Genomic DNA, 144,179 nt, shown 5'->3' on the forward strand with positions numbered 1-144,179 from the left:
TTGGACAAGTTTTCAAAGACACAATGGAGTATTTCTCTACAGGTTAGATTGAATTCAAGGCTCTTTGGCTGTAAAAGCTCATTGCTTTGCTGATTCTCACAGTAATCAAACCAATGTGTCAGACTTGATAGTTATACTCCATACAGAAATGGATAAGCCAATTGTTTTGTTAGGGGGAAATGGAGCTATCACTTGCAAATAACCTATTTATTTTTAAAAATTGGAAAAAAATTCACTTTTGTTCATTTTCTGCTCTGAATATGAAGTATTTCTGTTTTCCACAACCATTTTCTGACATGCAAGTAGCAATTTATTTTTATGTTCAAGAAATCCTTCCTGTGCGCCTTCCACTCTGTGAAACAGGGTTGGGGGAAATATGCCTTTTTCCATGAAAATACTAATGACTGAATTAAAGCATGACTCAAGTGGGCACTGTTCTAAGCAATAATATCAAAGTTGTCACAATTGTGTGTGGGATTTAATGTTCCTGGATGATACTTGCGTTTAGTCTGCAGATCCATGAGTCAAGGCAACTGTTAAAATCTCTCCAAACCTTAGGTGGGGCCCAAATGACTTATTTTGAGGTGTTAATAGAGTCATTTGAAGACATAACAGAAAACTGACTTTAAAACAGGACCAGCTGGGAGCACGGGTGATGTGGGCTGTTGCCTTGGGCAGCCGCAGCCTGCCAAGGGCACTGCAGAATGGTCGTGTCTTCATCGCTTGCTCTGCTTCTGCCAGTGCCTGGGGAAATGAAATCAGGTTTGCTGCCAGTGCCAGGCCAGGGATCAGGGCGAGTGTGTGCAGAGTGGGGCCAGCTGCTTTCAGTGGTCGCTGCCCCTGCCTGGAGAGTTCCCTTCTGACAGCAGGAGCTGCCTGTCATGAGCTGTATCCTGGTTTAAGGGCAAGGTTTTCTCTGGTGAACATGCACTAACTGTGGTGGCTTTTTCAAATCCTGCAAGATTTGTACCCTGTGTGAGCAAGGGTAGAGTCTCCGCTATGCCCCTGCTACCAGTCTGTGGTGCAGCCTGCCTCCCCATCCTCCTCTGTTCTCTCAGCTGGATTTTGATTGGGTGCCTGGTGTTCCCATGATGGCAAGTGATGATGGAGTTTGGAGCTCTGACAGCTCTGCAGTGAACACAGCATGGTTATATTTTCCAGAAGAGGATGTTGTTGAACATTTTTTTGGTAGATTTCAAAGTAAAAGTAAAGAAAATTTTATTACTGTACATAGAGTTTATGTCATGAGAAAAAAAATCTTCATTAAAAGTTCAGGCCCCCAGAGACAAGAGACTGGTGTTCTGGGGTCAGTGTTGCTTGGGGCTGACAGGCTCCTTTTTGCTTTGACCCTCTTTGTCCATGCAGATAAATCTTGATTATGAACTATTTGGCTCCCCTTTACAAAATGATTGTGTCTTCCAGGACATTCCACAATCCTGGAACTGCACAGCAAACTAGAGTTAGGGAAACCTCGGGATACAGGACCCTCTGCATAACACAACCATCAGTTCACTGGCTTTCTAAAAGATAGGTTCAACTTTCATAATTTCATTTCATGACTTCTTTCTTCACTAAGGATTCTTTCTGAAGCAGAAATACAGTCCCAGCAGTGTACTCAGCAGAGAATTAAACAGTTTTCTGGGCAAAAAATTTTATATTCCAGCTGGAAAGGAATAATTTTCTACCCCCACCCAGTGCCTACACATGCTCTTCATGAAGTTGTGTTAGGAGCAATTGTGTGTACTGCAGTATTGACTGGTTTCAGGAACAGAATGGAAAGTATTTCCTTTGAGAGTTTGAAAGCCAGGAATCATTTTTCAGTTGGCTATAGGATGGATACCATTAGTTCTGAAAGCAGCAGCACAGGGCTGTGTGACTGGATTGGAACAAACATCCCAAACAGTGCTTGGTTAGGTGGAGATATTTCTAATCACTTAATTCCCCTTTGTTACATATTCATAGAGGTATTTGTCTGGGGGAATATGTTGACCATTTTTAACCCAAATTCCACTAAATAATGTTGTAGCAGTGATCTAACACTGACAGAAAGTGGTGGCAGGGTACCAGAGACTGGCAAGTACACAGTAATAAGTGAATTTCTTCTAGTAGTTATAAAAGGTAAAAGTTTCTCCTTTGTTCTTCTAAAAGCCAGCATTAAAGCCAACATGGTCTTCATCCATCTTATGCATCTGTTTTAACAGATATTTCTGTAGAGGCGGAAATTGCTAGTTCAGTGTGGCTGACCCAGAGAGCTCTCGTCAGTCAGCCCCTGATGTGTGGCTGCTGAACACATGCCTGTTTGAAACCTGTCCCAACAGCTCAGGAAGACACATCAGTGTAAATTGCTCCCTGATTTTCTTTTGTGTAATAAACCACGTTTGTGCTATAACATCAGCTAAGAGAAGAATCCAGGTCACTGGAGCTCCGTGGCTGTTTGTGGTGAGATTTCAGAGGCAACTTCTTCCAGTCACTTGTATTTAAGTGCCTGAAGTAAGATCTTGCTCAGTTTTTGACTGAAACAAAACTCCCTACTTTTGTGTGTGACTGAGCAAAACCAAAAGGGGAAAAAAAAAAAAAAAAAAAAAAAAAAAGCAAGACTCTTTGGAAAATATATCTATGTAGAATATCTGAAATTTTGCAGAAGTATTTCCAGGCTTTCCAGCTACATTGTTAGCTCCTCGTTGAGGACAAAAGCAGTATATCCCATTGTTACTGTATAAAATGTGTGTGCATTTACTGGTATTTCAGTAGTGAGTGAGGCAGTATATGTTATTATCTACAAACATTTTGGGTTTGTCTCTGGACATGCTCCAGCACCTCAATGTCTTTCTTGTAGTGAGGGCCCCAAAATAAGCCCAGGATATGATGTGAGGCCTCACCAGTGCTGAGTACAGAGGGATGATCACTGCCCTGGTCCTGCTGGCCACACCATATCCTGGTCCTTTCCTGGCCACACAGGCCAGGAAGACAGGATTGGCCTTCTTGTTGACCTTCTTCTGTTAAGCAGCATCCCCAAGTCCTTTTCTATTGGGCAGTTTTCCAGTCACTGTCCCCCAAGCCTGTAGCATGGCATGGGATTGTGACCCTTGTGCCGGAGTGGGCATTTCACCTTGTTGAACCTCATACAACTGACCTCTGCCCATCCACCCACTGAACTTGACCAATCCCAGGAGTGGACCAGATGACTGTAGCATCAAAGAGGCTTCAGTGCCTGATGGTGAATTTTAGGTCAAAGTGCAGTTTGAGAGGAAAATCAAGTAGTTTTCAAAATGTATGTTCTTGCTAAATAGGTTGCATTATTGTAGAAGTAATCCTAAGGCAGTTGTTGCTGTTATCTAAGCCCTGGACCTGCCATGGCATTTCCTTATGGCAGCAGGAGCAAACCACCAAATGATGAATATTTAATGGAAAAGTTGACGTATATCTACAGTGAATCATTTGCTACAGAACTGTAAATAAAACAGTTTTTAATTCACTGCCTAGGGCTGTTTAAGTATATCATGTATGAGTTATGTCCACATGGGAAAGGAGCTTAGGTTAGAGTAACACTGGCTGAAAATTTGCGAACATACAAATATATATTTTTATTTGATAGCGGTAGGAGTTGCCTGAATCAGTTTTCAATATAGGGGTGTGTGTGTTTATATGTCTTCTTAAGACCAAATGCTAAATGTTTAGATGTGCCTGGTTTAAATTCAGGGGTCCATACACCTGATTTGTCCCCCCATCCTTTTCCTCTGCAGTGTGTGTGTGTTTGCATTAAACCAGTCTTCATGTAGGTGGTCACACTGTATTTTCTCTCTCTGGACTTCTCACTTTGGTCTGGGTGGATTGTGGTTTTTCATCTCCTTTTATTCTCCTTCACATTACTTCATACACTTCATCTGAGCCTTGCACTGGATACAGGCCTTGCTCAGGGGACTGGAAGTGCTCTGATCATAGTTTGTAAGCTGTTCCTGGACACAAGTGGATTTCTGCTCACAGCTAGCTCTCCACTGATGTGAGGTGTCCTTGTACATGAGCCACTGAGATGCAGAAGTTACAGCTGTTACAGCCTGATGTGCCCACTGATCTTTGATTCTGTATCTGGGATATGGGGGACCAAGGTACTTATACTTTTTTTCTCTTTTTGCATTCACATTAAAAGCACAGCTCACCCTGACCTTCAGTGGGAAGTGGGAATTCCTATGTTATCCATGTACCAAATGTCCCAAAATGGACACCTGGAAAATGAAACACGAGTATATTGAGGATGCTGGATTAGAAGGAGTTTGAGGCAACTCTGTGATGTAGAAAAGCTGTGCCCAGAGATGAGTAAAATCTTTTTTTTCAGAGTGGCACAGAATTGCCACTACTAGAAGTCTACCTTTTAAAGGCAATTTGGGAAACTGCTCCATCTATCAGTAAAATTTATTGTTGGAATTAAAGCTCTTCTCCAGGTCAGGTGTTTTGGCTATGCCCTTCTTTGATGTTGACCATGGGCACTTTTGGGTATTAGCCCCTCTCTACACTGCTCAATTTTAGGGTGAGGACCTCTGGATCTGAACAAGAGAAGTTTCTCCACAAAGCCTGAAGCATTTCCATAACTTCCCTGTGGACTTCTGTCACAGCTCCAGAGGTCCCCATATACAGGACTTGGCACATAGGTGTTTTTTCCTTTCTGCTGCCACACTTTCCTAATGACCTAACAGGAAGGGATTTAGGGCAACAAGAGGGCCTTTTGCTTTATTCTATGAAGCTTCCAGATCTGTGTGAGTATGCAGGAAAGCAGTCCATGACACCTTTCATTTGGATAGGTACCTTATCTCTAGGTTTATTGTCAAAGGGAAGCACCACACATCTCCCAACTTCTGTGATTGTAAGCCCTATCAGATCAGAGCCTGCTTTAACATGCCCTCTTTTTGTCCAAGGTTGAATTCATTCATTCTCTGAAGGAGGCTGGAAACTCTGGGGAAACACTGTATAACTGAACATTGGATCCTGGAGCATACAATCCATGGGAAAGAACTCGGGTTTTTACAGGCATCTCCTGACTTTTTTGGGGATAGAATACGCAACACTTTATTTCTTTGAACTGAGGGTTATGGACCATACTCTTGGCCTTTCAGAAGGAAGGAACTAGCTTCTGCAGCTTCTCTGAAATGGGAATTTTTTCAGATTTTGATCTCTGTGGTTATGTGATTTCTTAAGACTGACTTTATTGAGCACCTTCTTTGACAAGTAGCCTCATAAGTTTGAAGCAATGTGCTACAAAATAGCTCTATTATGGAGATCAGTATCTAGCAAGACTGGCTTTCAAAGTGCTGTTGAAAAATAGCAAGAAAATAAGTGTATGTGAGACCAAAGGACATTTATCCTACCAGCAAGTTTCAGATGTGCTCACTCAAACTTTTGACATACTCTGAGGATCCAGCCTAATGGCAGAGACACTGAACTACAGCATTAAGGGAGTGGACGGTGTAAGCTGGCTGGAAGGGTACCCAAGAGGTTTTATTAGTTTTGCCTGTGGTATTTATGGTAAAGCAGCTTCATTTTCTCTAGGGATACATCTTATTTTGCTTCCTTCTGAGACTTCTCTGTACAAGTTGTTGGTCTAAAACTATGCAGAAGTAAGCAAACAGTAAATTTCTCAGAAGTGTTCCCATTCTGTTTTTCCAAATCTTGTAGGCATCTAAACATCTCTCATTGTTCCATGTGACAGGAAAGCAGAGCAGAAGATCAGCTTGGGGTTTTGGCAAACAGTGCCTGTTCATGGGGCCAAAGAAAGTGAGAATTACTTGGTATCACAGCAGCCAAGAAACAGACACCCACAATTTGTTAGAAGAGGAACCAGGAGAGACTCAAAAGTCCTCTAGCTTCTGACTTCAAAATAGTTTGGTGGGTGAGAAATTCTCTTAAGATCAAATCCTGCTCCTGTTTCCTCAGAAAGGAGAACCCCGGTCTCCAATGTCCTAGTTGAATACCTGGAACTATTGGAAAACAGTAAGAGACTCTCCATCCCTGAGTCCCTCTGACTTGGTGTGAAGCATACATGTGAAAGTTCCCCTTCCTCATTCTCTTTCAGCTTGAATTCACACGGGAAGCTTGATTCCAGATTGATTTTATTTTCCTTTCTCCTGGATTTCAGGTTTTTCGAGGGGCATCCATCCCAGTGCCATCAACCATCACTCCCTCAGGCCACTGATGCCAGCCTTTGCCTCCAAGTTCTTGCAGGGCTTGCTGAGCCCCGAGGGGGTGGCAGTGAGAGAGGGAGGCAGCCAGAGCTGCCTTAGGCAGCGCCGCCTTTGAGCTGTTGCTGCTTCAGTGCTCAGCCTGACAGAAACAAAATGGAAATTATTCGGGAGCATGAACCAAAGGGGAGGCATCCCAGAGGTCTTTGGGAGAGGTTTATAGATGTCAATTTTTGTGTTTCCTTGGTGAATGAGTTACTGTGGCTCTGCTTAAATCCTTAAAATGCCTTTTAAGCATTCACAACAGCATTTTTTCCCTGTTCGTGTGGCTACTTTCAAACACTGACTTCAGGTACACACAGGCCTTTGCAAATTGATGAGAACCCAGGTTTGACCCTGAATCTGTTTAGCCACGTTAGCAAAGTTTAAAACATGGTCCAATCTCTCTGGCAGGTTTTAAAAGCTCAAGGTCAGATTTTTTTTAGGTGGCTTTCTGTTATAAGAGAGGGTTCTTGTGCAGATGGATCAAAATAGAGGGAGTCTGAGCTTGCAGTTACTTGCAATGTTAGGCTGACTTTATCCTAGGAATTTGCAGTATAAGAAACAATAAACCTAAATAACATGCCAGATCTTGACTCCATTTTTCATTGCTTCTCCTGTTCTGGAAGACCTGCTACCTTGTCAAAATAGGATGTGTGCAGAAGAAAACACCAAAAAGAAAATGAAGCAACAAATGAGGTATTCTCATCATACTGAATTTTGTGGTGGAAGATGGGTCTGTTCCCTGGGACACCATGTACTAGATCATGGCATGGTGTGAAATTTTAAACTTTCTCACTGCCAGTTTTGTTGTGTTAATATTTGGGTGCTCTGCTGAGTTGGCACTGCCGGATGCAGGTTGTTCCTTATCCATTACTGGCAGGAAACATTGCACCAGAAGGGTGGATACAGGCACGCTGGCTGCTGGGCACTTGCAATAGGAGATAATTTCCTGAGTGGCATGAGACAGCATGGTTTGTATATCACGCAAAGAGCCCATCTCTTGTGGCATTTTCCTCTGATTGCTGAGTCCACTGCAGAAGAGTAGAAACATATGACACTTAAAAATAGGATATATCCTCAACCATTGCAAACGCCATCTGTTCTCAAAGAAACAACTGGTAGGAAAAAATAACCTTGGGTTGAAACCTTGCATGAAGTTGCCATTTAAGATAAGTGGGGTTGGCTTTGTTATTTTTACTTTTTTGGAGGTGTGGAGAAGGGCTGTTTGATGGCAACTGAAAGAAGATAGATATGTGGAACTGGAGTGTGCGTGTTACAGACATGCAGAGAAGTCGTGTCTTGGAGACCTGATAAAATTGTGGGACCAAGCATCACAGTGACACTGGAAGGAACCCATGCACTATTTTAAATCAGTTCGTGCAGGTGACTGCAGCAAGGTGTCTGCCCACCACCAGAAGGTGGTTTTTAGGGAAAATGTCTACATTCCTAGTCATAAACACGCAAGACCTAATTTTCCAATTAGACACAGTTCTCTGGTGAATGGTATGGCTTCCTCACCCATTCAGACCCCATCCAGACTGGTAGTGAGGAGTGAATCAGTAGCTTAGGGAATGCTGACTCCATCCCTGTATGCTGCTCCCCAAAGCACAACCACAGCCATCACCTCTGGTCACAGGAGCAAAGTTTCAGAGCTTTGGCCATTCCCAGGAGTCAGCACTGCTTCCTCTGGCCCTGTCAGGCTGTGATTAAATGACTGAAGAGAATTTTGTTTTCACATCGTGGCAATTTGCTGTTACCCGTGGAATTTCATTAACTAGTCGTACCCCCTGCCCCAAGTCTGATGAAAATCCTGAAAGCTCACTAGGGACTTGGTCACTTATGCTGTTTTGGATGCCCTTCTGAGAAGTCAGGTGGGATACCTTTAGCATCTACCCATGGTTTCTTTTGGTGCCAAAACTGAAGGCAAACAGGAACAACTCACCCCCTTTACATGGGCTGATGGTTTCAGAATACCTGTGGGCCACATGCAGCTGTGGTAACACATGAAATCAGCAGGGTTCAGTAGCAATATAAAACCCGTGTCTTGATAGTCTTGTATGGATCAGAAATTTGAAAATGGGATGGCTGCATTTCAGTGCTTCTGCCCCTGCTCTGTACTAATGTGAAGAGCAGCTGACTTGTACTTAAGACACATGCCAAGAAACTGTGCATGAGGTAAAGGGAACACTGCATAGTGTTTGCTCAAACAAAATAGTCATGTTCCAAGGCAGTGTCCTAATCCTGTCAACCTCACTGTTCTTATGAGTTCCAAGTGGGACAACATGGTGAGGTAAAAAAAGGGCATTTTAATGAATAGCTTTGATAGTGATATTTCTGAATCATTTCTTTTTTTTGCATCTCACAGCACAGGAATAGCTACAGTGATGTAATGTTGCTATTTAGAATTGTTTCCAAAGTGTGTTTTGAGTTTGGTGTCTGCAGTATTGAAAATTTTGCTTTGGAAATGAGTGCACCTAAGGTAAAGGCTGTGTGCATGCATTTTCAGTCTCTGTCTCTCTGAATTTGGACTGCCATGCTTCTGATCCTCTTATCTCCAGTCTGAACATCAGAAGATTTGAAGGGTACTAGTCTGTGCTCTGCTTTTGTGACAAGCAGATGAGGGATGAGACAAATCTACTAAACACATTCTCTGCTTTGCGGGGGAATAAGGCAATAACCTGCCTGCCATTGTTTAGGTCCTAGTAGACCTAACTCCTCAGATAAGGATCTTTTGTTACTTAACACAGAGAATGAGTAATTCTTTTGTGATGTGCTGCCACAGCACATTTCTATGTTCTGGCCTTAACTGTCCACTAGCAAAACCTGGCTGCATTGCCCCACAATAGAGCAAAAACCCACTGTGACCTGGAGGGTAAAACTCCATGGAAGCATGAGGAGTGATGTGGCTGGCATAGTTCACAGTGGTAGGAGAGCAAGCTTCTGATTTCATAAGTGACAAAACAAAACCCCTCAGTTTTGCAAGAACTTTTTTTTTTTTTTTTTTTGGTCAAACTCTTTCATACTGGAAGAATGTGACTAATTTGCCAGTCCACATACAAGGCAATAACACCGAGCCTTGTTTGAAACAAAGTATGCTGTTCTTGCAGCACAGCTCATACTCCTAGATTTGAGCCTTGCATGTGGGTCAACTATAGTTAACATTTTAATACTCTAGCAACATTTTAAACACACTCTGCTTTTGTCTACCAGCTTTTTCATTTCTTGGCACTGATGGTCTTGATCTTCCATGGTGGAAGTTCGATATCTCTCTTAAGTTGAAATAAAATCTTCTATACTCTGAAATGTTAGATCAGCCCTATTATTATTAAATTTTTTCCAGCTGTCAAGCTTAATGCATTTTTTAAAGCATCCTCCTACTTTAAGACAAAGTTGTGAAAAGTGAATATGTAACAGTGCATATATACTTACTGTACATGTATTTGTTTGTGAGAGACCTGGACTGAAAACTAAATTCTGTTACCCTCTAAATCTGATGCAAGTTCACCCCTTCTCACAGCTTTACATCTACCTGTGAATTTTGTAGCATTGTACAGCTTTTTAATGGGCTAAATGAAAGCTCCGGTTTGGGGCAATACTGACTTTTGTCCTAAAATGTATGAGTTGGCTTGTAATACATTCCCAGCATGGCCTCCTGTGTCTGCATCCTGTCATATTCTCTTCTGTGGCTTCCAACCCATGTTTGCTGTTCTGTCTAATATTTAAACAAGTTCATTAGCTACGGCCATGTTTTAAAAATATAAACCACATTTTTCAGGCTATGGACCAACATGTTAAAAACCATCTGTGATATCAATTGCTCAACTCATGCTCTCTGAAGAGCCTGCTTTACTTAAGGCAAATGCTCTGCACTTGTGGAAAATAAAGGTGGTCGTTAAGGACCTCAATTTGCTTTTGGATATTTCAGCTAAGACTCTGTCATTACAGCTTTTATTGTATCTAACCCTCTGGGTTCTTTTGTAAATGTGGCAGGGTTAAGTGCTTCTGTCATTCATCCCAGCTATTTGTGGGCCCAGATGTGGAGTTAGGTAACTCACTTCAAACACGTGACTTTAAAAACAGGTGATGAGAGTGGTGAGTGAAAACTAAATGAAATTTCACATCCTTAGGCTTAGCCAAAATATCCCTTTGGCTGTTCAGGTTAATGTCATTACCACGTGAGACTTCTTTTTCCTGAAGCATTTATTCCAGATGAATTTCTTTAGCCTTCTGCTCTGCTTGGCTGACTGTTTGCAGTCTATCCTTGCTCTTTTGTACATAAATAAGTTGAATTGCTAGGTATAGAATTATGAATTATCTTGGGCTGTTGAAATGGTCTCTAAAGAAGGTAAAAATACTTCTGAGGAAAAAAAAAAATTCCAGGTTGGATGTTTTAAGCCACACTGGTATGGCCATGCTGAGGGTTACCTCGAAGTGTAGCTGTGTAAAATGCAGCAAAGCTGACATGAAAGTGAAAAGGAAAATGAATGTCGCACAGAAACTCTGTGTTTACAAAGTCACCTTCTGCACTGCAGGGACACTTTAAAGAGGAACATTAAGAGTGATAAACCTTAGCTGTAGAGCTCTTCTGAATTTTAGTCCTTTTAAACATATTTGATTTTCAGTACCTTATGCCATATGAGAACAACAAAGAACTCCTCAAAATGCTGCCAGCTTGAGGTAAAAATTCTCAAAGACTTTCTCATTTCTTGCTCATTATGTCCTGTTCCTGCCCTCAGCCACTATCAGTGGTGGAAATCTCGATTTTAGCATTGAAGCAGATGGGCTTTCTGCAAGTCACTGAGGATTTCTACTCTGTTATTTAGTTCAGAAAAAAAAAAAAACCAAACAACTTCCTCCTCTGCCCTTCCTCAGTCTGGGCTGTTGGCTTTTTAGACTAATGCTTGGATGTACTCCTTAGCTAATGGAACTCTACCTTCAGGTTCTTCAGTTGTGTCTTTTGTTTTGGTCCCCACCCTCTCCTCAAGAATTTGAGCACTTCAGACTTCTTCAAGGATTCCTGATTGGAGCAAAAGCAATTGCAGCCACAAACCAAACCAAAATACTTTCAACAAGTCTGCAGACCATCTAGAAACCCAGTGTATGTCTTCTGCACATGTGCAGACCCACTGCAGAGCTCAGCTCACAGTTCTGCCTGAATGTGCCCTTGCCTCCTGGAAGTGACAGACTCAGAATAACTGCCCTGTACTTCTGCCTGGGGAAGCTTTACCCAAGCTTCTGAGTGCATGGCTGTGAACAGCCACCATCACCTAGTATGAATTCATTTTCCTATATTTTAACTGCCACAGTAAAAATGAGTGCTTCACCACAGGTCAGGAAAGTCTGACTTTAAAAAGATGTAGACTCAGTTCTTATTGGTAGTCACACACTTTTTTATGCCCTTGTGCCATCAGCAACAGAAAAGTTCCTTTGCCCTTTCAAGAATGCTACAATGGGCTTTGACAAGCATAAGAATCAGGAACCAAGTATCTCCAAGTGCTGAATGATTTATGAACATATATTTAGTTAAAAGACAGATGACCACAGTATTTCCTGTTTTTCTAATGCATTTTTTGCAGTCAGAGAGTAAACTGTTGAAAAAAGCAGAGTGTCTGAGAGCACACCTATATACATGAGGGCTGAAAGCCTTACCTTCTCTACCCACACTCTGGCATTTACACAAATTCCCCACTCCTCCAAATCCAGCCAACATGGAGCATGGACAGTGAAAAGTTTGAGTCTGTGCCAACCTGTGTACATGTACCCTTCAACTTTTCCCAGTTTCCCTTGTGGTTTGGGTGTCTCTTGCAAAGATGCTGTCAGCCCCTCAGGGTGACCTATTCTTCTGTCAAAGATTTTAGATGTCCAGAATATGTGTCTTCTGTTACTTGTGGCTTATTGCAATTCTGGAAATCCCAGGAAAATTCTGGAAATCATCTTCATGTGGGACAGTTTTGACCATCACAGTTTGGGTAGAACATGTTGTATCACTCTGTACAAACTGTCTTTGGTCATGCATGCCTTTGGCAGTTCACTGAGCTTTGCTCAACCATCTGCTTCCACCAGTTTCTTCCTCAGAAGAAAAGCTTATTATCTTGGTCAAACAAGACCCCAGGCTCACTCTTCTTCTAGCTTTTCCTAGAAATGCCTGTTTTCATGTCTGATTACTCTGGGGTCAGAATTCTCTGACTAGTTGTTAGTGTCTTGTCACAGGAGAGACCCACATTTTTTGACTCATTCTGGTCCGTTACTGGTATACACAGAGTACAGAAATTAACACACTAATGTAAAACACCTTTGGGACTATAGCATGGTCCCCACATTTCAATTTTGTATGGCTGATGTGTATTTTTGTAGATATATCAGTTGAAAATGTTCATAAAACTTCCCCGTTTCAGTTCTTACTTGCAACATTTATTTCTGTTTTGTTGTTACAGACATCTTTTCATTAAAATCCTTTCATTAGGATTTTTCCTGCTGAGAAATTTCAGCAACAAGATGTAAACAATGGTTATCTGCTGCTGTGGAATGCAACAGGTCCATCTGTGATTGGCCCCTCTTGGATGTTTATAATTAATGGCCAATCAAGGCCAAGTTATCTCGGACAGAGTCTGAGAGAGCTGCCTTTTGTTATTATTCTTTTCTATTCTATTCTTAGCCAGCCTTCTGAGGAAACCTCTTCTTCTATTTCTTTTTGGTATAGTTATAATGTAATATATATATATATATATCATAAAATAATAAATTAAGTCTTCTGAACATGGACTCAACATTCTCATCTCTTGGCTCATCCAAGAACCCCTGTGAACACTACCACATTTTGTTTGTTTGTTTTTGTTTGTTTGTATCACCTTAAAAATTCCCTTTTCCTATTGGATTCCCAGGTCACCACATGAGTATGTTGCCATCCATAATAAAATACAGAGACCTCATTAAACCACCTTTCTTTTTAAAGTAGTTGGGAATGTTGAATTCTGATGGTATAGTTGGTGGCTGACTTAACAAGATAGCAAAGTTTCTTCAGAGCGGAGGTCTGCTGCTGTGCCAGGCTGATTAGCTTTCCTATTTTATGACTGTGTGGTCACAGCTGAAATTAAGATGTTAAAGTAAATTATCCTTCTTCATTTCACTGGAGTGTGTGGCCAAGTTAATGAGCAGCATGGAGTTGCTGCATGACACACAGAAGGCACATCTTTTTGTCACCTTTCACAATAGTGACACTGTAGAAGCACAGAACTTTATTGTTGAAAACACTGTCAAATTCATTCCCATTATCACACTAGCTGATCATGTAAAGATGGTCTGAATTGTGAGGTAATAGTCTGCTTACTGAGAGAAATGTCTGAACAGAAACACAAACTCTCTTTTTATCAGTTGATGAAGTTGCCCAAGGTTCCCAGAAGCCAGTGGGGATTTGAAAGAGTTACCTTACTGAACAGAAGAAAAAAATGTAGTCTTAGGACTCAACTAATGTTTAGCTATGCCTTACTTAAGCAGCTATTTTTGTTCTTACTTTTAGGGCATGCTAGTAAAGCAGATTCTGGATTAAGATAATAATTTCTTTTCCTAGCTAGAAAATAATGTCCTTTTCAGTGAACCCCCTTTCTTTCCAGCCTGTAGTCTACAGCCTCAGATGGTAATAATGATTTTAATATTTCTGGCTGAGAAATGTAGTCATTAATATTCTCATGTGGAACTCACAGCAGTGACTGTAAATTACATGGTACTCTGGAAACACAGCGGGAGGCGTTTCCTTCCTTGGACAGTTTATTACAGGGCCTTCATCCCGTGGCACATTACCCATATTTAATTTGCATGTTGAGTAATATCACTGTGTCAAGCAACAGCCTTCTCCTGGCTGGTGAGAATGCCTGTCTGTGACAGTGAGCTTTCCCTCATGGTCTGTGGCTTGTCTTAGGTGAGAGCAACAAGATAACAAGTCCGGGCTGAAATGTTCATATTCCTCTTAGGGATTTGCCTACTGGTTTTAATGGGACTTATGAGGATTAACTCTTCCTCAGCCTCGAAAAGATCTACATTATTGTCTTTACTGAGAACAATATAAAAGGTTTCAAGAAGTTCCTTTTGCTTTATCTGTGGCCATTAATTTGGGTATGAGATGTTATTGTTGGCAGTATGGGATTTTTTATAAATAATCATAGAATCAGATTAAACACTTAGTGGACATCAAAGAAGGAACCCTGTCTGAACTTCCTGGGTTCATTCTGAGGGGAATATTTTAGCTGGGATGACTGCTTTACTGGGGACCATTCTAGGGATTGTTTCAAATAACAGTGGCAGAGAACAATGACTGTTGCTTAATCAGAACAAAATAAGACACATTTGCCTAATGAAGATATATTCAGCTGGAGCCAAGTCCTTAAGAGGTGCTTAAATTCATATTACAGTCTAAACTTCTGGAAGTTTCCAAGTAAGTATTAAATGAAGATATAAAGGAACAAATGTAATTTTGAATTGGGTTGGGGTTTTTCTGTGTTGTATTTTTACATCTCTTAAAAACTGCTTAGACTAAAGTTTTTCATAGCTTTTCTTTTTTACAGCTGTTAAAATACAATGATTTACCGTTCATCAAGGTGCTTCAGTTCAGAGGATTTTAGTGCATTGTTATTAGCATGTAGAAGTACAATTTTTTCATGTGCCCCAAGTTCAGGGTTTTCCTCTGTGGGCAGTTTTTCTGCACATGCTTGCAAAAGCTGTGACACAGTTGTGTGTCCTGATGTCAGTCACCTGGTGGAGCTGCAGGTGGAGGAGGTGATGTTTTCAGGTACTGACCCATGCTCAGCTTGTGGTCTCAGAAAACACTACACAGCCTTTTGCTAGCACAGCACTCATCTCTGAGGTGTGTGAGGAGGGACTTCCATGCACATGGAGATAAAGGCACCAGAGTGCTGGGTTAGAGGGGAAAATCCCTCAGAGAAATGAAGGAGTTAGCAGAGTTGCTACAGGAGTGGGATGTGGGATTTTTCCCCTGTTCTGTATCTTCATGACCCCATCGACATGCCATCCCCATGGGGACTTGGAGGAGGCCTGAATGATAAAGTTGCTCAGCATTAGTGTGATTCACATCTGAAGATTGCCTGTGACAAACTACATCTTCCTACCAATAAACCAGCTGCTGTCTATAGCCTTTGAGGAAAAGAAAAGCCCAGAAGTTGTGTATGTAGTGGCACAGGTAAGAGAAGGGCTGCTGGCAGATCACATTCTGTGTGATAAAATGAGATCAAAGACATATAAGTGCAAAAAGTCTGACATTGAACAGACCTGTAGTGTCTGTCAAGTGGGATGTTAAGGTGTCAGATAAGTTTTGGCCACAAATATTTTCTCTCTGCTCTTTTGGATCAGATGCATTGGTTTAATCCTAAATGAGAACTGGAAAATGTTGCTTAGGGGATCATATATATACTTATTGGAAATGACCCTGAGACTGTTACCTTAGATCAACAGCTTTATTTTAAAGTCACACAAGTACACTCTCTGCTGCCCTGAAACAACAGTCTCATTTGGCAAAACTTCCTGAAGTAGTTAACCTTTATTTTGCCCTCAGAAATTATTTGGTTTGCTTTTACAAAGAAAAAATTGATAGTTTTGACAGATGTATAGGCTTTTTACATCCCTACCTATGAGCCAGTGAAGGTTTGAAAGCATTTACATCTCTTATCTTTCACTCAGTCCTGAGATAAGGGAAGATTTCCATCAAGCATCTTCCTGGCTCTCAGATCTAAGGTCAATAATGTTCCTACTCTCTTACTGCAACATAACACTATAAAGCCATTGCAGCTACGAGTGTATAAATGAGTAGGCTGAGGTCCATGCTTTGCCAAATTTCTCCTCGGCAGCGCAGGGTTGATTTTCCCTTTGGTCTGGGAGAATGCACACTGGGTGATTTTCCCAGCCTTGCTGTAGTGTGGTGTCTCAGCTGGCAGAGTGTCATGTTGTCATGGGGCAGCAAGCCAGGTCTAAGAGTATCCATGTGCACCTCCCTTCCCTGCCTGTGCATTCATTTTACAGGCAGGCAAACTGTGATCAAACTGCTGCACAGTGAGTATATGTGGGGGCTCTCTGGAGGCTGTGGACGAAAGTGGGCATGACTCTGGCTGTTTGGCTAAAAAGTCAAACTTCTCAGAGCATCATGATTTACATGTGAGGCTAATAAATGAATGAGACCTGGGGAGCAGCTCTGTGGAAAGGGACTTGGGGTCGGTCCTGGTGGACAGAGTTCAATGTGAGTGAGCAGTGAGCTGCTGCTGCTGCTGCAGCAAAGAAAGCCAGCAGGATGCTGTGCTGCATCAACAAGGGCATCACCAGCAGAGATGGAGAAGTCATTGTCCCTCTCTAATCATTGCTTGTCAGGCTGCACCTGGAATGCTGCGTTCAGCTTTGGTCCCCACAATGCAAAAAGGTGTGGACAGGCTGGGGAGGGTCCAGAGAAGGGCCACAAAGGTGATCAAAGGCCTGGACAGGCTGATGCATGAGAGAGAAATGGATTTATTCAGCCTTGGGAAAAGAGGCTTAGGGAGACCTCATCGCCATGTTCCAGTATTTCAAGTGTGGCTACAGAGAAGATGGATATTCTCATTTGCAAGAAGTCACATGGAAAACACAAGAGGTACAAATTATTCTCAGGAAGATTCCAATTGGACAAAAAAGGGAAATTTTTCTCAATGAAAGCAAGCAGTCCTTGGAATTATCTTTCACAGGAAAGTGGCGCATTTCCCAGTACTGGCCACTTTTAAGTAAGCTGAATAGCTGGAAAGGGTGCTGGGCTGTCTTGCCTAGACCATGCTTTTCCAAAAATTGGTTGATATTCTATGATTCTATATAATAAACTGCTTTCAGCACTGTTGTCCCAGCTACCCTGTGAACAAGCAGTGCCTGGTATCCTGCATTACTTATTTTTTCCACCTTGTAGTCTCCCTTCTGTCCTGTGTTCCACTGATACCAAGAACAACGGGCAGAGCAGAGGTCAGTCTCCCAGCTAGCTGTGTTTTAGTGCAGCATGCAGAGAGGATTTTATCTGTTGGAATACCTTAACTGCATCTTAGGCAGGCTCCCTGAAATCCAGAAATTCATCTTGCTTAATGCGTGTGGAATGTGGTGCTTAGCTTAAAGGAAGACTCCTCTTTCTCCTCAACTGGGAACCTCTTTAAAATCTCAGCACACCCACACGCTGAAGGTCGGGCTCATTTGATGTGTACCCAAGCTCTCCCTGGGTGGTACAACACATTGCTGCCTCTGCACAGCTTTCCTTTTAATCTGCTGTGCTGGGGTTTTCAGCAGTGAGACTATTGCAGTCTCTCTGCAATACAGTCTCTCTGTAAAGAAACACTTTACACTATTTTTGCCAGTAAAAGGGCGAATTAAAAAAAAAGAAAAAGGCATGCTGCCTGTCTTTCTAAACAAACACAAGGTTTGGGTCTTGATGTGGATCCGTAGTTTTGCTGAGGAATATGTTGATATGCTAGATGCTATATATGAAGAAAGGTGTTTTCTCTTATGGAACATATACTGTCTTCTAATTCTCTCTGTTATGGTAAACCTCAACTCAAGCCCTGTTCAAATTCCCATTTTGGTTATCCAGTCTTCTTTCCCAAAATGGTACAATGCTGAGTGGAGGCAAATTATTTTAGAGCTGTCATAATGGAGGACACTATTAGCGCAGTAATAATGTGAGCATTCCTAATTAGTGGAGTCAATACTTTCAGGGGTCAATTTCAGCCTCATTCATGGGTTAGACTGAAGTTCAGCCAAAACTTAAAGGCCTGAGAAGAGCCTATTAAAATTAAGCCTAAATGACAGAGGTCATAAAAAGAGGGATTTCTGTCCTTCAGTGTATCAGGGTCTTGTTCTTTTGTTTCCAGGTGTCCTTTCGTTCACACCAGTCACAGACCCAGGTCTAATTCTCAAGGTGTGAAATAACTAGGAGTCAGAGATATAAATTTCCTCAGTCTGAAACTTTCTTGAAACCTGAGGCATGTGTTAGGTGTTCCAAGGTCTTTGCTTTAACCTTACACAAGAAACTGATTGTATTTGAGGCATATCTATAATTATACTGACTGACTATTTAAATATGTTATGTCAGGATAAAAACAATATTTTTCATTCCATTGGTACTTTTCTGTTCACTTGCAATGGTGATACTTCTCATGTTGGCAAAGGAGAAATCAACATCCCTTATGCTCTCCACGTAAAGAATGGCTTGTTGGACTAAAGTATTAATGAGGGAGACACATGATAAAGTTCCTGTTCTGCTGTTCTCTTGTGTCTTGGATGAGATCTTGGAAAATTATCAAATAACTGCTGCTCTAGCAGCCAAGAAGCCTTATGAGTGAAATCAGGATGATGGTTTTTTTCAGAATTGGCATTTTTCTCTGAAAGAGTTTTTGTTGACCAGTTTGGTCAACATAATTTGTGATGAAGAACTTCTTGGTAATCTCTGATGTGAATAGCTTGTGTAAAGAGTCTGGGCCATTACTGGAATGCAAGGTACAGTTCCAAGGGATGAGAGATGCAAAGATGGATTGCCATGCTTTTGCAAGGAGTTAGAAGCAGTTGAAAGTTGAAATGAGCCTTTACTCATTTCAAAGCATACCTTCACAGTCCTAGCCTTTTCTCTGTGCTGAAGCAAAACAATCTTTGTCCTTCTCAAACTCTTGTTCCACTATGGCAGTGTGTGCCCAAGTAATGCAAACCATGGAAGGTCTGGGTGCATCTTCAAGCAGTATCATGCTGCATCACCCCATGGAATGGCCATGATTCATCAAGTTTCAAATCTTTTAAAGATCTTGGTATCATTGAAGATGAAGGTTATAAATCATTTTGAGAGCAGCTGTTTTAAAATAGAGATATTTTCTCTGAGGAGACAAATTTAAGAACACATTTATTGCAGTTTTTCAATTTTACATCAGAAATGTCTGAGCATATCCCATTCAATTTCCACTTCTTGTATCAAGTACTTATTAGTTTTCCTAAAAGTTGTAACTAGATTAGAAAGCATTGCTAGGTCAATTATTAGTTTGATAATAACAGCCTGAAAACCCAATGCTGACCACTGAGGTACTTCTTCAAACGTCTCTTTTGATCAGTGCAGGATGTAATGGCAATAAGAATCATATTTGGAGGTCTACATGAGGAAAATATGTTTATGTAATTAGTCAAATTGGAGTTGTCTTTCACATATCTTTTGTAAATCGTATTAGAGCAAATTGTATTTGTAAAGCATATTAGAGCAATAGTCACTGGGTAAATTTATTGTTATCATCTGTTAGTAAGAGACTACAGATTATTCATATAAAGGGGGCTTGTTAAGGCTACATTTGCAGGGTCTCTGGCTGACCAAGTGATACTGTATTAATGGAAATAGTTGCCTTTAAAGAAATTGCATCTCTTGGACTGTTAGTGAAGAAAATAATAGGCTTCAAAGACAAGGCAGAAAATTCAACCATCACAATGTGTAGAATGCATTGCTTAATATTACATTGTTTCACAGCTGGAGAAAAAATTAGTGTGGTGGTTTGCTGGAATACAGTAAGAAAAGGTCACCTAGACTTTTGACAACCTCTTCTGATCAACAGTAATTTTTATAAAACTTCAGACAGGTAGAAAAGTTGTTTGGTTCTAAAAGCTGAAAGAAAACAAGTGGGTGTTTGAAATGAGGTGGCTTAGATTTTCTGGAATCCTTTGGAATCACCCGTGTCTAAAGTGTCAATTTTTAAGCAGCATTTGTCAGGTGTCCTTGGGCAGCATCCATTACTGGCTCAATAAATATATTAGTGGTGGTGTTGTGGCCCCCCCAGAACAGAGGCACCTTTGCACTTTTCAAATCTGTTTTGAGTGGTGACTGTGCAGCACTAACCACAGCTGCAGCCTAGCCACAGCATGCTTCATACCTTAATACGACATAATTCAAAAGGTGCACTGATCCTTTTTCAGATGCCACTGTACTTACAACAGCAGATGGAAACCTTATCTTAAAGGTTGAGCTCAGCCAGGTCATGTGTGAGAGCTTCTGGAGCTAGCACAGGGAAAAATTCTCGTACCTTCTCACATGCCCCCGCTTAACCTCTCACACTAGCTGGCTTCTGACCAGCTAGCTCTCCTGGTGGCTCTGTTTTCTTCACTTATACTCTTAGTTTTGGCACATTCCAGGCATTATCCTAAAATTCTTTCCTTAATGGAGTATGTCACTCTTTTCCCTCATGTCAACCCATACTCTAAGCTCTAAAGTGCCATGTGTCAGAGCCCTCTTTACCTCTCTGCTGCAGCTGAAGCGAGCAGTGTGTGTGCCATAGCCTTTTATATTCTTGCTTATACAGGGTAGAACTCTTGCTTGGCATAGCCCACCTTACATCAAAGAGCCATTTTCAGTAATGGCCTACATTGGGAATCTTACAAAGAATTTTTAAAAGCATTTGACAGTGAAAATATTTCATGCTCTTTCACACAACATGTTGGACTATAGGTGTTGTCCTTTCAATATATTCAGGTATTTGCATGCAGAATCAGTTAAAAGATTGCCTCTTAAAAAAAAAAATTAAAATTGAAAAACTCTTTTAAATCTCATTTTCCGTTGGAGTATTTTCCCCGCTCACACCTCTTTATACATACATATATATTTGAAAATGAGAAATAGAAAAATAACCTTTTTTTTTCAATTTGAAAGAATGATGCACACTGAAAGGATCTTAATTAAAATATGTTAAAAAGGACTATTTCACTTTATTAATTCAAGTTCTGCTTGTGAGAATGGGAAAGGAAATATTTTTATAAACTTGAGATTTTTGTAAAAGCTTGTTTTCACTAGTTCTAAAGAACTGGGTTATACTAATTTGGTGATATTTCTGGGAAATTGAGCAGTTGAAAGGATAAAAATGGTTTTATGTTATCTTTGGATTTTTGCTGTTACTTTGCTTAGAAATTAGCATACAAAATACAGTTGCCTTCAGAAGGCTTCACAATCATTATAAATTACTCAAAGTTTGTTGTATTAACTTTTTATTTTGGAAAAAGATTCTCATTATCCAAAACATATCCATGTAGTACCTGATCTTATTAGAAAACAAAGCAAAACAGAAAACCAAACCCCATGTTCCTTAGGAATTGAAGCATCAGTTCCATGGGGGATTACATTATTTCTAATGCATTTAACTGAATTTCAAAAGAGAAGCCAAATATTGTTTATTTATTGGAAAAACAAAAATTGCTTTTTAAGTAAAGGGAATGAGAGTGCTTAGGTATGATAGTGCCAAATGCCCATTTCTTTTTCAGTGTTTTTATTCATTCTGTATGCATTTACTTCAAAATTAGAGCAAGATATCAATAACACTAGATGTATGGTAATGGAATGTCCTGAATTAGGCTCTTTAAAATGAAAACTGTGTGCCCACTTCCCCGGTGCACTTCTCTGCAGGATGAGGGTCTATTGAAAGAGCCTGGTTTGGGACTTGATCACACAGACATCAGGGACAGAAAAAGGATCTTCCACAGACTAATGACACCTGGGAAAAATCTGTGGCTTGTAGCAGAGTGGCAATCAGATAGCCGCATCCCTGGAGATCAGTAAGGAATTTATGACATACACATGGACTCATAGCATGGTATTTAAAATGACATGTTCATCCTGAAGTGAATGAGAGACTTTTCAGTAGTGTGCTAAAGAAATACTCCCACTATTTCTGCCATAGAGTACCTGTGAATCAGCACTTTCTTATTTCTATGTGTCTTTTGAAATTTTGCTGTGCAGAACATCCTGTGGTTGGAAAATCACAGGCGTGTCTGCAACCCTCCAGAGGTGACAGAGTGATTCAAAGGCCCTCAGACTGTGATGGGAAACAGAACCCAACTTCAGGTGTAAACTGGAGAGAGCTTTGCTGCCAGCGAGATGTCCTTTGAGGTGGTTGCAGCTCAAAAGAGTTGAAATGAGAAAAGCCAGAGTTTGACTAGAAGCCAAGAAAAAGACCAGCTCAGGTCAGTTAGCCTACCACACTGCATGTGGGGGATCTGTGATCGGGCACTGTCTCTGCCTGCTCTGAAATTGTGTAATTGAAGGGAGACAGTCTTCAAAGGTATCCTTGCCTGAATGGCAGCTCCTAGGGCTTGCTAGGCACTGCTGATGGGGGACTCAGGAAACTACTACAGCAAAGCACTGCAACTGGTGAGAGAAATACTCATGCAACAAATTGCAGTGTTCAGGGAGGGAGTCCTTGTGGAGGGATAGAAAAAGTATAGAGAGGGAGACCAAGCTGTTCAAAGGTATGAAAGCAGCAACTGAATAGAGTTGGACTCCTCATTCTGTCAATCATGGTGTGCTGTGACAAAGACATAAAATCATGGTGCTTGGTGACTTGAAGGTGACTTCCAGTTTTGTTATTATCTTTAGCTGATATTTAGATACCCCAAGACCTGAGGAAACCTCCTGTACTTTACTCATCACTTTCTTGACATGTCTCAGACACAGCTGAGAGTACTACTTTTGCAGGCATTTATAAAATCATGTGAGGAGGAGATGCAGGAAGCAGACATGTTCAAAACTAAATGGATAATGGAGCTTGGAATAACAACCATTCAAAAGGGTGAACTGAAATCATGGCCAATAGTTCATCATCATCTCTCCATTGTGAAGAGAATGTCAATGCCAAAGTGGTGATATTCCAGTAGTCTTGCTTATAATGAAAACAAGCAGGGAAAACTGTCGCTATTGGAAGAGAAAATTAATGTGAGTAAAGAAAAACAATTTCACTTTCTTGGAAATTATCCCCTCTGTCTTCTCATCTCTTTCATCGGAAATGTGTACTCACATCTACTCACAATTTCCTTCCTCCAAATCCTAAATGCAAAAGCCCTCATTGGGTGATGAAGACATTGCAGTTTTAGCCTAACTGCACAAGATATTATCTGATGTCAAAATTCTTTTTAGGCCTCCCAGCAAGGGCACAGGGTTGATAAATTTCTGGGATTTTCCTGTAACCTCTCCTGATGTCCTCGAGCTCTTGCATAATTGTGCATTTCACAAATCTCAAACTGCACCAGAAAAATTTGGTGACCTGAGGTTGAGATTCAGTTGAGTTCTGTCATCATTGAAGTCTGCTCTCAATTCTGGTTTTGGCAGGCTGGCTACCTGACTTTAATGAAGTTGATCTGTGAGAACTCCAGATCTGAAGACATAAGCAGAAAATTCACAAAGCTGAAGCTAGATCATTTGGAGGCAAATCTGAACATTTTAAATATGTGCCAGTGGCTTCTTCCACAGGTTTTGGAAATTAGATAGAAATTTCCACAGAAAATATCAGCTGCTTTGTAGTGGTTACTGCTGAGGCTAACCAGGTTTGGAGTGGGTCTGCTGACTGGATTATGTTGATCCCTTGAGCAATAAATCTTGCAGTAGAAAGAAGCAGAAAGCAGAAGGTTTCTAATGGAATTTCTACCTAGAAAACTTCATTTGAGACATGCTCATCTATGGAGAAGGAGATTCCTTCCATCATATTTGATACACCAAGAACTTTGTGTGGTCAGGGAAGCACAGATTTCTTCACAGCAGAAGGAGAGAGCACCAGGCAAAATTTTCCTCTAGAAACAGTCATGCAACTTAGAGGCAAAATTCAGCCCTTAAAAACTGATGATCCAAATGAAGTTATTATTTCAATACTATTGTTACTGGTCTGGTGTTACTGAAGTAATGTCATTTTTCTGAACAAAATGACTCAGCTCCTTCCAGAAGAAAGAACTGAGCTCTGGTACTGATCTCTGCCTGTCCCTGACATACTAGGGTTGTCATGGTGTCTCAGAGGACCTAGGGAAAAGCCACAAGAACTCCTAAATAATTTGGCACTAAGGAAATTCCCTTCTTGTCATAAAGTTTCCCTTAGCCCTGTATAGAAAAAGATCTATCTGTCTGAGAAACAGCTGACTTCTAGTTTAAGAGTTAAAGGCAGGCTTATATTTATTAAACTTCTTTTAAAAATAAAGCGATTTATGTTTCCAGTGCAGAGATAGTCAGGGAAAGTGTGTTGCTTATGAAACAGATTTAGCCCAGCTCCTACCTTTGGAGTATGATAATCAGATCTGGAAAAATACACATGGACTTTTCTCTTCTGGGAGCGCTGGACCACATCATGCTGAAATGGCAACAGCTGGCAATATATTTAATTTTCATCAAGTATATTTGGCTGATCTTTCTTACCTTGGCAACACTATCAATGATCCTTGTCAATCCTTCCAAATGCAGTTTCTCCTTCTGTGGTTTCGTGGTTCCTTTATTGCAAATTCACCTGGGCCAAATTCTTACTCAGCTTTCTTTTGGGAGGAAAAAAGTCACAGAAATGCCTCTGAGGACTTGTATAAGTGAATGCTCAGGAAGAATGTAAGCCAAAATATTTGATCTACTTTAGGAGCTATAGAAAACTGCATCTCTCTGTTGTCCCATGCCTGTGCTACCACTGGTTTATCCAAACTGCAAATGTTGAGGGTTTTTTTCATTTTCACTGTTTAAACTCTGCCATCCTTCCCTGAATTCCTTCATAGGCTGAGTAGCAAGGTGAAAGTTCTCCCATTCAGTGCCCTTTTTACTTCAAAACTGCTGACATTACTGACCTTGAGTGTCACTAAATACTCTGCAGCATTTCCATCCTCTTTTGAATACTGTGTTTTTAGGTCTCTCCTGGGCATTACAGTCCTGTTGAAGGGCCAGCTGTGTGAGAAGCTACTGAAGAGTATCTGTGACCTCGTAACTCCTGAATCCTGTGTTTTTTCCTCCACAGCTCCAATTAAGGTATGCAACAGCTGGGTTTTTTTCACATGTGCAGAATGGACCTGTGAAATAGGTGGTATCCATAAAGTTAAGAAAGTGTCTGTCTCTCTTGGAGTGCTCTGCTCAGAGTTGCCAGAGCTCTAAAGGCACCCTGAGCACCATCACATGGGTATTTCTTGGGAGAGTTCTTGAAAGAGAAGCTAGCACATGGCTGCTGAGTGTAGTGACCAGCCTTGCATTTTTATGTCATCCTCATGGGATGAGTATTGGTGCTGGAGTACTTTTGTCCTGTGGCTGTGTGTGCATGCAAACAAGCTCAGTCACTCAGGGAGCGCATGGGCTGTGCTTGGGGTGGGACCATACTTGTTATTTGGGCTGTGCCACTTGTACCACTCACAAGCTATGTGGATTTTGCTAGGGCAGAACTCAGTAGAAGTCATTGAGAACTATTTTAAACATATTTGGAAAATATATTGGGACTGGTTTCATTTGCTCATGAAGACAAATGCTTTAGTTAAAAGTTCTTAGAATTAGAAGGCAGAATTATAAAGCAACCCCAAAATCCCACAAAAATTTAAATAACCTCATGACACTAAATGCAAGCCTCAGGACTTTCCAGAGCTTCCACTAAGTTCATTCTTCTTCCTAGAAAAACGGAATATTCCCCATATCCTTTATCTGAGAGCTCTTTTTTCAATGTTTGCAGGATGGGAGATGAATTCTATGAAAAAGTCATGACTCTTGGGTTGTAGGGTAGGCAACTCACTCAGACCAACAAGAAGAGGTTGATTTATGGCCTGCTGCTAATTGGAGTTACTCATAGAATTGGGATGTGTTATCCTGTAACTTGCAGAGAAACAGATGACTAGGCACTGGGGAAGATGAAGGAGAGATTAATTTGGTAAAATTCTCTATGATTTACTGTGTGGTGACCCCAGCCATACAACTGGACATCACTTTCACACAGTAGCTAGAGTCTGCAATATGCAACAAGAAGGTTCCTGCAGATTTGCAAGGGATTGTTACTGGCCATTTTCCTCTCTGATTTCAACCATTTGCCCAAGAAAAGAAAGCAAAACTTTGGTAAGTGGAAAAAAAATGCTTTATTAGGGCTTTTATTTGTGGCAAAATATTTTAAGAAAACATGTTTGGTACAAATGATGTTCCGTATCTCCCTGGGTTATTTTCTTTCTTCTTTTGTGAGATGACTTTATTATCTTCCTGGGTTTTTCATCATTATAATGGTTGTGGTTGATGTAAGGGAAGGGTCTTACAATTAATATTTTATTCTGGCAAAGATCAGATCAATACTTTGTGCTCTCTTTTTTAAACTTAATTTAATATAGGCTGCTTCTTTTCCAGGGTTGGTAACTTCCTCCACAACTTTTCTGTCTACAGGCCTTTTACACTCTTGTAAATTTTTCTCTCACAACTTTTGATTTAATATTGATATTGTGACTTGGAAGGAGAGCTCCTTCCTAGAGGAGGGGGCAAGATTAGGTGTCCAGATTTTGTTCATTCTGCAGATTTTTTTGGAATGTATTCAGCTCTTGTGAATTATGTGGACTCAGGCATGAGTCCTGCTTGTTGGAAAAGCTGTAACCCTCCTGCACCTCCTTATCATGTCCAAGAATACTCAGGAGGAGACACAAATAGGGAAACAGAGTAAGAAATTTTTGAACTCTGTTTCTCTTCCTGATTTTTATCTCCCTTTTCTGGCTTTGTCATATGAGGATCTTTCATATGGATTGTGTGCTTGGCTGCACCTTGGTGTAGCAGGAAGATGAGGACAGCTCTCAGATGTAGGCTGCTGCTCATGTTGTGCCTTGCTCTCCTTAAAGCTCTGAAGAACAGCTTAAATATGCCTGGGGAATGTCTGTGGCTTCAACCATATGAGAACCCTTGTTGTGCAGACAAGGTGATGAGATTTTAAATAAATTAACTAAGTATGGGTAACAATTGTTATATCATAGCTTCTGAGGACTGTAAAGGTAAGAGCAAGATGCAGGAGTTAACAGTTCTAAAAATATTGTAAAAGAGCACATGGGTTTGTGTGCTGAAAGGAACATCTGCTACACATCTGCTGATATTTCAAATATCCATTAAAAGATGTAAACTGTAATGGACCATGATCCCTGATTGTCACTGACTTACCTTGAAACAGGTGTCCTGGGTTGACTACATGATGTTTTTATCCCCATCATAAGCTCATCATATTTGAGCTTATGATGGAGAGATATATTGCAAATGTATCAATTCCTTAGGGGTTTTTTTTGTTTGTTTTTTTTTGTTTGGTTTTTTTGGGGTTTTGGGGGTTTTTCTTCCTCCATGGATTGACTCTCTCTCTCCCACTTCTGGGAACATCAGGACCTCACTAAGAGCTCTTCCTCTTTTGAGTCTTCTAGTAAACACAGGGGTTGCTGACTGGAAATCCCTTTCTCTGTCTGTCCCTCCCAGTGGATCACAGGAAGCACTCCAGTAGGAAATATCTCAGTCTTCTAGGTCAAGTGGGATCCCATCACTCCAGGGCACGTGGCCAGGCTCTGCCCTTTGCTTTGCTGTTGCCTTCCACAGCACATTAGTGAGGTGCACAAGGTGCCTTTCTCTTATTCACTTTATGAGTGTTTTTGGTAACAAATGTGTATACTAACTCAGCCTGGCCTTGGTTCATTATTTCAGTACTTTCCCTGCCATCATGGATAGTTTGACCACACATTTCAGTGCTCTGCCATACAGACTATTTTTCATGTTTGCCCAGTGGGATGGCACTTGTTCATTTGTTTGGGGGCTGTTATTCTTTTTAAAAGTATTTTGGACAATGTTTGCCTGTGCAAATTGGCAAGGGGAATTAAGAGACCTGAAATAACTTGTAACTCTATTATAAGGATATATCCTAGAATGAACAAATGTCCATCTTGATAGATTTGTGAAACTAGAGAAGAGATTGAATTTTTTGTGTTCAAGTAGAACTCACTGTCAGCAATGATACACAGCCTCTGACTTGACTGTGTGCTGCTTATGTCGGACTCAGAAGGAAGGTCATAAAGGAAAAATGAGACCAGAGATGTGGCCAGTAAACTCTTCAAGATTCCTATTTCATGCCCAGTAAGAATAGGACTCCCAATGATAATAAGCAGAGAGAGAAGAATCAAGGCAAGGAGGAAGCTATGTGTGAGACTGCTAGGGAGAAGTGGACCTGAGAAAAAGTGAATTTGTTGATTTACAAAGGAGACTATTTTTTCACTGAATGAAGGTACTGTATGATTTTCTTTAGTCATTTTGAAGATTAGGATACGGAAATTGAGGATCAGTCTAAAGTTATCTCTTTTTATCAATGTTATGTTTTGATATTTCTTTCTTATAATAGTCATTATGTATTATTTGGAAAATTATCAAGAAAAGGATCCCCACATATAGAAAACTTACTTTCCATACTCAAGGTTCACTTGCAAGGAGAGAGAATGAACTGGTGCTGTAATGAGTTCCCTGTTCTGAAAAAACAAATAGGAAGGGCATGGTGAACAAAGAAAGAAATGTTCATAAATCCAATGTGTCCTTGAGGAGAACAAGGCTTCTAAGGCTTAGAAGATAAAGCAGCAAGCTCTGAGACTCACAGGAGCAGAAATTAATGGCAAACAGGAAAAGAATTAAAAGGCTTCAATCATTAGTAGTTTCAAAGGAACAGTTCCCTTTGTTTTCCTTGCCTTAAATGGAGGTTGATGTGGATCCTGGAGAGCTAGACTTAACCTTGATGCAGAGTCTGAAAAGAAGTTTGAAAGAAACATTTGTGGCCGTTGACCCAAATGATAACCTAACACTGAGCATGGTGCTGCACAGAACTGATGTCAACCCCACAGAACAGTGTTGATTATGCCCTTAAGATCTTCACAACCTCCTGGGAGTACCAGAAAACACCATCCCCACCCCTCAGCTTGAAAGTGATAATGGGACAGAGAGGACATCTGGGCTTCCAGGGGAGTGAAGCTCTCAACCAGTCAGCCAGTCTGGTTTTCAGATCTCTATTATTTGTGCTCTAAGCAGTGCTGAATTGTAGTCATATGAATCCTGAGCTTGCTGTCAGACCTACTCTGTGTGAGGTGATGCATTTTCCCCCTCTCTGGTGCACCTGAATACAGTGGGATGAACATCCTCTGGAGCTGTCTCTCTCTATTTACTGCAGAGAAAGCTCAAACAACTGAGCTGATTTAGGTTATATCAAACTCCTAACTATCTATGGTGAGAGGAGAAGAATCTAACCCAAGCCTACTGCAGATAGGTCTGCACATGTCAAAGAAAGCAAAACCAGAGTGAGGGCTACAGTGAAGGTGAGTGAGAGGAAGCCAAGTGGAAATGAAGATGACAAATCCTTACTGCAGGGTCTGTAATGTAAAATGGGATTTGCAGGTGTGACTGAGTTAGTGGCACTTGCTGTGATACCATTGACTGCTGAAGCCTGGCTGTCCTGTAGAACACAGAGATCCAACTGATGCAAGGGGATAGCAAAGAATTATGTGAAAGGCCACCACCCTGCTATCACTGGATGTAGTGACCTCCAGGATGGCTTTCTGAGAGAAAGGAGAGTTGTGGGCAAAGAGGAGACAGAAGCCTGTGCTGACCAAGAGGGTGGACAGATGAGAGAGTGAGGAAGTAATGGAACAAAAAGGGTCCATCCTGCCTGAAGAAGCCTTTTCCAGTAGGGAAATTAAGGCATGTCCAGCTGGGGGGAACAGAGTTTATATCATATAAGGCTCCAAAAGTGGTTTCATGAATGAGGGAGACAAGATATCAAAGATAATTTCAGAATGATTTTGGTGTTCAGATCTGGATCATTAGGCTGAGGACCAAAGAGCTGAGCAGCCTTGGTAGACAGCAGGAGGTTTCTGGGCTGTGAATTCCTGCTTTCCTTGTAAAGGTTGCAATATGAAGGGAGAACAGAAGTTCTCCCTGGGAGAAGCAAAATTTGATTTGGTTAACCAAGTACCTTGATGCCATTTCTTTCACTTTTTTCCTGTGGAGGTGGAAGATGTGCCAAACCTGTTGAAGAATTCATGCACTCCAGGGGTTTACATAACACCTGTGAAGGTTTTTTTATCAATCAAATTTTCTGAATATATCTACTTTTCCAACCATCCTACAAACTGAGACAAGTGTTTTTATTTCTCAAGCAGGGAGAACTTTGGACCAGGTGACCCACTGTGGTCTCTTCTAACATTCCCTGTTCTGTGAGGTAGCCACAAGATTTTCAGAGTTCACACCATGTTGAAACAGGCCAGTGTGAGGCTAGGCTGGAAATAGACTGGAAACAGCCTCTCACTATATCTGATTACGCTGGTCCTAAGCTATTGCCTTGGACTACAACAGAGATGGCTGGAGATCCAACATCAGTTGCATTGATGTGAGGGGGAAAAGTAGATGAGGTTGATTTGGGCATATTCAGTGTTCCCTGAATGCTAATGAAAAGAGAAACATGTTGGGCACCATTACAAGTCAAGCACCCTGAGGATTTCAAAATAGTGTCCTTTTTTATAACAGTAATAAATTTGTCAGTTATGTGGGGAAACATTGTGAAAAATGAATGTCTTTTACTGCATTCAGAACTGCTGTTCCAAATCCAGTGAGATAATGGCCAATAAAACTTAGAGCTGGGAGGTTGAGTTCTGCATTGCTAAAGCTTCATTATGTGTGGTTTTAGAAAATGTACACATGTGCCAGAGTGTCTCATTGTTCTTTTGCTGTTTTATTATTTTGTCACTATGAAGTGGCTCTAATTTCAGCTGTGAAATGCAAGTTTAGCTTATATTGATCCTGCTGTCTGTGTATAGGACCTTAGCAACTTTGCAGGATGTTGTTAAGAGCAATTAGGTTTTATTTGCAGCTGTTCCATACTATACTCTGTTCCCTATCAAAACAGACTTCACCTCAATCCAAATGTACTTGATGAATCTTTTTCTTTCTCTTTTTTTTTCTTTGCATTGTAGAGGGTTGTAATTGAGATCCCCCAGATTTTCTGAACACTTAGAGGGAGTCAAGAGCCAATCTATTTGTGCATTCCAAGGCAGAGAATGGGACTGCAGTTCCCAGAACTGTTTTGTTAAATGGCAGGCTCTGAGGTGGGGCCATAGCATTCTCTTGTTGTTATAGTATATGGATTCTCCGTTAGGTGTTAGGCTGACATTCTCCATTAGGTTCCCTGTTGCAGCTTCTAGGATAAGGCAGGCTTTCTTAATATCTTTGACAAAACCAGTAACTCATTGTTTGAAAAATATTTATACTTGGTCAGACTGGAATACAGTTAGGAGCTCTTCTATAACCAGGTCCAGTTTTCAGCACTCAATGAAAGTACTTCATTTCATGAGAAGTTAGCATCCAAATCCAAGGACATCATGTTGCCAGTCCACTTTTTGGTTCTTTCAGTGTTATAAATCCAATTCACAACAATGACACTTCATGTGTAGTATCTGGGGTTTTTCCCTAACTGTGGTTTAGAAAATGGTGCATGAGCTAGTACCCATTAGCAGATCCTTGGAGGGATGGCATTACAGACAAAATGACTTCAAAAAGCTTGAAAATACTGCAGCCTTTAGGATGGGATATGTGAGTTTATTTTGTAGTGACCAATGCTATGCTAGGAAAAATGAACACCTTGTGCTGTAACAAAACCAATAGACAGGGGCACATGCTTGTATGAAAAGCCTACCCAGACAAATCACAGAGTATTTTCGAACAGAGAAATGATGTGGAACCTAGGAACTGGCTTAGTGTAAACCAGGCAATGGTGTTGGCAACACCAGGGATGTTATGAAAGACTGTGAGGACTGTGTGTTAGTGCAGCATTATCGGTATGTCTCATCTGATCAAAACTGAACTCCCTGAGGGGCTGTGGCAATTGTTTTCTCAGCATAGATGGACAAATCCTTGATAAAATTATTCTTTTGAACAGTACTGAGACTTTGCAAGGGAGACTGGGCATGAAGCACAGTAAGACCATACCAATTTCAAAAATTATTCTGGACAGAGAAGGGCAGGAGAGTTTGTCATGGGCTGCCTCCCACCATGCTCTGCTCCAAAGGACAAGTGTGTGGGAGAGCAGCAGAGTATTTTGTCAATCCCCTCTTACAAAGGAAAGCTCAGTGTTGACAGTACATCTGCTAGAGGATCAGAAAATGGAAATTGTTACTCTCCCCTACCTCTCTTCTATCTCTGACACCTTGTCTGTTATTCATGGTTTTGACACAGTGCTATCACATGTATCTATCTCGGGCTGTATAATAGAAGTGCTGTACCAAAAGAGTGCAGAGAAATTTGCTGTTCTCCCTATCAGGTTACAGCACACATGTACCACTGGAAAAACTCTTTCTGAAGTAATTTGATCAGATTTTGTTATTGGTCATATGCATTTGGAGAAATGTCTTCAGTACTGTCCCTTGGATTGTGTACAGGCAAAGAGGGGGCTCAGATTCTTCATTTTATCTAAGGAGTAAAGGCAAATAAAGTCAGAGGATTTTAGAGGAGGGAATTGAAATCAGGTGACTATTTTTGTTTTGGTTTATTTTAAAGGCAGATATTAAGGTTTTGAATCTGTTTTATTTTACCATCAGAAGCAGTCAGGTTTATCAGAGTTAATTTTAGAGAACTAAAATATAAACCAAAAGCACTTAAAACCAGCACTTAAAATCAACTTTCATCCTTTTCAAGTGAGTGTGTTTGTAAATAATACAGTATTATGTATTAGACTTCTAATTGTGTGCTAGTGTTTCCCCTATAAGGATGCTGCTCAGGGAGCAGAATTCCACTAAATACTCAGAGATCAGCTCCAAAATGCAGAGAGAGGTCCAGGTGGCTCCCTGACATTCTCGTGGAGTTGATGACCTAATGGTCTTCTTCCTCTGTAACTGAGGAACTCCTTTACTCTTCTGCTCCTTCTCCCACTACTGGCCAATAGGCTGCAAACCAAAGTCCCCTTCCAGTGCAGTCTGTGTTTGCTGAAACTCTGGTAGCTCCACTCCGGCCAGGTGCTCTCCTCCCGCTCTCATGCCTGTACACTTTTCTGGTGACAAGCACTGGCACTTGAAGGGCTTCATTTGCCTGCTACCAGGGCTGGCCACTCTGCCCAGCCCTACTTAGGTAACAGGATGTGTAAAGGAGTGCCACTGAAGTCCTCTCTGATGTTTTTTGGCAAAGAAGCAAAGAGGAATGCTCAGTTTGAGCATGGGAGGTTTAAAGCTTCTGTGCTGGTCTCCAAAGTCTCCCCTGGAGCAGCTGAATGGGAGCCTTCTGTGGGGTGGGTGGGTTTGGGTCTGCACCAAATCACAGGACTGAGTGGTGGGAAGATGGGGGAGTCCCAGTTCAGGGCACACACCCTCTGTATCTCACTTTGGATGTATTATTTTCTGATGGAAGGTGAAATGTTCATCTCCTCTCCTTTCTTCTTTATGGAATTGCTTTGCCCACTGCTAATTTAAATCTCAGGGATAAAAGAAATCTTTCTGTTCAAATAAAAACATAAAGCTTCACTCTAGAGGCAATTAAAAATGAACAGACAAAATATTATAATATGCTGAACAATATGCAAATGCTTTTTAACTTTTTCCACAAGAATACATCTGCAGATCTGTATGCCATTGCAGAGATTAGTCTGGAGGGATTTGATCCATAAAACAGAACAATATACTGACTTTTGATCTTTACTGAAGTGGTGAGTGAATGGAAATAAAAACAAAAAAAAAAAGGAAAAAAAGGAGGAAAAACAGCACATAGGGTAGAAATTGTGGAGAATACACCAGGAATTTCTGGAACATTTTACGCTTCAAAAATATGCACATGTGGATTGTGAACTGCTCCATAATTTTTATGGGATCTGCCTCAAAAAGTCTGTCAGAAATGTTAGGGAGCCAAGGCTCTCATTCCTTTAGGCCAGACTCTGACAGTAAAGCCAACCCAACAGGAAGGTCCCCAGGAGCCTTTTGTAGATAAAGTGGGCACACCATGCAGAACCCTGATATCACAGATATCAACAACACATAGTCTCTGGGAATGGTTCAAATGTCCAAAAACTCTCTGAGGCTGGAAATAGCAATGACAAATTTTGTGCTGGAGCAAATGTTACTTTTACCTCAGATACTGCAACTAACTTGACAGAAATGCAGTCTTCTGCCCAGATCAAATTTGTCCTGCCGAGCAGTCTGCTGGTGGAGAAAGCTGGAGTCTGTGACAGTGAAACCCTGGTGAGAGACTCTCTGTTACCTCTCTCCTCACAATATTGAATTTGATAGTTTTTATGTCACATACAGCTGATGGTACAATAGAAAGACAAAGCTGATGGTTCTCCATCTGTCATCAGAAAGTTGTCTATCTGGCCTAGAGGTAGTTAGTTAGTTAGTTAGTTAGTAGGTAGTTAGTTTCTCAAAGATTCCCCCTTTTCCTATAGCCAAACTACACTACAGAGAAAGGATTAATTAAATAGAAACAGAATAGAAGCTGGAGGGGGAAGCTGGAGGGAGAGCCATTGTGATGAGGTAACTTTCTCTTGAATTAGTGCAATTAGATTATGTTATGATCAGACTCTGTCATGGAAAATTAGTCCCATAGATGACCTTAAGAGATCATTAAACCATATTTCCTTCTGAAGGCAAGTGCAAATTTATCAACATCATCCCTGACAGATGTGTGTCTAACTCATCCTTAAAGATACCCAGAGATGGAGGCTTGAAGTTGGGGCCTCAAAACTTAAATAAGATTTAGCCAGCTATAGCAATGAGCAGCTGTGATTACTAGAATTAAGCTTCTATTCTAAGGAGCTGGAAAAATCAATCATAATTTAAATATCTGAGTGTGTAGGCTAAGTAGCAAAGCCACAAAGGTAATTCAAAATTAAGCTTTGTAGACAGGTGAGACAGTAAATGTCCTGGTTTTGCTGCCTTTTTCAGTTTGTTTGTATGGGTTTTATCCCTTTATTTAAAAATTGAGTGCTTTCTCTGCCTTTTATAATACAGTTTGGACTAAAGATACGTAAATATCTTAATATCTTTTGGTAGGGAGGAGCACATTGTTTGGTTTTAACTGAGAATTATTTTCTATTTTCATTTCATATGGGGTGCAGGTGAGCAGTGGCGGGTGGAAAGGCAGTAAGTAACCAGTTAAGACTCTCCAACTTCTTACCTGCCTTGACATAGGTTTGCAAAAACTGCTGCTGAGAATCCTTATCTAGTACTTACTTGGGTTTATCTGGTTTAAATGTCTGGATAACTGCTTTTGTCTCTTTTGTGCTTACTGTGGCCTTCTTTTAAAATCCTTTCTCTCTAAAATTGCTGAGGGATGTATGGGGAAAATTGTCTATGAACTGAAGTCTTGACTTCAGAATTAGGTCATGAGTTATTGTCTGAGAGTTTGGTCCTTAAAACTAAACTGTCAGCAAGAATCATTGAAATTGCTAGGAAATACTCTGTTAAAAAATCAGCTTGGTTTTACCTGCACAGCAAAGGAGGCTGCTGTTTGTACTTTCAGCAAGGCTGGAATTTAGACATTAGTTAGGCTTGTTTTGTGGCACAGACTTAGTTCTGGCACATACCTTCATCTCTCTGATATTTTGCTCCAGAGCCAAAGTAGTTAAGGCTGCAGTGTTTTGAACTGAGTGCATCCTTTACAGATATGAATCCCTTTTCTAAAATGGGGAAAAAGAGAAGTATATTGTGACTGACAGCTCAATCTCAGCTTTGCATCTAAGCAAAACCCTGGTCTATGTGCAAGGCAGGAAGTGAATTGCAGAGCTTCAGAAACAGCGTAGAAACCTACATTCTGCTTGCAAATACACCATTCAGCACTTCCACAGGGGCTGTATTTCGGTCCCCTGCAAAAAAGACAGCAATCCTGGTGTGGAATAACATGTAAAAAGCTATGTTGTGATGCACACTCACAATAAGACTGCCTTACAGCAGGTAGGAAATGTTCTAATTGCTTACAGGATGTGGTGGAAGGTTGCCTTCATTCAAAGGCTTTGTGAGAAAATGAACTTGAGTGTGGCAGAGGAAGATTTTGGAGGTTCAGTCTGGTCGCATTAAACTGCAGTTAGGTCAGATGTGGTGCATGCTAAGGGAAAATGAGCCAGGATCCAGCACCTTTGGGTCAGTATGGACAGCAAGACCTGGCATATATAGCTATATATTTATTAAAAGTGTCAAAGTAGCTCTAAGCAGGGTGAGCTCCATCCAACAGTGTGCTTTATTTTGGTTCTTTTTCTCTTACACTGGGACTGTGTTTAAATAACAGTGGGTTTGTGTAATGAAATATCTTAAAATGACCTAGAAAGGAGGTTTAGCTGACCCTGTGTGCTTATTCCCAGCTCCCAGAGCTGTCCCTTCCTTTCTTTGCAGGATCCTTTCATTCCTAAGGCACAGTGTGGGCAAGAATACATACGTACATGACACACATGCCGGCAGATTACTCAGGTGCTGGTGGCATCACAGTGTGAGATGGCATTAAACAGGCCAAGGTGAAAGCAAATCAGCTCTCACTTCCTGCCCTTCCCATGCCAGCCCATGGTTAATATCCCAAGTTGCAGTGTGTCCTGGTGAAGGAATTGTTGAGGAACAGTGTCATGCTGGCTGTGCCTATGGGAGGTCTCCTGGCATCGCCCGGATGAGCACAAGCACAGCGTCACTGTTCAGCCACTGCAGAGGATCCACAGTGTCCCCAAAATATTGCGCAGGTGCAGTCTGGCCACAGATGTGTTATCTGTGTCCAGTGCATTGCCTCAGGACAATCAGTGGGAAGGCAGAGTCCAAGTGCTCAGGGTGGTGATGGTGGAGAAATACTGAAGCAGTGGTAGAAAGCCATGTCCTAATTCCACCAGTGTGGCACTGGTTGTTTTTTTGCACCTCTCATATAATCTGCTACATAACAGGTTGCTGAATCTACCAGAGTCTATCCAGGGATTGTTGAGATCACAGAGGATTGAGCTGCTTTTTGGAAGGCACAAGTCTCTAGCACTCACTGAAAACTTTCAGATGAAATCCTAAAAGTCTTGAAATTTCTAGAGGAGCAGTGAGAAACAAAAGACATGGGCATAATCATGCTGGGAATTCTGTCATATTTAATGCAGTTCATAGTAAATGTGTGTGTGTAAATATGTATTCATCTCTTTGTTAAATGGTTTCTCTACTTATGATTCTAGGAGTTCTTAATATTAAAATTAAAAGAATATTTGGTTTCACATCACCTATATTTGCAATCCCATTGTAGAAGAAAAGTATTGTGGTGGTTTCTGTTTGGTGCATTTCAGGAACAATTATCTGAATCTGGTTTATTCAGATACACCAATCATATTTAGTCACAATGATGGAAGTTATATAATATTTTAGAATGTCACTTTTTATTTGCCTGAATAGAAAATAAACAGCCCCTTGTTTTTCCCCACCTCAAAAAAATAAATAATCTGGGAATTGCTTTAAATGCTGGAAAACACCCACCAGAGGTACAAAACATAAAAACAGAATTGTCAGCCTTCCTGAATGATTAATCCTGGATTTTAAATTACAAACAAAAATTCATCCCAAATGATAATTTTCAGGAAACCACAACAAAATGGGAGGACAGCTTTCCATTGGGCCAGTTGAGCTTATTTTCATCTATACTTCATGGCATCCTTTTCCCTGGTTAGTCCCATGGGATAATTCCATGTTAAGCGTTTCACTCCCTGTGAAACAGGTTATGGAAAAGCAATGTAATGAAAGTTTTGTGACTTTCAGAACACATCCACTCCCAGGCCTTTCAAGTTTCCTGTTTGGAATGAGGGGAAGGACACAAGAATAGGACACTTGAGGGCTGGACCTCCACCTCAGCTCCTTGTGTGCTCTGCACCACTGCCATGCAGCAGCAGAGCTCTCGGTTGCGTGGGGTGATGCTACCACCCTTGCTTTGGTAAAGGCTGCAGGGATATGCCTACAGTCTGTGCTCCAAGTGGGAATAACATCACCATTTCCATCAGGTTTGTGCTCCTTTCCTCACCGTGTGTCACGGTTTTCTCTGCCAACAGCTTCATTGATCAAGGCATAAATGAAGGTAGGGAGCTGAAATTTGCTGTCTTCTCAGAACTGAGAGGATTGCTGGCTCTGCAACCTCTTAAAAGAAGGAAAAACATGAAATCGCTTTTCTCCTCTTCTGCAGAGAAGTCATTAACCTCAGTAACAGGGAAGGGGGTAGATTTTTAAACCACATGCCTGGGGGGATAAGACAAGCAACTGCTCTTAATGTCAGCATTGGTATGTCTGAGTAAGTTAGTCCCTTTCTGAAAACAACATAATGAGCAGAGGTTCTGACTGTGAAGCTTTAGCCCAAGTGGGTGGAGAACAGGGATTATAAAAGAAAGGCCAGACTCAGGCCTGTTTATGGTAAAGGAATAAGGAATATCTACATGTTTACATTTATCAATGTGAATTTCAAGGAATATATATATATATATATATATATATATATATATATATACACACACACACACACACATATATATATATATTTATATGTAATATTCAGTGTGAAAAATAAAAGGCTCTTCAAAAATGTTTTGGTATTGTGCCTTAAAAAATGACACTTTCCACTGCCAGTCATGACTTTAAGTCAGATTATGGCTAAAAATATTAAGGGAAGGATCACCACAGCAACAATCACATTGCTCCCCTTCTGCAGAGGAAATGGAAAAACACTCAAACTTTGCCAAACTGAATAAATTACCCAGATTATCAGAACTGTAAGGAAAGCCATATGTAAGCAACTCTGTGTGTTTTTGTGTCTGGGAGTGTGTGCAAATGTGTTAACTGGGTTGCAATTCATTAAATACTTAAGTCAAAGGGGGCAACTCTGAAAATATGCTCAAAAGACAAAAAATTAGTGTGGTTGTACCTTAATTGTCCAGCAGATACCATGTGAAGGGTAGAGCTCACTGCAACAGTGGGGGACTCCAGTCCAGCTGCAGGGCTGGGCTTTCCTGCCCATGGTGGCCTGGAGATGGGATGGAGCACATTGATGTTCACTTGGTCTTGGGCCAACGTGAAGCTGAGAAAGGGCTGCTTTGCTCCCAGAGATGCACTCTTACTCCAGTCTCATAGCTGTTTGTACTTATGTGGCATAGTTTGCTCTGCCAAAGTAAAACATGTCATTAGCCAAGGGGGGAAGGACAAGGGTGGAAGGGTGAGGAGGCAGAAGCAATACTGTCACTGCTTGAATTGAAGCACATTATGCAGGAGTCTGCACTGGAAACCTCCTCTTACCAGGCTGCCCACACTGTCAGTGAAGATAGGACAGCTTTTTTAGAGGCAGTCCAAGGACGTGACTTAGAACAGTTGAAATGATGTCAAGTGCTTTGGTGAATTCATACTGCATTAAAGACTCTAAAATCATCTTATGGAAGCCCAGAGCACATGGCTTTTGAGCACTGGAAGAAAAGGCACAGAGTGCAAAGGCTGTGTGTTCCCATTCTCTTGCCATTAGTATGAGCACTTATTTAGCTGTTTGTAGCTCCAGAATTAAACCCTGGACTGTTGTCTGTCCAGGGGGCTGCTATCACTTTCTGGCTTGGATTTCTAGCTCGAAAGGATCCTCAATTATTTTTGGGATCACACATTTTAAACAGATGGTGCTTGACTGGTCTGTGTCTTTAGCCTTTTCTACTTTCCAGATTCACAGATGTTTTGCAAAGGAGATGTGTGGTCCTGCTGAACAAACTTAAACCTATTGATAAGAGATTTGCTTTTCTTTACTCTTTTTTTATGTAGGCCAGTGCAGCTTGGGCTTGGCCAGATGATCTAAGTGATGCCAGTGATATCCTGACCCCATTTGAAGTGTCTACTGAATGATGGGTCCAGTATATGTTGTATCTATGTCTGTTGATGCAGACTGAATTCCAGTAATGACCCATACCTGATGATAACATGGCTGGAAAAGGGTTCCAATGGCTGCTGCTGTCAGAAGCATATGGGGCTCTCTCCTGACTTGTAGGACATGCTGTTCAGGGCCCTCATGTGCCAGTGCCAGACAGGCACATGAGCAAGCAGGAGTTTTCAGTTTGATCAGGCTGAAAAGGTAGTTGTTGAAAAACAGGAGATAACAACAACTCTTGTTGTTACCTCCAGCTTGTAAAGATCCGTTAATGGTGAATTTGGTTGCTCTGCAGTATTCTGCTTTTTTGGTTTTTGAGTGCAAATTTTAAAATTCTCATTTGAAGAGTCCTATGGGCCCTTGCTCTCTTTTCTGTCTTTTGATGGCTGCCACCTTGCTGTGCCCACTGTGGCTCCAGGGCTGGCAGCCTGCTTAACCACAGGGCCTTGCCACATGGCATGGGTTTTGTGCTGGTTGGTGGTGATACTGAGCCATTGCAGTGGGGAAAAGCTAACAGAGACAGCTGGAGAAAATGAATCCTACATCACCCAGGATAAAGGACAGGAATCCCAGAGCTCAGAGGGATTTCATGGGGATCGGGTGTAATCTTGATATGTGAGTGAGTGGAGGGGATGAAAGCACATCTGGATGGGCTAAGAAATGCATAAGCACTGGAATTCTAATACTTAATTCAATGCTTGTGCATTAGTTGGTTTGGTTTGATTTGTTGGTGGAAGTTTTTTTCCCCTGCATCTCTTTTTAAGATTTGCTTGTTTTTCTGGGTAAGGAAAGATGAGTGGTACATATGGTTTGACGTATGTCCAGTATGATTCTGTTATTGTGTGTGGAACCATTAAAAATAAAGTGTTCCCCAGGCTGTGGTCTAGAAGCGAATGCTATGCATCAATGCAAGATAGCCCTTATAGTGAGTTACATTCTTGTTCATTTCCCCCATAGAAGTTATTTCTCTCCTTGCTAGTTTGATTTAATTTGAAACAAAAACTATTCTGGCTGTAGGCAATTTTGATCTAGGCATTCAGGAAATGGAACAGGATTAGATCTACAGAAAATACAACTGCAAAAGTCCTGCCAGAACAACACGTTGCTTCCCCCACCATCCTGTCATAGTCAGGTCTGATCAGGATGTCTATTCTGTACCACCCTGATCTACCTGTTAGGAGGACTGATTCTGAACTGGATGATTATGGACACTGATTTTCTTTCCCCTTCACAAGTACTGTCTCCAAACTAAGGTCTGTATGTTATAACCAACACTCCAATCTAGAAAGCTGAAATTATTCCAAGCTGTAAAACTCATATCGGAGTTCCTGATAATGAGATAATATGTTAGAAGACACAAATTTCTTCCATCCAGATTTTTGGGATGAATGCCTCAAATATGAGGGATTTATCTGAAGCAGCTGTGGGTCTTGCCTGCATTATAGTTTGGGAATAACAGGCTTGGTGGCCTCTAAGCTGAACTCGGCCTCATGGAGTGCCTTTCTGGGGACTGGTTTATTCTGTTTGTTGTACCTTCCTGTCAAATGTGATGGGAAATCAGTGATGAACAGGAGGTCTCTAATCTCCATGGATACTTGTCTCTGCATGGTGTCAAAATCTGAGTTGGCTGTTAATTTTCTCTTATTTTGCATATGACTATTTACTTAGGAAGGGAGGGAAAGGAAGGAGATTATTTGAGATTGAAATAAAAAATGAGAGAAAGAAAATTTGGCAGTGGTTCTCAATTGTAGCTGCTGGGAGGCCTCCAGAAGCCTGTCCCATACCTGCATTGCCCAAGCTTGTTGTCAGCTCATGCTTTGTTCTGTGCTCAGAGCAGGGTCTCAAAGGAACACAGCTGCTGCAGCTGCTTGCAGACCAAAAGGTGACCTTTCGGGTAGCTGAGCCATGATGCATTATTTAGTGCATTCCTGGCTAAAATGGAAATGAAGTATTTTTGTTAGCATAAAGATTTGTTTGTCCTTTCACTTGGATGCATCCTTTTTGCATCACACAATAATGTGGCATGCACACCACTCCTTGGGGTTTCTTCTGGGCAAAGTTTTTGGTAAGACTTTGAAAAAACACTGACTGTTTACTAGAAGGACTCTACTAGCCAAATGTAATAGACTTCAGTTTAGAGGTACTGAGTTTGCAAAAAAGAACTTCTATTTAAATAATGTGCAGGAGTGAAAGCTTCCTGGTGAACAGTGTTATATCTTTAGACTATCAGCTGATGCTGGTGAGTACCATAACCAGCTGTTACTTCAGCATGAAATATTTTGCTTCTTCCAATTAATCAAGAGTCTCTTGGAAGTTGCCATAGCAGGGAATTCATTACAGGGATGTTTAATGAGTAGAATATTTGTCATTTGCATAGAGAGAGGCTTCAGCAGTGATCCCAGTGATCTGTGATAGCCAGGTACTTAGGCACTCTGTGTATCTGTTGGGTGAAGGAGGGGAAGCAGATGGGACCAATTTTTCACAATGTCTGACATTAAATTTCCTACATGGTCTTCCAAACAGAGATTCAAAGAGGCTGGAACCTACCTCTCCTGCTGACTGTGAATGAAGACTGCAGTATATTCAGCTACAAGTCCATCTGCTCTTTAACTTTTTTTTTTGTTTTAAATCTATCTAAGAGTGTTTTTCCTTTGAAGTTTCCAGCACCATTTATGAAGGCTCAAAAGGATTATTATTCATATGTTTCAGATGAAGAAAGCTGAACTGTCAAAGTAACATCTGACTTGAGAGTAGCCAGTATTCTCCAAGGCATCAGCATTTAAGAGGACCTGAGAAAAGATCCTGTGCCTACCAGGAAATTTCACTGATCTCATCAAGCCCCAAAACTCAGGAAGGAGGAAAAATCTGCACAAATTAAGAAGTGCCCAGCAGATCATGCTGTCTTGTTGAAAACCCCAGTGGTAACAATTTTTCATGAAATGAATGGCATCTGCTTCTATGGGATTATTTTTAGCAGTAAAAGAGTAGATGGTGTAAGATAAGTGAAGAGGGATTCCATAGATAACTGCATTTCAATTGTCTGTTTGGCATCATCTTAATTGTTACAACAAACAGCACAAAATGACAAAAATTAACACCTTTCTACTCAGAAGATAAACTACTTTTAAAAAGAAAGGAATGAAACCTAGGTCTATCATTTTTAGAATCCCAGTTAACTAAAATGGACATGACTGGAGAAGCAGAGACACCTGAGCAGCTTTGAAGACATTTCTCTGGCATGTTCTCACTGACTCCGAGACCTATTTCCAACCACAGTGTCTGCTCATCCTGGTGCAGCACCCTTCAAACCAACCTTCCCCAAAGGATTCAGCAGACATGGTCTGAACAAAGAGCTAAGCACAAGCTGGTAAGCACTCACTGCAGGGACTTGTAACTGCTGTGGGATTTAGTCAAACAGTAAAGTACAAGCTTCTACTATGACTCATCTGGTGTAAAACTAGTGCTAAGTATTGTACATAATTAAGACAGCATTATTACAGTGAGATGGCACTTCTTTTTTTGGTATGGTTAAAGTCATGAAAAGGTGTAATGTTTGCAGCCTTCAGAGCTGTGAAGATGAGGAGTTCTGAAAGGAGTTCATTCTAAAAGATATCATGGCTACAGTGAGTTTAGATCATAATTTGCGTTACTGCTGAAGCTTTACATGCATATTTCTGTTGCCTTTGTGAAAAGCTGTGGTATTTGTGAGAATAAACATGACCTTAGAGTCATGTTCGTTAGATAACACTTGCAACACTGGCCTCTCTACACATTCCAAGGGTTTTCATAATTTTTAAACCCATAAATCAAGTCTTTTATTTTGAGATACATTTTTAAAAGAGATCTTAATGGTTTTTCAAGTAACAGGCACAAGAAATTATATTTGCCATTGAATGCAACAGAAAATGTAATGTCAGTAAGCTAGAGGTTCAACATTTGAGGACTGACTGTCAGCAGGTACAGAAGTATTAGTAAGACATTGTCCCTACCAATGGGAAAAGTTGAAAAATTTGCTTACTTGTCCCAACCTTTTTCCTTCAGAAGTCCACAAATCAACTTTGCTTTTAGTGAATGCATGATCTTGGTAAAAGTTTATTGTGTTATAATGCAAAGAAATTCAGCTTATTGGTCATTCTAAACCCATTTGTTCAAGTTACTTGATTCTTGTTATCCTTTACTAGAAACTCCTATGGTGTTATGATTTTCTTTCTGTTCATTGATTATCTGTCTGACTTGCAAGGGAGGGGTGGGAAAGCAGACTGCAAGATGGTGACATGGACCATTTTAAGTGACAGGACTCTAAAAGAACTCATTTCCACCTATGTATTCCAATGGATGCCTTTGTAGTATGTTTATGCTCTTACTGGAAAATCTATTGGCTACTTAGTCAACCTAACTTTAACACCACTTTTCTTATAGTTTCCTCACATGCTTTTTATGCTGTGTTTCATGCACATCTCTAAGGAATTATTTGTGCAAGTTACAGGAACTACAGACCCTCAGGAGGAATCCCAGGCAAACAATGCACTTGGGTGAAGACATCTGAACAAGAGCCAGTGAGCCCTTTCTTTTTGTATCAGTTGAACAACCTATAACATTTTACAAGTCTGAAGATTCTGAATTCCAAGGGTCTTTCTGAAAAAACGATCATTTAATATAAAAGATACATCAATTCCTGTTTTGTTTGCACTGCCGCTTTCTGGATGAGTTTCCAATCTATTAGTGAAGCAGTAAATGCTCCCCCAGCAACCAACCATTGATGTTTTGAAAGCAAATCAAAAGCAGTACAAGACTGTTGAAGAAAAGGGCTTGAAAGGAAAAGAGTGAAAGATCATACTATTCCTATGGTAGCTGTAAAAGTCTGTGAAGATTACAGCTGAGAGAGGGATGGTCCAGAGACCAGAAAGAGACCAAGGACAAGATATCTGCCTGCAGAGTTTTGTCCTTACATGCCTTCTTGCAGGCTCACAGCCTAAACAGCACAACTAAAACTCTGTAGGGTTGATCTGTTAGGGGCACACCGCCAGAGGTGGAATTGTGTGAGAGGATGGATAAGCTACAAAAGGAGAGAGCACCTGTTGACCATAGTTTTTACCTCGGACTTTACCAGCCCTGACAGGATTTATAGAGAGTCTGGACACATAACAGAAAAACTGTGCATGCCTGTTCTTTGTAACATAGGGTTTTCACTTCAGCTGAGGGGCCAGGGACCTTGCTGTGGGTGCATGCTGGAGTTGCAGTTGTGATGCACTCCCAGCTGCTCTGACTTTTATCTTTATTCCAACCATGAGCTCACCACAAGCCCAAAGGGAAAAGTATTTGTATTCCACTGTGCACATTGACAGTAATTTTGTGGATGCAGCACAACACTGTAGAAAGAGACAGGTATATGGAGCATTTAGAAGGCAATAATTTCTTCTAACTTTTTTATTTATTTATTATTTTTAGCCACACTCCAAACATTATAGTGGGAATAGCAAAGGAAAGAACTTGCAGACTTCACAAAAAATCAAAGCCTGCAGCTTGTCCTGGATGGATTTATTTGGCACACATCTGTGATTATGAAATGAATTTTGAATTTCATTGAACTTCATCTGGTAATGATTCATCCTTTCGATTTCCCTTTTCCCTCTAGAACATCCGCCATTAACAAACCAACTAGTTGCAATGTTTTACAATCCACATTTGAACCTATTTCTCAAAAGATTGCACATTTCCTTGAATAAACAATTACTCAGCTCATTTGCACAGAGATAAGGTCAGTCTTGGGACTGAAAAATGAATCAACGCCCCTCTCTGGCAACCATCTTTGAAATAGTCAAAAAGCAATTGCAGTAGGAGCACGTTAAACTGTAACTTCATGTTGCAGAAATGCTACATCAACAGGCAGCTTAAGTGTTTCTGTACAAACAGATATTGTACAGCCTTGGTTTGGTTGACTGGAGCCCATTACAGAGTTTAGGCACATGCCTGAAGATGGAATTACACGACTGAAGTTAAGATGTGCTTAAGTGTTTTGTTGTGTTTGGCCTACATGCTACATCTGTGTTTGTATTACGAAGAAAAGCTGTTCTACAAGACATTCAGGCATTTTAAAAATGTATTTTTGTTCTGAACTGGAACAGGAAGTTTTATCTTTTAATGAAATTTAGGAGATCTTTAATTCCAGAAATCTTGTAATTGAGTGTACTTAAAACATTGTGTGTCAGTAATGTTGAAATTATTTGAGACATTAAGATTGAAATATTGCATGTCCACATATGTTACTTAATTAATTAGAAGCAACTGTTAACTAAGCATGCAGGGATTGCCTGGGCTGTGTATTACCATCCCCTGGATACGGAAAGGAGCTGTGGTCTGGTCTAGCTTCTTGGCTGAGATGCAATGTTCTGTGAAAATGCTTCTCAGCTGAGCAGTAAAACAAGGACGCTCATCTGTGCACAAAGTAGACCTGGACCTACTAAACCCCGCTCAGTCCAACTGGATTTAGGTAGGGACATCTCAAGTGTCTTGTACCAGGTCTTTGCTGCAAGTGCTTCAGAAATGCAGGGCACAGACCCTTTACTTCTGCTTGTAGGTGGTTTGGGTTTTCCTTGGCTTGTTGGTTCTGCCTTTGATGTATCCAAGGTGAGTTCATACTTTCCAGGAGCCATGGTAGTTTGGGCACAGCACCATCATTTTCATCTGATGCTGTACATGATAACCGAGCCTCTCTGGAGCTGAGGGCTGCAGCTCTGCAGCAGCCAGCCAGGGTGCAGAACTAAGCTGCAGCTACCTAAAGTCAAGCTGGGTCTTTGCAGGAACTTTAATGTTACCTCCAAGCCTGTTCTGCCATGGACATCCCACTAGCTGAGGACTGCAGCCTGGCTTTAAACTTAAAAGCTAAAATTTGCAAATTATAGCTAAGCGTGTTTTGGTAACTTCTTGCTAACTATATTGCCATAATCAGTTGTCATTTTCTTGAAAAAATTTCAGTATTGTGGAATCAGCCTTCAGTATAAGAAGACTCTGGGAAAGATTCAAGCAGCTCTGTGAGTATATAACAAGAATGATAGACAAAGTCTTACCAGACTGAATATATTGCTTGTTCTGCCTGTGTCTAGATACAGTGGCTGTCCAAAAGGTAGTAGATATCTGGAAATAGGCTATGAATGGGAATCATATTCTGTTCCTCTCTGTTTCCCCTGCTCTTCAAGTTACAATCTCTTATCTCAGCCTCATTGCCTGATAGATCAGGTAAGGTTGATCCCCAAGCCCAAGGCTTATTTGGATAAGTGGGCTTAAGAAGACTGAAACAATTGCTTTAGAGAGAAAACTTTCTGTGGTCAAGGCATATGGCACCTGTGGTGAATTTTATTCAGACGAATGTTTCATCTAAAATGGCCTTTCCTGCTTAAGTCTCTGGGTAGTTATGGCTTTGCTTGGATGTCCTGCCCTTTTCTTTTGGGGTTGAAATAAATATCTGAGGTTCACAGTCTTTGTGTCCCTATCAGCTTCTGGGTCAGCTGGCCAGCAGAGAGGTTGTCTAATCCCATTTTTGAGAGATGTTCTTTCATCTTATAAGGCCTCAACTACAGCAAAACAAAAATTTAGTTGGAGACTGTGAATATTGACACTTATGACAACCCCCTCTGCCCTTGCTTGGCTCCTCTCTTACTCTTCCTGTAAGAAACTAGGGCAGTTTCTAGAATCGAACAACAGAATTCTTTGGATTTAGATGTGAATAAGAATAGCAGTGGGAACCTGGATTCTATGTTCATAATAATAATTATTATTATATTATATTATATTATATTACATTATATTATATTATATTTTGCTGAAGTTACTACATGGTATGGTTATATTTCTGTTTGAAGAAACAGAACAGCTTCACAAATGAGTATAAAAAGATGTATGTGTTTTCCGAAGCTTGTATGTGCTTTACTGTAATCTGACACTTACTGTAAGAAATACATATATAATTGGCAGTGGCAGACACATATTCTGATAGAAAAAAATATGTATTGAATGATACACTATGTATCACTGATAGTGACTTGCAGCAATATTTCCATAAAAGTAAAGAATAATTTAGCACTTGAAAGTCAGGCCTCAAAACCAAAATAAAATGTTTTTCTGTTTCTGTACCTAGCATTGGATATATCTGCCCTCACTGCAGACATCAGCAGTGTAGACACATATGGCAAAACCCATCACCCCAAGCTCCCTTTGCAGTCAATACAGGGAGCAGGCACTTCTAGGCCATGATTCATCTGACCTATTTACATGTCTGCTGTAGGAGGAGATGAATCACTGCCTAGACTAGATCTGTGCGGAGGATAAAGGGAGACTAAGATGGCCAGCACAGATGTAGATGCTTGTAAAGATCTACAGTTTGAATTTAGGCTTTCAGTTTGGAACAATTTTCCAAAGAGTAAAATTTCCTAAGCCGTGTTTTTCTAACAGAATATGTGTATGAATATATACATCTATGGTATTTTTCTTCCTGCAACACAAACATTTTCAACAATATCTTTTGAACACTGGCCTTCCAAATGTTCTACCATCTGAAGAGCAGCCATTTTATCTCTGCCTCTGCCCCTTTTTTGCACATACAGACATGTGTACACATACCATGTTTCAGAGTTGGGCCTTCTGAGTTTTCAGCATTAACTTAAAATATATTCCTCTGTGTGTGGTAACCAGGGCTGCTGTTACACACAGACAGATATTATAACTGGGTTTGTTTTTTTAAAAAAATCCAAAGCAAAATATGCAAACAAAAATACCAAATGAAGATTTCTGAGATTTCCTTCTGTTTAAAAATAACATTTTTATTAGTTTGGGTTTTTTTCTTCTAGGATCTGCTCTACTCTGCCTGCAGCCTTAGTGAGGCAGAGCATCACAGGAAGAGGAATGTGAATTCCTGGGAGACAAGTACTGATGCAGAGGAAGGGGGAAGACAAGACTTGATCATCTAAGGAAGAGCACAGGTTCCTACGTAAAGCTGTGAGATGACAAGAGAGAGGCACAGTTGTGTTATTATGTATAGAAGGCCAGAGTTGAGAGTCTGGTTTCTTGAGGGTGATGTCCTGGCAAGTACTCTGGTGCACATGCTGTAGTATAATGTTCCAGTGCATCCGTACATCCATCTATGCTGCAAATGGCATGGGAGTGCTGTTTTAAAAAAAGAAGAAGAAATGAAACCATCCTGTTGGAAAGCTTTACAATGCTCAGCTGCTCCCGAGGAGTGCTTGGTGTAGCTACAGCAGGCAAAACATCCCTCCCATCTAGTCACTGGCACACAGCACAGCAACCCATTTATGTGAGCACCTGGTTGATCAGTTTGCCTGTGACAGATCTTGGCACACCCTCTCCTCTGGCTGTAAAGCTTTACTGACTTGTGTGTTTTTTTCCCCCCACAAACTCTTGTCTGGCATGGGAGGACTTGGAACAGAACAACTCTGGCTCTGGCAACAACAGGAAAGTACATTTTAGATAACCCTTTATGGTGCAAGCTTTGCAGCCATTTAAGGGCTTTTCTGTGGGGTTGGAGAGGAAGGGCTGTCCATCATCCAAAGTCTACTACTGTGGGAAGGGTGCCTGTGGCTGCAAAGGTCTTTGGCAAAGGCCACGAACATCTGAAGGCTGCTCTGAGAAATGGATTTGGGCTCACAGTTCCCCACAGGGTGCTGTGCAGAAGTGAGCACTCTTCCAGCGGTCATCCCAGTGCATCATTCATTAAACATAAAGCCCTACAGGAAAATCAAGGCTTTGTGTTTTCCATACCCCCTCCTGCATCAGCCCTTACGTCAGTAGGTCGGAACCACGGAAGTGAAATTAAGGCCAGTGCAGTCTAATAGGCAAGGGATAGCAAATGCTAAGAAGTCAAGGTAATGAGAAAATACCTGCCATCTGGAGCTGTCATAAGCACGAATTTACATCTCTCCCCACAAAATAAATAAATCACAGCCTGCAAAGCATTACTCTCGTGGATGCAAAGTCCCACTCCTGCTGCTGCCACCAAAAATTTTGGCCTCCCCACTTTGTGCGTGGTCGGTGGCTTCTGCTGAAAGCCCCAGGGTGACGTGCCTGGGCAGGGAGAGACATCTGCAAGCGCTGCCTGCTCAGGCGCGGTGGCTGGAGCGCAGGGAGCCGCTCTGCTGCAGCCGCTTGCTCCAGCCCTGGCTCTGACGGAAAGTTTTCCTCCTGGCTCTGACAGCACCACAGCCACTTGGGGAAGCACATGACTTCCTCGGGAGACGGTGTTTCTTGTTTGTGTTGCAGGCCTCCAGCAGGCATGGCACCGAGGCAATATTTATATCAGTTTTTGTAACATCATCGCAGCAGCTGTAATTTTGGGAACTGAAGTGCTGGCTGGAAGTGGGAGAGAGAGGCACAAAGCACAACACACCACATAGAAATGTGGAGGCAAGGGGGAAAAAAAAAGAAAAAAAAAGGCAAGAAAAGAAAATTGGCAACCAGCCTCCTCCCCCAGAAAGCTCATTGTGTTCCCCAGTGCCAGGGGTGCTGCTTGCCCTCCAGATGGTTACCACGGGGCCCATCTGTGTAAAAGCAAGTCAATGGCAATTACAGCTCAGGATGTGTGTGATAGGATCAGATCTGTCCCCTCAGGGTGCTTGCACTCCTGGGGAAGCAGGACAGGGGAAGGGGAGTCCTCCAGCCAGGTGGCTTTCTGTGCTACAAGCCAAACAGTGTTCAGAAGTCTTCTACCCTTCAGCTGTGAGAAAGCACAGTGCAACACTTGTGTGCAGGTAACCAGGCTGCCCCCAAAACTGCTTCAGCCCCATGCTGTGCCTTGGCAGCCAGCCCTAGCAAGCTCCTTATCCCACCTACTGGTGCAGTCATGCTGCTCCCAGGTGCCCAGCTCGGATCTCTGACCCACACTCTGCATGTGACCTGACCTCGGTGGAACTACCATGCTGTGGCTGGGAAATCCCCAGGGAGATAGGAGAGGAGTCCTGTCTTCCAGATGATTTACTTGCTGCTTCCCATGAGAGGTATTCTCTCCTTTTCTGCCCCCTGGCTTGATTTCAGTGGTGTTTAGCCATTGGAGGTTTGAGAATTCTCTGGTGCTGTGGGGCTGGAAGTCATAGCTGCCTGAAAGACAGTAGAGTTGTCTTCACTGTGTCTCCTTGTTTCTTCATCTGCCCTGCAGATGCAGAGGCAAGTGAATGCCCTTGGTGGGTGCCATGTGTGCAAGAGGGGCTCTCCACTGCCCATGCATGTTCTCAGTAGGTGGTTTCTATCTCTACTGCCAAACAGGAGCAGCTGGCAGAACACAAGGCCTGAATTCTTCCCTGTGCATTGCTTTTTCTCCATGTAACTCTGCTGGCCTGTTGAGTTATGTCTGACAGAAGGTGTCACAGAGTCTCCAGTTGCCTTAAAGCTTGATGAAACTGAAGAAAGTTGACATGAAGCTAAAAAGCTCCCACAAGGTGCAGCCCCAGACCTGTCAGGTGATGCACATTTCATCATGGACAAGAGCTGAAGGTCATTTGACCCAAATATAGCTGTGTGGTGCAAAACACCTTCATTGTCCTGGACAACACAAGGTCTCTAGAAAAAGCTGGGCTGCCAATGAGTTCTCCAGTTCATGTGTCCTGCAGTCCTCTGAAAGGACTGCTGTGAGGACCTAGCAGGGGAACCATCACTGTGTCTGCTTGGGAAGACTCCTGAAAGCCAGCACCTGGAAGGTGCTGCATCACAGGCTCCCTGAGGCAGAGACACCACCAAAGACTGGTGACATGGTAAGCATGGCTTCTTGAACTGTGTGCTTCAGAAAATCCCCTCCAGTCTCCCATTTCATATGCTCTTGTGCCATAAGTACTCCTATTTGATCTCAAAAAGAACAGAAACTTCCATGGCCATGTTGTTTCCTTAGCACAAACACCCTGAAATGCTTCTGGTGAGCAGAGTTGGGGTAAGAAAGGCAGGGAGTGGAGGGAGAAAGAAAAGACATGCCAGCCGTGGTGGCAGATCCTCCGAGGTGGCGCTGGGAGGGCTTGGCAACCCTTTCAGCATTGTCCTATTGCAACAGGAAGGAGGAGGATATACAGAGATTACTTAAAAGCCCCCAACATTTTCCCTGCTTCTATTGCACTGCAGAAATTCTGCAAGGGAGAAGGGAAAAAAAGACTATCCGAAAAGAAGGTACCCTTGATAACTGAAAAAACTTCCTTTTAGAGCTTACTTCTATTAAATATTTGCTACGTTTTAAATTGCTGTTTTCAGGGGCTTAGGGAAGAAGTTTTCTTCTCAGTCATTAATATTTTCTTAGAAGGGCTGCATGGCTTTTTCACTGCTACATGCTTACACTGAAATAGATGTGAAAGCAGTTTTCAGTAGCTCAAAAAGAAGTCTCTGATCAGCCTACATCTAAGATTTCCCTTAAGGACATTAGTGGGAAAGAAATAAGTGGATAAGTGCTTTTTTCTTTTCCTTTTTTCCCCTTTATCCCCCTCTCTCTTCCCCCTTCCTCATCTTTTTCTCAAAAGTAGATTGTCTGGGTGCAGGAGTTAGCCCTGTAGATATTGGGTGTCTGTGTGCATAGGGACAAAAATACAGTTCTCCCCTTATCCACAGGCTGTTGCAGGCTGTAATATTTGGCTTGATTGCAGTATGCCTTATAATGTCATTTTTATTAGGGAGAGGTACTGTGTGATGCACTTTCTGAAAATATAATTTGCTATTTTGGATTCAATAATGCTTTTATGGAGGAATGAGAGAGTGAAAGATTTTCTAGTTCTTTTACCTGAAACTTCCTAATGTTTTTAGTGCCCTGCTTCTCCTAGACAAATACTTCTGTGTTAGACTTCCCTCTCCTTCTCCCGCCCCCTCCTTCTTCTCTTATTCATGTGTTTTGATGAACATAAAATGCCTTCCAATCCTTAGAGAGCTGTACTTATCATTAGACTGATGTTTTCTGCCTCTCAGGTTTTATTTATGTAAGTCTAAAAATGTGTAGCTCACTGGCACCCCACATTGCTTTTGGCTTCTCCCATCTTGCACGTGCCATGCTAGCTCATGTTTGCTTTTTCCTTGAGCTCTTTCTTTCATGCTATTACAACTTTTTTTAGCACAGGATGTCTGAAACAACGAGAACCAACGAGGAGAATAAACTTCCTTTGAATGGGAGAAGAGCCATCCCACCGAACTACTCCAATGATGAAGAAAATGAGGTTCCTGAGATGGAAGCTTTTGGATTGGTACCTAGAGGATTTAATCCCAGAGGTACAGTGTACAATTAAGCTGTAAATCTTTTTTTTACATCTTCCATACTCTTAGCACAGGTCTGTGAACTAAACCCAAACTACTTTTTCCTTACATATTTCCAATTCAGACAGTTTTTCTTGCTGTTCGTGGGAAAACTTACTGAAACCACCTGTGTGTATGGAAGTGTTAGCATGGGTTATGGGTATGGAAAGTGAGGAGTAAAGAAGCTGGGTGACCACTTATCATCTTGAACTGTGGGACGGGTTAAAAAAAGGCAAGAATGGGTTTTTTCCAGTTTGATCACAATCACAGAATCACTTAAGAACCTACTGGCTTCAGGCATGGCTGTGGCAGCATTGGAGTGTAGGGCCAGAAGCAGTCTCTTCTCTCTCTTAACGGCCTGTTCCATTTATATGGCCTTAAGCTGTCTGTGAAGCTGCTGAAAAATGTTGTCTGACAGGGAAAACTTTTACTATATATGTTCAGGTCACTCACAAAAAAAACCATGAGACTAGAAGGTATACCCATATGATTTTTTATTTTCCTGTGAAGAATGTTTCAATCATTTGGCTGGGGAAACAAAACAATATCATGATATAGAATAGACAAATCAAAGTATGTTCCCAGTGTCAGCTCTTTGGAGTCAACCAGAAATAAAAAAATATGTAAGATCTGGTTTAAAAGAAAACAGGATTAAATTCTGAATGTCTCATTAATGAAATTATGTTAAATTTTTTGCCTATTTGAATTGAACAGCAGAAGTTGTTGAATGTGGCAGCTCAGGGTAGCTGGATGTAATACTACTTAATACTCATAGGGGACTTTTCATCCAGAGTTGAAGGAGTGCTTAATAAATGTGGACAAGAATTAATTACTGAATTTCACACATTGGGAAACAGGCAAAGAGATTTTAAGTGACAAGTTGCAAAGCATTATTTCTGTAATCCTAATCATGTGCCTTAACCACACTCCCCTCCCCACACACCCCTCCCTACCCCCATCTTAATACACACACATTTCTTTTCGAAGCATTTATTTTTAAAAAATGCCTGAGCAAACCAACTGGCTTGTTAAGACTGCAGAAATTTTGCTTGAACCTATTCTGACAACACTGTAGCTCTGGGGCAAATGTGTGTGTTTAAATTGTCAAATGCAATGCAGTGCAGGTCCCAGCTAGACACTCTTTCAAACCCAACACTCTCACAGAAACTGGAGATGTATTACTGTGGGATACCGTAGAAGGAATAGAGCCTGTAGCTAAAGCCCACCAGTACCAAGAGAAAGATTCCTATTTGCTTTTTGATGTGCTTCACATCAGGCTCTAAATGAAGAATGGTGCATGTGGGTGGCAGCCTCCTGCTTTTCAGAAATGCAGTGAAAACTTAGGAATGTCGGGTCAAGTGAGTTGAGGGAGGACCCCAACATGTCCTTAAGGTGATGCTGTTGTTGAGAAGACTATCTCTTGTCCAAAGCAAGAGTTTGTGGCCATTGGGTAAACCTGGCTATGGGACTGGTATGGCTGAAAACTAAATCTGTGTGTTGCAGCAGAACTCTTTGTAAAGCTGGATCACCTCTGCTGTGCAATTCTCTCCAATGTTTGTAGCCAAAATATGCAAGGGGTGACCTGAAGGGTCCCTGAAGGGACTGCAGCAGTGTTTCTGTTTTGGTGCACATCAGCTGTGATCTAAGCCTGTGGCACCAGCTGATACAAGCATGGTCTCTGGACATACTGTTTGGGTCAGGGTGCTTAAGTCACCTATCAGAGCATGTTAAAGGTTTCTTGCCCCATGGAGCTCGACCTGACATTCAGGAGCTGAGCTTGCCCCGGAGAACTCTCAGTGTTGTGCTTGGGGGATAAAATGGTTTTCCATGGGCAGAGCAGGAGCAGTACTGTGCACTGAGGCCCTAGAGCTGGGAGCACATCCTGGCAGAGACATTTTCTGACACCTTCCCTTTCTCCTCCACGCCCCTACACTTCTGGGCTGTCCAGATTTTTCTGTGGTGGTTTCCAGATTTCATTGCCATAACACACTGGAAAAAAGCATGCAAATGCTTTTATCTGTGCTGTTACAATGGAGGTGTTTTCTAGCCTTTGGACACCTGATATAAACATCTAAACACCTGTGTCTTCACCTGTGTCAGATTGTAGTCAACACAGAGCCATCCGGTGAGTGGAGGTGGGGGCACAGGCTGTCCGGAGAGTCAATGGATGTCAGTTCCATGGTGATCTGTATCCTTCTTTCAGCTCCACTGGCTGCAGCAACCAGCCATCCGCTGGCCATAATAAGTTGTTACATACCAGGATCACATCATTTAGATGCCTAAATTTAACAGAATTCTGCCCTTGATCTGTGCAGTGTAGGAGTCTACAGCTGAGCTAGTCACCCTCGTTTCCCTTGACAGCCAACAGAGAGAAACAGGCATTTTTAGGGTGTGATTCACTTGACCTATTTTAGCTACTACTCTCGGATGAGGTAAGACCCTGTGCTTGCCTAGCTCTCTGCTGACACCCACTTCGACTGCGCTGAATCACAGCCGGGGCGAGCGAGGCGCCGGCTGCGTCCCCAGCGCGGTCAGTGCGCTGCCTGCTGCTGGAGCTGCGGCAGGAGATGCTCATGATGAGGACGGAGCACTTCTTCAGCGGGAAGCCTGTGGCTCCGTGAACATCTCTGTGCCGTGTCCTCCCCCCGGCTCGTCCCGGCCAGCTCATCTCACCACAACGTGTCGTGAGCGGGCTCGGTGGGAGGACACAGCCCTGTCGTCCCGCTCACCCTTGCAGAGCCCGGTGAGTCGCCAGGCATTTGTGCTTCCCCCGCTAGCGGAGTGATGGGCACTTCCTTTGGAAATTCACGCCATTTTTTGTAGTAATTCAAAGCCCTTCCTCTCTGGTTTTCTGAGGAAACCTGATGTTTAGAGGCTATTCTTTTTATTTGAAAAACTGCTCAACTTTGTGCTCATTTATTGCCCTGCAAGCTTAACATTACACAGGCTTTAAGAAGGCATCACACTGTTGCCTCTCATGCAGCAAACTGAACAACAGACCAGGCTACAGGCAAACCCTCCAGTGGACCTGACTTCAAGGGAGGTCTCGACTTGCCACCTATCCCTCACAGCTTGGCATCGCCTGGAGCTTTCCTTTGGATCACACTCTGGTGCTGGTCTTAGCACATCCCATTACCCTGCTCATGTTTTGCTCTTCATAATTACCATTACTGTAATTAGCAGCGGCTCAGCCATAGGTTATCTTCATCTGGCAAGCTACACGTACATTTTAACACTGAGCCTAAAAATGAAATGTGTTTTTTGCAGATGTGGATGGCTGTGTTCTGACAGGAGCTGTGTAAAGTCCTGTGATAAAATGAAGCAAATGCTGGACTGCAAGCCCAGGGTGGCTTAGCTTTGCAGTTCCTTGAAGGGGCTAACATGCAGAGGAAGGGTGGGGTCACTATTGCCCCCATCTCCTGTTTTATTGCAAAACAGCAGATGAAAACAAAACAAACCCTCAGCTCTGTTTTTGTGCCTCCTTGGAATGAGGGAGAAGCTGAGCCAGTTGATATTCACAGAACCCCAAAATACACAGCTTTTAAATGTAGTGCTTTTGGCCCAAATGGGTTTGAAAGACATAAGGGGAGAGATTCTCCCCTGTCCCTGCTTTACCCCTGTACAGAAAAATTCCTGCCTCATGTAATTAAATTGTGAGTTTTGTCAGCATTTTTGAAAGAGCATTGGTAAGTTTTGCAAGGAAGGAGGTGAAGACATGCCCTACTTCACATAGGGACAATGGGAATGATTTCTGGGCAAAAATGTTTTATACAGACATCTCTGTAACCTCAGCCAGTGCTAAAATCAGCACTGGATTTTTACAGAAGTTACTCCAGAAGCCTGGTGAATTGAGCAGAGAATAACAATAACATTGTCATGGGACTCTAAACCTGACTCAGGATTGAACAGAGTATTCTAGCCTTTTTGCAGATGAGGGTTAGCAGGACGCAGATGATTTTGGGTTCAGTTATGCAGGGCTTTTCCATGAAAGGTTCCTTATCATGCTGTGTTCTCAGGCATATTATTTTCCTTCTGTTTCCTATAGGACATGGATAGGGATCTGAGGGATGATGCAAGCAGGAGTGGGACCTACTCCCATTGCCATTACTCCCCTGTCTCTCATTAGCTGTTGCCCAGAGCCCAGGCTGGAGCTGGAGAAGGACCACACTCACCATGCTTCTGATCCAGGGAGGGTGCTGCCTGCAGAGCTCTGCTGCCTGTCCAGAACTGACAAATTAAACAATTGTGCTGAGCTTCTGTGAAAGGGGCCACATTCAGCCTTCAATGACTTAAATGTCCGACTCATTTACTGAGCACATCATTCTTGCCTACAGTGTGCTTTGTAGAAAGCCAAATTAGCCACCATCATAAATACACACAGCTCCACCAGCTGCTGTAAATGTGCAGCTCTTTTTGCCAGAGCATGAGTTTGGCTCTGCCACTCTAAGTATAAAATGAAGGAATTAGCTTGTTTCTAACTGTCAGCACCTGGAAAGACAAGCTGAGAGCTGCAAATCTAGCTTTACTCTGCTATCTCTCTCCTGGTGGTGAGTAGTAATGGTCCTGCTCCTCCTGGCAGAGGTTTCATGATTATGTCCCTAGCATGCAGGCGAAAGAGCAATGTCCAGTTCATTTTCATGTGGTTTCTCATAGTGTGAGAAGACTCCAATTGCAGATTTGTGGTGTGGTACAGTCATGTAGCTTATGGTGAGTGTGAGTGCCTGTGGCTATCCCAGTGCCACCCCACACTGGTCATTTGCTGAACAAACTACTTATAGCTTGCTATAACCATTTATACAGCCTGAATCTGAAGGGAGCAAAGCTTTGCCTGTGTGTGTTATAGATACCTACTGCTGCTTGCCTGTAACTCTATGCTGTAATTATATGCTGTAATGTTATATTTAGTTTTCATAAGAAGACACTAATAGCAGTGGAGGTGTACTGAGAAGCTGAGACAAGACACATGCAGTACACCCAAACCTTATCTAATACAGGCAATCCAAGCTCTCAGCTGAATACAAGATCATTAACTGCCTCTCAGGCTCTTCAGCTCTCAGCATTGGTAGCATTTTGCAAACAAGGTATTTAAGTGTCACAAAGCCCCTGTGAATTTGCATTTTACAAATGAGGGGCTGCAAGAAGGGAGACACGAAGCCCCAGTAATCGAAGTCCCACTGATTGCTCTGGTAAACAGCAAGGCCCAGACTTGCAGAAAGCCAGTGCCAATGGAAAGATGGGTCCAGACTCTCCTTGGGGCCATTCAGCTTCCAACAGCTAGCAATCTGCTCTTCCTATGGTTGCTCTCACCATGCACTATAAGCCTTTTGGCCTCTGTGAAAATGGCAGGTGGACAGAGAAGTGTCTGCCTATAAGCCTCTTCTCAGCCAGGAGCATGTAAACCCAGACAGATCCAGCATGTTCCTGTTGCATGGTGTTCCCTCCCTGGAGAAGGGGAGGACGGGGCCTCTAACAACATTGATACCAATATTGATGTTTCAGCACACTGACTCCTTCCCCCTCTGCTCATTTATGTGTCTCTGCAGATTACCTGCGTGTTGTGGATATTTATATGTTCAAGGAGCCTCAGGAGATCAACAAGCAGGAGCACCACACTGATAAGTACTACAACCCCAAGCTGATAGTGCGTCGGGGACAGGCTTTCCAAATCCAGATTGATTTCAACCGACCCTACCAGCCACAGTCAGACCAATTCTGGCTGGAGTTTTTGATGGGTAAGTGCCTGGCAAAGGCTGTGTCCTATCAGCAAAGCAATAGTCTCTCATAAACAGGAAAACAGCAGAAATTAATCGCTGGGTGTTTTCCTGTTATGATTGATAAACCATAAAAACAGGCTTAGCCATAGGCAAGGAAGTGTTCTTCTAAACAGGGTTTGAATCCTTTCTTGAGAAAATCAGCAAAATTTCATGTGAGAGAAGAAGGGGAAAAATCTGGGGGTTTCTGTTTCATAAGAAGCTGTACTTTTTTGAGCTTTCAAACTTATATCTGGTTAATGCTGTATGGCAATGCTGAAAGGTAGGTGGAACAGGAAACCTCTTTTGTTAGTGTTTAGGAGACGTGGGGAAGAGAGTCTGTTGTTTGAGGCAGGAGAGGTGAGTGCATGAACTGAGATAGCAAAATATTGATTGCAGAAAGAGGGGAAGTTACACTGGGTGGAAGAATCTTGCAACTTTTCAGCCTGCATTTACAAGTAATTTAGTAACAAGAGACAGAGTTCAGTGACTGTGATTTTGGACCAGAAACAGAATCATAGAATCACTAAGGTTATAAAAGACCTCTAAGACGATTGAGTCTACATGTTAGCCTAGCACTGCCATGTTTACCACCAAACTATGTACCTAAGCAGGGGTGGTTATTCCACCACTTCCCTGGGTAGCCTGTTCCAATGCATGGCTACCCTTTCAGTGAAGAGATTTTTCCCAATATGCAAACTAAACCTCCCCTGGTACAACTTGAGACTATTTCCTCTTGCTCTATTGCTTGTCACCTGTGAGAAGGGACCAGCCCCCTCCTTGCTACAGCCTCCTTTCAGGCAGTGTAGAGAGTGATAAGGTCTCCTCTGATCCTCCTTTTCTGCAGGCTAAACACCCCCAGCTCCCTCAGCCACTCCTCATTGGACTTGTGCTCCAGATCCTTCCCCAGCTCTGTTGCTCTTCTGCTGGACACGCTCCAGCGCCTCAATGTCTTTGTTGCAGTGAGTGTTCCAGAACTGAGCACAGGATTTGAGGTGTGGCTTCACCAGTGCTGAGACACTTACTCAGGATGATATCAGAGACTTTCTTGATTTATTGCTGAAAGAGAAAGAGAGCTTTTTTCCTCTCACTAAGAAGTCTTCATCAGAGACCCAGGTCCTAAGGTATCTGTTGACTCACTGAAGGCATGGAACTAGAGAAAGGCATGACCTCACTAGAAAAGGAGAGAAGCTAAAGGGTTTCCTGCTGTGCTCCAAAGATAGACCCACCAAATTCTGGTCCCTACAACACAACTCTGGGAAATACCCAGCTTCATCTAGATTAATCTGGGGGTTTTTGTGCTAAGACATCAATGTTTCCCTTATAAAGCCTTTAAAGTAGGTTATAATTGATGTTTTAATTTACTTTCCTGTGAGATGCAGATCTGAAATTTGTAATGCTGAGTCCTTTCCATCATTGAATTATGATGATATGGCCATTTATTAGATTTGTTGCCTTCTAAAGCTAGATGGGCATTTATCTCTTAAACATATGTGCAGTGAAAATGTTACTGGCTGCACATTTTTTTTCCATGGCTCTCTTCTTTCTAATTTAAATTAGGGTTGGGAGGCATGTTATGACAGTCCAGTGAATGATTGGCTGAACAGCCACAAGTGCCTTTAAAAATTTAATATGCATAAATATCATTAGTTCTTTTGGGATTTAATTAAATTCAAGATTGTTCCCTTAATCTTTGTATGTTTAAAACAAACAGCTGTATCAAGAAGACGTGGAAAATGGAACATTTGGTTTTTATTGCACTCTGTGCAGTTTGCATTTGTTTTAATCAGATATTCTATATTGGAAGAAGAAAATTAACACTTCTTTTGACATTGCACAATCCACTTAAGAGAACACATTCACTTCTTTTTTTTTGCTCTTTCCTAACACATCCATCCATGGTTTGTAGCTTGAATCTCTAAGTATGGATAAAAATACTCTCATCTACAGCCATGGTAGGAATGGGGTTAATATGGCCTGAGCCAGGGGAGTCTCTGCAATAAACACAGCTCTGAATTATTCCTTTGGAGCTAGCCCTGTGTGTGTGGTGGAATTCCCCTCCCTCTTCTTCACTGTTGCTGTCCTTCCTGTGACATGGGATGTGTGTCTATGCGTGGTGGCTTACAACTGGCTGCAGATACAAGATAAGGTTCAATGCTATTGCCCTCCCCTGTTTTTTCTTTGCTTCTGTGAGCACCACTGCCCTCATGTTGCGAGGACTTAAACTCACAGAGATTCAACTGGGAGGTGTTCAAGCTCCTCTTCTGGGAACTAGTCAACACTCAGCACTCTGCAAATGTTTCTCTTTGTGAACATGTGGTGAAAATGCAGTATATTTGTTCTCAGAGGCTAGCAACAGGAAGCAAAACAAACACAGTCCACAGCAGAGAAGGAAAATTCAGAAATTATATGCCTGACTCTTGCCACTTCTCCTTTTAGTATCGAGTCCAATGTTTAATGCTGAGAAGAGAAAGGAAATTTCTCTTACTTAGGAAAGACAACTGGCTGCTGAATGTCTCAGTGCTGTGCTCTCAAACCTTTTGTCAGAGGGAGCTGTGGCCATTTTCATCCATTTTTTTTCAGTTTATCTTCCTGAAGAGCTCGCTCTCACCTCTCATACTGCCTGAACAGCAGAACCCAGACAAAAAGCTCTTGCCCAGGCTGCCTGTGAGCAAGGGAGAGAGGCAGGCACCTCCAAGCAGAGTTTAACCCTGCTGTCTTAAAGTGGGATGAACTCTCTTCTGGATTTTTTTTCTTCCTCTCTTGACTCTCTCTCATAGACCAGACTCTGGCTTTAAGAGCACCAAAGGCAGGGAAGCTGAATCCTGCCCTTTGGTACTGTCAGGCAGAAGCTATCCCTAGGGAGTGGCTCAGAAAACAGCCTTGCAGCAGAGGCAGCTTGAGCTCACAGAAACTTTTTGTTCTGAAAGGATTATACTTCCTAGGAATGTGCTGAGCTTAGGAGATTAAAGTGACGGACACACAGAAATATTGGCAGGCTGTTGTAAGATGACCTTTGCAAGGAGCACTCTCTGTGCCTGAACAGTAGATTTCAAATGGTACAGCAGAACTGTTGAATAGAATAGCCTCGATTGGAGGGGCCTCTGGAGATCTCATCTCTAGCAGGTCAAAGCAGGTCCAGCTTCTCCAGCATCTCTGGGTCTTTCCCTAAGAGCAGGTTTTGAGTATCTCCAGAGTGTGGATGTTTCCCCAAACAATGTGGACCAGGCTGCCCTGAACTGCAGAATATTTTGAGTGGTTCAAGGTTCTATTCTCATAAGATACAAAGTTACTCTATAGGGATGGCTGGCCTTGACTCCCAGGGAATTCAATTGGAGTTGGCAAAACTTGAAGTCTCCTTTTGCAGGGCTGTGCCTGCAGTGGAGGCAGTTTGTACAACCGTGTCTACAAAGCTATTCAGAAGTCATTAGTTCCCAGCTCTGAGAAAGTTCCCCAAGTTGACATTAATCCATCACAGAATTTTTATCCATTAAAGACTAATTTTGATCCTGAAAAATGTGACAATTGTAATGGATTGGTCCTGTGGGTGTGCACAGAACTATTCTATTTCCGTTATTCCTTAAAATTTTCTTTCCTTTCTCTTTTTTTTTTTTCACTCCTATTTTTTCTTTTTTTGCATCATTAAAAAGATGATTAATGAAGCAAGTAAAGCAAGTAGAGACTGCTTAATCCTTCTAATTGATAATGAATCAAGGGTACCTGGAACAAATACTTCTTCTGTCATGTGAAACAAGATCTGAAACGCTCAGAGAATGATCTTTAATTACAATCCTTCTTTATCCATTTAAATGCCATTTTCACAGAATTCAGGGATTAAATTGTATAAATAAATATATATATGTGTGTGTGTAAATATATATATATATTTGTGTATATGTATGTATATATATGGGAATATATAAATAGTTCACCCCAATCTCTTGGAAGTCACTTTTACAGACATTCTTCTATGATAGTTCCTTATGACTGAAGTCGTTCTTGCTTTAACAGACTGTTTTCTGTAGAGTCATCCCTGGTGAAATTGACTGAAATGCTAACATGTGAATTATTGTAATTCAGTTTTGCACATAATCCTTTATTAAATTAGGACCATAGTTGCCTGCCAAAGTATGGAACACAATGAATGTGCCAAAAAATCCACATGGAAAAATATCCACTTATAAAGAGTAATTAGATGTAATTCCAGTTCTTGTGCTGAACGTCAGTCCTGCCACAGTACCTATGGTTTGAGAGCTGCTCTGTCACCACGTATCTCCTTCATTTCTGTCTACTTTCTGGCTTTTACAAGAAGAAAGGTGAGCATCACCACTTGGGTGAAACTTGTTTTATTGGTCTGGGATTGTGTTGAAAAAGCCGCAAGAGAAGTGCAGATGCTTGCTTACATCTAGCTCCCCACAGTGGGATTAATTCCAGTTTTTTGGAGCCTTAGTGAACCCAGAAGAGCCAAAGGACTTCCTCACCCATCTTGATCCATCCTGACTCCTACCTTTGTGATGATGGGGATATTTTGTGTTCCTCTTAATTTTCCGTAATGCAAGGCTTAGCCTGGGACAGCCAGTTTGGTGTGGGTGCTGCAAAGTTTCCACTGGCACTGCTGCACTGGCAGGGATTTCTCTGAAAAGCAGATGAATGATGAGATGGGCTTATACAGCCTTCAATCTTGCTTTTAGTAGTAGTTTCCAGTACGTGGCTGTAAATCCTTGAGGGGTTGATGAGTTTATATGGTGCATCCTGACTCTAATGATGTATTTCCCCACATCCTCATAAATTGCTGTCTATTTGTGCTTTCCTTAAATGGCTTCATAAATCCATATATATTGGTCTAGCCCTAAATGTTATTATGAACATTTTATTCATTGACGCACTTCTGGAAGGGCCGTAAATTCCAGTCCCCCAGGCTACTCTCACCTTTGCACACGTGTGCATGTGTGGATACCCACCCACCCGTCCATATGCTCTCCTCAGGCTTCTATAAATCATTGGCTTCTGACCTGAGATCAGAGGAGAGACTTACTGCTCCTTTTTCCACAGTCTTCCCAAGCCAGTTCCAGGGGGATAGTTATAAACACATCAAAGAAGCTAAGAACATAAAGATGTTAGAGCTGATCCCATATGGCTTATTTAGGTGATACCAAATTCCCACTTATAGTCAGAGGGATATCTAAGTTCAACTAAATAACCAGAGGTCCAGTTCAGGATACGCACACCAGAATCTTTGGAGCTCTTCATACTGTTCTACAGTGTCCACTGCCTTTCCCTGTTTTCACAGCAGAGTTGGGCCAGGAAAGATTCCAGGATTATTGAGGTTTTGATGATTTTGTCAAGCAGTAATTCTGCTTTAGTGGGAAGTATTGCTACCTCTGCTGTCAGCTATTCTCCTCAGCAGCTTTGGGGCAGGGTGAATTGTAGCCAACAGAGGTGCTGCAACATGAGATGTCCCCCAGCACTAGGGATGGGATGTCGAGCTGAATTCTTATTCTGGGTAAAAGTTGCTCTTTGGAAAACTTTGGATCTTCATGTTTTAGGAGATTTTGGCACTATCAAGAGAACTAACCGGTATAGAGGGCACACTGTGTTGGTAGGTAACTTAGCACTGTGAGTTTATTAGATCCTTGTTTCACAAAGAAGAACAAAAAATTGAGCAGAGATACAAAAACACCTGATGGTCTAAACTTGGAATCTCATTTTGTCACAGAAAAAATAATTTATTAGCAGCAGAACATATTTCCTAGAGATTGCCTCCCAGCAGACAAGACACCTGTTTGCCAGCTCTTAGCAAAAAACAAACCCCTCCACTTGCTGAACAAAGGCATTGGGGTATTCTTTTCCTCCCCTCTGGAATTCCCAGCTGGGTCCCAGAGGAGTAGAGAGGAGGCAGTCCCTTGAGGTGACAATGGGTGCAGTATTTCATGCAAATTAGTCTTTATTTGTCTGACTTTTGCACTGCTTCAGCAGCATCAAGTGGCACATAAAATCTGGCTGTATTTTTTAGTTGTTTTACTAGCTAAAGTGCGTGGCTCTGATGTGTGTTTTACAATTGTAAAGAACTACAAACATTCACTGCTGGGACAGAGTGGCCAGATGTTAAGGATTCATAACTGGAGCCATGGGCAAACCTTCTTTCAAGATATTTGTGTTTACGACATTTCCAAGTTTGTATATAGCACTTCTGAAGGCAATGGAATTTGAGGGTGGTAGGAACTCAGATGAAACGTTAGAGATTTAGAGAGTAATGCTTTTAACAAAAGAATGTTTCCTCTTCTTGCTTCTTTTGATTGTTTGGAATTTTTTTGGAGCACCTCTCCTGTTTCTTTCTAATTTGTTTTATTCTGCATTTCGTGTCATAAATCCCATATGCTGACACCTATCTTCAAGGCTGCTTGCTATCAAAAGGCTTACTCTGCTGTACTGGTGACTTCCAGCTCAAACTTATTTATCAATGTATCACAGTTATTATACTTCCATGGATGGTGCTGAAATAGATTTGTTACCCTTTATATGAAAGTGTGTATCTAGATAAAACAAATGAACTTATAGGAAAATTGTTAATTACTGTGTGTAATCAACAACTCCAAAGGGAGACAGATCACTTGACTCCTTGAAAAGCCAATCTTCCAAGGAGGGTTCCTAGAAAGACAAAGGCTACTGAGATACAGCTTTGTTCACCTCCTTCTCTTCTGAGGTATCCCACTTCCATCAGGAAGGAAATTCCCTGTGAAGCTCACTAGATCTCTAATCTCTGTGCTACCAAACCTTCCTTCCTCCCTGCTGGAACTAAAGCTCAGTTGTGTGGGACCTATCCAAGAGCACCTGCTGGTCCCTCCAGTGTCTGTGCCAACAGCACAGCACTAATTCAGCCCTGGCATTTATGAGCTGTTTAATGAGCACACACACAAACACACACAGAGCAGTGTGCATGTCCACTGGGGATCAAGGGGAAAACTAAACTACATGTAGTCAGGAGCTTCCAGGGACAGGATAGAGAAGGAGAAGGAGGAGAATAGAACCGAGCAAGCCCTGGTTCCTGTTAGTCACTTACAAAGTACAGTGGCAGAATTGGATAACTGGAGGAGGACTGCTCATGTTTTGACAGCTGAACTCACTGTACCTATCTCTCACCCTCTCTCTCTTGCTGTAAATCCCTCTCTGGTGTGGAAATTTTACCCAGAATTTAACACAGCTTGCCTCCCTGCCTGATGGGCCCAGAGCTGACATGCCAGGGAGGAAAGGCATATGTTGAAAACAACTGAATTTGAACGCATGTGTGTGGCCACAGTTCTGTGGTTTAGATGGCTTATTATTTTGCTGCTACATAAATAGATTTTGGCAAGCTTTATCAAATGCTGCACTTTGCTCTTTGTCCCTGTAAAGTGTCTATGTGTGACAGGGGACATCCCATGCATACCCACATCCACACATGCTGCGGTCATGGTGCCTTTTGCCATGTAGATCTTTACTGATGATTTTTAATTTGTCTTATGAACTCCTTCAATAGCGACAGCAGCTACTTCACTCCTCTTCTCCTGAGTGCCTGGAAACTTCAAGAAGTGTAGAGTCAAGCTGAGTTGCAACTGAAGTGAGAAGGAGCCTTAGGACCCCAGCTTAGTTAGCTACAGAAACAAGGGTAGAATAAGAAAGGATAAGAAAGAAGAATTTATCAAAGAATTGCAGACCTGTGCACTGTGCATCAGGGAAATAGATTTGTTTGTGCCATCAAACGTTCTGTACAAGGGAGGTTTCTGTAAAAATTAATGTCTTCTGACAGCATTGTGCCTCAGCACCTAGCACTGAAATGCAGAGTGTTGGAGGCCTGAGAAAGGGGGTCACTGTGAGTTCTCTCTCCTCTCCTGCTTCAAAGGCAGGACAGTCAGTAGCTTCTATTCAGTACATGATATCTTTGAAGGAGCCTATTAAAAAAAATCACCCAGTGCAGGAACCCCCAGGCTTTCTGAGTTCACAGGCTGGATTTTCCCATTTCCATGTGCTGTTAGAGTGAGCAGACTGGGACATCCCAACAGCATGATGTCAGGCAATGACTTTGTCTGCCACAGAGCAATTGGCTGTGAAATGTCCTCATGTGAGGGCCAGGGCCTCCTACACCCAAAGAAAACGTGAACACTCTGGAGTGAGGCAGCCACAAAGAACTGGCTGTGGAGCATAGTTCAGGCTGCCAACTCGTGGTGCAAATAAGAGCTGGAGAGATCCTGAGCCAGCTAATGCTACTGGCATAATGTCAGCACCCTCCTGTCAGCATAAAAAGGGTTTATCTTGTCTACATGTCCCAGTTCTGACATGCACTCAAACTGCCTCCTGCCTCTCTATTGGTTGGGTTAGCACCAGAGACCCTTCAGAGAGTGCTCTGCCTGGCATTCACAGGCTTTTGGTAATAACTCTTTGGATAGTATTGAATCTTCTTCCTTGGAGACTCAGCCAGAGAATGAAATCACCACTGCATGTTACTCCTTCTGAGGAAGGGCCAACATTGCAGATATCCCAACTATGAGCCAAAGCTGGCTCTACTTTTCCACTGCAGCCAGAAATGTGTGCTCAAGATGTAGATAAAGGTGAAAAGGCCAAGCCATCCTGATAGAACTTCCCTACAGCGTTGATAAACGTAGTACTGAGCCTATGTAAAAATTATTTGGCCAGCAACCTTAGCATGCAATGCCAAAGTTAGTCAGCTTTATAGCACTCAAGTATCAAGACAACAGATGTGTGTATATGAGACTAGTGTGGCTGATGCTGTCAGGTGTCTAGATGTGTGTTTACAATTCAGCTCCAAAAGCTCCTGACAGAAGTAACAATTCCCTTACTCTTTCATTTACACCCCCTATTCTTCCATTTGCATTTTGTTTTGTTTGGTTTTTGGTTTGGTTTGGTTTGGTTCTATTTCAGAATATTAGGGAACCTGTCCCCTCTTCAAAGAAAACATTGGAAATTGCTCACTCAAGTGCTCTTGAAGGCTCTGCTCATCTTCCCAAACTTCCTTGTGGGTTCAGGATTTATGTAACCATTAGCAAGCACCAAATCATGATTGTCTTTCAGGACCAAACAATGTTCTCTTGTATTTACTATTTATTACACTTGCAAAGTACCCTGACTTCTAGGATATCCATCCCTGGCAAATCTGCTATGTCTGCAAGGATGTAGAGCATCCCCGGTGCCCCAGAGCACCTCCTCGTGAGAGAGCAAGCTAATGCAGTGACCTCTTACTCTGTGGGACCAGCTATGTGGGGCTCTGGGCTGAAAGAACCTTGCATAATTCCTTCAACAGCAACTACAGCTGCTGTCCTGTCGAGCAAAAGGTATATTAGGGTGTCTTGTGGCTTTGCTTGTTTGGAAGGGAAAATGGGATTTTGAGTTTTCAGAACAAATGAGAATGGTTTTTTGCCAAACCTGCTTATGAGGTGCCAGTGGCAGTGGTCCCATAAGGATGTCTTGAAAAGTTTTTGTGGCCTCTTTGAGATCCTATCAGATTCCTATAGGCAGATTTTCTGGGAAGTGATTCTGCAGTCTCCCCATGTACACGTGGCATACACAGACATGGTGGTGCAAAGTCACTGCCAGAGCACAGCTCCTCCTCTCCCCAATAGGCTCCTACACCGACATGCAGCTTCCAGCAAAGACAAGGATGTCAGTTCCTAACCATGTTAAAATAGTAATCTCTTCCCCCTCCCACCTTTCTGAAGGAGGTACGGGAGGTATTTTTAAAAGTAGCACTTGTTAACAGTTTTCAAGGATATCAGTTCAACTGCTTGGTTTGCTCTGCTGCTTTGTTTGGATTGCTTTTTTTAGAAAAAGATTATGTCAAAACTAGAAGAAAAATATCAACTGTAGAAGCAAGCTGGGTCATGGACAGTTGCACTACAAAGGACAAAAATGTGTTCAGCTCCCAGATCTGTTACCTCTATAGGTTCTTCTCTCTACACTGGCTTTCTTTTGATGGTTTATATTTGAAGTGTCCAGTGCTCTATCTTCTAGTGTTTTCTATTGATTTTGCTCTCTTATTCTATTCCTTTATTCTTCTGTAGGTATTTTCCTTCCATTGTGTTCCTCACTGATCTGAATGAGTTTCATGGGTTACAGCATCCCTGGCCTGCAGGGCAAAGTGGGTTATTTATGTCCATTGAATATCTACAGAATGAAAATTCATGTGCTCAGAATAACCTCTTGGATGAAGCACAGTAGCCCCAGATTTCTCCGAAACACAAATGTCGTGGCAGCTTGCAAGTTTCAGATTTAAAGCTGGAGTTGTCCTTTCCCAAAATGTAGCAGCGTTCAGATCTGCGATTATCTCTACATTGGCAGTATAAAAATAAGCGGGCAGGAAAATGAGTTTAATTTTGAAGTTCTTAAATAGTAGGAATGAAAAATATAGAAGTCTGTCCCTCCGTCTGCCATCATTGCTTTTCATTACCCTATTTTTGAATGAGGCCAACTTTCAGCCTAAAATATGAAATGAAGAGTAGATTTGAGAATGAGATAAGGAACTCATCCTTCTCACAAATGTCTCTTCTGTCTATGCTTCTGGTTGGCTTCCAGATTTAGTTTGGCTCTACCTCAGTCTCAAGGGGTGGAGCCTCACACAACTTTGAATCCTGGCACTGTACATGTTTACATGTAGCCTATCCGTCTAGCTTCTTTTAGAGTTGGCGGAGTAAAATAAGCTCCTCTGGGGTGTGATTTGTCTTACTATGAGGCAGACTCTCACGTGAGGTACTTTGGAGGCGTGTCATACTTTGGGACCCATTTCTGGCAGAGAAAGTTTGGTGATTCAGTCCCAGTGTGGTGGTTTATATTCTGGGCATCCAGAATCTAAACCACCTGAGGAGTGGATGCTCGGAGGGAACCGAGCACTGGGTATCTGCATATGGACTCATTTGTGTTTCCTCCATCTGTGTGGACTTCATGAAAGAGCTCTTGGCCTCTGCTTGGCAGTGCAGTAGTGCAGAGAAGAACAGGGTTCTGCTCTGCTAAACAACCCCAAAGCTGATGTCTGTGCCCCAGAGGGCACTTGTGTGCTAGCAATAAGGGTGGTGGGTGCATCTGAACTGGGGAAGGGCTCTCACCTAAACTCCTAAACTTACCAACAGTCTAGCTGGTGTTGTTGACACCAAGGCAAGGAGCAAGCTGGAGTGCAGCTTGCTGCACTAGGATAAACAATGGTGGGCAAGAAAAGCCTGGACAGCCCCTTCTCATGCTGGCAGGGCTATCTATGCTCTAGCAGTGCTCAAGCCAGTGAGACTGGAGCCTGCTGGAGAAAGGTGGGTGGGGGTGAGGGGACAGGCTGCCTGCAGGGACCTGTTGCAGGTATTTGTGTGGCTGTGCTGTCAAGTTACCAGGCCCTGTGAGGGGCAATGAGAGAGTAGGTTATTTTTGCCCACTAAAACCTGCCACCTCCATTGAAAATAAAACAAAAGGACAGAGGACTGCTAGAAAATTAAAAAACTGTCTTCACTTCTCACTCCAGGTCGCTACCCACAGCAAAACAAGGGCACCTACATTCCAATCCCAGTAGGCAGTGCACTAAAACCTGGTCAGTGGGGAGCGAAGGTTATCCACAGGGAAAACAACTCCATTCGACTGTCCATCATGTCCTCTGCCACCTGCATCATCGGCAAGTTTCGCTTGTATGTTGCTGTCTTGACTCCCTATGGCATCCTTCGGACACGCAGGAATTCAGCGACCGACACCTACATCTTGTTCAATCCCTGGTGCCAGCGTAAGTACCTGCTCAAAGGCTTGCACTTTGTGCTGCTGGGCTCATCAGGTTTTAGGTGGGTTGGTCCAAGAATGGGGGCGTGGTACCAAGGAGGTTGGAGACATGTCAGTTTGGGTCTAGAAAATTTACAGGAACTCCGCCAAAAGTCAAGTCTTTCAGGCTGGGGAATAGCGCTGTGTGAGCAGGGTTCCATGCTGGAAACCAATGACTTCATTTTGTCTAAATTCTGCAGTTTTATGAGGCCAAGACTGTGTTTGCTCCGTTTCTCATAGTAAACACACTCTGAGGCTTTACTCTGACTTGAATAGGCAACACTGAGAGTCTCCAGTGTGCCTGTGTGTGCCTTAAACAAGTCAATATAAGCATATTTTTTTCCAGGATTTGGTGTGGAGCAGGATGTGGTGGCCTCACATACTCTGTTGTCTTACATTGCTAATTGCCACATTTGGGAATTGAACACCTGAAGTCAAAATATTGCAGGAATTCAATGGGAGCTGCTGTTCCTGCACAGGCTGGGTGGAGTCAGCTTGCTGTGGGTTCACTGATGGTGCCTTCCTGCTCCTACATGACATTTGCCCTTATAACTTCCCTTTTAGTGGTGACTAATTAGCAACGGTGCTCTCTCTGAGGAACAAAACATTTTGCAAATGAGCCTTTTTTTAATAATACAGTGGGTTGAAGAACATTTTTTTTTTATCTCTCAGGATCCTTGGAAGAAATCAGGCTTTATGCTGTCAGGGTTGTACTTTACCCATTGAACTCTGTGTCTGGCTTTCAGGAGAGGGCAAGGAGGATCAGCGGCTCAGCCTTCTGACAGGGTGTAGCACTGTCTTAGATTCCAACACATGCAAGGCTCCAAATCACATGTATTGCAGTATATTTAGGTCACCAGCTAGCTTCAATATTCTCCTGCTACCTTTCCTTCATCTTTCCATTTTTTTACCACAGTATTTGCATCAAATAATCCTGTACCAAAGAAGGGCCCTCCTACCAAGTGACAAGTAAGTTTAGCATTATTAGTAGAGCCCATTATTCAGCTGCACTGCTGTCAGTACATGGAATGATTTGTGCTGGGTTCATTACTTGCCCCTAGTCCAAGGGAATATAAGCAATGATTAGCTTATGCATTATTTAAGAAGATATAGATTAATGCTGAATAAAGAGGAGTTAGTTAAGTGGGAATAGGAGGGAAGGGCAGGGCTGAAGGCCCTGCCACACTGTGAGATACTTCTGAAAGCAGTGTGAGGTACCTCAGAGCAGTGTGCTAACAGTTTGTTCTGGAGGGTGGGCAACAGAAAGAGAGGAAACATTGCCAAAGCTATGATCCACTGTGAGCAGACAAAACTTCTCAAGGTTTGTTTTGGCATCATCAGACTCACAGCTTCAGTCAGGGAAGGTAGAAAGCTCTACCTAAAGTTAGAGCATTACTTGGTTTTAGTCCTGGGTGTTCTAACAGCCAGCACAGTGATGCTGCGGTGGCTCAGCACATCTTTGGAAAGGTATAAACCCAAGAGAAAATCTTTTTAAATTGCCTCAGTTTGCCTTGTGATTAGCAGACAACCAGCCGGGACTGCATGTAGTCCTAATGTGGAGGCAAGAGGTGATGTGGGGGGGTTGCCTACCCTACTGTGGTGTGACTGGGACCACACAGGCTGATGTGAGTTGTTAGTCAGAGGAAAAAAGGGAAAATCAATCCCTACTTCGTACCTCCTTGCCCAGTAACTTTATGTGCAGACTGATCCACCAATATTCATGGTATACAGATGCTTTGCTCTCCTGTGCCCACCCTCCCTCACACCTGAGCTGAATGAGTCCAAAAGCCAGCAAGATTAAAAACCACAACATGGGAGTAAACCCACAGGGAGCAAGACATGCAGCAGTTGCCACCAGTGACAGGTAGTGGCAAGGCTGATGGAAAAAGTCTACCTTAGGAAAGCAAAAAAGATTTTCTGAGCAGCAAAGACATGTTGTGTGACCCTACATCCAGGGCAGGCAACTTGGGGACCCCATTTCCCTCTGCAGCTTACATTTTCAGGTGTGTCTCAATGGCTTCAAGTCCTGTCCCTTGCTGACTACTGTGGTTTTCATTTCCTGCTTGTTTCATTTGGATTTGTATATATCCTCATTTCTTGTTCCTCTTTTACTCCTAGGTAGTTTGGGCTAATTGGCTCCTATATCTGTCTTTCCCTCCTCTCCTTTTGTTAGAAAATCAAGGACTGTTTCCACATGCTTTATCCCCTGTCTGGAAAAGATTTTTCTGTGGAATGACAAAAGGGTAGAAAAACTGAGGCAGTTAAAGTGCAGAGAAAACAATAGTTTGAAAATTTTCTAGGCTTGTTTGCTGGTTTAATAGCTAAGCAGAAAAGTCTGAGTGAAAAGCCTCATTAAAAAGAGAGAAGAGTGATGCCAGGAATGCATGGGGATTGTTGTAGCAGGGAGCAGAGTGTTGGCTCTAGAGCCTGGTGCAGCTTTCCGACTCATCATCTCGGAGGAGCATCAATATGTCAGTATGAGCTTTTCTTTTAGACAGAGGCATTTGTGCCCTTTCTTATTACTCCTTTTGTCACTATAGTTCAGTTTTGACATATTGTCCCAGGCAGGCTTGGTTTTTTTGTCCTGCTGCTTCAGAAGAAGTTTGAATACTTTACCAGTCAAGCTACAGAGTACTTTGCTTCCAGAATCATCATATGCTTTTATGTATTTCAATCCCTTTAGCTATATTTAAGGCTGATAACAAAGAATGCTGTAAAGACACAGGGCCAGATTCTCCAAAATTATATACACCAGCCCCAAACATCTGGGAATTCACCTAACTTGTAGATTGAAATTTCAGTTACTCAGGTGAAGTTTTAATTACTTAATAAGCAAGGTAAAGTCTGTGAGGAGAGGCAGTATCCTTTCTACAACCAGATGACATAGCTGGATAAAACAGATGTGCTTTTAAGCATGCAGAGCTCTCTTCAGTTCTGGAACAGAAGATACAAATGGCAAGTAGTTAAGGATAACTTCTTGGAATTTAACTAAACTCTTGGCAATATCAGACTACATGAAAGCAGAGAAGAACTCCTTTGATCTGGATACTGTGAGTGCTTTACAAGGAGCTGTGAGCTCTTTCCAAGCAGGTGCTGAGTCCCTGCAACTTTCTGCTGGGGAACATTAAGTGCTTATCAGGAAAAGACCTTGTGCTGACTTCTGTGCCTCTCTCACAGGTGCAGGTGCATAGTGTAGCTGAGTAAGTTGCAGACCCTGTGGGCTGAGGTGTGCATTTCACTTACCCAAGCCTCATGCAAGTGGATTACATTTAAACCATTTAATATGTTGCAGCTTTATTGGGTCAGCGGCATATTTCTTCTGCTTAAATGTTCTGATACAGTTTGAGGAGACTCTGGACTCATCTCACATGTTACCAGTCATCTAAATCTGACCCAATAACTTTTATTACTTTTAATAATTTTATTACTTTTATAGGTAAATCTTAAATTTGATTGCTTGTGCCATAGATTCCACATGGGCAAAATTCACACAGAACTTCATCCTTCTGCTACATTAATGTAGGCAAGTACTAGAACTATTCAAGGCAACATACTGACCTTGATCCTGGGTAGAGTGTTTTTTGTAGATAACTGCATTTACCTCTTGCAGCTTGGAGTTTGTCACAGCACTGTCCTCTTCCCAACATGAGCCCTGTGGGTTCCAGTTGAGGCCCAGCCTCACATTCCTGGATTCCCTCAGGAGCACATTGAAGGGAGGCTGGGAGCTCAGGGCAAGCCTGGTGCTTCCACTTCCACCTGTCTGCTGGTGCTGCTGTGCTCAGCTGTCACTGTCTGCATAAAGAAATGGCTTTTCCAGCACCACAGGGTGGCTGTGCTGGGGTTAGAGTCCCTCCATGCTGGGTAAAACTCATTCCCTTTCCCAAATATAAAGGGTTACTCTGCACTCCTCATGTCTTTAGCAAGGGATTCCTCACCTGCAGTGCTGTCTTCACGTGAAGTGTATTTTCACCTTCCCCAACTTCAAACAGAGTAGCATGGAAGCTAATTTGCTTCTTTGTAGCATTGCTGGTGTCTCAGTAAATTCCCAGGATAAAAGAAGTGAGTAAAAAAACCTCTGAACTGCTAGAGAAAAAGAACAAACAAACCCAGCACATTTCTGTGGAATTCTTCTGTTTGTCAGATGTGAGCCTCTACTTGCACAAAATAATTAGGAGTTGCACTATGTAGAGCATGCTTAGCATCAAAGTAGTCACAAATGCCTCATATTTTTTTTCTAAACAGTCTCAAGGGTAGTGAAAGCTGTCAAAAATCAAAGCAGCTGGCTTCCCCATAAAACACAAAAGACCTTTTTACCTTATCAAAAACACAAATATTTAAAATAATCGACAGAGAAGTTAATCAATTTTCATCTGATTTAGCAAAGATCATGCAGTCTCAAAATAGCATAAGCATCTCAGTTGATACCAGCAAGATCAATGTTGGTATTTTTAATCCCCAAAAGAAAACAACAGCTGTCAAGAAGGCATATGCACACACTTCACTGAATGTGTAACTGCACAGAAGAAGGTGTGAATTCTCCTTCTTTAAATGAACTCTATGTACTATTTGTATAAACAGACTTTAATAAAATCCAGTGCTCAGTGAGAGAATGCAGATAATCGTTCAATGAGCAAATCAGGCAAATCCAGCCTAATGAAACAGAGCCTATATGATCTATAACACCTGCCATATTTTTAGTGGGATGTTATACAGAACTTGTTGGACCACAAAAAAATCACGTAATATGCAGTTTCATAAGTGTATGAGAGTCCCTGCTTGCAGAAATGGCTGCAGCCTTTTCATTCACTCTCAAGTTTGAGCACTCTCTTTCACCTCATAGCCTCTGAATATAGCAAACCCATGATCATCCACTTTGTACACAGCTGCAGCTTTTCACTGCCTTAGGTCATGGGTAGTGAAAAGCTTACAAACTTCTTAATGGCCCTGCCTTTAGAAGGCAGTGAATACCACCCTGCCAAATAACAAGAGCGGGTCTCAGACCTGTCTACCTTAGATAAAACTCCGTGGAACCTGCTGTTCCTCTGCTTGCTCCAAGTTGTACTTAGTCATCAGGGCCTGGACAGCAACTGCCATAAAGCATAACAGCAAGCACTGATCTCCTCAAATGCAATACAGTCTCCTTGTATTTAACCCCTGCTTCTCTAGCATCTTTTTTTTTTTTTAATTTTTTTAAGTTTCTTAATTTTAATTTTTTTATTTTTTAAATAATTTTATTTTTTAAAATTTTGTAATATTTTTAATTTTTAAAAATATTTGTAATTATTTTTATTTTACAATTTTTAAATTTTTAGAATTATTTTACAATTTGTAAAAAATTTTAATTTTAATTTATTTTATTTTATTTTTAAATTTTAAAATTTCTTAATATTTTTAATTATTTTTTTATTTTTTAAATGTATTTTTAGTTTTTGTTTTAATTTTATTTTTAATTTATTTTATTTTATTTATTTTTAATTAATTTTTACAATTTTTTAAAAATTTTTGTTGTTGTTGTTGTTGTTTTGTGGGCTCAGGTTTTAGCTTATTTTTGGCCAAATTGCAGATTCATGGAGAAATGAAGAAGCTTTTGAGGATGAGGTTTACATGAAAGTGCAAATCTGATTTGCATTTCAACAAAACAGAACAAATCAGTAGGCTTTTAAAAGTCAAATGATCCTCTAGTAATTTGTAATGGGGTGCTGAAGAAATCTACTATGACAGTAGTGAGTGTAGTTTTGTACTTGCTCATATCAAACTGTTGGAAATTTCCTTCAATTTGCTGTCTGGAACCACAGTACTGATTACCTCAAATTAATTAATTTCCATGCTATTAAATGTTAACGTGTATATTTTAGTCTCAAAATACAAGCATTGGCACAGGAAAGAAATTTTCAAGTATTCTAGAATCTCAGCATCACAGCCTGCTTCATACTTACCTGTGAATGTCTGAATGGTTTCTTGTCATTCAGGGTTCCTTATGAACGTTAATAATGAGTTATTTACATATGTAAATCATATTTGCAAGACAAGTGCGTATGCATATGCTCTTAATTTTTGATATAAGTTCAGTCTAGAATGTACCTTTTGTATATGTTTTGATAAAGTCTTCATGCAATTACTTCTAGTTCTCACTTAGACACTTGTGAATATGAATTTCTCCTCGTATTACCTGGTCAGTCAAGCTATGTGGGGAAGGGATACTCCAGTCAATAACTAATGCACAGAAAAGGCAATCAAACCTTTCTCTCAATAAGTTATAAAAACTGTATTCCATTTTTTTAATGCACTACTACAGATTTTTCTTTAGATCTCTTGACCTGAGCTGTTTTCCATTAACAGTAGTAGGTTTGAAATTGTTCTTTGATCTGTTTGTATAGATGTAGAATTGCATCATGGTGCTCCAACTTTTAAATTAGTTGCACACACTAATCATAAAATTCTTGATGAGATGTGACATTTTAATCATACTTTACAGAGCCCTGAGAAAACTGGCAGGAGTTGTCAGCCAGCACTTTTCCATCTTGCATGTTTTTAGTTTGTATATCATATTCCTAACTAGGATGGCAACCTCCTAACCCTTGTACTCTGTTGAAGCAAGTAATGTTTTGTTTGATGCAAGAGGGGTACTTTTCACCAAAGATTAATGTATTATATGCTAAGATGTTTTATCTGTCCTATGTGAAAATTAGGCACTTGTACTAATATTTTTTTTGGTAAACTAATGCAGTGGATGCTGTGTACCTGGATGATGAGAAAGAAAGAGAAGAATATGTCCTGAATGATGTTGGTATTGTATTCCATGGAAACGTTGAAGATGTAAAATCAAGAAGCTGGAGTTATGGGCAGGTGAGCTGTTTAGATCTCCTCTGGATGCTCCCAGTAGGACAGCAAATGATTTTAATTGACACCAGACTGTGGCTGAGACTGTGGGCTCTGGAATGCATTATTGGTTTCTCCTTCAGAAAGATAAGGGGTATCATTTTAAAATTGCATGAAGTGGGTATATGCCTAATCCAGAAAAGCAATACTATAATAGCTGATATTTAAAGACCTTGTTTCAGGGGCATATTTCAGATACTAAGAAGCTGCCTGTTGGAAGTTATAATCATTAGCTGAGGTTTCCACAGGGCAGAGGTATTTCTGCTGCTGCATTATTGCTGCTTCAGGATCAAATCAATTTATGAAAGGTAGAGTTGTTTTTTTGGCTTTTTTTCATTTTTTGACAACAGGTTGTATTGCTTTTTGACTTTTCTTTTTAGCTTTAGCAACTTGGTGGAAATAATTCTGTTCTTCTTGGGGATCAGATAGTCACAAGGTTCCCATGACAAAGTAGTATTTAATTCCAAAGTTTTAAATTCTCTCTCCCTTTTCTGCCTGGGCTTGATATCATCAGTCTCCAGTGGTCTCTTGCAGTCTGGGGAAGACACCCTTCACCAGGCTGGAGTGGGGTATTGGTGGGCCTTCAATAACACAGAATCATAGAATAATTTGAGTTGGAAGGGATTTTTAAAGATCATCTGTTTCCACCACCCCACCATGGACACGAACACCTTCCATTAGACCAGGTGCTCAGATTCCTGTTCAGCCTGGCCTGGAACACTTCCAGGGATGGACCACCCACAGCTTCTCTGGGTAGGCTGTTCCAGAAATTTACCACCATCATTGAAAAAAACTTCTCCTTTATATGTAATCAAAACCAACCCTCTTTTAGTTTAAAACCACTACCCCTTGTTTCAGACTTTTTACTTGCCTATTTTACCTCAAATTTCTCGTAAGAGCTACCCAGCCTAAAAATCCCCATGGGATGGAAGAATTAATTTATTGTGTTAGAATGGGGAAAAAGGCATTGCCAAGCACAACTGAAATTGTAGCAAAGCTATAACCCTAGCTGTCACTCAGAGGGGCTCCAATAGACAGATATTGGACATGGTGAATTTGTCTCATCTCATCTGTTGATTTTTACAACAGCACAATTAAGAAGGTATTTCCTTACTACTGTGGTGATGGAACCATTCAGTTTTTGTAGTATCTCCCTAGCACAGCCTTGCAGAAGGGTCCTTACAATTTGCTTTCTCTCCCTCAGCTAAATACCACCTCAAAGCTTGAGCAGGATGGATTGCCAGTGTGCTTGCCCTGGAGAGCTCTTTGAACTCACATCTCTCTTTTTTCCTAATTTAAGGGTACAATTTCATCTTTTTTTCCCTGTGGCAGCACTGCATTAGGGAGTTCCTGTCTCTGCACCATTCCTTTGGTTGTGTCAGTGCCGTTGTTTGCAGGGTCTGACTGGTTTCCTGACTGAGACAAAAACAACCCATAAATAAGGAGCAGTGAAGAAATTCCATAAACTGCTGGTGCCTCTGATATAAGAGATGTGGAACCAGCTCCTGAGGCCAAAGCTGGGCTTGCATGTAAGCTGACCAAAAATGCCCCCTCCTGGCCCTTCTTTCCCCCTGCAAGCACTTGTGCAGCCATGCAGTGACTCAGACTGGAGAGCTGATCTAGCTGAATAAGCATCTCCTTGATTTTTTTAATTTTTTTTTCCCTGTGTAATTTCTTGGGTTTTCTCTGTTCCTAGATTTGGGATTCACTCCATGACAGATGTAAGGGGAAGGGAGAGAGGGGAATAAGCAGCTGGAGGTGGAAGATGCTGCTTAAACCAGATACTGGATTTATGTCCTAAGATGCTAAATTTATGGCCTATGGTGGCTTGGTCTGAGGTGTTTATGTTCTGGGATTCTGGCATCTTCCTGACACAAATACCAGCCTTCCTCGAGAAACTGCATTATTTATTTGGTTTTGCTAGGAGGTAGTTCTGCCTGGGAGCTTAGGGCCATTCCACAGTCCTTAGTCATGTACTTTGGAAATGGAAATTCCTGTGTTGGTTGAAATCAGAGGACCTGATTTTCACCCCGTGCTGTGGTGCATCTTTTGCTATTGGTTGCCCATGTGAAAGCTGAGTGTGGCAGATGCATCTCAACAGGCCCAAGCTAAGAGCTTTAATGGAATTAATTATTTTGTAGGGGTTTAACAGACATGCCAATCTTCAAAGGAACAGAAAAATATTCTTCTGGTTCCCTTGCTTTCAGTGAAAGGGAGGAGAGTGTGCTCCTGATCTTACCCTGTCCATTTCCAACCATTAAAGACACATTTTTGGCAATCCTAGATGTTAAAAACAGCATCATTTCTGTGAGTAAAAGCACTAGCAGAAAGGCCTATATTATGATATATCATACAATTATGCTTTTTATATTTATGATATATAGCCCTTTACCACATGTAAGTAAAAAGCACAAGGCCACACAGAGTCAAAGAGGTGAAAGGTACATGTTCATATACAAAAATGCAGATAGACTAGTGCATGGTAATGTTCTTAAGCTAAAAAGTTACTTAGGACAGTGACAGCTGGAAGCTTTAATCCATGTTGTGAATTTAAAAGGAGCATAGAGTTCAAAACTGGTTGGAGATGGTTTTCAAATCTGTTGTCTGTAATGAGAAGCATCAGCACGAGAGAAAAAAAGGCAAGAAATGTGGACAGAGGAAGAGAAAAACCCAGAACAGTTGAAACATGGCTGCAATGAATGAGGATGGAGGTGTTCCTTGTAACATGACTGTGATCCCTCCTAAGAAAGTGCAAAAGGCAGTCACTCAGAAAATTCCATGGAGGATCCAGGGGAAATTTCGCTTTGGAAGAAATCTAGGCACATAGGAATTCTCTAGCTGAAAAATGTCAGAAGTTGGATGCTATATCTATCATTTAATGTTGACTTTGGTTTTGTGAGAAGAAGAAATGAAAACAAGTGAACATAGAGTTCCGTTGCCATCATGGCTTCTCTCAAGTCCACACATTGATCTGCTTGAGCCTGGAAACCCAAAAAACTGTGCCCATGTAATTCTACAGCACATGCAATTGGTCAGGTCAGACCACAGGCAACATGAGATCACATCTCAGCCTGCAACTGACTGTGAGAAACACAGCCTCAAGTCAACCAGTGCAAAAAGTGATACAGCCTCTTTCCTTTGGTTTAAATGGAAGGTCATCTATTGGAAACAGTTTAGCATGCAGGTGGATGCCCAGGACAGCTACATGTGCTGCTCTGTAACACAAGGCATGTCTCTGTGCACTTCACCTGGGTGCTTTCTCATGCCTTATTTTCCACCTGCATTTTTTCCCAGGTGGTTATACCACAGTTCCTTCCTCCTGAAAAAGGTTTATTTTCATTTCAGCTTCAATGGAACAGACAGGGACTGTGCCTGAATCAGGTTCACCCAACTGTTCTAGCTGCCCTGCCTACTATTTCTCTGGCTCCTCTGATATTTCAGAGATGTTAAGCCTTATAACTGCTATTTTTCTATTCCACTTCCCTCTAGGTAGGATTTTCTTGCCAAGAATGAGGGCAGAAAACTGATTTAGTTTGATTAATTATTTTTAAAATTCCTTAATAGTCAAGAACGGCAAAACTGGCCTTAGCATTAAGGCTACTCTGCATCCTACACTACTCCAAAGTGTAAGCCCTTGCAGCTTGTCCTCTCTTCCCTGTTGATCCAGCTATTTCACTAGCATTCATGTCACTTTGTAAATGCTAAGGTGGAAGGCAACAACCATGATAGCTATTTATTTCCTCTTTATTCTTTCTGTATACACTGGCAAGATTGACAGTGTCTCATAAACTGTAGATAAGAAAAGTTTAATTTGCAGGGTAAACCTCTTACTGATCTAACCCAGGCCTGATTAATTGAAGTGCAGATAGCAGATTTTGATCCTGGTAAAAGATTGTTGGGCCAGACTAGAAGAAAAGTGAATTTGAGCCCGGAATGACAGCTGCAAGGGCCCAGAGTTTACATTTTCTGTTGCAAGGATTTTCCTTGGGAAAAAGGTTCTCCACAGCACAGTTATTGACCTGACATTATTTGCATCACATCCCAGTAGAGAGTACTGGGATGTGCAATTATTCAGCTTCCCAGTAATGACAAAATACTAGTAGTAGGTATCTGAGAAACACTGATCCTTGTTTCCCTATTCCCAAACACCATTAATTCGGTTTTTCTCAGACTGTAAAGTGATCACTAGTGAATAGCTGCTCCAGAGAAAGTAATTCAGTGCAAGTGTGGGTGATGATAAGAGAGGTGTGCTGCCTTGGAGGATGCTTGCTGAAAAGGATCCATATGGCAGTGGTATCCTCAAGGCAGAAGCAAAGGACTTCGATTGGCCAGGAAATGGCTGAAGATGGTGAAACACGATCGTGCTTCCCCTTTCTTGGTTTATGCCAGAGCTCAGTGTCTAGGATGTCACTTCTATCCCTCCCATCTTCCCTGCTGTATCAGCAGCAGTCTTTACTCTTTGGGGCTTCCTTTTCAGCTCTCTGACCTCACTCTTCATTCTCCTCTCCCCAGACTGCCAAAGCAGCAATTTGATCTGGGGTCTTTCTCACTTTCTTCAGGAGGTGAAATTCAGGATGGCCTTATCTGCCAAGGATCCCTAAACCAGGCTGTTGAGAGTTAGGAAATCAATCCAGGTCTAGTAGCAGCTTGAGAGCAAAAATCCTATTAGCATGAATCATATCTTTCAGGATGAAAGCATAGAACATAAAACCTAACGCCATGAAGTTTCTGTCACAGCCTTGAATGTTAATATAAGTTTGTGTATCTAGAAGGTATTTGTTTTATTATTGTGCATTTCCTGTCTCCTGCCATTTTCCAGAGGAGAAAGGTATTTTCCTTTGTTATGCAGTTTCTTCTGAGGAAAATGAAATACATAGCAGGGCAAGTTCTGTGACAAATGGTTTCTGGTCTATTTAGACACCTCTGCCCTCAATTCATTCTTGTGCTTGTTCATGCTAGATTGAAAAAAATCTACCTTTTCACTCTATTTTTGGAGAAGACTGCTTTAGGTCACTTGGTATTTTTGATGTCTAAATTTTTTAGACCAGGATTAATCTATATAATAAGCTTTTGGTTTGTCAATTTTAAACAGATTTAAAAAATAACTTTGAAATATAAGTGTCTTCAAATTACCACTGGCAAACCACTTATTGTTCAAGTTCTCAGCAATGCACTGGCTGTGTCAGAGAAGCCCTGGAATTAGCAGGTCTGGAATCTGTGAAGGACATAAAGTCCTTTGCAAGTAGACAAGCTTCTTGTAGTTATTATTATATACCCTCCTATTATATACTTGTTAGCACTTAAAATTTCATGTCCTGTCACAAAGTCTATGTTGTCATTTCAACCTTCTAGAAACTGGACTGAGATTGAATTGAAAATTACACTCTCTTCCCTCACAGACTCTCACATTTTTATTTTTTTTTCCCACACATGGGTGATTATTCCAGAAGAAAATTTCTATTGTTAAACACAGAGCTTTGATGTGACCAGCTAATTTTGAAACTGAACAGCAATTACAACAACAGGGAAAAATAGCTTTGCCTGTTCTTTCCAGAATAAAAAGTGAGTCAATTTTTCCCCTGTGTCCCTTTTTATTTTCTTTTATCAAGTTTGAAGAAAACGTTCTGGATGCTTGCCTGTTCCTGATGGACAAGGCAGAACTGGAGCTCTCTGGTCGTGGAAACCCAATCAAAATCTGCCGTGTTGCCTCAGCAGTGGTAGGTAATGGATGCCTAATATGTGTCAGAAAGGACCCATAAATCAAAACTGTGCTGATTTAACCGGCCCTCTTGCCCTGACATGCTCTCTACAACACACAACAGATCAGTTGTCCATTCTGACAATTGTCCATTCTGGGGTCTGACATTTTATTTCTCTCCACTAAGGTTCAAGCAACTGCTGTTGGCTTATTGCCTTTTCCTGAGAATTGTGCCTCACTGGTGGGAAAGCCACTTTTAGACATTTCACTCCAGGCATAAGTGATTCTTATGTGACAATGTGCTCATTTTTCAGTAGCTAATATAATTGAGAAAGCCTTTTCTGCTATGGATAATAAAGTGGCATGATGGGTGGAATTTTGGATGGGGACCAGAGGGACTTTATGTGGACTCCAGCACTAACCTCAATGGAGTCTTAGAACACTGCAATGGTGTTTGTTGTTGTGTCTGATCCAAGCCCCAATGACCTAATCCAGCTGAGAACAGTCATATAAGTGGGCTGCTTTGGCCCCAGAGGGAAACACTGTGGGAACTGTCCTCTTTAACATGAGGTCCACAAAACATACCCCAGTCAGAATGAAAGTACCTAAAATAACTGAGGAGACTATCCAGACCTCCATTCTTTCCAGTTGCCAGGCACCAGGAATCATGCTATGGGTGCAAGAACAGTCCCATCCCTAATATTCAAGATGCTAGACTCATCCAGGTTGTGGAAGTCAGAGGCTGAGTCCTCTCTTTTGCCTTATTAGAGGTCTGAACTGGTGCTTTCTGCTTCCCAGAATAAGACTCTAGTCACTGAGCTGGAGTAATTAGATGTTCTCCTGAGCCAGCTACTAAAATAGACTGTCCACAAAACGTGGCTGCTGGAGATAGATGATCCTTTAACCCATTTGTTATAGAATTTGCCCAGGCTTTAAGAAAAGCAGCTCTTTGTCTTAGAAGACATTGAAGTGGAATATCCAGCCTCTCAATCTTGCATGCTAAATAGAATAGCTTCAGCAAGAAGTATTGAGAACACCTCTGCTTCTCTTTGTCTTTTAGCATTTTAGTTAGTTCTTTCACCCGAGAAATTAGAAATACAGCTTTGGACCTTTGGATAGAAGAAAGAATCAAATGTGGTTTCCTCATCCCTGAACTAGAAGATGCAAAAGTCCCTCATGTAAGGACTGTGAAAGTCCTCAGGACAGATTTGAACAAAGTTTATGAATCCAAATAGGGCTTGGATATTAGTTGGGTTTTGAGCCACTCAACATTTTAGAGAAATGGAGGAGTTCACCATTGGAAATCCAGGACTCAATAGACTTTAGGGCTGATCTGCAGAATTGGGCCATAACGGGGTAGAGGGTTTGGTCATTGAAATCTGGACCTGAGTAATAAGTGGGCAAGAGATGCTGAAATCCCACCTGTGTTACTTAACCTCATTCTTGATCAAGTTGAAATGTGGTAGAGTTGAGCTTGTCTGAAAATATGCTCCCCCCATGCTGGAATCCTTCTGAGGCTTTCTGGCACAGCAGAGCAGGTAGAGTCCCTCTCTTCTTCCACTCATTACAGTCAGAGCAGAGAGTGAAGATCATCATGTTGTCCTGTCCTTGAAGTGATTCTTTTCTTGGCGTGTTTCCTACACTGGTGAGATGGGCACAACCTCTTAACCCATTGGTTATGACTCTGAATACTTATCTCAGTTCAGTCCTAGAGTTCACAGGAAGTCGATTTTCTAATTATAAAAGAGTAGTTAATGCAGCCAAAAGCTTTTAAATGAGAATTGTGATTTATTTGGCTTGCGTGTAGCTGCTCCACATTAGCATAATTAAAAGGTACAGCATGAATGAGCTTTTTGCACAGCCTCAACTGGTTTGGTTCAAATTGCAGCTAGATGTATTGCTCGTTAATGCCTATCAGTATAGCCATTAGTCAGCAAAATTCCTTGCTTTGTATAATCTTACCAGAGGAAAACTTACACAGCAAATTCCTTCTTGTTTTCATGTGGGCCAGACCAAAGAAATTAGTTTCTACTCTGAAAACAGTAGACTGGTTCTCCTCTCAATCTGTTGTAAATCAGGAGTGATTTTATTAAAATCTCTGGGCTGATATGGACAGAAAAACAGATGATGGAAAGCATACAGCTTAATATTTCTGAGACTTGCCTACCAGTATAAAACTGATTGTGTTTATTAAAAATACACAACCATAAGCATGTTTAATGTTAATAAAAGTTATTAACTGGCAACATGGATACTCAGTGTGGTGATTTAATTTCAGATTTATTTTTAAGTGTTTGACCTTCATTCAGAATTGTTCAGTGATGGAGAATCCATGGCCCTTAACAAGATTGTCCTACTTATGCCCCTACCTTCATAATGAAACACTTCTCTCTTACTTTCTAGCCTAAACTTGGCTATATTCACTCTTTCTCATATTTTGGTTTGCTGAGTTAAAGAGCTTTTTGTTATTCAGGCTCTGACATCTCTAATGCTCATTTCCTTTGATTTTAGATTAACTCCAGGGATGATGACGGTGTGATTGCTGGATCCTGGAACAATTCGTACGATTATGGTGTTGCACCTTCAGCCTGGACGGGAAGTGTGGACATTCTCTTGGAGTACTACAGTTCTAAGCAACCTGTCCGATATGGCCAGTGCTGGGTTTTTGCTGGTGTCTTCAACACATGTAGGTATCAGTGAGAAAAGCTCCAAGCTGCTATGTGGCTCCTGCTTAACAGAGTTTTTAGGTAAAACTAACTAAAATACTTCCTTGCACTGTGTTGTTCAGGAGTAAATACTAGAGGTACTTAAAAATACATGGCTGAAATAGATGGTCTTTAAATAAACCTCTGGTGTGTCCTTCAGGTCAGCTGCTCTTCCACACAAATCTGTCAACTATTTATTGGTTCAGTGAAATGTACTCAGTGACTCACGAGGGTAAGGTTGTATGAAAGTTGAGTCCTTCAGCACAGTCCACATTTCTGTCATGAATTCTTAGACAGAGTGCTTGTTGTCTAGACCTAAAAGATTGAATAAATACTCAGTATGGGACATGTTTCTGCTCCAGAAAGGCCAAATCTTTACTTACCTACTGAGTATTGGTCCTAGGAAAATTGAGCTGCACTGTCCCTGCATCTGTTAACTGAGCACTGTTAACATTTTATGTAGAGTTCATGAACCAGAAGAATGGAGAAAATAAACAACGGCCTAGTTTATGAATTGTCTAGCACTACAAGGTTAAGTCTAAACACATTTGGTCAAACTAGAGTTCTAGTGTTGCAGTAAGCAGAATGTTGCACGTCATAAAAACCACTGGGGAAAGTAGCCTTGGATTAGTCCCCTATTTTGACTGTCTAGCACTTTCTAACAACATCATCTGCTAATGCACAGGCACACACTTTGTGGCCTCCTATGGAGTTGCTCCAACAGGTCCATGTCCTTCCTATGCTGGGGACCCCAGAGCTGGAGGTAGCTCTCAGGGTAGGGTCTCAGCAGAGCAGAGGGACAGAATCCCCTCCCTTTCCCTGCTGACCACACTGCTTTAGATGCAGCCCAAGATGCTGTTGGCTTTCTGGGCTGTGAGTGAACACTGCCTGGTTATGTTGAGCTTCACACAATGGGTTTGAAAAAGTTCATGCAAATGTTTCTTATGGATGCAATTCCTTGCAGTGGATTCCATGGGCCACTTTGTCTTCTCTGCCCATTGCCTTATCTGGATTTCCCTAGATCACAGGCAGACGGCACACACCAGTTCTCCCACCTTCCCCCCACACTTCCCCTGAATCACCACTATGCAGTAATTTGCCTGCAGGCCACTGTGAAACTGGGGCGATGCAGCAGAGCCTGGAGCCTGCTGTGTTAAAGGGAGAGGCGTATTTATCTGGGGCAAAACTTGCCTTGGTTTGCTGACTAAGTTAGTCAAGTCAGAGACCTGGCACTTTGCACTGCAAGTATAAAGTTTGTTGAGCATTATGAAACGCAAATATTGTCCAGTATTGGGTGATCTGATGATGGCCACTGACACATCCAGCTGCTGACCACTGCACAGGGGACAGCGAAGGTCCAAACAATCACGTGCAGCTCTCAGGGTTGTTTTGAGGTGGTTTTGAGTCTCTCTCATCTGTCAATGTTTTATCATTGTGACCAGTCCAGCTTTCCAAGGTCACTATATTGTACACTCCAGATACTCATCTGTTAAAAATGCTAAAACATTCCAAAAAATGGTCATTAATCTTGAAATTGTCAGACAAATTATTTCCAATGAGCCCTGATGGCTCATGTGCTGGAAGCCTGGGAAGGCACTTGAATTAAGTTTAATCAATAGGTACATATGGTATTGGATGCATCCAGGTAATTTTTCATCCAGGAACTTGAAATGAATGTGCAGTGTTACACTTTATTGGGAGTCACAGTAGTGACAGTAATGAATATACAAAACCCAGCAGTAGCAGCAGGGCTGTTCAACTCTGCAGCATTGGAACTATTTTTAAATAGAATTTTCAATAAAAATCTTTTCCCTTAAAAAAACCCACAAACAACGCCCCAAAAATCCACCCCAAACCAAAAACCACTGCCACCACGACCACCAAAAAAACAACCAAAAAACTGAAAAAAAACCCAACAAAAAAGATCTTTAAAAACCCGAAAACAACAACAACAACAAAAAACCAACCAAACAAACAAAAAAAACCCCAAAAAACCAAAACCAAAAAACCCCACCAAAACCAAAAAAACCAAAACAAACCCTGTCAACCACCAAAAACCCCTCACACTCTGTTTTTTGCAGAACCATGTTGGCCCCTAAATTGAAAGCCAGGACCTTTTCCTGGCTGAGACAAAGATGTAATCTGGAGTAGCTGAGATGATGTGTCACCCCACAGACCCATTCCCCTGAGCACAGCCCAGAGATGTGCTCCATGCCTATTTATCTGCCAGACTACACAACAAACACAGAAGCCTATTGGTGTACTGTTTCAGATTGTGGACATAGCTGTAGCATTTCCAGAGTTTTTCCACATCTCTTAAATTTACCACTTGTCAAATGGTAAGAAGGGTCATCAGTGCTATTTTGTGATGGTGTGAGAGTGTGGGCTAGGGGCTTTTTTTTTTGATCCTTCTTTTAAGGTCTTAATGAAAGAAGGGACAATTGACTGTAAAATGCTGTTACTTGGCAAGCAATATGAATTATGTAATGCATTTTATTCAGATTCTCAAACCTTGTCATTTCAGTTGCAAATAATGCAGCTTTTCCCCATTGTTAACAGTAATTTTCTACTTTATTCTTTGTGTCCTCCAGATCCTGTCTGACAGCAGACATCAAACAGAAAAACTCCAAATAAGAACTCCTTAAAAGGAGATACTTTCTATTAATTTTCTTTTTCCCATAGTCTCATAATTCTCCCAAGTTACTGATGCTAAGAGACCTCATATATTGTGCATCTCTTGCAAGCTCAAACTTCTTTTCTTTTGTATCACATTTGGTCATAGAGCTGACCCATTGCACCCAGATTTGACCTGAAATTCCACCATGTGGTTACTATGCAAAGCTGCTTTGAAACTATTAGTAATCAGATGCTTCAGTTATAACCCTTGTACCAATATTTGTCTTTAACGCTCATAATTTTGAGACCAAATCAAATATTTAGCATGTGCAATATAAATCAGATAGAAGGAATTATTTGGGTTGATTTGACTGAGTTTTCCCATTTTGTTCTGGTAATTACTATTTCAGTCCTCTCACCCTGTCATCCATGAACGCAGTCTCCATATTTGTCCTTCTCATCACTCTTCTGTTTTTGCCACAGTTCTGAGATGCTTGGGGATACCTGCAAGACTCATTACCAACTATTCTTCTGCCCATGATAACAATGCCAATTTACGGATGGACTTCTTTCTGGATGACGAAGGAAAAGTGGACACCAGACTTACAAAAGATTCTGTGTGGTGAGTCCTCCTGGAAAATGCCTTTAATGTGTCAATGATCAAAGTAGTAAAAAACATGGCAATGTTTGTATTGTGTTTATTTCTCTGTGCATGGAAGAACACTGCTGGCTTATGTGAAACAGAATGAATAGATTGTTGGTAGGCTGACTAATATGAAGACTTGCAGTGTAAACAGGCAACCCCTGGGGAATCCTGCTGTTAATGTTCCCATACAGAGCTCATTTAAGCACCCTGGAGAGCTGGAATGGGCTTATGCTTCTTAGGGATCAGTTTTTCTAAAAATGGAAGAAGGTAGGATGGGCACTTCCATTCTTCTGGAGCCAAGGTCCAAGGGGTACCCCAATATCTGTGGAAAAACACCCTTTTTGATCTGCTTGTGCCCAGTTTCCATATTTGTAGACTGTTTTACATTGTGTGCACACAGTCATTGTTGCAAAGAGGTGCTTTCCAAAATAAACCCTGTTCAGCTGAAAAAGAAACAAGTCAAGGTATCATAAAAGATACTGAAATGCTATCACCAGATTTATAAAAAGGAAACTCCCTAGGGCCAAGAGGAGTTTACACATTCTTTTTGAGAAGGCAGTCCTCTAACTGGCTCTTCAAACTCCTACTGTCTTCTGCCTGACAGGAGAAGTGTAGCATATATTGATTATATGCTCTGTGTGGGATATTGGCCCTCAAGCCTCTCCTCCAAAATGAATGTGACCTCTACATTCCTAAATTCAGGAGATACTTGTCCTATTCAATGTTAATATACCTGACTTGTGTCAATGAGATCTTCAACTCATTAGCATAGCAGCTCATCAGCATGTTTCATTAATAACCTAGTCTCTGGAAGTCTTTGTATTAAAACTGCAATAAACCCACTATGTGGTGGAGGAAGTGACTGAACCTGTTGCTGTGACATCTTTTATGTGATTTCCATATTCAAGAGGAAATCTAAGGAAAGCAGGTTCATTTACATGTGATGCTTGTGTCACAGCAAGACAGAGTAGTTGAGACTAGAAGGGACCCTTGGAAGTCACCCAACCCTCCTGCTCAGAGCACCGTCAGCTAGAGAAGGTTGCTCAGGTCTGTGTCCAATTGGGCTTCAAGTATCTCCAAGGATGGGCACCCCACTACTTCTCTAGGAAACTTGTGCCAGTGCTCAAACATTTTCACAGTAAGAAAAGTGTTTCCTGATCTTCACACAGATTTTTCTGTGTTTCAGTATGTGCCCATTGCTTCTTGTCCTGTCCTTGGGCTACTGAGAAGAGTCTGGCTCTGTGTTCTTTCCCTCAATTCCCTAACCAGGAATTTATACACATGATAAGATCCTACCCAGCCTTCCCATCTTCATACTGAACAGTCCCAGCTGCCTTAGTTTCTCCTTCTCCTTGTGTACAGTCTGCGTTGTATCAGCTATTCCTTCCAGTTTCTTTATCAGCAAACTTGCTAGGGTACAGGTAGTCTCATAATCCAGGTAATAATGAAGCTGTTGAACAGTGTCAGACCCAGTATTGACCCCTGGAGTACACAACTAATGACTGAGCTCCAGCTGGCGTGATCACTACTGATCACAACCCTCTGATCCCAGCAATTCAGCCAGTTTTCAATGTATCTTGCTGTCCATTTGTCTAGTCTACACTTCAAAGGTTTGTCCGTGAGGATGTTCTAGGAGATGACACTAAAGTCAAAAGGACCAACCCCCATGTAGGTCTCCCCTTTGTCCTTTCAGTCGCTTGTTTAATCAGAAAAGGCTCTGAGGTTTGGCAGGCACAGCTGGCTGCTTGTAAATCCATGCTGACTACTGCCAATCACCTAGTCCTTAATAAGTTTGGAAATGTTTTCCAGAAGAACTTGCTCTATAACCTTCCTAGAGATCAAAGGGAAGCTGGCAAGTCTCTCTCTCCCTGGATACTCCTCTCTCTTGAAGAGTAGAGCAGTATTTAATTTCCTCCAGTCTGCAGGAACTTCCTCCAATTACCATGGTCTTTTGAAGATAGATATGATTGGTTTTACAGTGACATTGGCAAGCTCCCTCGGCATTTTTGATGAGATTACCTCATATTTTCCATCAGATCCATTGGATTTGTGTGTGTTCAGTTTGTTTAACTGTTCTCTATCTTGTTACTTGTCTAGTTTTCAATGTTCCAAACCTCCACACTGGTTTCATGGGCTGTGATTCCTGAGGGCGAATCTTAGCAGTAAAAAGCAAGGTAGAGAAAACATTGAATGCCTTCTCCTAATCCTTTGTCACCAGGTTGCCTGCTGTGTTCAACAGCAGAGCCACATTCTATGGGCTTCCTTTTGACACTGATTTGCTTGCATTTCCTGCTGCTCTACATGTCCCTCGACATACTTTGTTTGCCCTGTTCTGGCTTTCCTATACCTGTGCCTGCATGCTCAGACAGTGGCTCTGTTTTCCTCCTGGTCACCTGTCCCCACTCTCCCCCTCTTTCTTAAACACCACTTTTTTATGTTTAATTGGAGTTTAATTGGGACTACCCTGTGGACTTGTGCCACTTTTGGTTGATTTCCTGCACACAAGGATGGAGCATACTTAAGTCTGGAGGAGGTGACTCTTGAGTAACATCTACCTCTTGTGCATCCATCTTCTGCATCCATCCAGAACTGCCTCCCATGGTATTCTTCCAAGTAGGACCTTAAACATGTTAGTCTACTCTCCTGTGATCCAGAGCCATGATCCTGCTATTTGCCTTGTTGACTCTGGTTAGTACCCTTGGGCAGTTTTGCTTGCTGTCTGTGAGACAGAAGGACTCAGCATGTCTCATGGGGCTGATCCTTTTATGGCTCAGAGATCTGTAAAGGAGAAGTCTTCTGAAGCCTCCTCTGCCTATAAGATATGTGAAACAAGAGCCAGTGACTGGGAGCCTCAGTGCACAATCCATACACACCCAGCACTGGATCATTGTTATGCTTTACAATTTTCACTCTCATCCCTTCTTTCCTTCTCCTAACCTGATCTATGAAATACATCCCACCAACTTTTGACACTTCTTTTTACTTCCCTCTCTTTCACCCAGCTGTTTCCCATGACTTCTTAATTTAATCTCTTTTCTCCTGCATTCTTTTAGGACAGGGTACAATCATCCAAAATCATCCTAGTCCCAATGAAATCCACATGCAAATTTACACTAACATTTCATCCTTCCATCCTACATTGCTTTTCCCTGGCTTGATAACTTTTTTTAACTGCCTTGTTCATCCTTTTATCCTCCCAGTGCATTTATTAGTACATGGTGCACATAACCCTTTGGGCATGACTTAATATATACACCTCTTTTCATTTCTCCTCTGTGTCCTTTCTTTTCATTATTCTGTAACACTCCTTGGTAGCCCACATGCTGACTCCAAATGACTTGTGTCTTAACCCTGATTTTATTTTTAATACCTCTTTTATTTCTTTTTTTAAGAGGACAAGCTCAAGGTATTTATAATGATTTTTTAAAATGCATTTCTCACTTTTATTTATAATCTCTTGCAAACTGGAAGCAAAGCTCTTTTTCTTTATTAATATATCATTTCTATTGTACTTTAGCCTTGTACTGCTGGAGCTGATCTGTCTTCAGGTCTTAAATACTCTCAGAATTCAGGGATACTTGGAGCCAGGATTTTTAGTCCAATCAATCTCTGAGTGTGGGGCTCCCTCTGAATGTTATCTGACATTTATTTATTTTTATTAAAGATTGTCTTCTCCCTCAGGATAGGAAACAACACCACCACCAACAAAACACATATACAAAATTACACAGACTTTGCAGAAAGTTATTTTTATAAATCTGGCCGGATTTGGGGCCATCAGTACTGTCTGTTCTCCTTGTCTTTCTTAATGATGATATAAAGACACTTAAAGAATATTTCTCTTGGATGGGAATCAAGACTCACTCCTACTGTGAGGTCCAAGCAGATCAACATCAGCATCTCAGCAGAAATTTTCTTGATGTGACCCAACCCCATGGGAGTTCATCCATATCCAGGCCTGTGGAGAAAGCCCTTCTGAGACCTCTGCTCTCCCATTTAGTCCCAGATGACTTTGCTCTAATTTCTCAATAATATTATCAGTGCCTGACCCTAGCAGTCCCTTTCAACCTCAATGCCTGATCTTGTTAGCTCATAAAAGGGCAGCAGCTGCTTCCAGCATCTGCCTGTCCCATAAGCAATACGAACTACCATTCTTGAATTGTCTTCCAGGCATAAAACCCGCCTAGTCATCTTTTATTAATTTCCCCATTGCTTTGTTTAGTCTATCCGTAATTATCTCTGTAAATATTTAATGGTCACAACATTGATCTCTATTGCCATTCTTGCTGTCTTTAATGTCTCAGGCTTGCTGTAGAATACAAGAATTATAGAATCAGTTCAACAAATTATGGCCATGGAATCAGCTCTTCAGCTATGCTCACTTCTATAGGGAGGTTTCTGCTACCTTTGGAAAGGCAAATGTTTCCCCCATCCTCCTTTTCTTAATGCTCACTGCTCTACAAGCAGTGTCTTTTTGTCCATTTAGATTCAATATCCTTATGTGTACTTGTTATTTGCATGGCAGCAGACCTAAAAAAACTGCCATCCTATTGTGTCCAGTATACACCAATAGAAACCAGAAACCAAGGTCCTGTTCCTGAGACAAATATAGAAAAAAATATAGAAAAACTATGTTACCTGATTAAATAACTGAAGTGGATCTGCCATTTTCCACACTGTTACCCCACTCCCAGCCTTGTTTTTATTATCCTTTCCTTTTGCCTGCTCTTCAGGTTCTTCTTTCGCAGAATGCAAAGCCAGTGACACATCTGACTTTGATTCAAAGTGAACCAGTGAAGGTTTCAGAGCAGGGATTGTCTTTCTCTTATGTTGGCATAGCAGTTTGCAAATATCCACCTTCCACGAAGTGTGTCCCCAATCTCAGGTAGCCCTCAGCAAAGTTCTGTGAGCATGATTCAGTGCTGACTACTCAGCAGCATCAAAAATTCTCTGAGTGTGTGTCATTTTCTTTGAATAATTCCTTTTTCTGTAGTGCTGCTTCATTAACTCTCCTAACTGACAAGTTTTACCCTGATCCAAGCTTTCATTTCCACTTTGAAATGTCTTGTTAGACAAGCTTCAGATCCTTCTGACTCTGCTCCATACTGGTTTTCACCTATTATTAATGAAATGGTCAGAGTTTAACAATCCCCATTTTCGTTGCTAATATCATTGCGTGTACTAGAGGCTATATCAGCAGCTACACAGATGTAAGTTTATTCAGATCTGCTGTAGGATATGTATAATTTGCAAATAAAATTGCCCCTTTCTCAATTCTTTCCTTCTTTTATTTTTTGCAGTAATGAAATTCAAACACTTTGCTGTCTTTACTGAAAGACCTTCTTTCCAGATTATCTTTTTTTCTTGCTTGTTCTCTCCCTTGAGCATTGGTAGCATTGCTGGAAGTTACAACATCTGTCCATCTTTTCTGCTTATCTTTGAAACACCCAGGGCAGACTGTGATGGTACTGTGCTGTTTTTTTAATTCTCCTGAGCATCCAGCTAGGTGAGAGCATTTTAACCCTGAGCACCTAGATGAACTACTCTCAGAATTTTATAATTCAGGTCACTGTCCTGGGCCTTAAAGATGCAAGTTGGCCCACAGTGATGGTAGGTAGGTTTTATGAGATGTGTTTTTTAGGAGTTCTGACATCATGCATTGGCATGACACATGGGAAAAAACTTACGAGAAATCTACATTGAAGATAGTTTTAGAAAGGCTGTGCAGGGTCTTTTTCTCAACCCAAATGGAAGCCAGCAAAGCATGCTTGTTTTGAGCCATGAAAACAAAACTACACACTGTACGTTGCAGAGTTGATTCCAAATCTTTTCATAAGAGATGCCAAAGCTTCAGTCTGAATAATTATAAAGCAGACCATCTTTCATTGGCTTGAAAATTCAAAGTTTGCTTGAAGTGGAGGTGTCTGCCTGGAAAGGGATTCTAGTTTGTGTAGCTTTTCATACACTCCAACAATCTCCAAACACTGGCATATCTTCTGAAACACACTGAGAACATATTAGAAGAATCAAAAAACCTTCTTCAACTTTCAGTCAAGAAACTACAAGGATAAATTGTGGCTTTCAGATTTTAACAGCTAGGTACCAAACTTATAGACCTAAAAATCTGTTCTCTTTAAAGAGTCAACATTTTTATCCCTGAATTGACAAACAGTGTTATTGAAGCAATGCCAGGATATAAATACACAGGATTTGTTTTGGCCTGTGTGCTTGTTTCCAAGAATCTAATATACTGGTCCCATCTCTTTTCTAAGGAATTATCATTGCTGGAATGAAGCTTGGATGACCAGACCTGACCTTCCTGTTGGTTTCGGAGGATGGCAAGTTGTTGATGGGACACCTCAAGAAACTAGTGATGGTAATATTGCTTGAAGTCCTCCTTAGTTCACATTCTAATGTTTGGGATTTCTCTTTCAAACAATGAGCTGACGATAGCTGAGCCAGTGGCACCATAAGACCAGTGACAACTTCTTGGACCAAATAACCACACTCACCTCAGGGCCCTCTTCTAATTTGTTTTGAACTCTAAAATAAGTCTGTACTTATTATAACACTGCTCATGATGCCCTGGGACACAAAATCCTTCATGAGAAAGGTCCTGCTTGGTACTGAAGAGATGTGATCCTGTTGCCAAAGATGGCTTTTTGCATTTTAGAGTACCTATATAGGAGCCTTACTTTATGCAGCCCTAACTGAACTATGTGAGCAGGTGGTAGGTAGGAGAGAAAAAAAGTCACTGGTCTTTCTTTCCAGTCCTTAATTTCCCAGCCCTCAAAATACAATCTTCTCAAATTTGTAGCAAGGTCTTTGTTGGCCTGTGGTGTACCTGACTCCTACCAAAATGATCTGTTTTAACCAAACCCAGCTGTAACCGTATTTCAAGTGCTTGAGACTTACAGTGGATGTTACAGTGCCATTAAAGGTACTGAATAACCAGCTTGCTCCAGACCCGAGTCTGTGTTATCTACAAGGCTGGTAACAAAATTAAGCTTTTTGCTTCTTGGTCAGGAGCTCCTGTAAACTATTAGAAGATTTTGTAAAACACCAAGAATTCTTTTTCTTTGAGAAAATATAACATTTTTACATGTTTTTAATTTATCTGGTCTCTCACTTTGTCTCTCCTCTCCCCATAGGTATGTACAGGTGTGGTCCAGCCTCAGTTCAAGCCATTAAACATGGTCACGTTTGCTTCCAATTTGATGCTCCTTTTGTCTATGCTGAGGTACAAAGTGAAATTTTATGTGAAAATTTTACTGGAGTGAGTGATATCAGAGAGACCACAGTAAGACAGAAGATAGCTCTCCAATTTATGGATTGAGAAGTTACTTCATGTATACTTCATGCCACAGAACAATCTCATCATTATGTTTTGACATGCCAGCAGGAATGATATGGCTCTAATGAATGACAGAGATTTCTCTACTCTCTGCTCCTCAATATAATAATAAGAAAAAGCTGCTCTGACTTCACTGAATCTTCAGGCTGTGGTCATTTTTCCTTCCAAGATTCAGCTGTGCTGAATGGGTCCCTAGCTCTAGCTGCTCATTCTCTTTGCTCACCACATTCCTTTTGGCTGCAGTGGGTCATGGAGATCTAACAAGGGTGATTTGGCTGACAGATTTGAGAGGGAAATATCTCAATAAGGAGATAGAGACCTGGTCTGGAGCTTTAACCTCTTGCATCACCAGAGGAGGCATGCCCAGAATTGCAACACTGTGAGACAAATTTCTCTCTAATTGAATTGTAAATGGTTTAGGACAGAAAAGAATGAAGACATTTTAGCTATTAAGCATTCTCCTCTCTATTTCTAAAGCTTTTTGGTACAAGAAATGTGTAGTAGTGCTCCTCAATTTTGAATGACCTCTCTGTAGCCTTGTAAAGTTTACACTCTCTGTAATTCTGGAGCTGTGAATAGTAAAATGCATCTCAGCATACGACTAATTTTAAACTTGAAATGTAGATGTGACATTAGCGGGACTTCAAGTCAATATGTCATTATTTTGGGGGGGATAGGCTGACTCCTTCTCTCTACTTTCATATATCTCAATCTTCTTTCATTTAATTTCATAGGTGAATAGCGACATTTTCTATACAAGAATGGAGAAAAATGGAACCCAAGTGGTAGAAAACATTGACACAACCCGTATTGGGCAGTTGATTGTGACCAAGGAAGTTGGAGGTGATGGAATGATGGACATTACTGAGGAGTACAAGTTCCGAGAAGGTAACCTGAAATGAGCTGGGACTATATGGACATAGACTTATATATAAGACATAGACAGTCAAATCCTGGATGATGACTTGGAAACCTCTGTCACTGAGGGAGCTTCATGAAAAGCTGCAAAAGTCCCCTCTGGAATTCTTTATTTGTAACTCTATCACAGAAACACTGTAGATGCCTTGATCATAAGGCACAAGCAAAGGACAAACTTCACTATTCTGAAATGCTTTAGACTAAGCTAGTCGTAATGAAAATAAAGGCTAGTCATGGAGCAACTCAAAGCATTCAAAACAATTCAAGGCTTTCCGTACAGATGTTTAGACATTTCTTATTCAGGCCAGATGTTGACACAGAGTAAACCAGTGTAGCTCTATTGATAAGAGTTCAGCTACATCAGTTTGTCTGATATGGCTTTCACACCAACTCCCTTGGCAGCTGTCAAGTTCTCCCATTGCTGGTGTTACCCCAGGAGGGTTCACTGTCCTCATCTATTTATTTCAGGTACTACAAACTATGGAAGACATACCCTTATGATCAGGGGGGCTGATGCTGGACTTCTGTTTCTTTTCTTAATCTGGTTTTCATTCATTCCTAGGCTCAGATGAGGAGAGACTGGCTCTTGAGACTGCTGTGATGTATGGTGTTAAAAAGCAAAGTATCCAAGACACCACGTACCAGCCACAGACAGATGTTGACATGGACTTCCAAGCACAAAAGGCAGTCCTTGGCAATGACTTTAAAGTCACTATAACTTTCAGGAACAAGAGTCGCAACTCCTACACTGCAACTACCTACTTTTCGGGCAACATAGTGTTTTATACAGGAGTCCCAAAAAGTGAATTCAAGAAACACTCTTTCAGTGCAAAACTGGAACCCTCTTCATGTAAGTCTTGCATAGTTATTTTCTGTGTTATTAATTTTCACCAGTGTTTACACCCATGGGTAGAGCCAGTTCCAGTAGCCAGGGGTAGGATATCTATTGAGTATCAGAAGGATCCTCTCCCTACCCTGGGCTGGATACCAGGGTCATTTAAAGCTGAGGCTGTTTCCTTCAGGCTGTTTCTCCCTGCAAAATGCTCTTTTACACCAAGCTGCGTCTCTGGGAATTGTTAATTTTAGTTCTTTTGTACAAAAGAACTCAAAGGAGCACAGGTGTTAAGCTGCAAGGTATTGTTTTTCCTTTGAATTCCTTTATTTTCCTAGCAGCATTTTAGCAAGTGAAGGGGAAGTTCTGGTTCCACGGGATGTCATGTACAGAGACAAGAGGATGTATTTTTTTGTCTTAACTGGTAGAAGCTGACAAGTTCTGAGTAGATTCAAGTGGATATCTGGCTTTGGAGGACTCTGTGGCTCAGGATTTCATATTTACAGTGATCTAAAAAGTTTATATGTAATGAGAAGGTGCCACGATAGAGCAGGGACACTTGTCAGATGTGCAGCAGCCCCAAAGGTGAGTTATCTTTACAGATGCACCATTTATTTTTCCTAGTGCCCTCTGGAATACAGTAGGGAGATCCTGCCACTTTTCATGAGAGAAGAAGGTCCTGGCAGACCAGCTCAGGAGGCTGTGGGCAGGTTTTTGTACTGCTCAAAGTAGGAAAGAGAGATGTTCTCCTTTTTAAACTTGGACATAATCTATTTCCTGTTAGCCATTACAACACATGTTTAAAAGCAGCTGTACTTCCAAGTGCTACCTAGCAGGCTCTAGCAACAAGTGACTGCCAATCACTTGTTCTCCAGATGGGCCTGTGTCCTTGGTCAGCAAAAGTGATGACCACATGCTCTTACAGAGATGAAGTAGAGGATCCTTCACTTGAGTTCCCTGCTGAGAGGGTCAACAAGCCATGACTTTGCCTTCTAGACACTGCTACTGGGCAAATCAGTCTTTCTGAGTGCAGGAGGAGTGGCAGGACTTTGGGAGCCCAAAGGATGGGCCTCCTGAACTGGGTCTGCTGCTGGATCACAGCAATCCTGGCTGACCTCTGAGTTTTCTGTCTTCTCTACCTCATCCCAGCTCAAGAGACACTGTGAGCCCTCTTTCTTCCAAGAGGATTAGTTCTGTCTCAGTGAGAAGTCTCCATGGAACCACAGTTCCTATCAGGCCACAAAAAAAATCCACTGCTTTCTTCCTCACTTTGAACATCATCTGAAACAGCGCATTTTATTTGGAGCTCATTATTCTGCAAAAAGTAGAAGTCCACTGATAAGGATCTACTTGTGAAGGTTAATAAAATTTCTACCTCCAGCCTGTAACAAAGCCCTGAGAGCTACTTGCTGATTCTTTCTACCTCTGTGGATCATTTGCAGGGGGCCTGGAAATGGGTGTTGGATTGTTCCAACATACGCTATCGAAACACAGTGTGAGGGCTTATAGTGACTTACATCAGTTACTAAATATCTAATCTGAAATACTGCAAAACTTTTGGAGACTTGAATAGATACAGAAAAAAAAAATCCGTTTCAATAGTCTTGGTCTGAATTCTATGCCACTTCTTTGATGAGGGAAAATTCGGTCATCTTGTAGGAGAAGTGTCTGCTACATTTTCTGGCTGTGATTTGTGCATGGTTTCAGCACTTATTTATGTCTGCTCTTGTATCAAAGGTCTGTGTAGGGTATTACTACCTAAAATACAGCTTCTGCAGTGCTTTGAGGATCACCTGTCTCCTCTCTGCAAGAAATGAAATTAATAGATTTTTAAACATCACTGAGCATCACAATTCATTTTTTCTAATTTAAGTAAATGCTAAGAAAAAAAAGCTTCTTGAAATAGTGCTGGAAACTCTGAATTGAGCGATGGTGAGTGAATGCAGACTGGGGAGAGGAACCTGAAAGACCAGAACATGGATTTTTATGTATGTGTATCAAGAGTATGTCCCCATCACTGCTTCTGGCTAATGAGACATTTTTAAAGTTATTCCCACTTTTCAAGGTGGGGATTTGCTTATATCTGACCTACAGGCATCAACTTGTGGGGCACCCTGTTCCGTAACAGGACAAAAACTCCTCCATTTCTGAAGGTGATACATGACATTTGAGCATGAATTCTTTCACCTTTTCCTTGGAAAGAAGGAAAATATGAAATCAGGAATAATGTCTGAGCAGGTGGGCAGTGTGAAGGAAGGTAGTGTGATTATCTGCAAGTGTGTGAGAACAATCTGTCAGGGATGTAATGGGAGAGTACCTTCTGAGGCACCCAAGGAGGATTTGTTCAGGTCAAGAAGTGTGTGTGTGTATATATATATACATACATACATATATATATATATATACATACATACATATATATGTAACAAAAAATTACAATGCTAAACAGATTTATTAAAGGCATTCTTCCAGCCCAAAATACTGAAAGTGTGAGGCAAGCTCAGTTTTCAAACAGGAAACGAATGAATTATTTTCAGAATAATGATTAAAGGAATTGTGTGGGTTGAAAACATCTTTGAGGATTTGAATAGCTTAAACCTTCCAGTGCCTTCAAAGGTGCTCTCGGATCTACTGAGTTATATTTAGTTTTCTCTATTTTTTTAAAAAACTATAAGGCAGCTCAGTGCTGTGTCTCCCTTGGCTTTCCCAGATGCAATAAGTGGTACTGACAAATTATCCGCACAACCAGTGCTAAGACAATGGAAGTATATTCTTCTTTTTTTCCTCCAGTGATTAAATTTAAACAGAAGAGTTTGCCTTTTCTTCCATTGTAAAGTAAATTTCTCCTGGTTTGTAACTAATTTATTTATGTATTTACTTCTCAGATGAGAAATGCCTTGCCTGATTTATAATTTACAGTTAAGGGTATTATGGGAAATTCTTTTACACAAGATAAAGAGTGAGAGGGAGGTAGCAGGAGCACATCAAGTAATTTTAAGGCTGGCCTAGTAAATCCAGGTCAGGTGGCCATCAAGGGAATAGCTTTGAAACCAAATCAAGGAACTGGTTTTGATGTGAGCGGATCAAAAGAGTGAAAAGGGGTGAATGTCATTTACCCAACTGAGTTCAATTATCCCAGTGTTTACAGTGTATGTCACAAATACAATACAAATAACAGATAACAGTAATCATCACAGGTAATAGCTGGGAGATCTTGATGTGTTTACTAGGGTTATAATGAATGTTTATAGAGAGAAGAGCTAGAGGTCTATATATTTTGCCTGGTCAGTTAGTTAGCAAGTCTGATTCTCTGCATCACATTCTCACACCATTGTTGGCCTGGGAATTGCAGTTCAATATAGTTAAAATTAATGATTCCCTGCTTCTTAACTGTCTAGCCCACAGGGACTTGTTCCCTTCGATAATTATTGTCAGAGAGCATGTGAAAGCTCTCTGGAGGGCATGCTGGTGACAGGAAGACCTTCATGCTAAATTTTGCAGGCAAGTCAAATGTAGAGCAAAGGCAGATAACCAGACATGTCCTGGAGAGCAGGTGATCTCCCAGGTAGCCTGCATGGGTTCACACCCCCCAGTTACTCTGCTGGTGGCATCCCTGTGCCAAGAAGAGAGGCAAAAGAAGAACAGGAGTAAACTGAAAGAACAAACATTTACAGGAATGACACTCAAAAGCTGGTTTGGACCTTTATGCCCAATAGATACGTATTTCCAGCTTTCCTGCTCATTTATTTTGTGGTAGCACCTAGAAATCTTCAACAGTGACCTGGCCCATGCTGAGGATACTGGGCAGGGGCTGTGCACAAACCCAGCCTTTGCCCCTGGAAGCTCACAGCCTAAATGGAAAGAGGGAAAAATTAGAGGGGAAATGGTGTAGTGAAGAAATTAAGTTAGTTTGAGGGAAAAAAATCAAAGCCATTCCTTAGCTCAAAAGCCACCTTTTTTTCTAGACACTCATGTAATTGGCAGTGGCCATGATGAGAGAAGCAGTTAGTGATCAGATGGCTTCAGATGCCTTTTTTCTTTGCTGTGTCTCCCCTCAGCCAGCTCTTTCGACGTTGTGATCAAATCGAGCGAGTACATGCGTGACCTGCTGGAGCAAGCCTCCTTTCATTTCTTTGTGACCGCGCGGATCAATGAGACGGGGAAGATTCTGGCCGTGCAGAAGGCGGTAATGCTGGAAATTCCCACCCTGCAGATCAAGGTAGCTCAAGGTTGTGGTGGAAGGGATGTGTCCTCTACAAGGGTGTTGCATTGATTGTGGGATGGAGGAGTGTGTGTGTTTATGCACATTAGAGCATCTAACAGGGACCTTATAGAGCAGTGGCTGGCTGGAGGGTGTGAGGGTGTACAGGTACATTATTGTATAGTGTATTGAGCGTTCCTACATTGAAGAGAGAGGCTGACAGCTGCATTGGTAGTGAAGAGCTGAAACAATCTCAGTGGAGGAAAGAGGGGAAAAGATCTGAGAAAGCTGAAGAAACTCAAAGGGTAAGAGAGATCTCTCACTCAAGTCATTCAAGTTCTTTAACTACTTCAAAAGTCTATTATGTTTAAAGAAACACAGCACAACAAGGGGCCTCTTGCTGAAGAATGAAGAACACTGCTATTGAAGTGATTTTGCTGGGAGAGCTTCCACAGGTATTGTGGAAAGTTTCTCCAAACTTGAATGGGCAGCACTGATTCAGGACAATGTCTTGGGACCTCAGTGCTTTGCCGCCACTCTAAATGTACTGCCAGTGGTGTTCTCCAAAAGTTGGAGCGTTTCTGCAGACAGTGGTGTGGTACCTATGAAAATGGAGAAGAGCAATGCCTGTGATACTAGCTATGCTTGTATGGGAAAGACAAGGCATTTTAACTTAACTGGGATTAATTTAACAAGCCCCTTTAACTGGGATTTAAACTTCTCAATTCATAACTGAGCATCCAAATAAATTGCATTGTTTTCAAAAGCACCAAGCCTTCATCTGCTTTGAATGATGGAATTTGGATATGCTTTTTTCCTAATACTAGGGAAAAAAAATCAGAAGACTTGTTCAGGAAACTTTATATAAGTATGAATACAGCTCTGTAAAATTCAGGACCTTGAAAGAAATCCAACTTTTCCCCTCAATATATTTATTTGAACTAGTGCTCAGGTTTCCATAAAATAATTCATGTAGCAACTGCAAAAAGAGCTTTTTTAGAAACGTGGATCAAGACTACATCAAAGTTGTCCAAAAAATCTACTCTGTTTTATGGTTAGAAATACCATGATGTTCTGATCAGATAATTGCATTTTCGATACTAAGCATTCCAGAGAGGAGGTAAACAAGACAAGCAAACTCTACTTCAAATACCTGTCTTTGATAACCAAAATTTAAAAGTAAAGAATTATTTCAATTCAATACTTAAACAGAACATCTTCTACATCATCTCAGATTTTCAACCTCAAAATAGTTTATCCTCTCTGCTGTTCTGAAGAAAGGATTTTTAGCATATAGGTAGACTGTTGTCCAAAACCCATGTTTCTGAGTAAAACTAAGTTTTTCTCTTTTCTATTTCTTTGTGATGCATGAAAATACACTTAAATTTCAAAAGCTGGATTTTTAAGGGGGCGTGTGTGTGCACATGTGTGTGAGCAGATATTGATAGAAGAAATTTTGATTTATTGCTTTTTAATGAAATTTGAGATAATTTGTCTGTTTAGTTTTCTTGTGAAGTTTGCTTGGTGGATGTGATTGGCTGACCAAATTTCTTGATGTGAGAGTGAGAGAGAAGAATGAAAAAATGTATATCCCTTTATGTCTTCAGATGAACCTTTGGTCTTTGTCTGTTGGTCTAAGGAGATTTTCAGACTCAACAGTTGAGAAAATTCTAACCTTGAGATCGGATTACAAAAATAAGACCAGCAAATACATATCATGGTCTCAGCTGCAAGTCTGGGACTTCAGGATGATTTTGATTAACACCCAGTGATCTTAAATGGTCAATTGAAATTAAGAGGTTATAGGATCTCTAATTGAGCCAAGACTTCTGAAAATGCCACTGATGTCCTTTTGTGTATTCAGGTGGCCAAATGCCATTGAGAGCTTAGTTGTATCTCCTCCTTTACTCCAGTTATTTTATTGGTTTTTGGCACAGAGTAATCCCTTAGATGAGAATCTATGCTGCTTTTTGCAAATGTCATACTTCCTTAAAGCACCACTTTAAATTTATTGACAAGATACTTGATTTTCTTAGTTACCTTTCTCAAGGCTCTTTAAATCAGTTGATGGACCATGAAGTGGGCTGGAAGATCTGCCAGCCATAAGTTGAAAACCCTTGCCTGAGCAAAATAAGTACACATTTTCTGTGAGAAATGCTGAATTTCCAGGAGGCTAAAGAACCCCAAATCCCCATGCATGTAGCCATTGTTTAAAACCACATTTGTTTGGAGGTTTACAATTTTCCAATGCAAAATATACTGTCCCTTTGCTTACATAGGGTTTGAAGGAAAACTGGCCTTCAGGCCTCCATAGAGCACATGTGCAAGGTTAAAAACCCTTCAGGGCATGAGAAGAAAATACAAAAGCAAGGGGAAGATGGGCATCACAATTTTGAGGGTGTAACCAACATAGCCTGGTGTTTCTAATTTAGGGTAGTACGACCTGCCCTTCTCTTCTGGAGCTAATGTCTTGAGCAGATCCCTTCAGTGCTAGTGGGGAGCCTGAGGAGGGGAGCAGAGTCTGGGAGAGAGACCCCATCAGCTGGACTCACCCTCAGTTGGGTCCTCAGCTCCAGAACTGTACATACAGATTTCTAGTTTTCTATGGAAATGAGGGCCAGCCTCTTGATCTGCCATGTGGTTTGAGGGAAAATTACAATGGGTGGAAAAATATGCCATCCAACAATTTTCTTCTCACTAAGCTTTCTTTGCCTCTTGCAATTTTGCTGTGTGCTCTGTTCTTCTGCCTTGCTAGTACTGTGTATCTGTTATTATCAGTTTCTGGTGCATTGTCCTTTCCTTGTCTTGCAGACCAAAGGTGAACTGGTAGCTGGTAAAGAAATGTCTGTGATTGTGGAATTCACCAATCCTCTGAAACAAACCCTGGAGAATGTCACGCTCCGCCTCGAGGGACCTGGCATGCTGAGAACAATAAAAAAGCAGTTCGGGTAGGGAAGAAAGCACACCCAGCTGGGAGCTTGTCCCCTGCTTGCTCACAGTAGGAAGCTCACAAGAGACACTTAACTAATGCTGTGCTGAGTAATTTAATTCAAACACTCTCTCTGTACTTTAAAATCCAATACACAGGGGAGCTATAGGTCTCAATAGTCAGTAGAAGTTGGGCTATCCAGAGAGATTGTGAGAGCATTTCATCTGCTCAGTACCAGGGCTGGAGGAATTGGTAGCATTTGTGAGCAGTTGCCAGTGCAGCCCAAGTTTACTTTTTCACTGTATTACATTACTTTTAGCACTTGACAATAGCACCTACAAGCTGCTATTGCAGAGAGGAAGATTTATCCTGCACTTGAAGTGTTTACTGCCGCTCACTCAGCATGTGCAAATCAAGTCCTGTGCTGTTTCTCGGAAAGGGCTTTTCTCTGCCCATGTTAATCATGATTATACAAGATGTTCAGGTACCTCAGATGATCTTTTCAAGCTCATGTCAAGACACAAAATGTGTGTTGTTTGCAGAGCCTGCTGGCATAGCTGCAGTGTCTGTGTGAGCGCACAGCTCCCCCCAGTAGCTCCACTGCACAGGGCTGCCCTGGCACACAGGCATGTTCCCAGCACAGGCCACTCCCAGATCTGAGGAAAAGGAAAGCCACCTTCATTATTCTCAGAGTCACACCTTACACTGATACCATGATACCCCTATGCTAAGCAAGTTGTAAATCCTCTTTCCATTTGAGTTTGGTGTTATGAGCTTAGAATTAGCCAAGGGTATATAACAGAGAAACTTGGAAAATTTTGAGGCTATGGGCATCTATCTATCTGGGCTTAGTATCTATCATGGCCTGAGCTGATGGTCCCCAGGTGTGTGTAAAAGAAGTTTGAGAAATTGCCTGTGCTTCAGCAGCTGCATAAATTGTCAGCATCCTCTGCAGCCAGCAGGGGAGGTCTGATCCTGACTACACCTGGGACAGGGATAAAAAGATCAAAACCAATCTCCAGAGTAGAGCTGATAGAAAAATAACCATGAAAGGGCAACATACTGTGTTTGCTTTGTGCACAAGGTATGTCACAGGTGCTGCTGAGCATGACTCAGCATGGTCCACAAGAGTTGCACAAGTTGTGGCAATAGCCCTCATTGCTGCCCAGCTGTGCCGGCCTCCCCTGTTGTTCTGCATCCTTTTCAATCCAAAAGCTGCTGGGGACTGCCCTCACCTTCAAGGATGCAGAAATTATCAGGTGCATCAAAGGCATAAGAGTTAGGGGAGAAAAATTACTCACAGAACACATGTCATTTTCCTTAGAGTCACCATGTTTTCCCCTTTTCAGTAATGCCCTTGGCAACATTGTAAATGGAAATGGATCAGCTTAGTTATTTTAAGATTTAACTTCTCTGAGATGAATGTAGGATGCAGGTGATACACACGGAGGACAGAGCGAGGGGCAGTTGTAGTTTATTTAAATAATAATCACATTTGTCTCCATGCATTCAAAGTGATAAATGGCTCCAGTGTGATGATGGCTCAGCATATTATGCAGAATCATTCATCACTGAGTTCTCTCCCAGGAACATCAGATCAGGGTGGCTTACTCCTTTTGCAAAGAGAATTGAACACATTCTAGGCTTTCCCCACCCTTTCAACACTTCCCTATTTGCCAGGGACTGGTACATATGGGGTGGAGCTGTTACAGTTCTATGTGGAGATAAGGTTTTTGGCCTCTGTGTACTTTTCAGGTAATTTTTCTGTATCACTTGAGTGGCTCCAAAAAACTGATCGTGTGTGACCTAGCTGATACAACATTATTCTGGCAATGTAGTGGCTGCAGGGCTGCAGTCTTGACCATTCATAAAGTCTGTATATAGATAAAGATATTGATATTTAGCTATTAGCCTCAGACAGATGAGGAGCATGAGTTATGGAAAAGCCTTTGGCAGCAGCAATTCTTACTCAGGGCATAGTCTTTGCATGACAAATGAGAATTAACCAGACAATGATGGATAGTGCTAAAACAATTATAGCCAAGCATACTTTCACACTAGTAGGTAAGTAATTTTGGGTGTTTCTATATGTCAGAGCTAAGCTAGTATTAGCATCTGTCGTGAGAAGCAACTTGTTCTAGAAACAGGACAGTAGAGAGACAGGGAAAGGCAGGTTTGGTTTCCCAGCACAGCTGTTGTCTTCCTGCACATGCACACACACACACATATATATATGCAGTGAGATGATAGCACTATAAAACAAAGATGGTAGTGCTACCCTCTCTCACTGGAGCACTGTGAAGCTGTGGCCCAAAAACCTTCATCCTTAGGGAATCTGGACCCCCAACTGCTCAAGAAGTCTGCACAGCAGACTTCTGTAATTACTTCTTCACTTTCAATTCAGATAATCCCTCGCAGATAATTCCCATAAACTCTGAAATGTATTTTACTTTCTTCAGCAATTGAATTCATTGGTTTATCATAATTCCATTTTAGTGGGCACCTGGTAGATGCAAGCCAACCAGCTATAGGGAACAGAATCTCTCTCATTAAAAACAAAGATAAAAAGAGGGAAAACACTTGCTGGAAGTAGTCTGCACATGCTCACTACAAAAATATGATCTTTCTCTGCTTGCTTTATTTTTCCTAAAAGTGGGTACATGCCCCAAGGTACCTCTATCTGTGGATGCAAAAAGGAGCTGGAATACCTCATTTTACCAGGGGCAGACTTGCACTGAAACAAATACTCAGGTGGGAGGATTCCAGGCTAGCTCATTTAGAGCTAATTAAGGTTTCTTGTCTCGTGGCAATTTGTGCTAAGCCTGGGCAGACATTTCTGTCCTGACCCTGGCATATGATATGACACCTGAGAACCAAATCCTATCAGATGAGAATTTGAAACAGTGACTGAAGAATAGGCTTGCTTTGCTCTCACTTTGTTCTGTTGTTTTCAGGACACTGTAGCCATATGACATAGGAGCAGTGAACTTAGAACCCTCTTATTTAATGCTGAGGAAAAAATAATTCATTTTCATAAATAGCTCCCCACTATACTGCTTTTTCCATTGCTTCCTTTGGAGCAGTTGTATCCCAGCATCCACCAAACACAATCAATCAATCAATAAATATCAGCCTTTAAAATCTGCACACAGAACCTTGTGAAACCACTGAGAAAACACGGAAACCCAATACCTGAGACTGTCCATGCATCTTAATTTTAGCAAAAAAAAAATTAAAAATTAAGAACAGGGCAGAGTGCCGTTGTTTTACATATGAGTTATCAGGAGTCATACATAATGTAAAAGAGTAACCAACAACAGCAGGACTCCCAAGAATATTTTGACTTGCTTTTTGGACATGAAGAAGTCATCTGAAGGGGCCACTGAGGCCATCTGCTGATGGCAGGGTGGTTCAGGGTAGGAGTGGCTGAGGGGTTGAACATCTCATAGGGTTTGCAGAGAAATGTCCTGAACACTTGGACTTATCTAACCACTTAAGGAATCACCACCAGGCTATAGGCTATAATAAACAGGAAGAATGGAATTATAAAGTAGAAAAAATATATGTTAGATATAAAGAAGGTCATTCTGAAGGTGATCATGAGAGGAAGTGACAGGAGGCAGATGAAAATGGATTCATTTTGGAAATTTAAAATTAGCCTGGAGGAAAGGCTAGAAAAGGCTTTAACAGGGTCAGTTCTGAGAGGAATAGAAGATGGAGAGAGTAATTTATATGACGTTTATGAGAATGAGTGAAACATAAAAGATTTGAGACATGTTATACTTATCTACCTTCAGTTTCTCTAGTTTTGTGTTAGGTTGAGAGCACTGGCTGACTGCAATATTGAAACTTTTCTTTTTTTTATTCAGGAGAATCCAAATGAACTCTACATTGACCTGGGAGGTAAAATTTACCCCAATGCGAGCAGGTTTACGGAAGCTGATTGCAAGCCTGAATTCTGATGCTTTGAGGCATGTGTATGGTGAGCTGAATGTCCAGATTCAGAAACCATGAACCAAGGTGCTGCCTTCTTCTCTCATTAGCTATATTTAAAAATATCACAATCAGGGGTGGCTGATGGAGAGATATAAATCTGCTTATTGTTATTTTGGTAATCCTTCTGCTGAAAAAAATTGATTAAGCAAACTAATTGGTATGACTGAGGAGAGTATAAAAGAGCACCTGGATGCTGAATGATTTAAAATTAGCTATATGTAACTAAAGGCAATTCCAGGTCATATTATTTCTGTAGCTCACTTGTATTTATGGTCTTTTGCATTAGTGCTGCAAGGGAATTTGAAAAGCTCCATTCGCCAGAGTAATCTGAACTTTAGTTTTAATTAAGGCCTGGTATTTCACTGAAAAGGAAAGAAAAAAATAAAGAACCCAGTGTTATAAATTCTTAGACTGAATTGCACAATGTTATCATAGATCATTCAGGCTGCAATAGAAACAGGTATTTCTAGCTAAAAGGGTCTGCTTTATGCTACAAATTAATAATGTTCTGGTTAGTGGTGAGCTCACTTTGCTGGAAGCATCTCTCAGGATGTTTTATCTCCAGAATATTCTCAGCCTCTTGTTTTGTCCTGCAGCTTCCCTGTGCTTTTTCTCCTACTCTCTCATGTGTGCAGGCACTCACACAGACTCACTTCATACCCTCATCAGACCCTGTATGCAGTTGGTGTGCTGTTCCTTTACTTTGCTGGGTGAAAATCCAGAGTTTTTCTGCCTCTGCTCAGAGTTTATCACACAAAACCTGCACTTGCTGGTCATATCTCTTGTGTAAGACATGTTTTGTCTTCACTCTTCTCTGCCTTTTTTTCTCTCCTGAACCCACCCTGTAGACCCTTCTCCTACATGAGTGTGTCAGGAGTGTTTGCTGTCCCAGAGCAGTCCATGCTGGCAAATGGGGTGAAGGAAAGAGGAGTGGAGCAGGGAGCCTAAGAATCTTCTCCTGCCAGTGCCACAACCTAGCCAGTGTCCTGAACTGGAGCTGGGGGTGACTTTAAACTAAAAATATGGGTATGAGTTTAGATTAAATAGTGCCTGAAAGTTCCCAAGAATCATGGCTAAAGCAGAATGAAGACCTGTTACATGAGTAACCCCAGGAATACAGAGGGACAGAATCTCATCTGGGAAAGGAATAAAGATGTATCCTGAGAGTCAGAAACTCACACAAGCCCCAGCAACTCCTCAACTCCTCCCCTCTGGCCACAGTGTGTATGTAGGAGCAGATCAGGTATTAACAGCACATGGGAGCTGGCTGAGTTTCTAAAGTTAAAAGGATCATCTTTCTCATTAAACCCTGGGGCTTTACTGGATGGCCATGTCATTTGGTGGTCTCAGTGAAAAGCAAGGGAGATGCCTTCCTTCCCTTCTGCTCCTCTTGTTGCTGCACATTGCCCATGGTACTTCTGCAAGACCTGTAACCAGCTGTGAAAGTCTTGGGGGAAGAGAAATGCAGCTGCTCTTTTTACTAAAGTGTGGGGAACAAAGCAAAGATTCATATCACCTGATATAGTCTGGGAGTACCCCAGAATCCAGGAAAACCAGATTTTTGGGGGCTTTTACTTCAGGAATGGACACACCTTCACTTTATACAGCCTATGTGATCACATCAGAAACTTTGCCATGTCAAAGTCCTGTGGGGTAGAAGAGACTGAATAATGTATTGTCAGTGCAAGGTGACAATCTCTGCTAGATAATTAAGCAGTCTTACCAAGCTCTACATCTTTTAATAAAATTATCCATTTTGTGCTCTTGCATATAAACCTGCTTTCTATTCCAGGCATTTTATAAATACAGTGTAATAAGAATTCAAAATAAAGCGTGTCTGATTGCACTTGTGTGTTGTGTTCTGCATTTTGATCAATCACTTCTACATAGCAGCACTGTAGACACCAGTTGCTGCATCTTCATTGTAAAAATTAAAAAATGCACTTCTGAGCCATGTGTCTTTTTTGGTGCGAAGGACAAAAACTCATATTTATTTAAATGAAAAAATAATATTACAGGCTAATTTTAACTGTTTTCCTTTGGTTTTCCTTCTGTTTCAACAACTGGCTACCTAATAATTGGAGAAGGTGATGATTTCCCGAGAACATCAATAGTGCCAGGAAAAAGGTTCCCTGGAACCTGTTTTAACTTGTCAGAGACCATTAAGGCACAAGTTTGCCCCTAATGAAACCTTACGTATGTCCCATTTTTAAGGAGTGCTTCTCTCAGCGAAATATTTCAAGTCATTTTACTAACACGCACTTAGCTGAATGACCTTTGCCAGGAGACAGGAAGTGTTTTACTTATAGTTTATAGAGAGGTCTATTGAAGTGAAGTGATGGCTGGGAACAGAGACCAGGGATGTAAGCAGCCCTTGGCACCACCTACCCTCTCACTGTGCACCGAGATGCTCACAAAAAATCTAAGGAAAAAATGCGGATGGCTTCTAGGATTTCAGCCACTTGCCAGCCCGTGCATGGGCTGTCACATCAAACAGGTAAAACCTGACTGGGGGAGAAGGGAGTGCTGTGATTGCACTTTGTGTACCTATAGGGTGTGATCAATAAATAATGAGGACAGATTGGTGACCTCAGATCAGGAGGAGCTCTGAACCTGAAAAGAGTTATAGAGTTCAAGTTTTTCAGCTGAGGGTCTTTTATGAGAGGGCCGAACTTAGGTCCTCAACACAACCATCACAGCTCAGAGATGCACTGGGGAGGAAACAGTCCAAAAGCAAAGAGACAGAGCTGAGATTTCCACAGCTCTCACAGTCCAGCAGCTGAGAGATGCTAAATGCAAACAAGTCACTCCTGAAGCAAACCTCATTTGTTACCAACTTGTTACATCCAAGCTGTGGGGCAGGTTGCTCCAATAGCCATCAACTTGTCACATTCTAAATCTTGCTATGATCAAATGGAAACACGTCTTACACGCAGACCTGGGAAGAATATATTGTTAGTCTTGTTAAAGATAATCTAATCAGAGAATTATTAGTAGCTGGAATAACTAGGATGGTATTATATTCTTGTATTTTTAATACAATGATACTAACATTTATTAGTCCAAATTATATTAGGTACACATAAACTTTATAGAATTCTCCACTTTCTCTGCTTTTCTATAGACCTCTACACTGCCCCTGTGATGTCTCCAATCTGGATGGGGGCATGTGTAACAGCAAGTCACCAGTGTCCCAAGTCCTCCATCAAGCAGAGTCTGATATTAGTGGGGAGAGTTTATCTTCCTCTTCACTGGGATAAGCACAACGGAAAATTTCTTCCTGTCACCCTATGATACATCAGAGGTCATTTTTACAGACTTCTTGTACACACTACATCTTGTTCTTTTTTTTTATTGATTCGGCTCCACAGCAGATCCTAATTTGCTACGTGATGCATTTTACTTGTGTTGGGTACTCAATGTTTGGTCTCCTTTGTTACATCTAGAACTTTTCTTACCTACCTCCTAATGTTGCACCCTTTGACAACCACTTATTAACTACTGGTGAGCTGTTTGTAGCCTGAGGCCTCTCATATCATCCTACACCTGCACCGTCAAGGCCCCTGTTACCATCCCATCCTACTGAACCTTTATGCTGCATTTTATTTTGAGGTCATAAATAGTTCATTCTACAAGGAATAACTTCCTGTACTTACTGTTCTACTAGTTACAAAAAGGACATACAACAACAAGAATTTCGCCATGCAATTGGATAAAGCACAGCAAAAACTAAAAAAAAGCCAGTAGTAGATACCAGGGCATTAGATAATTGCTTTTACAGGTAAAAATCTTGACAAGCCCCAGTGCCTGTGCTGCTAGGTTATCACCAAGCTGTGACCTTTCTCAAGCAATGGCACATCTGATTTGCGCACCAAAAGGAGAAAACGTGACTGAGCATTGACTTTTCTAGTGACTGGTACTACCAGTGATAATTGGTTTGAACTGAAACTAATCAATAAACACTGCCAAATCAGTGAAACACCTGGTCTCCCACCCCTTTCTGCTGCTGGGCACTTTCCTTCCTGCTATGCCATTTTCTCAGCATATTGCTTTCATATTCACCCTTGTTTTTCCCAAGGAGAAGGCTGTGGCTGCTGGTACTAACTGCTGAATTTGAGTGATGGGACAACAGAGGAAGACAACAGAAGACAACCAGATGAGAGAAGGTGGGAAAACCAGGATGGCTATCCCTGTTATGAAAGAGGAAAGTCTAAAGTACACTGTGTCACTGGAAGGAGAGGAATTGTCTTGTATATTGGAGCCGGCATGATAGCTGGATGAGAAAGGGAGAGATGAGTGTGCTCTATGAGGGATCCAAGCTGGGCTCAGCCTTTTCCATAAGTCACCTGCAGCCCAACTCAAACAGGGTTGTGCCTGTCTGGTCTCTGCAGGATTAGCCTGGGAATAAAAGGGACCCCTTGCAAACACTCATGCAGCTCCTGCTCAGGTTTTGGCTCCCACAGAGTGGGCACAAGACCCTAACACATGCTGGAAGCACCACTCAAAGCCACAGCAGCACACAGGCAGGACATGATTGAAGGGGAGGGGAGGAGATCATTATGCAGCTGCCATCACCTGCAGCTTGCCATCCCTGCAGCCATAATCCTGCTGTATTGATTGTGTGACCATTTCCTCAGAATCCACTAACTTATAGAAATGGTGTAGATCGAGCTTCCAAGCTGGAAGTTATAAATACATCAGCTTACCCAAAAATCTTTTGAAGTGGATCCAACAGCAGGCAGACTGATGAGACATTTTTGCCTCCAGGTGTGAAACAGGGGACACCCACAAAGTTATGGGGGAGGAAGAATGAATGAGCACTCTCACTGTCTACTTGGTAACTTCTATGTTCATTGCTGTGTGAGTTGTGAGTTATGAATAAGAGAACTGCGAGTTGGAAACATCATGAATTAAGTGATGAATCACTTAATGCTTAATCGGCATGTTAGACTGATTTGTGCAAAGTTTGAAGTGTCTGTTTTCTTTCCTAGTGTGTTCACAGAATAGAGTTTAATTTAGGTATTAATTTTAATGTATTTTCCTGTAATTTCAAGCAATCAAAATGCATCATGACAACCCTAATGGAAGGAGTGGGAAACATCTGGTCTAGTGAAAACTGTAGTAGCAATGAATGGTGTTGCACATTCAAGTATTTTGCTTATGCAACAGGACTATCCTGGTTGGGCACAAATGCAACATAGAATCTCTGTTCAGTAGCTTTGGTGGCTCTTTTTTTTTTGGTCTTTGAGAGCTTCCTTAGATTTTGGCATCTACCAAGGCAATTCCCAAGTGTGCTATCAACAGATATAATCAAACATCTCGTATTTACTTTGAACCTCATTCTCCCACTGACCTCCTTTGACATCCTGTATCTCTGGTACTGGGAGAATCAGAGAGACCTTCTTCCCTCTCCAACATGGAACCTATAGTTTCATAGACTTCTGAACTGCATTTCACCCACATCACATCTTCTTCACTTTAGGAGTCCTACCTCAGTCATTTTGTGCATGTAAACTCCTCCAAGCTTGTAACCAGTCTTGTTTCTCTCCTCTGAACTTCTCCCAGCATTATGTGACTTTAAGTACCATTTAAACACAGCAGTTTTAAGCATCTGCATTTTGAAAGGACACTGCTAATGAGTGACTGGCCTACCTTTGCAGGGAGAATGTGGATCTCTTGGCACCCAGATTCATTAAGTTAAACCTGGACTCAGCTGTGGTTTAAACAGATTCAAAACAAGCCCTTGTTGCAAGATCTGTACCATAAAGGTTGAACACATTTTGTGCATGCATTGTTTCATGAAATACCTCTATTCTGTCAGAGAAGTGTGACTGCCCTTGAAAAGACCACAGGTCACCTTTCTACAGCAGTGTATGAACAGTAAGTAGGGCATTAACATTTGAAAACCAACTGATCTCTTTCATCACTATGTAGATTCATAGGATTATGAGATGTGCTTAAATGTTATCTGCATGCTGCCCTTCTTCAAAGTAAATATGTCTCAGAATCTCTGTGGTTGTATGGTGCTCTAAAGGTTGTTTTATCTGATTACAAAATTCCTCTGCTTGGAAATAACCTGCAGAATAATAGTGAAATGCTGCTGTGAACTTCAGACATCTGCATAGAAAAAACCTCAGAGACTAAGGGGTAAATCCAGTGAGCTGTAACTCAGTTTTAACATTCTTCAGCTATATTTGCATTAGTAAGTTTTATAGGAACAGGTATTTAGAGTGAAGCTGCTGGCACTGAGTTCCCAATAGCTACACTGTATTTTGGAGGGTTTATATTAGACTTGCCATCTCTGGTCTGAATGGCTGTGAGCCCCTGGAGAGACTTTTGTTGCACTCTTCAATTCAATCACTCTTCACTCTTCAGTCAACTCAGATAAAAAAAAAGCTGATCCAATGTGTGCTCTCAGATCACTGTGACACGAACTAAAACACTGTAAACAATTTTTTCAAAAACATGTTACTGGTCAGAAGATGTGAGGGATGGTCAAGAGCTCAACATCTGTGACAGCTGCATGGCAAAGATCTGCCTGGGCAATGTAATCTGAGAGCATGGAAGCATTCACTATTTCTCTGTGTAGTTGTACTGGTACAAAAGTTCTCACATCACTGCTGCTCACTCCAACAGGAGGTACAAAAAGTGCACCTTCAGAAGTAATGGTAGGAATATTTGGTAGACCAGCTTTAATTAAAAAAGTCTCTAGTCTCCCACAGGTCTGGTTTTGTATCAGCAGGAATGGATGGTGCTCTCTCCAGAGTGGCACACTAATGCTGTGTGATCCCTAGAAGTATCTTTATGCTGATCTGGCTGTATCTGTGCTTGTAGCAAGATGCATGCTTTGGGAACTGGTCTCCTTTTAACCAAATGCTGTGCACTTCACTAGTGATGCACACTGCCTCCAAATCCCCTTTGCAGCTGGAAAAGTTTGCCCTGCTGTTTGCTTAAAAGTTTGTTGGGTTTGTTGTCCTTTATAGAACAAACAAGTTGAGCTAATTTAGGGACTGTTATAAAGATGATGTTCCAAAGCCTCTGCTGCCTAAACAGTTTAGCTTGTAGGAAGACGTTTTCCTTTACTAAGATAAGCTTTGCAAAGGGCCATTATAAACCCCACTGCAACATACTGATAAATTATTTTCTGCCTTTCAACTGGTTTAAGTTAGGTAGCCACAGCTTTTGCAATATAAAACAATACTTTGTGCTCCAATCAGCTAGTTCTGGAAGAGCTTTTAAGTAATAAAACCTATTCCCAAAGCTCTGTTGACCTCATCAGCATAACTGGTGCCCAGGAAAAAAAAATACCTTTGCGTTCAGAGACTCAGCAATGGCGAAGTGTCATCATCAAACTGCAAATTAACTTGCATCCAACTGTGGTTACAAATGAAAGTGTGAGATTAAGCAACAGGAAAAGCTACCATTTTGAGGAAAACGAAAAAAAAAAAGCAGACTTTAGATGGGAGTGTAGGAATTTAGTAAAGTAAAAGAACCTCTACCTGTGAATTTTACATAGCAGGAAACAAATCCAGCTAGGAAAAATTTTGAGGGAGAGAGGCATAAGAGGCTGTATCTAGAACAACACAGACATGCCAGCAGGAAAACTGATTATGCCACTCTCTGAATCTGTAATTCCTGTCACCAAGTGGATCTTGGTTCCTTTATATCACTGGTCAAACAAACAGCAGACAAATATGTCTCTTCCTGCAGCACAAAAGGGACTTTATGGCTCAGACACCTTCTTGGGTGCTTTTTATCCACAACAATTTGTTCAGCCTATGGGTCTCTTTTACACAAAACCTGTACCTAGAAAATTGGTGCTTAGAAACAAAGCATAGACTAAACTGATGATGAAAGTGCTCCTTGACCCCTTACCCCAGTCCTTTCTTTGCTTCCTTGGCCTTGCTGAACTTGGGGCAGAAAGCTGAGACACATTGCAGAGCCGACAAAAGGACAAAGCAGGGGATGTCTGAGAGCTGAAGGGGAGAAGGCAAAACTCCTGGCCAAGATTCAGGGTATCTGTGGTCATTGCACTGGTGGTGGGATCCCCCCTTCTGAAACATCTGTGGTAACAGAAGCTTGAGGCAGGCTGGCTGTGCTGGCAGCTTGGAAGTGGGAGTATCTCATTCTGCTTTCAGTGGGACTGGAGTGGCTGAAGTGATGGGCCACTGCAGTAACCAAATTTACAATGACATAATTGTTAAGTTATTGTAATTTTTTATTTTAATGATTTGTTATATTAATTGATGTTGCATATCTGGGCAGTTGAACACTTCTATCTTCCAGTCAGATCAGGGCTTTCAGGAAAATCATAAGCCCCACACTGAGCCTACCAACTTGGAGCTTTGGTGAACCATAAACCCAGGGTGATGGAATTGAATGCTGGAATTAAAGGTTGATGTGGCTGGGAGGTAGCTGAGATAAGTTTGGTAACTGCCTATACCAGCAGATACCAGAAATCCTTTCTGCTCCCCTTTGCTTGGTCTCATCACAGTCCTTGGTGAGGGGAGAGTTTTGATTTTGTTCTTCACCTCTCCATCCCTTGAAAAGAAAATAATACACATGAGGAAACACCAAATAATGAAAGATAATAGTGTTTTTCCTCTTCCTTTTTTATTTTTTGTGCTTCATTAGTTTTGAGCTGTATTGTTGATGTCTGGCTAGGTTACATTTACTATTGCAACCCACCCTAATAGGTTCCTGGTAAAAGACATGGGCAATGAAGTTAGCTCCAGGAGCTCTTCCTAGGAGAACACCAGAAAAGATAAAAAATAACACAGAGAAGAGCAGGCAAATCTTCCTCAGAAATGTGGTTGTTGCTTCTCTTGCTGTCACATATGTTGACTTCAGGAGATTTCCAAAAATTAACTGAAAAATCAAGGAAAATAATGGGAATAAAATCAGAGAACCTGAAGAAAGACAATAGCTCCATAATATAGGAATTAACTAAACCCATTCCTGAAGTCAGAGAAAGGGGGAAATATTTCTGAGGATCAGTCATTTGCCGAGGGAGGCAATAATGTCAACCAGATAGAGCAGGATGGTGATTGAGATTAAAGTATCGCTGCAGCTGATTTTTTGACATCTTTGTGCAAGTCTGTTCTCTGTTTTTCGTCCTGTTTTACAGCTGGGATAGGAAGAATAAACAAGCTTCAAATTAAAGTCTGTATGATGATCAAAAAGTCAAATGTTATTTTTTTCCCAAAGACTTGACATGGACTGTGGATTAACAAAAAATATATAAATCAGAAACATGATATTATTACTCCAAGTTATTATAAATCCTGTATGTAACATAGAATTAGACAGAGGAGTTAAAGTTATTCCATATGTAACGTCTCCAGCAACAATCATCCCAGATGGTTGCTTCCAGTGAGGGTTGATTTACAGTGAGATACAGGGCTGTCTTTAAAAGGTACTGACTAAAAAGTGCTTGGCTCCTGCTGACTTCAGTGAAAGCACATGGTCCCTCCCAGGACGAGTCATGTCTTATCAGAACACATACAAGACCATAGATAATGTGCCAGCTTTTAAAGGAATCGATATTAACTATGTTTTGTTGTGTTGTAAAGGCAGGTTAAAGTAATATCTAAAGCAGCTGCTGTTGCAGGGTTGGACTGGCTTACATCAGGTTTTGGTTTAGCTTTGTGCTCTTTATTGACTAAAACATAGTACTTGATTGCAACGACGAGATCTACTTTTAATTAGCCCAAGTTGGATACTTGTATCCTGGGTCTTTGATAAATTTACTTTGATACTAGTGCAAACGCTGAATACACCATTGCTGTGTCATCTTTGACTCAGAAATTTCTCTTGAGAAGAACATCAATTTAGCGTTTCTGTGCGTCAAGCACAGTAAATCAACAGCCCCATACTCCAGTCAGGTTTTCTCATTTCATCAGAGACCAGCATTTTTACTACTGCATCAGCCTTGAAAACACTTTTCACCTTGTTTCCTCTCTCAACACTTCTGTAAGTCATCTTAAGCATCTCACTACACTGGAGGCTGATCCAGAATGGCTCCGAGTGATGTGGAACAACACAGTTAGACAATTTTTGGCATCCTAGAAGTATGTATAGTGATGTTTTGATGACTCTCACTCAAAATTAGCCACAGCTCTACCTCCTTAAAAGCTTGTTTCGTTCTATTGCCACAGTCTTGATGGTTTCCTACTACCTCTGAGTCAGTCACTTCAGTTGATAATGATGCTAAAGTATTGCCTACAATTTTCCCTTTAAACTGATCCACTGATTTTTGAAATATTAGCACGTATACAGGTTGTTGATACGAAAATTAATCAACTTTGTGGTAAAGTACATTACATATCCTGTAGCCTGAATGTTAAACTGGTCCCTTGGAGGTTTGATGGGAAGATCTGTAATAGTTTTGAGGTCTGAGCCTAACTCTGTTTGACTCAGTAGCCTTGAGTACATTATTGAGATCCCAAACAACTCAAAAGCCCGGCACCGAGGTCTAAAGGCAAGAGCACCATAAACCCAAGAGCCAGTGCTTCTCTCTTGCCACCTCTTCATTTCAAAAACTCTTTCCCTGCAGTTGTTTTATCTTAAAAGGTCTTCCAAGTCATTCCATTTAAATGCTTGGGCACCATCAACCAGAGTGCGCTCAAGGTCTCCACAAATGCATTACACACATGCACACACATACTCACCTTCAGGCATCTTCAAAGCACTCACTTACCCAAGGATGTTGAGCCCTGGCCCTTTGGAATGTATCAAGTTGCTAAGAAAGAGGCTTACTTTTTTTTTTTTTCAATGCCTATTCATGAATGTATAAAGGGCTTTCCAAGAGCTACTGTGAAGAAATGACCTAATGTGTCACATGGCAATAATCAGGCTAAGGGTTCATAGAAGCAATAACAGGATTTGACCACTTTCTACAGGGTTAATATTTTTCTGATAACTCCAGTCTATACCATGGCCTTTGCTGATTATTCTTCCTCTTTCTCTGCAGTGCACTTGTCGCAGAAGTCCCTGCCCAATCTCTCCATGTGGGCCCAGGGGTACACTTAAGTACTCCTTGCTTGAGAATTATCATCTGGGATGGAGCCCTTTGGGTTTGCTGCTCATTTGCTGAATTCCCTGTGCTAGCAAACATAATATGCAGAATTCTTGCCTGTGCTTTAAAGACCTGCTTACCTCTTAAAAATAACTTTTTAGAAAACAATTCTCCTTTACCTTTTCCCCTAAGCCAGACAACTCACTCACGTCCTGAGTTATATATATCTTTTTTCCTTATGCATTCCTAATAGTGGCAGTGGTATTTTACTGGGAAAAGCTTCTTGCTTGTCAACAATTCCTCCTCTTCTGCAGCTAATTTCCTCATTGGGATCACAATTCTCTGCAATATCTTCATTGATTTCTTCTGCAACTGTTAATATAACTTAGTTCTTTATACATAATTATCTGTAAATGTAAACTAGCAGGATTTTAGAAAGTGACTAGCGATCTCTGCCAATTCATGCTGCAAGAAAGCTCATTTTCCTAGTGAATATTCCTCTGCCTTCTGAAAATAAGTTTTTCCCTCTAAAGTGGTTCAGGCTGCATGCCCATAATGAAGCTACCAAGTACCTACCACTCACTGGCCTATGAGTCTGAGTGTGGAGCTTTATGTCCAACTTGGCACGCTGGAAACACTCACAGCATCTCAACCAAGGCTGTGCTCCCAGTCCCCTCGGCTGCTTTCACAACTGCTGCACGAACCTTTGCAAGACTACCACCCCAACCTGCCCCCCCAGACACACATACACCTTCTCATCCTCCCATACAAAGCCTTCAACACTTCACTTTCATCTGGTGAACCTGCTACCAAGGTTCCCAAACAGATGGCAAGTCTCGCGCATGAGACAAATTTCTATTTCTAGCCCCATTTTGCAGAACACAAGAGCTCTGGAAGAGGCTTGCTCACAGCCTCGCAGAGAAATCACTGAGCTGCGAGAAGCAGACGGGTTCTGGGACCTCCCCAAGTGCCATCCTCCAGCCCTGAGGCCAGGGTGGACTCTGCCCTCTGGGCAACAGCTCTGCTGCTCTTTCAATCACTGCTGGCCGGCCACCCCAGGAGCTCAGGCTGTCAAGCAAGCCAGCAGTCATGCCTTTAAAAACTGAGTGGCCACAGCTCATGAGAGATTAATTTTCAGGCTATGTCTGACCTTCAGCCATAGGTTTCAAATCCTTGCATTAGATTGCAAACATGCAGCATAAAAGGAACAAAAGGTGACCAGAGAGTACAAATGCACATTGACCAAAGTGGAGAGCTGATTTCTCCTCCAATTTTTTTGTTCCTTTTTTTTTAATCTGGCTATCTGACATGGTGAGAGGGTCTCATGTGAAGGGATGTGGTCTCCTTTCCTCTCAGAAAGGGAAAGTTTGCAGACACAGCAGACAGTGACAGGTTTATGCTATCTCCAGTGCCTGGAAAGCTGTTTTGCTTGTGAAAAGCAGCCAGGCTGGAAAACAGTGAGAGGAGGTCCTTGATCCAAAGTATCACTGAGACTCTCAAAGGACAAGTGGATCTCCTTACCCTCTCTGTACAACATAAGTGAAGTGATGAAAAGGAAATTGCCACACAAGGGCTGGGAGAGACCATCTGAGACAACTTCCAATTCTTCAGACAGAGAGAACAGCAATGAAGATCTGGAAAGGAGGGTGAATTTAGAGTTGCAGGTGCAAGAAACTGTTGGGAGAGCTTAGAACTGAGCAGTTAAAAATCTCCTGGGTAGGCAAGAAACACAGGCTGTTGATGACTTTGGCCACCACAGGTGAATGGATCCACTGTTGGATACTCTGGGTGTAGCAACTCTGTGTGCAAAGAAAAACACCTGTATTATGGTGGCTTTGAACAGGTGTCTCGTGGGAGTGGATCCTTCACAACGAGTTTTTGTAGGCTGTTTTAATAAATCAAGAAAGAAAGCATATTCTGACCAGCAATTCCTTGTTATTATTTCAGCTAACTGCGAACTCTCCTACTATTTTGGCTCAGCCACCTGCTCACAAAGCTTAGTTTGTTGCTAAGTGTCAAAATACCCTAAATCAGAACTGGTGTCTCAGCTAGCAAGCAAGCAGCAGTAACACTAATGAGTCTGCAACTTGATTTACATACAGGATCTTGGTGCCTGCTACTATAAGAACAGCAATGATAGAGACTAGGAGGTCTGCATGAGCTTAAACAGAAAAATCTATCACAATGATGATCGCTTTTGGGAAAAAACCCCACACATTCGGGGGATTTAGAACATATTATTATCCTATATCATCCTCCTGAATTATTGAAACCTTATATTCATGCTGACTTAAGAAATCAGTATTTTTCAGACATGTCGCAGGAATAGCTTTTAGACATTTTAGGGTTGTTTTTTTTCTATTTTTGACTAGGAGTAAGTATTTTTATGAAGAACAAAGCAAAGGTAATTTTGAAGTATTTGACTCTAGAAGCATTATGGTCAGCAGGTCAGGATCTGGCTATCAGGACATTGGATTATGGCAGCATGCCAATTTGTTCTTCTTTGTTTGCTCTGCTTGGCTCTGGCTGTGCTCTAGTCAACAAGGATTGGTTGCAAGTCTCATTAACATTGCTGGAGAGTCTTCATGTGTGCAAGGGATGAGGCTCCAAACACCCGAATATTCATCAGCAATGACTCAGAGACCAGAAGACATTAACTCATAACAACACAAGTGCGGGGCAGATGCTCCCAGACACAATTTGAAGTCTGGGACGGCTGGGGGAATTCATTACACAAACCAGCTGTGGTGGGCTTGCACCACTGAGAGTTGACCAGTGGGACCAGCAGGGAGCATGGAACATCCACAGACTCACCTGGGGTTCCTTTCCTTGATGACACTTAAATGCACAGTAAATGCTGGCACCCAATTTTGACCTTCACTCCATGAAAGCATAGAGGGGAAAACTGTGGGGGAAAAAAAAGAAGATAATAATATCTTACCCTTTCTTTCCCTTGTTAAACCAGCAGGCTTTACCCAGCAGGCTGCCAAACAGTACAGGCCTGATTTTCCTCCTCTTTCTCCACCCCAGCAGGAGCCACCAACACCTCAAACTGTGTCATGGTGGGAGATCTGCCTGGCAAATCTGCTCCAAAGGGAGCTTTCAGGATTTTGCAACCAATGGGCCCAATTCAGAGAGGTCATCAGAGCTGCTGGAAACCAGCAGGACTGGGGCAGAGGGTCTCAGTTTGGGAAGGAGGAATAACAGATCAGATAAGAGTGATTTGCAGCACCCAGAGTCTGAGCTTACTGGCACTCTAGCAGAGGTAAAAGGGTATCTCTTAGGGACACTTGAGGCTTCAGTTGTAAAACTACACCTGGCTCAGCAAAGCATCAGAGCATGTGATGATGTCTACATATGAACTAATCACATGCATAGAAACATGATGGAGCACATTCATCCTGACATGGGAGTGTTGAAAAAAACAAGGCCTCCTAGGGGGAAAACTTGTTATCTCCAATAATGAAGAGAGGAGAGGAGAGGAGAGGAGAGGAGAGGAGAGGAGAGGAGAGGAGAGGAGAGGAGAGGAGAGGAGAGGAGAGGAGAGGAGAGGAGAGGAGAGGAGAGGAGAGGAGAGGAGAGGAGAGGAGAGGAGAGGAGAGGAGAGGAGAGGAGAGGAGAGGAGAGGAGAGGAGAGGAGAGGAGAGGAGAGGAGAGGAGAGGAGAGGAGAGGAGAGGAGAGGAGAGGAGAGGAGAGGAGAGGAGAGAGTGTTCTGTGGGGTGGAAAAGCAGTTTAAAGAACTGGAAACAGTGTGACTTCCATCTGTAAATGGCTTTTGTGGAAGTTCTCCCAGTCTGATATAATTTTCCATGAAGGAGTCAAAAGAAAACCATTGCTTAAATCCATTAAAGGTGGCAGAAATAAAATACACATCAGTACTGGTCTCACCCTCTGCACAGAGGGAAGGAGGATCCATTTTGGGGCAAATGAAAGCCTTGGTGCTGAAAGTTTGTCTTCAAGTTTAGGCAAATAAAAACTCAAACTGAGCAAACAAACAAACAAAAAAAAACCCAATATGTACCAATCAATCAACCAAACAAACAAAAACCAAACAAAAAACCAAGCCCAAATCATAAAGGAGGAAGGAAAAAAAAGGGAGGAGGAGGAGAGATAAATCTAGTAGAGTCACTCCTCTGCATAAGAAGCCCAGGAGACTTAGCTCCACTAAACACTGTTGATCAACATATGTAGATATTCAAAGAGAAACCCTTTTCCCACTTCTGCTGTGGACTTTGATGATGCCACAATTTCATGTGTTCTGTTGCAAATGAAGTGTAAGAAAATTCACTGTATAAAACCCATCACAAAAGAATGGGCCAAGGGCAAGGAGGGTCTATTCTCCATCTGTATATAAAACTGGACACTGTACACTGCAAAAACACATTTACAAGAGCATTTTTGGCATGGTGCACAGGAAGATAGCTTCATATATAGCCATTAGTGAAATAAAGAATACAAATAATGCCAACTCTTACCATAAAAAGCCTTACTGTAAGAGCAAGAAACTAAATAAAATACATGTAGTACCTCCTTTCTCCAACACCACATGATGTACAGTACAAAGGTATTTAAAACAGCTCTAATTGCAGAGAGTATAGCTTGAAAATGTCCTGAAAGGACATAATTACAATAATCAATGCAATAATGTGGGATAAGACCTCGCATTATGCCTAGACCTGCACCTTGACTCAAAAGGATTTCTCTCTGAGCAGAGCCCTAAAATCCAGGTTGTTTTGCATTCTGAGGCTATGTTTGACAAGCATATGAAGCAGCAGCTGCTCCATCATTGCTCCATTTCAGATGTCAAAGTCTGACCCTGTCAAACCCACTCACAGCCTCACGTGTTCTGGTGAGGAGCTGGAGAAATGCATGGACTTATTCACCAGAGCACTGTTCATTCATAACGAAGTCATCTGTGCTACCCACATCCATTAGCCAGAATCTGAAATACCACACAGAAAAGCAACTGCCTAAAATTTTCATGAACTGAGGTATTAGTCCTTGAGACATGAATGGAAAGGAATCGGAACTGTGCTTGTGATGATGAGTCATGGGTTTAAGGGGATATTGCCAGGTAAATATTTTTTTGAGCCTTTCTCTTTCTATTACCAGCACTTATCTCACTGCACCTGTGAGAATCTGCAGAGCTGCATCCTTGCCTGGCAAATTCCAGCTGAACACCTCAAGCCACCATTTCCTGCTCAAAGACTAATTGGTCACACCTCGACTGAGACCACAGCGTGCCCTTTAATGTAAAGGATATTGCAGCACTAGTCAAGAGGTGTTCAGCTTTTCTGGACATGCCATGAACCAGCTGGTGGCAGAAAGGCACTCATCCACCAAAAGTTTCTCCAAAGACTGGAGAATATTATGGCCCGTGAAGGGTCCATTTTCAGGAGGAGCTTCTACACTGAAGCATGGGCTAGCCCTTCAAACACTCCACTCATGACATGAGCTTGTAGGAAAGAAATGAATGTTTCAACAAAGGTCTGAAAGAGACAATTACATGTAAAACCACCTAGGTTTCCAGAAGATTCTGTATTAAGACATATAGATGAATTCATGCAATCATCTAATCAGCTACCCACCAGTGATGGAGGCAGCACAAAGTGGCCAAATTGCCCCATTTCCTGCTCACCCTTGTGCTGGAGTATCTACATGAAGAGAACAAAACCTACATTTTGGGAGTGTTGGCTGGGGAGAGAGATCTTTGGATGTCCCAGTCAGTCAGCTGGTCCTCACAGTTTGGAGCTACACCTCTTGCTTCAGGTAATGAGTTCAAAGGAGAATTAACTTTTTTTTTCTCAGAGAGAGGATATCAGTGAGAGGGGTTGGCAAATCCAGCCAGGTGGAGAAAGGAAAGAAGAGTCTGCCATGAGAAAAGAGAGGGCACAGAGAAATGAGAACTATTAGAAGGGATGGAGTTGGAAGTGATGGAAAGAGAAAGAGGAATCTCAAGGGTAGGCAGTATCAAAGATGTTGCTAGTCATTGTGCAGAGTAATATGTACAGAGGATTTTGCTAATGCACGTACAGAGAGTGTGTGCTTCTTGTCCCTTGTGAGGATCACAGTGAGTTGTCCCTTCTGCCTTGGCACAGTTTGAGTGAAGGACCTGGATGACCTCAGGTGGACTGGATTCTCCTACCTAGTGTCAAGTTTTCCATCAAGGTAGGCAGTGCTGACATACACCAAGGGCACCTTGTGCATGACCAGCACGGCCAAGGTGTGTGAATAAATTTCCTGCACACATTGCACACATCAGTGGTGTCCCACTGGGCAGTGGAGGGGCCAGGATACCCCTGGAGAGGATAGTGTGTCCCACTGTGGTCCCAGCACAACTGGGGTACATCATACCTCCTGCATGCTGTAGTGGCCACTTGAGATACTTTAAACAGCCTCAATCTGTGGCTTGGGCAGCAGTGCATGGCTCTGCAGCTCTCTGCAAAGTTCACCTGCCCTTAGACCTGGAAGACATCATAAATACACATAATTATTTCCCAAAGTGGAGACCACAAGTACCTCTGAAGGGAACTTTTCACATCCAGACATCAGTGGGCCCCTGACAGAACAGATGCCTGTAGAGATGCAAGGTGCTCTGGGTACTAGAGGGATCTCGTGTCTCTATTATTGTCATTTGGCCAAAGGAGGGGATTGTCCCATTGTACTCCATGCTGGTACAGCCTCACCTCAAGCCCTGTGTGCAATTTTGGGCAACACAGTATCAGAAAGACACAGAGCAATTAGAGGGTATCCAAAGGAGGGCTACATAGATGGTGAGGGCCCTTGAGGGGAAGCCATATGAGAAGGGGCTGAGGTTACTTGGTCTGTTCAGCCTGGAAAAGAGGAGACTGAGGGCTGAGGTTACTTGGTCTGTTCAGCCTGGAAAAGAGGAGACTGAGGGGACACCTGAGGAGCAGACACTGATCTCTTCTCCATGGTGGCCAGTGACAGGGCCCGAGGGAATGGCCTGAAGTTCTGTCAGGGGAGGTTTAGATTGGATATCAGGAAAAGGTTCTTCACTCAGAGGGTGATTGTGCATTGGAACAGGCTCCCCAGGGAAGTGATCACAGCACCAAGCCTTACAGAGATCAAGGAATACTTGGACAATGCTCTCAAGCACATGGTGTGACCCTTGAGGCTGTTCTAAGCAGGGACAGGAGTTGGACTTTGATGATCTTGGTGGTCTCTGCCTGCTTAGGGTATTCTATCATTCTAATTCTCTGATCTTTCCAGAGGTGGTGCAGCACAGGGTAGGTGCATCCTGAGCAGGTGAATCCTGTGATGTGCAGTGTGGATGCCCTTGGGACAGACAGCTCACAAGGGGTTAGGACTCAGTAGATCTGTGTCCATGGGCAGCCCTGTATAGAGCAGGGCCAGGATGTTACATTGAGCCTAAAGTCACTTAGTTCACCATTCCCTGCCTGCCAACAGCCATGCATTATCTTCCATTCTCTATTGAAACAGCTAGGGCTGGGGCCACCTTCCAGGAAGCATGTTTTGTTCAATATCCAGCACTGCCATATTGTGGTCCATGACTTCTTGATGGGAGATGAGTGGAATTGCAAAGCTCCATCACTGAATGGTAACTCAGCATAGATTAAGGAGCAGGGGGCAAGGGAGAAGCATTTGAAAATATTGCTGTCACAGCCCTCCCCTCTTCCTCATGTTCTCTTTTCACTCTAGATCTCTAATAAAAATCTTAATCTAAATCTAAAAATAATATCATCGAGAAGCCTTTTGCATTGACATGTGAAACAATCTTTGCCTAAGAGCTGCAAGATATCATCAGCTTGTGGAGTCTGTCAGAAGGTCTGCTCTGTGACTGAAGTTTATTAGCAGGGCTGACAAGGTTGTGCCTGTCTGTCTGTGCCAGCAGCAAATCATAAGGTCCCTGATTCAAAGCTTCTAACAGCAGTCCCAGTTCCTTGTTTTTATTTGTAGGACTGATTGAGGGCACTGTAAACCTGTAAGTGAGCAATCCAAAGACCTGAGTTAGAGTCTGGGGGGTCGGTCTTGGTGGGAACAGCTCTGTAAGTGTGTGCACTGCCTGTGATTCCCCTGCTTTGCTGAGATAGAAGCTCCAAAAAAAAAAGGAGCATGTGAGGTGATACACAAGAGAAGTAGGTTACCCCCGACTTACTGGTGTTCTTTAGTTCTCTTGCCTCTAGAGAATGGCACTCTTGGAAATACACAGCTGTCATGCAGACCTTATCAGATAAAAGTCAGTTTGCCTGGGAAAAAAAAAAAAAGCTTTATTTACTGAATTCTTATGCTTTGTACCAGATGACTCATTGTCACACTTCTTTTCCTTCTTCTCAGTGAACTAGAATCGTGTAGCAAGTTACTTTCATCCATTATGGCTTGTTGATAAGATGAAAGGACAAATTTTAAACTTTAAGATTTTGCTTATCGTATAAGAGCATCATTCTTATCCTATATGAGCATCATTAAATTTTTCTCTCTGGTCAGCTGGTTGGCATTTTGAGCTGAGGAGTGCCATTTAGTATTGGTGACCTCAGACCTCAAATTTACATATTTTATAAAATTTGGTTCTGGGGCTTCTTTGCATTTGTTCTGAGGCCCTAAATTGGGGGGATGAAGGTTGTTTGAAGTCCCCAGCTCTGCTTGCTGGATTTTAGCCAAGGACATTTGCATAAATATAATTCCTTGGCTGTGATATTAAAAAATCACACAAATTACAGTTTTTCCCATTGTTTCCCGGAGTCTGGTCTAGCTCTCTAGGAAGCTGGCAAAAGAATTATTTGGTTTTAATTAGAGTTGGATAAAGACTTAGAATACAATGGACCAACTATTTATTTTGCATGGAGTCGACAGAGTACAACTGGCTTCAATAAAGATGTGCCAGTTTACAGCATGTGACAAACTGGCAACATACAGTTCCTTAAAAGTTGAAAAAATGCAGCAACTTTACAGTCACAGGCTGATGTCAGGATTTGGGTGTCAAAACATTTTGGATTTGGGCCATTTGAGGAAACAGGGTGAATAATGAAAACCAAGTGAATATTTTTTCTTAATAGTAGTTCCACTTCTATAACTTCTAAAAGTTATTCTTTTATGTTAAGTGTCAAAATCCCAAATTTTTACAGATGAGACATTTTGGTATGTGCTAGACTGAAAGAAACCCAATCTAGTACAGACCTTTTAGTTGAACATACACCCCAGCTTTTAGACCAGAAGCAGTAATATTTGGTAGATTATGAAAGCTAGGCAGACAAATAGACCAAGCCCTTAATTACACATCCTGGAGAATTTCTAGATCCTGTTAAATTGATTTATTCTATATTTATGAAATGAGAAAAAGGTCCACATGTGGGAGGCTCAATTTGTGTAGCAATAAGATGGAAGATTAAGACAAGAGCACTACTTTATTACATATATCTTTTTTCCTTACAAAAAAGAAAAAAGGTAATTATTTAAATTAATTACTTTAATTATACAAACCCGTTATAATAGCTTTTGATCATGTTAAATAATGACACAACACTTATGAGGTAAAGTTCACCTAAGAAAAGTCATCACAGTAGGTATTTGGGCTCAAAGGGGTGGCTGCAGTTAGCACACAGCAGGATTTTTTGTAGATAGAATTAGGATAAAGAAAATTGATTTTTAACCAACCATGAGGACCACAATAAGAAAAATTACCATGCTCCTTAAGGGAACAGAAGTGCAGCCACCCCCATGGGAAGAGAATTAGACTTCATTTCTCAATGAAGCTGAATTTCAGCAAGATTCAGTAATTAAACTGGTTGCTTTAGTAGTCAGGATATTTGCAGCCAAATTACTGTTTCTTCCTGCTTAATTGATAGGAAGGTACATTTGCATTCCGTGCTTGTCTGAGTCACAGCCACACCACAGCATTTTCTGCTTAGAGCCCAAGGGCTGGAGAGGAATCCGAGTGCTTGACAGAAGCTGGAGGTCAAACCCCACCACCTCCACTTGTGTTGGACTGCAGAGCCTGGCCCTCCAAGAGCCACAGTGAGCTCTGCTTGTCACTAGCTATTCCCATCAAATTAAGGGAAATTTTGAGATAGAACCCTTTTGAGGTTATGTTTTTCACAGGCAGCTTATCTGTATTAAGTTGTGCCGGCATATGTGGAAGCAAACATTTGCCTTGGGCTCTGAGACAGTTTGATCACTTTTATTAGTGCCTAGAAAAGCTTTCACAGGGAGTGTACCACTGCCACACGACAGGTGTCTGTCAACAGAGTGTTTTGAGGAGTTACAAGGAATGAGGTGTTGGAGATATATGAGATTGCTTGAGACTCACCCTGAATTTACAGCTTTTTCCTAGTGGTTCAAAGGCAGTTTCTGTGATGCTCCATTCCTCCAGGCCTTAGGAATCAAAAGTAGAGCAGGTTATTTGCACTGGCCTGAGCAACCACCACTACCAGCATCAAACCTGTGAGCTGTCACCTGCTGGTTTCTTTGGGAATACAGAGAAGTTGGTCCCAAACGGGACGCTGGGTGCAATGCCCTGGGGCTGATTGGCACCCCAGGCTCCTGGTGCCAAGCAGAGCTGCTGCTTCAAGCCTTCCTTGTACCACACAACAGAGCTGATCATCTCACTGCTGACCACAGAGCAGGAGCAATAAGTCTGTGGGAGAAGAGGAAGGAGAGGTGAAACAACAAAGGCTGGGAGAAGTGAATCTGAGCAGACAGAAAGAGAAGAGGAAGGAAAGGAATAAGGAAGGATGGCATTTCAGTGGGATGGTAAGGAGAAGGAAAAATGTATCTGGGAAGAATTGCATTTGCTCATTCCTTTCTAAATTAAGACTTGTAAACTAAAGTAAAGAAAATAATTGGGGAAAACAAGAAGCAGGTGCAAAGCAGGATGCACTGCGTGGCTGGTAATGAGGAAGAGGATTTTTCTTCATCATGCAGAGGAAATGCCAGGATAACAAGGGAAGCAGATGCTGCTTCCTGGCAGCTTGAGTGAGAGGTAATGTCAGGAAAGTCAGGAGGGGACAACACTTGTCACTTTTCATGATTTTTCAGTCCCCATAATGGCCTTTTTTATCAGATTACAAGATTATTTGAACTGGAGAAAAGAGTGAAAATGGATGTCTTGCTGCGTATGCATGAAGGACAGAAGGGTAACAGCCAAGTGGAGGGACTCAGATGGCTCCCAAATGGAGACAGAAACACACCAGTGTGAAGAGAAATGCCAAAAGTTCTCCCACAGCTTGTGTACAAGCAAAATTCCTCCTCATCTTATCAAAATCCCTTGAAAATTTGAAGCACTGGAAAACATTTTTGGTAAGATAAACAAGAAAGCTGGTCCCCAAGTGGAAGTCTATAGAGAAGCAGAATATATAGAGCTGTTTTAAAGGATTGTTTCCTTAAAAAAATCAAATCCGCTGTAAGATTATATGAAGAAATTTTTAGTTTTGTTATTCCTTCAGAAATTTTCTGGGCTGTGTAACTTGAGCTCCCCTAGGTGTTCCTGCCCCATGTTCTCACCTAACAAAGCAGTGATTGATGGATGTTAGCATAAGAAGGCAGCTCTTTGGCTCCTAAGGGAACAGAGGATTAGGTATTAGCCAAGCTGCTATTGAAAGCACCACCATGAGACCTACTGGACCCATGGCTGGGATAGCCATCAGCTGGTCTTGTCAGTGAGGGCTGATTTGTACTTGCAAATGTGGACTGTGAGGATTTCCTGTTGGGCCAGCTGCATGAGCTTCCACACAGGCTCAAGCCAGCTGCACATACAGATGTGGAAATCTTGTGCGCAAGGTGTCAAAACCTTTTTTTTGTGGCAAAACTTACATTGAAAAGCTTGCCATGGATCTGCCTGTGTTCTCTCCCTCTGAGTTACTTTGTGATATTGCTAACCACAGATCAGACAATACGCTCCTGGGTTTGCAAAAATCGGGGCTTGACATGAGTCAGAAACTTTGAATGTATGGATTGATTCCACTAACAAGATGAAGCCACAATACCTCTTGGATGGGCATAACTTATTTCAAGGTCACTGGAAGGTACAGTGGCCTTCTCCAAGATGCAAACATCACCACCCTGGCTGCACCTTCTAGCAGCCATCAAACCATTACTACTTCAGGTTGGCTACACCACCTGCAGCAGTGACTAGAACACAACTTGATGATTCCTGAAGTCATTCTCTCCCTCCTACATAATTTTCATTCACTGCCTGATTTCTCTTCTTTTTGTGCTTGTTAGCTAATAACTAGCTAAGTCAAAGTCACCTTTTATCATGCATGATTCAAAAAATATCCTAGCAGTAATACTCAGAACAGCGAAACATAATTAGAAGCTTGCCAGTTGCTGAAGCAGCTGTGATGAATCTGGGTTTCTCCAGACAGTTTGCTAAAAAAAAAAATCAGTGTAGAAGACAGTAACCTTTGTGATGGGATTTGCTGTGGGTTTTTTCTCACTTTGCATGTGGTTTGCATGTTGTCTCTCTAAAAGAGTAGCCAGAATGAACGGCCATGGCCATAGGTCAGGAAGAATTCCCAACTCTTCCTTTCACACAATGCAGGGCACTGCAAAACCAATCCTAAATTCACCAACAATATAAGAAAATGTAAAATTTTCCCTCTAATTGGTAAGGAAGCATAAAAAAAAAGGTGTTCATGCAATAAAATTTACTATGTATTTGAAGCGCTTTAACCACTCTCCCCTCCCCTTTTGTGTCTTCAATAAGAAACGAAAAATTCTTTAATGGTGGTTGTTACAACAAAAACAAGCAAAAAATCACTTGTTATAAACCCCTGATTTAAAGTTGATTGTTTAATCTTGCAGCAGCAAATCTAAGACTTTACATGAGATGCAAATTTGATCCCTTCTTTAGCCCAAGACACTCCTTTATCATTAAGCCATATGCATCAAAAGGCAAAATTTAGCCTGGCATAGCTCTTTTTTTATGATCTTACATGTAAATATTATTTTTCTATCCCCTGAGGCCATTTAGATATTCCAAAGACATTAGAGACAAAGATGGAGCAATTCTCAGCTCGAGTGATCAGCTTAATAGAAACCCAGGATCAAGGAAGAGCATTTTCTTGCTAACTCTCTGAGCTCCTGGTGGGCTCAGCTCTGGGGCAGGAATGAGCCACTAACAACATCCTTAATCACAGTTCCTGAGGGATGGCTTGTGTGTTTTCTGCTGTATTGTATAGGGTACAGCTCCCAGTTACAAAAGTCCAGACTAGCTTTACCCTAAGTTTATCAGACTAATTCAGATCACACTAATTTAGATCTCACTTCAAAAATAAAAAAAAGAATGCACCCCATGTGTGCCATGACTTCACACGATTTTCTTCCCTTTAAGAAAAAAAAGCATGCTAACAATTCAGCTGGTACAAATTTCACTTAGTGTCTGAAATAACCAGAATGTATTTCAAAGTAAATTCTTTACTTCTACTGTAATTTTCCCCAGACCTGAAGAATAATGAACGGTTTTATGTCCCCCACCAGCTCTGTGGTTCCTCAGTGGAATTCTTCTCTCCAGCTTTCCAAGTTCAGTCACTTTCTCAAGATGCCATTTCAAGCTAATAATACTAATAGTTCTGTGCCTAGCATTCCTCTACAGTCAAAGACCTGGAACAGGATTCACAGGGGAGATGTTTGTTTTGGGTTTGTTGAGGGTTTTTTTGCCTCTTGTGACAGGTGCCATCATAGACTCAGAATTTTCTTAAGTTAGTAAAACTGCTTCTGGAGTTTGCTACAATGCTGTCTTTTAAGTCTGTGCACTGATGATCTGCACCCTTATACACTTTGAGGAGCTCATTACATTAATTGTTTGACCTTTCCTATAATGAAGTGAACATTCTGCTGCTCTTTCTACTATCCTTTCTGTGTGATCCTTCCAGATCTATAGCAGGATTCTGTTGGGCAAAAAAACTGGCTGACAGGTTGGGCACAAAGGTTTATAGTGAATGGGGTGATATCAGGCCAGCAACTGGTCACTAGTGGGGTTCTGCATAGCTCTGTTTAGGGCCAGTGCTCTTCAACACCTGCATAAATTATTTGGACTTAGAATCAAAGGTATACTAAGTACGTTTGCTGATGATACTAAATTGAGAAGAGCTGTTCACTCCCCTGAAGGCAGAGTGGCCCCTCAGAGAGGCCCTGACAAATCAGAGACATGGGCAAGCACCAGCTGTATGAAGTTCAACAAGGGAAGGTGACAGATTCTGCACCTGAGACAGAACAGCCCTGGATGTACAGACAGACTGTGGAATGAGAGGCTGGAAAGCAGCTCCATGGAAAGGGACCTGGGGCTCCTGGTCAATGGCAAGCTGAACATGAGCCAGCAGTGCCCTGGCAGCCAGGAGGGCCAACCCTGTCCTGGGGGACATCAGGCACAGCATGGCCAGGCAGGCAAGGGAGGGGATTGTCCTGCTCTGCTCTGAGCTGGGGCAGCCTCACCTCCAGTGCTGGGGGCAGTTTTGGGTGCTACAATATAAGAAGGATATAAACCTGTTAGAGAGCATCCAAAGGAGGCCCATGAGGATGGTGAAGGGCCTTGAGGGGAAGCTGATGAGGAGCAGCTGAGGTCACCTGGTCTGTCCAGCCTGGAGAAGAGGAGACTGAGGGGAGACCTCATTGCAGTTACAGCTTCTGTGTGATGGGAGGAAGAGGGGCAGGCACTCATCTCTGCTCTCTGGTGACCACTGACAGGACTCAAGGGAATGGCCTGGAGTTGTGTCAGGGAAAGTTTAGGTCGGGATATTAGAATCTTTAATAGCTTTGGGTGGTTGGGCACTGAAACAGGCCACACAGGGAAATGGTCACAGCCCCAAGCCTGACAGAATTCAAAAAGTGTTTGGACAACACTTTCAGGCACAGTGTGTGACTCTTGGGTTGTCCTGATCAGGGCCAGAAGTTGGACTTGGGTATCTTTGTGGGTTCCTTCTAACTCAGGATCATAGAATCATTTCATAGAATGGATTGGGCAGGAAGAGACCTTAAAGATCACCTTCCTACAACCCCCCCCCCTGCCATGGGCAGGGACACCTTCCACTATATAGCTAAGGAAGGCTGCTCAAAGCCCCATCCATCCTAGGCTTGAACATTTCCAGGGTATGGGGCAGCCATAACTTCTCTGGGCAACCTGTTCCAGTGCCTCACCACCATCCCAGTAAAGAATTTCTTCCTAATATCTCATGTAAGCCTACCCTCTTTCAGTTTGAAGTCTTTCTCTCTTGTCCTGTGACTACCTGACCTTGTAAAAAGTCCCTCTCCAGCTCTCTTGCAGACCCACTTGTGCCTGAGGTACTGCAAGGTGCTGTAAGGTCTTCACTGGGCCTTCTCCAGGCTGAACAACCATACAAATTCAAATAATGTTGCTATGATAGGTGTGAGATTGGAATCTCTTGGCCTGAAAGCCACACTGGGCTTAGCAGAGCAGAGTTTAAACTCTGTCTTGGAGAGAGAGAGCTGAAACAACCTGGACTATCACCCAAAATACAGACAGGACACTCTGGCCAGTGAAAAGTCATATAGTGTGACTGGCAGTGCTTTACAAAGTGAGTTTGGATGAAGTACATGTCTGTGAATGGAAGCAGTAAGAAAACCGTAAGATAAAAGGAAGAGAACATCATAAATGTTGGAAGCAAAGTACAGAAGGAAGAGACAAAGAGGCACAAGTAAGAAAATCTTTATTTTAAAGAAAATTTCTGAGTGGAAACAAACAAACAAAAGACATAAAGCAATAAAACAGAAACATTATTTCCTGATGGTGGATTCTTACCACACCAGGGAAAACAAGATGTATTTCTACAATGGGCGGATCTCTTGGATCACATGAAAGAAACAACAAGCTCCATTAACCATTTTTCTAACAATCAGGAATTGGGAATGAAGAAAATACCAGAAAGAACCAGGATTACATTGTGAGAGATCTGTTCTTTAAAGCCCAGGAGCTGCAAGGGCAAGAAAGACAAGGTTAAATGTAGGTCAGCTGCAGAGCTAGGGAGGTCCCCAGTGAGCAGAGCATGGGCTAGGATTTGAGAAATCTGATGGCACTTCAGATTTATCTTCCACTTCACTGTGCTGCACTTTAATCCCACTGATGTGAAAGAGAAATCTTTCCTACCTACCAAAATAAGCAGTGAGGAATAAATTTAGCACTCTGGAGATACTGGTGTGATTTGCTGCCGGTTAGACAACAACTGAGCTCCAAGAGTAAGGCCAGCTAGGTTTTCATGTTACCTGGGACTCCTTTGCTTGGATAGAGCCTGAAAACCTCCTACAATTTACAGCTCTTGAGCCCAAATATGCTTGCAATGCCAGACCTGAGTCTCACCAGAAGTGGTAGGAGCATGGTCACCTGGGCAGACACTGAGGTGAAACCAGCCATGAGGTGATGCTGGTGCTAATAGCGCCCAGACTGTGCCTGCATCAAAGGCTTCTCGCAAAAGGCATGCTAATCAATAGAATTTACAACTAAATTATTTGGATAAGTAATAGATAAACTATGTAACTTAGTACATAAAATATGTAATTAAATGTTATTTGTGAACTAGGAAGTCCAGCATGAAGATTAAGCTGACTGTCCAAAGCGGCAGGAAGGTCAACTCCCCTTCTCAGCCATGTCCCAGAAGCACCAAGACACCCCTGATGTTCCTCACAAGATTGATGGGACCGAGAGTTTCCTTAGTCATTCACAGAGAGCAGACAATGCCATTTCCTCTCTTGTCTCTTCACAGGGTGGGAGGGAGGAGGCTGGCTGCATCTGCCACAGGACCTCAGAGCAAGCTGCTGATGATAAGAGCCCCAGCAGCCCTTGCTGGCTGTCACCATCCCATCATCAGCAGCCCTGAAACCACCAGCACTTCCCCTGTGCCTCTCATCTGACACAGTTCCTCTCTGGACACACACCAGCCAGCAGAGCCTACCTGTACCACCACATTCAGCAGCAGCAGCAGCAGCAGCCACATGAGCCTATAACAACCTGTTCAACCAGCAACAAACTGCAGAAATTAGTGAGAGAAAGGAACAAATATGGATCTTCTAGGAGGTTTTAAGCTGCTTATCCAGTTTTCTCTAGTTTTCCTAAGGTTGTCTTCTCATTCATAAAATTCTGGTATAGAGAGAAAAGGGTTTCCCAGTCTGCTTTGCTTGTAAAGCCACAGCAACTTAGGCAGATAGGTGGACTTTTTCTTTAAATAAGTGCATAGGTTGTTGCTGGCATGAAGCAGATTGAACTCAGAGGCATGTGTTAAAACAATAACACTGCAGAATTCTTCAAATTAAATAGTGTCCTTGTTAAAATATTTATAGGAGAATAATTTTTCAGATAAGAAAGCTAAATAGTCACATATAAATGCTTCCATACCTCAAGTTTAGAGATACAGTGTTTAAAAATAAAATTTAAAAATTCCCCAAACTGAAAATGCTGTACCAACCAGAAAGCCTAGTCTCAGTGTGAGGCTCATCTCTCTAAGAATCCTTGTCAGATTAACTTCAGACTTTACACACAAAAAAATCCTTCTCTGGCTAGAGAAAATAATTGAAAAAATGTGAGTAGAAAGCAGCTTTTTTTTCAGAAAGTTAGGAAAAGAAGGCTGAGCTAAGTGTAAAGCTAGGTGTAATCCTCCCAATGGAATCACTGGAATATTTTTAATATATGAAATATTTTATGTTTTAAACTCTATACCTCAGTCTCACTGTATTGCGTCTATCAGACCACTAGGCTTCCTATCATCTTTTCCTGATACTTTTTTTCTGTTTCAAGGCTTTTTGCTGGAAAATGTTAGAATCCAAACCCAATACAGCTGTAGGAGTTGAGCAGCTGCCTCACATTTGAGATGAATGGTGCAGCTTTATCCTCAAGTGCACTCAGTGCTGACTAATGTGAGACACTTCCCAGGTGATCACATCCAACCTCAGACGTCTCAGTAACTTTATCACAGGGAGATGAGGACATAAGCAATGGGAATGGGCTGGAGGGCCTGCAATAGCCTTTACCTGATGGCCTCAAGAGATTCCCTTCTCCATTTCATGCTGAAAAAATATATGCCCAGCCACAACCACTGCTGTGAGCTGTGGCAAACAGCTTTTGCTGTCACAGAGGAAAAAACCCATGCAGCTCTTCCCAACACTTTGTATAGCCTTGGTGCTTCTGGTCTTGGCTGGTTTCTTCAGCCTTTGCAGCTAGTTAGAGACTTCCCTTCACCAGGAGAGCAGAAATACCACCTGTTCCCTTAGGATGGTAAAAACAGCCTCTTGTGACATTGGTGCAGGCTTGCAGGAGGTGAAATCCATGGCCTTCTCTGCCAAGCTTGGAGGTGAGTTTGCAAAGCATGAGTGCTTAGCAGGAGCAGACAAGGTCTGTTGAAGGCTTGCCTAAGCAGTTCACAGGCATGCAAACACAAAATATTGGCATTTCCTTCAGTTTCATTTCTTAGGCTACTCCGTGTAATTCCTCCCTTTGGTAACAGCAATTCTTGGTGGTGTTTTCCCCATTAGAGTCCTTGGATGCCAAGAACTTCATTATGTGTATCTTACTTCAATACAGCACACTGCTTCCATTCTTGTACAATGCTCATCACCTTCAGGAATTGTACCAACTCCTGAAGAGTCTGATCCTGCTCTTATTACAGGTGATGACTGAGCTTCTCCATGAAACCCATACATGCTAACTATCCATTTAACCTCACTCCTCAGAAGGCAATGAAAGCAGCAAGTGGCAGGAGGCGGGTGGGAGAGGGCTGTGGTGCTGACTCTGCAGCAGCCAGATCTTGGGAGCAGCCCCAGCACTTAGGCTGCTCATAGCCCCAAAACACTGTGCTGGCAGCCAGGATCAGCAGCATGGTAGGGTTTGTCCTGCCCTCCCACTTCCAGCATTGGGTCAAACTGATCTGCTGTCCAGTACCTACTGCTGGGGATATGTGTTTACCAAGAGTAGTAGCTGATCTCACTGTGACACATGGCGAACCTAAATTTCCTTTAGCCATTCTTCCCTCCCCTGCTCAGCCTGGAAATATCAACTGCAGAATTCCCCTCAAGGGAAAAAACCAAAAAAAAAAAAAAAACCACCAAAAAAAACAAGCTGTGTGTGCATTGCAAGGAACCCAGTTATGATACCAGAGCTGAGATCTGGGCACTAAGGCTGCTGGAATGAGTTTGCTAGTGAATTTCCCAAATACCTTTTTCTTTTTGGTTTTTTTGTTTGTTTGTTTGTTTTTGGGGTTTTTTTGTTTTGTTTTGTTGGGTTTTTTGTTTGTTTTGGTTTTTTTGTTTGTTTGTTTTGAGTTTCTTTTTGTTGTTGTTTTTTTTTTGTTTTTTTCTTTTCACATTTTGGGAAAATTAGCTGGAGACACTGGAAAATTCACAAGCACTTCATACACTTCTAAGTAAGTGTAAACACCTGGGGATGTTCACTGATAAGTTTAACAGCTTCTGTAGGAAGTCACTAGCTGTTCAAACATGTAATTATGTGTTAACAAGCTTAACAGGGCAATGATTCAATAAGTGGAGTATGGGATGCTTTTCTTCCTTGTTTCCCTGCAGATTGGAGGCAGCATATATACCTTTACTTGTCCAGCTTAAAAAAATAAAATAAATAAAATTACCTTTTAGGAGCCCTTCAGCAGCTAGACAATTGTGTCATTTTAGTTCTTTCAACAATCAGATGGACTCAAGAGCAACATTATTTCCTGGCCAGGGGAGTATGGAGCAAGCTATGGCTTCTCATATAACCTGCTTCCTTGGGCTCCTGAAATTCATACTGCACCAGCAGTGCTTTTCCCCGATGCCAATTCAAAGCCTAGAGAGGTTTGGGTTTCGCCCTATTTAAAAATAAATACATGCTAATTATAGGGCAAAAGTAAAAAATCTCCATTCTACTGTGCTGTGCAATTCTGCTGCTTGGCATGGGCAGAGGGTTCAATGCACCTTTGCTGTGAGCAATGGGGAGGGCTGAAAAGGAAAAATCAATGCCATTTCTTGTTCAATTAAGTTCATTGTGATTCAGAACCACCTCCTCACACTGCAGAGCCTGCAAGAGATCAGTGCTGCAATCACTACCTTTTAACAGCTTGTGTTCTCCGTCTGGACTGCACAAGTCACTCACTGGCAGGGCATCACACTCTGAGAAAAAGAAAAAATGGGGGAAAGAAGAAAAACCTCTGAAATGTGTTGTCTGAATCACGGGTCTTCAGATGGGCATTTCACAGGGGGCAGAGAGGGCAGTTTTCTCAATGAGTCATTTTATTTAGATGTCAGAAGTACTGCTGTCTTTTTACCCTTCAGTAAAAAGTTTGCTCTCCTTGCTGCCTGGATGAGAAATATCTGCAATACCTATCGTGCTGCTTGGTCTGGCTCAGGCTAAGTGGTGTGATGGTCTGGCTCAAAGACTTTTGGAAGTCAATAGAAAGATTCTGAGGTCTCTGTTGGACTACAGCTCAGATCAGCCCAGGAATCAGGGGCTATCAAGAGGTCATGACAAAGGATTTTTAGGGGCTCTCCCACCCACTCCCTCACTTTCACTGTTCTGAGGCATCTGTAAAAAAAAGTCTGTGCAGAAGAATGGGTAACCTGGAGAGTTTCTAATCCCAAGCCCCAGCCCGCTGAGGATGCCAAGGTCTACCATGGTGCAGGGTGCCCCCTCAATGCCAGCACCAGCACTGGCACCCCACAGGTCTGCTCAGCACCTCCCAAAAGAGGAGACCAGGATGCTTGTGAGCATGTCTCACTCTAGTGACAGGACAGACAAACTGCAGCAGCCTGCCTCTTCCCAGCCTGCCTTTAGTGGCTACTGCCTGCTCCTCAGCTGGAAGGGCTTGTCCAGGGCCCTCGGGCTTCAGTCCCCAAATCACTAGGGTCTAGCAGAGCAAACTGTTCGTTACAAAACCTAAAGATGAGAATGAACATGGATGGCACAGGCAGAGAACAACATGAGAAAGAGAAGTAACTCCTTAATGTTACTAGGCAAAGGTCTTTGGTGCTCACAAACAAACATGGTTGTTTTAGGTCCTGAGTGCATTTAAGCTAATGGCAATGGATAAGTGATGCATGAAACACCTTAATTCACAGCCACCCACATCTCTTCCCAGCCTCTTTATTGCACTGCTAGATCATGCTCAGGAGCAAGACAAGTCCTCAAGGAGGCTCCTGGCTGTCTGGTGCTCTTAAGCAGCTACAAACAGCAGCCTGGAACTTCTCTTGACTTTTCCAGCTGCAATCACCTGCATGGCGCTGACACATGACAGTGATATTTGAGCTAATTGTGCCAACTGGGGCATGCACGAAACAAATGTGGCCCAAATGCAGCTGCTGAAGAAGGATGTTCTTTAATGAATGTGTGCTTCTCTGCTCAAGTCATGCCTTTGTGAAATCACTTTGCAGTTCACATCAGGAAGAAGCTTTCTACTCAGATTCACAGGACTTATCTCTGACTTTTCCCAGTTTCCAGTGTCATAAATGGGTTCCTGAAGCTAATAGTAGAGAAGGGTGACGTTGCCTGTGCTCAGCATCTTTGCAAATCAGACTGCTGATGAATGTACAGACCTAAAATGTGTTTCCTTGTCACAGAGTCCTTTTCATCTTTGTATACATTCTTCTTCCCAGATTTCATCCTTCCTAGGAAAGTGAGATCTCACTTGGAGTTCTTGCAATGCCCGTGTGAGTGGCTGAACATCTGTCCTAGCAATGTTCTCATCAGCCCACAATTAATTAACACATTGGTTTCCTGCTCCCTTAAGCCCCAAGTTCCCCAGAAATGTTGGTTTTCATGACTAAGGACTGATGAAGAAAAATCTTGAAGCAGTATCTTCCTATGAAAGCTGGAAATCTGATAAGGTTGGTTCTTTAAATATGTATTTATGGGGTTTTTTTCTAGAACAAATCATATTGACTGTTACAAAGAAAACTCAGAGTGGTATTTCAGTTATTGAAGTCCTACTGTAACTGAAGGTTAATAGCTGCTGTGGCAGTAGATACTCTATAAATCAATGGCAGAAACACGTGGATCAGAATATCACCCCACTGAGGCACATCCCATCTCACTGTGGTCAATAGAAGTTGTGCTGCCAATGTCCATGGAAGCAGGAAATGTTCACGTGTCAGCAAATTTTAATACTAGTTATTGATACATACTGAGGATATAGGCTTTATGCTCCCAGATTTTGTTCTGACAATGGCACTGTTTACTCCAGAATTGAAGTTTGGTTCTGAACCAAGATCCAGAATTTGGTTATTGGCATTTGCAACCAGAGAAGCTGAATTATCTTAATGCCATGGGACTACACTCAAGGTTATTACCAGACACTCAGGATGACAAGTATCTGGGCCAAGGTATCTGTTAAGGATGTCAGAGAGTGAGCAGCAGCTCTGGCACATTACCTACAGCTCATCACAAACCTTCAGATTCCACATGTGGTGTGGATTTCACCATAAGGAAACAGCCACTGGAAAAACCTCCAAAAGGATAGGATGGACTCCCCAGCATTGGAGGTTTCTAAGACACGACTGGACAAGGTGCTAGATAATCCCATCAAGATTCCCTTTTCCATCCAAGGTTGGACCAGATGATCTCTGGAGGTCCTTTCCAACCTGAGTTGTCCTATGGTTCTGTGTTCTGTGACAATAGGAATTCTGGATGCCAGGAAATTCACCCATACAAGGCTTTACACAGCCATTTTCCAAGTCTATATACTCCCCTGTAGCCTATAATCAAAAGTTCACTACATGTGCCATCAATGTGAAAAAACCCCAAAGACTGGCTTTAGGCTTCTGCTTCTTGAAGGAAAATTTCAGTGGTAAAGATGCCAGGAGCTGATACTGCTTTTCTTCTGAGACTGCTTTAGTGAAGCCACCCCACTCTTTTGAAACATCCACAGGCACCTTAAGCAAATCATGTGTTGCAAACATAATTGTAGTGGGTGTGAACTCCATCTGGCTCCTCAGCATGCCTCCCCTCAGCTCGCCTGGGCTCGGCAGCAGAGCCAGTGCCACCATCCCATGGAAAGGGGTCACGCTCATGAGCAGCACTTGGAGTGCATGCACAGGCACCCTCCTAAAAATACATCCCAGAGGAGTGCAGCTAAATGCAAACACTGCTCTTTCTGTAACAGATAGCGCTTCCCTTACTGGATTGGCTGGCACAAGCTGATCATGGTCAAGTGATGCCTTGGTTTGTGAAGGCTGCTTTTTAAAAGAAAGAAAGTACTGAAGAATGAACACAGAGACTGAGCTTTTCAAATGAGCATAGAGGAGCCTGGCATTCTGGTATTCCCCTTTGAAAATCACAGAAGCTGGGCCTGAGGTTTCCATGATTCTAATCACTTTCTAAGTTTATATCAGATCATTTTTTAATGTTTCAAATAGGTTAAAAATACCTTAACCAGCATTTTTCATTTTTTAAAAGATTTGATATCAAACAATAATGTCCCTTTTACATCCACTCAGCCATATACTTTTTGTTTCCCGATTTTGTATTTGAAACCAGAGCAACAGTTTACATTTCAGAAATATATTTTCACAAGCATGAAATGACAATGATTTTCCTGGTGAATGATAAGTGCCTTTTAAGTACTAATTTCTAGAGCGATGTGGGGCAGATTCTGGCGCGTAACTTTAATTTTTTATGCTTAGCTAAAGCCAGGCATGTCCAGCCAGTAATGAAGCCAGGTGTCTAATGAACAAGATCACCCAAAAAAACCTTTAGAATTCCAGCTGTTAGCAAAAGGTATTTCTTTAATCCTACCTGTCACATTTTCAGTGTGTTCTCATCATTTTTCTGCTTAAATATAATCTTGGAGGATCATACTTTG

At 41.8% G+C, this 144,179-nt stretch overlaps 1 protein-coding gene across 1 annotated transcript; it reads left to right on the plus strand.

The window, feature by feature from the left end:
- The first annotated feature begins 51,803 nt into the window (after window positions 1-51,803).
- Window positions 51,804-111,245, plus strand: F13A1 (coagulation factor XIII A chain). Its single transcript, XM_077181063.1, is given in 16 exon segments — window positions 51,804-51,970; window positions 51,972-51,996; window positions 52,923-53,076; window positions 58,644-58,832; window positions 70,342-70,593; window positions 77,353-77,471; window positions 83,114-83,221; window positions 85,714-85,888; window positions 89,007-89,145; window positions 95,442-95,545; window positions 96,321-96,409; window positions 97,258-97,411; window positions 98,004-98,291; window positions 102,332-102,492; window positions 105,286-105,422; window positions 109,273-111,245. Coding segments are annotated over 16 exon segments (2,406 nt in total). The 3' UTR covers window positions 109,418-111,245.
- The last annotated feature ends 32,934 nt before the right edge of the window (window positions 111,246-144,179 follow it).

This window comes from Agelaius phoeniceus, chromosome 1, assembly GCF_051311805.1.
Source record: "Agelaius phoeniceus isolate bAgePho1 chromosome 1, bAgePho1.hap1, whole genome shotgun sequence".
Taxonomy (NCBI): domain Eukaryota; kingdom Metazoa; phylum Chordata; class Aves; order Passeriformes; family Icteridae; genus Agelaius; species Agelaius phoeniceus.